This window comes from Juglans regia, chromosome 13 (genome assembly GCF_001411555.2).
Source record: "Juglans regia cultivar Chandler chromosome 13, Walnut 2.0, whole genome shotgun sequence".
Classification (NCBI taxonomy): domain Eukaryota; kingdom Viridiplantae; phylum Streptophyta; class Magnoliopsida; order Fagales; family Juglandaceae; genus Juglans; species Juglans regia.
In genome coordinates, this window is record NC_049913.1 from 10,204,981 (window position 1) to 10,345,251 (window position 140,271).

At 36.4% G+C, this 140,271-nt stretch overlaps 16 protein-coding genes and 1 non-coding gene across 32 annotated transcripts; 10 read left to right on the plus strand and 7 right to left on the minus strand.

Moving 5' to 3' along the window:
* The first annotated feature begins 3,428 nt into the window (after positions 1-3,428).
* On the plus strand, positions 3,429-6,113 carry LOC108981641 (receptor-like protein 7). Its single transcript, XM_018952866.1, has one exon. It carries the CDS (start codon positions 3,429-3,431, stop codon positions 6,111-6,113), a length of 2,685 nt encoding a protein of 894 aa, XP_018808411.1.
* Positions 6,114-36,908: 30,795 nt separating this feature from the next.
* On the plus strand, positions 36,909-42,531 carry LOC108989425 (chaperonin 60 subunit beta 4, chloroplastic-like). 2 transcript variants are annotated; one of them, XM_018963021.2, is made up of 14 exons: positions 36,913-37,157; positions 37,243-37,368; positions 37,526-37,663; positions 38,119-38,214; positions 38,320-38,562; positions 38,636-38,870; positions 40,155-40,324; positions 40,505-40,582; positions 40,686-40,757; positions 40,836-40,940; positions 41,171-41,263; positions 41,392-41,484; positions 41,763-41,913; positions 42,018-42,531. In XM_018963021.2, exons 1-14 carry the CDS (start codon positions 37,008-37,010, stop codon positions 42,038-42,040), a joined length of 1,773 nt encoding a protein of 590 aa, XP_018818566.1. In that variant the 5' UTR covers positions 36,913-37,007; the 3' UTR covers positions 42,041-42,531. The 2 variants fall into 2 exon arrangements, with proteins under 2 accessions (XP_035539858.1, XP_018818566.1); XM_035683965.1 differs by lacking the exons at positions 41,392-41,484; positions 41,763-41,913; positions 42,018-42,531 and having other exon boundaries at positions 36,909-37,157; positions 41,161-41,263.
* Positions 42,532-45,063: 2,532 nt separating this feature from the next.
* On the plus strand, positions 45,064-47,936 carry LOC108989417 (probable protein S-acyltransferase 16). Of its 2 annotated transcripts, none has more exons than XM_035684098.1 (2): positions 45,064-45,525; positions 46,496-47,936. In XM_035684098.1, exon 2 carries the CDS (start codon positions 46,586-46,588, stop codon positions 47,438-47,440), a length of 855 nt encoding a protein of 284 aa, XP_035539991.1. In that variant the 5' UTR covers positions 45,064-45,525; positions 46,496-46,585; the 3' UTR covers positions 47,441-47,936. The 2 variants fall into 2 exon arrangements, with proteins under 2 accessions (XP_035539991.1, XP_035539992.1); XM_035684099.1 differs by having other exon boundaries at positions 45,115-45,525; positions 46,555-47,936.
* LOC108989414 (6-phosphogluconate dehydrogenase, decarboxylating 1-like) lies at positions 45,064-54,097 on the plus strand. Of its 2 annotated transcripts, XM_018962997.2 has the most exons (3): positions 45,064-45,525; positions 50,281-50,485; positions 52,296-54,097. In XM_018962997.2, the coding sequence occupies exon 3, from the start codon at positions 52,337-52,339 to the stop codon at positions 53,792-53,794; it is 1,458 nt and encodes a 485-aa protein (XP_018818542.1). In that variant the 5' UTR covers positions 45,064-45,525; positions 50,281-50,485; positions 52,296-52,336; the 3' UTR covers positions 53,795-54,097. The 2 variants fall into 2 exon arrangements, with proteins under 2 accessions (XP_018818542.1, XP_018818543.1); XM_018962998.2 differs by lacking the exon at positions 45,064-45,525 and having other exon boundaries at positions 50,364-50,485; positions 52,315-54,080.
* Positions 45,335-50,357, plus strand: LOC118343651. Of its 3 annotated transcripts, none has more exons than XM_035684100.1 (2): positions 45,335-45,525; positions 50,281-50,357. In XM_035684100.1, exon 1 carries the CDS (start codon positions 45,359-45,361, stop codon positions 45,500-45,502), a length of 144 nt encoding a protein of 47 aa, XP_035539993.1. In that variant the 5' UTR covers positions 45,335-45,358; the 3' UTR covers positions 45,503-45,525; positions 50,281-50,357. The 3 variants fall into 3 exon arrangements, with proteins under 3 accessions (XP_035539993.1, XP_018818549.1, XP_018818548.1); XM_018963004.2 differs by lacking the exon at positions 50,281-50,357 and adding an exon at positions 46,555-46,635; XM_018963003.2 differs by lacking the exon at positions 50,281-50,357 and adding an exon at positions 45,628-46,484.
* On the minus strand, positions 48,529-49,350 carry LOC108989416 (serotonin N-acetyltransferase 2, chloroplastic). Its single transcript, XM_018963000.2, has one exon. It carries the CDS (start codon positions 49,201-49,203, stop codon positions 48,595-48,597), a length of 609 nt encoding a protein of 202 aa, XP_018818545.1. The 5' UTR covers positions 49,204-49,350; the 3' UTR covers positions 48,529-48,594.
* A 954-nt stretch (positions 54,098-55,051) lies between the features above and the next one.
* LOC108989410 (protein SOB FIVE-LIKE 3-like) lies at positions 55,052-56,097 on the minus strand. Its single transcript, XM_035684303.1, has 2 exons — positions 55,699-56,097; positions 55,052-55,114 (listed from the first exon to the last, which is right to left on the minus strand). Exons 1-2 carry the CDS (start codon positions 56,095-56,097, stop codon positions 55,052-55,054), a joined length of 462 nt encoding a protein of 153 aa, XP_035540196.1.
* Positions 56,098-60,907: 4,810 nt separating this feature from the next.
* On the plus strand, positions 60,908-64,882 carry LOC108989424 (LAG1 longevity assurance homolog 3-like). Its single transcript, XM_018963020.2, has 7 exons — positions 60,908-61,161; positions 62,517-62,746; positions 62,838-62,993; positions 63,244-63,429; positions 63,791-63,975; positions 64,218-64,294; positions 64,382-64,882. Exons 1-6 carry the CDS (start codon positions 61,024-61,026, stop codon positions 64,247-64,249), a joined length of 927 nt encoding a protein of 308 aa, XP_018818565.1. The 5' UTR covers positions 60,908-61,023; the 3' UTR covers positions 64,250-64,294; positions 64,382-64,882.
* A 1,128-nt stretch (positions 64,883-66,010) lies between these two features.
* On the plus strand, positions 66,011-67,745 carry LOC108989409 (peroxidase 11). Its single transcript, XM_018962988.2, has 4 exons — positions 66,011-66,267; positions 66,434-66,625; positions 66,734-66,899; positions 67,105-67,745. The coding sequence occupies exons 1-4, from the start codon at positions 66,031-66,033 to the stop codon at positions 67,527-67,529; spliced, it is 1,020 nt and encodes a 339-aa protein (XP_018818533.2). The 5' UTR covers positions 66,011-66,030; the 3' UTR covers positions 67,530-67,745.
* Positions 67,746-71,950: 4,205 nt separating this feature from the next.
* Positions 71,951-80,012, plus strand: LOC108989406 (transcription factor bHLH49). The gene is made up of 8 exons (XM_035684489.1): positions 71,951-73,954; positions 74,054-74,284; positions 74,367-74,432; positions 74,537-74,605; positions 78,302-78,373; positions 78,463-78,663; positions 79,119-79,206; positions 79,299-80,012. Exons 1-8 carry the CDS (start codon positions 73,046-73,048, stop codon positions 79,334-79,336), a joined length of 1,674 nt encoding a protein of 557 aa, XP_035540382.1. The 5' UTR covers positions 71,951-73,045; the 3' UTR covers positions 79,337-80,012.
* A 1,777-nt stretch (positions 80,013-81,789) lies between these two features.
* On the plus strand, positions 81,790-87,436 carry LOC108989419 (WPP domain-interacting tail-anchored protein 2). 9 transcript variants are annotated; one of them, XM_035684566.1, is made up of 6 exons: positions 81,792-82,118; positions 83,471-83,611; positions 83,891-84,036; positions 84,154-85,268; positions 85,607-85,789; positions 87,001-87,436. In XM_035684566.1, the coding sequence occupies exons 2-6, from the start codon at positions 83,505-83,507 to the stop codon at positions 87,241-87,243; spliced, it is 1,794 nt and encodes a 597-aa protein (XP_035540459.1). In that variant the 5' UTR covers positions 81,792-82,118; positions 83,471-83,504; the 3' UTR covers positions 87,244-87,436. The 9 variants fall into 9 exon arrangements, with proteins under 9 accessions (XP_018818557.1, XP_018818551.1, XP_018818552.1 ...); XM_018963012.2 differs by having other exon boundaries at positions 81,790-82,118; positions 83,471-84,036; positions 85,607-85,793; XM_018963006.2 differs by having other exon boundaries at positions 81,791-82,118; positions 83,471-84,036.
* Positions 87,437-88,517: 1,081 nt separating this feature from the next.
* LOC108989404 (putative U-box domain-containing protein 42) lies at positions 88,518-93,908 on the minus strand. 2 transcript variants are annotated; one of them, XM_018962980.2, is made up of 4 exons: positions 93,784-93,908; positions 91,529-92,695; positions 90,731-91,040; positions 88,518-90,435 (listed from the first exon to the last, which is right to left on the minus strand). In XM_018962980.2, exons 1-4 carry the CDS (start codon positions 93,787-93,789, stop codon positions 88,841-88,843), a joined length of 3,078 nt encoding a protein of 1,025 aa, XP_018818525.1. In that variant the 5' UTR covers positions 93,790-93,908; the 3' UTR covers positions 88,518-88,840. The 2 variants fall into 2 exon arrangements, with proteins under 2 accessions (XP_018818525.1, XP_018818526.1); XM_018962981.2 differs by lacking the exon at positions 93,784-93,908 and adding an exon at positions 93,675-93,732.
* A 2,446-nt stretch (positions 93,909-96,354) lies between these two features.
* On the minus strand, positions 96,355-107,865 carry LOC108989412 (DNA-directed RNA polymerase 1B, mitochondrial). Its single transcript, XM_018962993.2, has 19 exons — positions 106,798-107,865; positions 105,410-105,685; positions 105,198-105,331; positions 105,002-105,068; positions 104,776-104,834; positions 104,234-104,351; positions 103,923-104,036; positions 103,525-103,656; positions 103,021-103,437; positions 101,929-101,979; positions 101,430-101,500; positions 100,169-100,253; positions 99,611-99,763; positions 99,416-99,490; positions 97,714-97,803; positions 97,542-97,589; positions 96,945-97,059; positions 96,728-96,831; positions 96,355-96,560 (listed from the first exon to the last, which is right to left on the minus strand). Exons 1-19 carry the CDS (start codon positions 107,623-107,625, stop codon positions 96,450-96,452), a joined length of 3,048 nt encoding a protein of 1,015 aa, XP_018818538.2. The 5' UTR covers positions 107,626-107,865; the 3' UTR covers positions 96,355-96,449.
* Positions 107,866-109,012: 1,147 nt separating this feature from the next.
* Positions 109,013-115,362, minus strand: LOC108989413 (heat shock protein 90-5, chloroplastic). Its single transcript, XM_018962995.2, has 19 exons — positions 114,886-115,362; positions 114,386-114,459; positions 113,921-114,046; positions 113,747-113,840; positions 113,555-113,638; positions 113,286-113,429; positions 112,808-112,924; positions 112,394-112,441; positions 112,224-112,301; positions 111,970-112,074; positions 111,745-111,885; positions 111,544-111,636; positions 111,143-111,220; positions 110,806-111,060; positions 110,349-110,451; positions 110,065-110,239; positions 109,830-109,935; positions 109,651-109,740; positions 109,013-109,558 (listed from the first exon to the last, which is right to left on the minus strand). The coding sequence occupies exons 1-19, from the start codon at positions 115,153-115,155 to the stop codon at positions 109,352-109,354; spliced, it is 2,388 nt and encodes a 795-aa protein (XP_018818540.2). The 5' UTR covers positions 115,156-115,362; the 3' UTR covers positions 109,013-109,351.
* Positions 115,363-116,804: 1,442 nt separating this feature from the next.
* Positions 116,805-120,064, minus strand: LOC108989408 (alpha/beta hydrolase domain-containing protein 17B-like). The gene is made up of 6 exons (XM_018962985.2): positions 119,415-120,064; positions 119,256-119,292; positions 118,504-118,740; positions 118,360-118,407; positions 117,255-117,694; positions 116,805-117,127 (listed from the first exon to the last, which is right to left on the minus strand). Exons 1-6 carry the CDS (start codon positions 119,717-119,719, stop codon positions 117,055-117,057), a joined length of 1,140 nt encoding a protein of 379 aa, XP_018818530.1. The 5' UTR covers positions 119,720-120,064; the 3' UTR covers positions 116,805-117,054.
* Positions 120,065-126,123: 6,059 nt separating this feature from the next.
* LOC118344385 lies at positions 126,124-126,230 on the minus strand. The gene has a single exon (XR_004798158.1). It is a non-coding gene; the product is annotated as a small nucleolar RNA R71 (small nucleolar RNA).
* A 6,101-nt stretch (positions 126,231-132,331) lies between these two features.
* Positions 132,332-133,115, plus strand: LOC108989411. 2 transcript variants are annotated; one of them, XM_018962990.2, is made up of 3 exons: positions 132,332-132,473; positions 132,538-132,647; positions 132,750-133,115. In XM_018962990.2, the coding sequence occupies exons 1-3, from the start codon at positions 132,386-132,388 to the stop codon at positions 133,113-133,115; spliced, it is 564 nt and encodes a 187-aa protein (XP_018818535.2). In that variant the 5' UTR covers positions 132,332-132,385. The 2 variants fall into 2 exon arrangements, with proteins under 2 accessions (XP_018818535.2, XP_018818536.2); XM_018962991.2 differs by having other exon boundaries at positions 132,592-132,647.
* Positions 133,116-140,271: the final 7,156 nt, after the last annotated feature.

Genomic DNA, 140,271 nt, shown 5'->3' on the forward strand with positions numbered 1-140,271 from the left:
AATACATTAACTCAAAAACTAGATAAAAAAATTATTTTAACTCAAAACTTCTCCACCGTGCAGATTTTTCTTTTTTCTTTATTTAATATTTATAAATTATTTTTAGGCTTTACTTGAGTAGTTTTTTGAATTTTTAATTTTTAGTGAAACTGTTTTTTCAGAATTTTCTTATTTACACAGATTGTTTTGGTTAAATTAATTAAACTGATTTTTTTTTATAGGAATTAAACTTATTTTCTAAACTTTTTTTAAGCAACCTATTGGCTATTTTTATAAGCATTTTCAGTTAAAACGACTTTTCACATCTTTTTCAGACAACGATATTTTTATAAATCTTTTAGTTAAACCAGTTTTCTTTTTTAAAAAATCAGCTAAACATATTTGTTTTTTGAATTTTTTTAATTAAAGTGATTTTTTCGTTGTTGTTTCAAGTTGAACAGATTTTTTAAAAATTATTTTCATTTAAATCGATTATTTTAACTGATAAATATTTTTATAATATTTTTTCATTCAAATAAGTTTTTAATTAATTTCTTTATAATTTTTTGAGTTGATATGAAAAAAGTTAATAGGAACGGCTCATGTCAAGTTTTGATTTGCTGACACCGATCACTAGTAAAAGGCTTCGTTAACTAACAAACGATCTTTTTATGGAAGTTGCGAATTGCAGAATTTTACAGTCTTAGGTATAAATGTTGCAAGTTGAAAAAACCGAGGGAGTTTTTGCAAACCGGTGAAATTTGAAGTACTGAATTTGCCATTAACCCTAAAAATAAAGATTTAATTTATTTATTATCATTTTTCTCATCATCTCATAATGTGTTATTAAATAATAAATTTATAAGAAAAACATAATAAATAATTTCTAATCATCTAATATCACATTATAACATGATGAAAGGATAATAAAAAAACAAATGATTTGTATCATTACTAAAAAATAAACTAGGATATATATTATTATTCGTTAGAAGATGATAACATTAAGATATAGCATCCCTCCTAGTCAGCTATTTTTCAGGGTTTTAAGAAGTTGTTGCTAAATGTTTGGTACCAAAAATAGCTTATTTCTTATTTTGGGAGAAAATAAATTGGAATAATATCATACATTTACGAGAGTTTAGTGAACGAACAAATTTGCGTGACATTGTCTGAAACTCTATATACAAGGATAAATTTTTGAGTTTTATATTATTAAGTATGAATCCATACGTGATCTAGAGCTTCTTCACTTGATCATATTTTCTAGGAGAGAAATATTTAAAGTTGTTATTTAGAGACAAATGATGATTGGCCAAAACATTATGTAGTTCATGCTACGGAAACGACTTGACATTGGAAAGTGAGGATTTTTAGCTCCTTATCAACACATATTTGAGCAAAGTGTGATCACGATAGGATAAATGTTACATTCATATCATCCATTAATATATATTGTACGCTAGCTTAGCACGAGACGACGACTTGACTAATTTAAAGTTAAACATATATATGTTCCCCAACCAACTCATCCAAGACTAATGTTTTGGAGACGACTTGACATGGGAAAGTGATGTTTTTTTAACTCTTATCAACATATATCCAAGCAAAGTGTGACCACGATAGGATAAATGTTAGGTACATATCATCCATTAATATATATTGTACGCTAACTTAGCACGAGACGACGACTTGACTAATTTAAAGTTAAACATATATATGGTCTCCTGCCAACTCATCCAAGACTAATGTTGTTATTTAGAAACAAATGATGATTGGCCAAAACATTACGTGGTTCATGCGACACCGACCATTACTTTCACAAGCCTTCAATTCAACAGAGACGACTTGACATGGAAAAGTGATGTTTTTTAACTCTTTATCAACATATATCCAAGCGAAGTGTGATCACGATAGGATAAATGTTATGTACATATCATTCATTAATACATATTGTATGCTAGCTTAGCACGAGACGAAGACTTGACTAATTTAAAGTTAAACATATATATGGTCCCCTACCAGCTGCATCCAAGACTAATGTTGTTATTTAGAAACAAATGATGATTGGCCAAAACATTATGTGGTTCATGTGATGCCGATCATTACTTTTACAAGCCTTCAATGCAACGGAGACGACTTGACAAGGGAAACTGATGTTTTTTAACTCTTTATCAACATATATCCAAGCAAAGTGTGATCACGATAGGATAAATGTTTTTTTTTTTTTTTTTTAATTTCAAGTTTTCAAGTTTAGAAAAATATTGTGAAAATATGTTTAATTAAAAAATAAATTTAACTAAATATAATTTTAAAAATATATATGTTCAACTTAAAAAATTGAGAAAAAATCATTTTAACAAGAAAACTTTTTAAAAAAATTATCTTTAATTTTGTTTAAAAACCGGTTTAACTAAAATATTATAAAAACCTCTTTACCTAAACAAGGCTTAAAAATTTATTTTTACAAAAACTTATTTAAAAAATCTAGGTCGAACTTTAACAGAATTTAAATTAAGAATTGAAGAAAATATTTTTAATTCATTTAACTAAAAAAATGGTTTAAATAAGAAAATCCTATAAATCAATTTAAATAAAAATTAAAAAAGGCAAATTTTTTAAACTAAAGCCTAAGAAAACACTTCCAAAATATTAAATAAATTCTAAAGTTAAAAAAAATTCTCCCTCTCGCAGGTTTGTTTTATTCTAGTTTTAAAAATTTTGGATTTATTTTATATTTTTCAATATTTTAACTTAAAAAATAGAATTTTTTGAAAATACATTAACTAGAAAATGATATAAAATATCATTTTAACTGAAAACTTCTGCACCGTGCAGAGTTTTCTTTTTCTTTATTTTAGAATTTATTTAATATGTATAAATTATTTTTAGGCTTTACTTAAGTAGTTTTTGTATTTTAAATTTTTAGTGAAAATGTTTTTTCAGAATTTTCTTATTTACACAGATTTTTTTGGTTAAATTAATTAAACTGATTTTCTAAACGTTTTTTTAAACAACCTATTTTTATAAGAAATTTTAGTTAAAACGACTTTTCGAATCTTTTTTAGATAACGATATTTTTATAGACACTCTAATAATAATATTAAGTAGTACTTTTTCTTGTAAGTTGTATTATTACTTGGTTCATGCGAGGTCGACCATTACTTTCATAAGCCTTCAATTCGACGGAAACGACTTGACTTGAACAAGATAAGATAACTTATTCCAAGAGGTGTTACGTAATCATTCGTTAATATATATTGTAAGCTAGCTTAGCATGCACACGAGACGACTTGACTAATTTAAACATATGGTCCCCTGCCAACTCATCCAAGACTAATTTAAATACATCACGTACTCGTTGATGAGTGAATGAAATCATCTAAAATTCCTTTTCTCCATTTCTTTACTGATCTCTTGATCTCTCCCCAGCTCCAATATTTTAGACAATGGGTTTATCATTTCCTCTCATCATCTTGATCGTGCGCTTTCTTGTTTCATTGATGATGTTTTATCTTATACTTTTGGCCTCTTCTTCTGGTGTGCAGCCCCTGTGCCATGATGATGAGAGATTTGCCTTGTTGCAATTCAAGGAAAGCTTCATCATCAATCTGTCCGCATCCGAAGATTCTTTTGCTTATCCGAAGGTTTCATCGTGGAAGCCTGATCAAATCAGTGATTGTTGCAAGTGGGATGGTGTAGAGTGCAATAAGGACACTGGTCATGTCATCGGCCTTGATCTCAGTAGCAGTTGTCTTAAAGGTTTTCTCAACTCCAATAGCAGCCTCTTCCGCCTTGCTCACCTCCAAAACCTCAATCTGGATGACAATGACTTTAACTCTTCTCCACTCCCAACTAGTTTTAGGCTGCTTTCAAGGCTAACAAATCTCAGCCTCTCTGACTCTATATTTTCTGGCCAAATCCCTTCAGAAATTTTCGAGCTCTCCAAGTTAGTTTTCTTGGATCTCTCGTATAATCCGTTGTTAAAGCTCCAAAAATCTGGCCTAAGAGTTATAGCTCAAAACCTCACAAACTTGAAAGTACTATCTCTTGATCAAGTTGGCATATCATCCAACGTTCCCAATATCTTGGCAAACTTATCTTCTTTAACAAGTCTATCTCTAAGAAAGTGTGACCTGCATGGTGAGTTTCCAGTGGGAATTTTCCATCTACCTAATCTCCAGCTTCTTCATATACAGTTTAACGAATACCTCACCGGATATGTCCCAGAACTTAACAGAACTAGCCCCCTTGAATCATTGAGCCTTGCACACACGAACTTCTATGGTGAGCTACCAGATTCGATTGGTCACCTCAAGTCCTTGGTTGAATTGATTGCGGGTTTTTGCAATTTCTCAGGAGAAATACCGCCTCTAGGTAACCTTACCAATCTAATTGAATTGGAACTTCTTTTTAATAGTTTGCACGGTTCAATTCCACAGTCAATATCTAGGCTTGTGAATCTTGAAGCTCTGTCTCTCGATGACAACCATTTGAGTGGCATGGTGGAGTTTGAGTTGTTTCTGAGACTCAGAAAGCTAGAAGCATTGCAGTTATCTAGAAACAATATTTCATTGCTTACAAATCCGAGTACCAACTCAACTTTTCCAAAATTTAGGATATTATATCTAGCTGATTGTGACTTGCGTGAGTTCCCAGAGTTTCTGATGAACCAAGATCAGTTGGAGCTATTAGATCTTGGTGAAAACAAAATTCTCGGCCAAGTTCCAAAATGGATGGGGAACATAAGTACAGAAACTCTCTGGGATCTAGCTCTGGAACACAACTTTCTCACCGGTTTCGACCAACTTCCGGTTGTACTCCCCTACGTTAATCTAAACGTACTGAAGCTTGATTCTAACATGCTTCAAGGGTCACTGCCAATCCCACCACCTTCCATTACTTTCTATTCGGTCTCAAACAACAATCTGACCGGAGAAATTCCACATTGGATTTGCAATCGAAGTTTAATAACTGAGCTCAATTTGTCGAGCAACAATTTGAGTGGCCTTCTTCCTCAATGTTTAGGCAACTTGAGTCATTCTCTCTCATTGGACCTACACAGTAATAACTTTCATGGAACCATTCCTCAGATCTGCGGTGAAGCAAACAAATTGGCGATGATTGATTTCAGCCAAAATCATTTACTGGGGAGTGTACCGAGATCATTGGCCAATTGTACCAAGCTTAAAGCTGTTAATCTTGGTAACAATCAAATCCATGATATTTTTCCTTCCTGGTTGGGCATTCTTCCAGAGTTGAGGATTCTCATTTTGAGATTTAATCAACTCTATGGTACAATAGGAAGTTCTGATAGCAATTTTGATTTCCCGAAATTGCACATCATTGACCTCTCAAATAATGATCTTACTGGCAAGTTGCCCTCTGAACACTTCCAAAATTGGAAAGCCATGCAAATCGTCGATGCCGAGAGCTTAAAGTACGTGGAGGAAAACCAAACTCAAGTGACACTTGTAGGAAATCGCATGAGCCATACCTACTCTTTCTCAATGACAATGGTGAACAAAGGCAGGGAAACACAATATGAAAAGGTCAATGATTTCTTCATAGCTATTGATCTCTCGAACAATAGATTTGAAGGAGAAATCCCAGACGTGGTGGGGAATCTAAAAGGACTTCATTTGCTCAACCTTTCCTCAAACTTTCTTACAGGACCAATCCCATTTACATTGGCAAACTTGACAGGGCTAGAAGTATTGGATCTGTCTCAAAACAAGTTGTCTGGTGCGATCCCTCTGCAACTAACGAAACTCACTTCCCTTTCACACTTTAATGTCTCCCATAATCACTTGACAGGACCTATACCACATGGGAAACAATTCGACATATTCGACAACAGTTCGTTTAGTGAGAACCCTAAATTATGCGGAAGTCCTTTGTCAAAGAAATGTGGGAATCCAGAGGACTCACTGCCTCCATCTTCAAGCCACAAGTCAGAATTCTCATTTGATTTTGGTTGGAAAGTAGTCGCAATTGGATATGGATGTGGATTCGTGTTTGGAGTTGTGTCTGGGCAAATCGTAATCACAAAGAAGTATGGTTGGTTTATGAAGACGTTTGCAATTGGGCAGCCGAACCGAAGAAGGGTGAATTGGAGGGGCCGCAGAAATTAAATATAAGAATGTTTCCATGCACAATGTCTATAGTACGTACTATTATTGTGGCTTTACTTTACTTTTTTTTTTGTTTTTTCCCCTCTTTTAGATGTTATAGGAAAAGGCCATGGATATGATGTTTGTACTGAAAAGAATCTGTTGTATTTGCACCCATGCTCTCAATAAAATAAGTCTAGTTAAAGAAAATTAACCACAGAGATTCATGGCAGTGAAAGCAGAGATGCCCTGCTCTGGTGTATTTCCGTTCCAATTTTCACTTGAGTTTTGTATACAAGGAGAGAATTTCAAACACATATATCTAAGATAAGATAAAGAGTGGTAGTCTGGTAATTTGGAGAACTGAACTTCTCATTCATCTTCCTCTTGAGCAACTACAATTGGGTAGTCTGGTAATCTCGATTGAGCGAACATGGCTGCATTAATTTTATTCTGATAAGAGTTGTAATTCAGTTAGAGTTTTAATGAGTATTTCAGATATTTAGGACTTTTTTGTTTTGATTGGTAAACATTTTATTAATAAGAATATGTATAACTCAAGTACATAAGAGGTAACAACTAGTTAGGAGAAAGATAATTAGGACTTCTATGGACAAGATAATTTCCATTAAGATTTTGACATTATATAGATTAGCCTTAATCTAGGGTTTGACTAGGACTAATTTGAGAGTTCTATTTTATTTTGAAGTCTTCCATTGTGAGCCTATAAAAAGGTAAGCCTAGGGTCATTTCAAAGGTTGTTGATTATTATTGTTATTATTGTTGTTGTTGTTATTTGATATTTATGATTATTCTAGTTTTTCCCTATGCATCTTAGAATGAGAGCTTTAAGAAACATTTGTACTCCAATTATGCTCTTCTTTGACAAACTCATAAAGAAACACATCACTATTAAGTAAGGCATGAATATTTCCATCTTAATAGATTGCAAAAATAGAAACATTACGTCTACAAGATAAAGAAAATCATACAGAGTGCATATTGAAGAAAAAAAATTATTGCTCATATATGGTGAAATTATCCAAGTATCTCTGTAACACTAAGATTGGTATTGAAGGGAAACCTTTTAAAGAACTTTTTAAAGGTAAAATCCTACGGGGCAGCCAAACCCAGGAAAGTCAATCTTAGTATTTGAAAATCAATTACAAGTACTCATCAATTACAAAACCTTTGCAACTTGACTTTCTTACTTGTCTAGACAAACGACCCGTTTGTCTTCTACTGCAGTAGCAGCCAAAACTTCTGGTGATTTTCAAATATTGTCTTTCCTCCTAAAACTCTAGGGGTTGAAGTCTAATCACACGATCCTCCAAGCTCGAAGCACGATCACACTACAAAAGAGATCACAATTATGAAAATTCACTAAGGAATTTTCTCACCAAACAATGCACTAAAAAGTGCTCTAGAAAATATGTAGATCTGAATCACAACCATTCCTAACCAATAGGATCCCTTAAATAGAAAATTTGAAAATCAATTCTAATTGCAGTAGGATTCTGATAAAAAACAAATCTGATAGGAGTTTCAGATGCAGCAGGAATCTACTGATGAGAGAACTCTGATGACAGACTGCTAACAGACAGCGTTAAAACTTCATTAGATAACTGCTTTAGATAACTTCTTAATAGTTCGAAATTCTTTCTGCTTGATATTTTCTTTTTAAATCTTCTATCCAGATCATTTGATATCTCCTATTTTTTCGAACATTCAATCTTGATCAAAAGTCTTTTGAACTTTTATCTCTTTAACCACTTATCTTAGAATTCAAATATTCATATATAAATATAAAGACAAATCTTTATCTATTAATCTATTTATCTTTGAATTTAAATATTCATAGATAAAGATAAAGACAAATTACATTCATCCAATAATTCAAATAGGTCATAGTCATCTAATCCTAGCTTACAAACGTTTACATCAACAATCTCCTCCTTTGGCGGATTGGTGACAAAACTAACTTGATGAATGTAATATAAAACCTGTCAACAACACAAATAGTAGACCAAAAGATCGAGTAGAGATTTCAGGCAAAAAATAATTACATAGAACAATGACGAAAATTAAATTTCACAAGATTTAAAATCTAAGCATGTATTAGTCTTGGAGTTGAATTATATCTATATTTTAGTTCTCCCCGTCAATATTAAACTTTATTAATCAGAACAATACAAATTCATTCAACTTCCTATCAACAACACACTTACTCAAGCTCTCCCTAAAACTCACAATACTAATTTCAAAATACCTAAAGTAAATCAATCTTCCAATATATCTCCCCATTTTTGTCACTAATCTGACAAGACTCATAACTCTCATGTGTCTCAACTTTTCATAGATTAAATGCATATGATGTATGAGCATGAATGCAAGTAAAATCATGACAAAATGAATGAAGTAATTTAGTTGAGACATAAAAACAAACACTTGGTGGGCACTAGTTTAAAACCGAAGTGTATAAAGCATCAACCACCAAAAATCCTTCCTCAGTACATGAAAAAAAAACAGACCCACTTCACACAATCTACTTCTTCACATCCAAATATAAAAATAAAAATAAAAATAAAAAAATAAAACTTCAAGCTCCAAGTCGCAAATCAAAACAAATATCAACACTTTCAAAATGCATGTGCACCAACCCCTAAAATGAAAATGGGAAATGATATATATGTGAAATGCACTTACTGTGACTCGAAATCAAGGAGTTAAGAAGGTCAATGTGAATTCTAAACAACGAGGAAGTAGGACACGATAAGAGTGAGAAGTGGTGTTTGTCTAGGACACAAAGAGAGTGAGAAAGCCGTTGGTGAATGAAGACTAAAATATCGGGAGTGGGGGGAGGGGGGCACGACTTAGTTAACTCACATGGAAAGCACATGGCTAAGCCATCACAGCTCAAAGTCCCACTGGGACTTAAACTCTCAGACCAACAGAAACACACCTTCCAAACTTGTGCATCAAAATGCAAAATCATAAAAAAAAATAAAACATACCAAACAATCATAAAAATAATATATTTTATATTTTCAAAATTTTATTTATTTTATATAAACCAAACTAAATAAATAAATAATAAAATTTAACAAAATCTTTATTTTTATATATATAAATAATGGGGCAAGTAATATGCCTAGATGCATCTTAGTTCAAACATAGTGTCACTCACAAAAAAATATTCAATAGAGCACACCCTCTTATTTGCAACAATCACCATGGAAGTTCACACCTCATAAGATGATCAATGTCAAAGTTCATGTGAGTGTGTGAGTGAACAAACTTATATAGAAAATTAACTCTTTATTTCTTTTTATCTTCAATATATTTTTGATAAATTTATTTATAAATATTTTCTTCTTATAGATGCTCCCAAGAGATTGTCACTTACCTCAAAAGTCAAATTTTATGCTAGGGTCTAGATACATGAGTATCTCCTCCAAACACTAGTTTGCACAACCTCCTTCATATCCATTTTTGTTGCTCATATTTTTTCACAATAATTTGAGCCACGATTCTTTCTATAAGAACTTAAGGAATAGATCCGTGTATAGTATTTGTCTTTTTCCGCAATGATATAACACCGAATTTTTCTATATGGATCAACTATTTGTGTTTGGCAAGGGAAGATCTTTTTATTGTTGTATTAGGTTCAACTAGCATTGGTCAACTCAAGGCATGGACTCCATCTATGGTGAGCATCTCAATAATAAATATGGAACTTAATTATAAGGTGCATACACATAAGTTTCTCACAGTGCTTTGTAAATTAACTCTGTCAAGATCATTGCTCATATATGGTACAAAGTGCATATTGAAGAAAAAAAATTATTGCTCATATATGGTGAAATTACCCATGTACCCATGTAATAAAGTGGAAATATATACCAATTCACTCAACAAATTAGTTAGTATTCAAGTATGCAATTAATTTAATAATTAAACAATAACATAAAATAAATAAATTGCATAACACTAAGATTGGTATCGAAAGGAAACTCTTTAAAGAACTCTTTAAAGGTAAAACTCTACGGGGCAGCCAAACCTAGAAAAGTCAATTTTATTATTTGAAAAACAATTACAAGTATTCATCAATTACAAAACCTTTGTAACTTGACTTTCTTACTTGCCTAGACAAACGACCCGTTTGTCTTCTACCGCAGTAGCAGACAGAACCTCTGGCAATCTTCAAATATTATCTTTCCTCCTAAAATTCTAGGGGCTGAAGTTCAATTACACGATCCTCCACAGTCGAAGCACGATCACACTCAAAGAGACATTACAAATATGAAAATTCACTAAGAAATTTTCTCACCAAAAAGAAAGTGTTCTAGAAAATATGTAAATCTGAATCACAACCGATCCTAACCAATAGGATCCCCTAAATAAATAATTTGAAAATCAATTCTAATTGCAGTAGGATTCTGCTGACGGAACAAATCTAATAGGAGTTTCAGGTGCAGCAGGAATGTACTGACGAGAGAACTCTGCTGACAGACTGCTAACAGCCAGCGCTAAAACTTCATCAGATAACTGCTTTATTAGATAACTACTTTAGATAATTTCTTGATAGTTTGAAATTCTTTCTACTTGATATATTCTTTTTGAATCTTCTATCTAGATCATTTAATATCTCCTATCTTTTCAAACATTTAATCTTGATCAAAAGCTTTTTGAACCTTTATCTATTCAACCACTTATCTTAGAATTCAAATATTCGTAGATAAATATAAAGACAAATCTTTATTTATTAATCTATTTATCTTTGAATTTAAATATTCATAGATAAAGATAAAGACAAATTACATTCATCCAATAATTATTCAAATAGGTCCTAATCATCTAATTCTAGACAACAAACTTTTACATCAACATATGGAACTCTGTTGAATGGGAACTCACATCTGGAATATCACTTCTAGTCCTTCTACAGTGTTGTTGTCCAGCAGAAATGAATGCCTTGAGGCCAGCAAACCATATCTCTGCTTTAGCTTTGTCTTTGCAAATCTATAAATATGAAATGTCAAGGATCTGCATTAAAACTTTTCATCAAACTAAAATAATACACATCAAAATAAATAATTGGTTGTTACTAACCAGATCCAGTGATCGTTCATCGTTATTATATAGAAGCGAAAATGACAAGTAATCCTTCTCAGGGCACAAATATCGTCTAAAAACAGCTTGTAGAAAGTTGCACATAGAAGTTAGTTCATCCCAGCTTTGGGAAACAAAATTCTCCACGAATTATTTCTAAAGAAATGATTTGATGAATTTTTATTATTATTCTTATTTATGAAGGAGGATGGCACCTTCAAAACTTTATTGATAAAAGGAAACCTTATTTGTGGCGGAGGAAAATTGTGGGTTATAAAGTACTATATATTGCTTTTAATTACACTTCCATGAACAGAACAACCAAGCCAAAAGAAAAAACTGGGACTCAAACAAAACTCATCAACATTCCTATTTCTGGAGCCTAGATAGAAAAGCCATCACGTGTGAAAAAAAAGAAAAAACCAACTGAAAATCTAGGACTCGAAAACACCCAACCAAAAGAACTATACCTGTATAGCAAGTAAACCTGCTTTATCAATCCGCAAGAGGCCCCTAATCTGTGATGGAATAGCATATGAGTCCATCCACAAGCATGAAAAACCATCAGCCCCTAACTTTGCCAAACCATCCGCCACAGCATTGAAAACATGTTTTATCCTGTAAGAAAAACCGGCAAGCAACACAACAATCTCCTCTCAAAACTCTTGTAATTTCCAAATGCCATAGCTACCATTACATAGCCATTTAATCAGAGTAGCATAATCAAATTCAATTTCTACACACCTCAATCCCAACTGAGCATAATGTCATAATCCATATAACAGTGCCATTAATTCAGCATTGTTATTCGTACCAGGCTCTAGTTTTTCAACAAAAGCAAGAATGAGTTCCCCCTATCATTCCTTATAATACCTCATGCACCTTAAAGACCAGGATTACCTTTGCTACATCCATCTGAGTTAAGCTTACACCACCCAAGATTTGGTTTCTGCCAAACAACCAATCTCAGCTTCCTCTTAATATTATATTTTATGTCAAGCCTAAATCTTCCACAATATTTTCATCATTAGCATGCCATTCCTTCACAACTTTTATTTCAAGACCCACCCACGAAATCCAATAAAGGATTTTCCTCCAAACCGACTCTAGATTTTCAACCTTTCCCTCCATGCAAACTGTGCAGCGCCAAGCCATAATTGCCAAGTAATAGTGAAAGGAATTAAGCCAAACAACATACCTCTTATCTTCGATCTCCTGGACCTTCTAAACCAAAGCTCAATTTTTTGCCTCCAACTTCCGTTTCGATTAGACCGCATTCCCAACCGTCCAAAAATTATTTTCTAGATTGCAAAGGTCATTTCACCTTCTGCCAACACATGGTTCTGGTCTTCATATGCTCCTCTTGAACATCACACACATTTGGAAACAATAGGCACACCAATACTGCGAAGCTTGTCATTAACCGATAATCCCTTATAACTGATAATCCCTTATGCATGGCTTGCCATATAGTAGTAGAGATTTTCTTTGGAAGAGTTGGATGCCAAACCCAGTTCATCCAAGGTACCTCCGGGGCCTTTTCCTTGATACACTCCCAAGCGCTTCTCACTAAGAAGGAACCTTTTTTTGTCATTTCCCAGAAAATTTTGTCAAGACCCTGCTTACAGTTGTCAAGCTTGGCTAAGACTTCCAAATTTGCCTCACGGCCAATAAGAGAAATTAGCAACTCTTCATTCGAACCAGTTTCTGATATAACCTCCTGTAAGATTAAGTTTGGAGAGTCGATATTGTCTCTATTCAACTCCAATGGCTCCAATCCAGACCATTTGTCCCACCAAAAGGAAACCTTCCCATCTTTTACCTTCCATCTTGAGTGCTTTAAAACCATTGGCACACGGTTCATCACCATTCACCAAAACCTTATTCCTTTTCTCTGAACCACCAAGTATATATGAGAATTTTTAATATACTTAGCATGGTAGAAGGAAGCCCACAAGGAATTTTCTGCAATAATTTTCCATGAGAATTTCATATGCAAAGCTTTTTGGACTTCTTGAAGCTTTTGTAACCCAACTCCACCTTCCTTTGTCGGTCTACAAATTTTTTCCCAAACAATCTATGTTTTTTTTGTGGTCTTCCATTTTCTATACCCTAAAAGAAAGTGCTAAAACTTTTATTGACAACATCTATAAATGCTTGAGGAACGTGTATAATAGATAGTAAATGAACTAGAATACTTGAAAGAACATGCCTTAGTAATAATACTCTGGCTCCCTTAGACAACAACCGAGCTTTCCAGCCTTCAATTTTTCCTTTTATCTTCCTCAACAATTATTCCAAGTGTCTTGTTAACAATCTACCTGTAATGATAGGGGACCCTAAATACTTAAAGGGGAGGTTTCATTGAACAAAGCCTGTAATCCGTAGACATGACCTTCTTCTAACAGCCTAAATCTTATCAGAGAAATAAATAGCAGTTTTTGCTTTACTCACTACATGCCCTGTCCACGCTTCATACATCTTCAGACACTCCATAACAACCTTTTAAGGATTTTTTTTCACCATTAGCGAAAATCACCACATCATCAGCATATAAAAGATGAGAAATTAAAGGAGCTTCACCTTGGGTGGAAACAACTGGACGAGCTTTCATGAAATTTTTGAAATGCTCAACAGCTCCCTTATGCACTGCTTCTGGCGAAGAGAAATTTTGACCATCCCTCAACCGCATTGAACCCACAAAATTAGAATCTCGCCTAGCCAAAGCACGATAAAAACTCATATTCACCTCACCCTTCTCAGCCCAATTTTGTTTAGTAATTTGAGTCAGCCTCATTTCTTCTCTTCAAAGCCACACACCCAGTTCTATTTTTGTCGCAAGTAGAGCATCCGCATCCTCCTCTGAATTAGTACTTTGACAATTCTGATCAAGTGCTTCAATCTCCCGCTCTAACCTACTTATATGATTATGAGTCCATCCAAAAACCTGTTTGTTCCAAATCCTTAAGGCCACCCTCATTTTCTTAAGTTTCCCCACCAATTTCCATAGCCCACTTCCATCAACCTGCTCTTCCCAAACTTGCTTCACACACCTCTAAAAATCTTCATGTAAGGTCCACATTTGTTGAAACCAAAAATAAGATGGTCCATAACGTTTAAAAGGCTTTTCCATCCATACCACCATTGGTACATGATCCGAGGAGGTTCAAGATAAATATTTCATACAAGCTCTAGGGAAACAATCAAAGCACATAGTATTTACCAGAGTTCTATCCAAACGAGACCAGCTTCTAGTCCAATCTCCATGCCCATTACACCAAGACATAGGCCTCTTGTGAAAGACATCTCTTGTAAACAATTAACATCAACAAAAGAATTAAACTCCCCCATGGCCACCATCGATCTTGACCTTCCACCTCTACGCTCTGAATCCATTCTAATAACATTGAAACCCTAACAACAACCCATGCAACATTATTTGTAACCAAATCTGAAAGATCATGCCAAAGTTTCCTTCGATCATGTACCGTGCATTTGGCATATACGAAGGAGATCAAAACACAATTATCATTTTCCATCACGGAAATAGTTATGTGTTGCTCAGACTTTGCCACCATAAAGGGTTGAATTCCATTCTCCCATAATAGCCACAATTTCCCTCCCTCCACACTATTAGAAATACCATCCTCCAAATGTAAATCATGCACCAACTTTGTCAACCTATCATCTAAACTAAAAAGTTCCGCTAAGCATATTAACTTCGGCTTAAATGTTCGCATCAGCTTTTTAGGCCTCTGGTTCGAGGACCTTAGTCCTCGGATGTTCCAAAACATATGGTTGCACTACATAAATTAAGACGAGAGGGTTTGCTAGGAACCCGAGTAGAACTTCTAGATTTAAGAACTTTCTTTTGTTGGCCATTAGTCTCAAAATCCGAAGGCCAATCTTTCATTTTTCCCCTATTTTCTTCCGCACTTTGAGCTTCAGATTCCAAAACAGAACCAAAAGCCCCATCTCTGCCCTCATCTTCTCCAACATCATCATCCTCCTCACTACTATTATTTTCTCCTTCCTGGTGTGATTCAATCCCATCCCCAGATAAAAGCCCAACTAGTTTGTCAACGTTTCCAATAACATTCCCAGCACATTCCTCAACCCCTACCTCCTCTGCAATTTTTTCCCCAACACTAGTTAAAACTGTTGTTGTGTGCTCTACATAATTTTCCTCAACAACATTCCCAGCCACTAATTCTTTACCTCCCGACGAGACAGCTTCAATTCTCTCTAGGATATCTCCCAGAGATTGTGGAACATCTAGTTGCATCCCCTGGCCTCTTAACTGCTCTTGAGCTAGTCCACCTACTTTCTCCCCAGCCAGCATACCCTCTGTATTCCCTCTTTCTTGCCCTTGCTAATCCGAACTTCCAGGAGGAACCTCTTGATTTACGTTAGCCTCCTTTCGAGTCCAAATATGCCTTGACTTCCCTCCAAGCAAAGTATTTCGTTTTCTCCCCTTGCAGGTCAACCCATTGTGCCCTTGCATATGATATGCAAGTAAGGTTTCATAGACAACCTCTTGCAGCCAGCTTCAGCAGTGCCAATCCGGAACGACATTAATGGAGTTTTGTGATATCCATTTCAACACATACCATTCCAGCATCAGTTCTAGTGGCACACCGTGTTGTATTATCTCTACGAAGAAATTTTCCAATGGGAGCAATTATGTTCCTCAAGAAAGATTTGTGAAAAAAATTAGGTGGCAAACCCGACAACATCACCCACACTGGCACCATAGTAGGCTCATGATCTTCATTAAAATCTGGTTTCCAATGAAAACCCTATATGGCACGCCCTCCACATCACAGGATTCGCGAGCCAAGGATTTCAGAAAATCCTCCTCCTTTGCGAGACGCACAAAAACATTCCTAGGTTTTTTCATGGCTGAAACCACCGGCTGGCTAACAAGGCCCCATCGATTCCTGATGTACACACGTATGTAATCCAATGAAGGTCTTTGTCTCAAAAATTTCAAAACCAAAGCAAATTTGAAGGGCATTACAGAGGCCTCAATTTCTTCTTTTGAAAAAACAACAAAAGCCTCCCTAGCAACCATGTTTTGGAGCTCTAAAAGGGATTTAGCCTTCAGGGATAGGCTGTGGAGACTGAGTAACTAAATCTGCAAAGGAACACAAATGAGCAGCCAATGCCGAGGGGTCTGGAGGGCCCCCAGCGTCAGCCATTACGATCACAAGACGGTAACCCTAGCAGAGCCAAATGATTTGGTGAATTATGACTGTATATGATCACTTAATGTGAAATATAACTCTTTAACTCACAGGTCTCTGTCTAGAAATAATCTGTGAAACGGAAGATAATGTCAGACTCCTTTCTTCTCCATGTGAGTACTAGATAAGTGTTGCTTCATCCTGTTAATACAACTAAATTTAAAGTCATTCATACATAGTACATTGGAGAGATACATCATGACTATCCATGGTACTGGAGAAATGAAGCCGATGCATAGAGGACATATGCACATGTCTCAGTATAACTATCCAAGAAACCTATTGTTGTTCTGCATATATACAGCATCTGACAAACACAATACTTTAGATAGACTTGCAGTTAGCATAAATTATATTTAAGTCATCGTCAAGCAAGCATCTTGCTCCAATACATAATATACCCTCAACCCCCCCGTCTATTCGATAACAATCTTATCATTTTTACTTTTATTTTTCATCTGAAAGTAGCTTATACATGCATGGGATATCATGTCCAGAATGAAAAATTTTAAAAACATCCACAACCATTGAAAATACTCACCGTAGAAATTCAGAATGGACAGAACTTAGGCTTCCCTTTCCGACTATACTTTATTAACTGAGTGCCTTTTTTCAAAGCAATGAGCGCCTTCAAAAGCGGTGAAAAAAATTAAATACAAAAATAGTTAAAAGACTGAGACATTCAATGCTTTATTAAAAGTGTGACTTCTAGAAATCACTTGTTTTAACAACTCTAGATCAGTGAAACAATAAGTTGTAAGCCAAATTAGTAGTGGGACATCAAATGCACACAAAATATTCCTAAGGGATACAGTCATTGATCACATACATAGGCCTCTATTAATAATTTCTTTTGTCTTGGTAAGTAAAAGAAATAAAAAAATCAGTACAATAATTATTTCAGAAGTGTTTTTGTTGTTGACCTTTGCTAATCCATTACAGAAGTAGGAATTGTTGTCATTTCCAAAAATCCTTCCAGCCAAAGAACATAACCACACCAATGGACTTAACAACACTCAAACACGAGTACAATATGATGGATGCCTGTTTATCAAGAGAGAATAGATCTTCAAAGTGCAATGAATCTCCTTAAGATTTTCTCTTAAGAACACAATGATTACGGCATGTTGGGCCTCTCTCCACCACCTAGAAGTTCTGCATATTATTCTATATATAATTAGGACTTGAGTAGACTACTTAGAGAGTCCAAGCCCTAATTAAAAAGTGAATCTCGAAATGTTAGCTTGAGTGAAGTGTTCAGAGAGTGTTGAGCAAACTTTCTATCTAGTTGATATTGTCAAGCTCTTTTGACCCTGTAAACATTGAAATTTGAAGATACTTGTGAAACATGAATTTGTAGATAATTAAGTTAGATTTCCGAATACACGAAGACAACCTCAATCAATCTGAGAAGGGAATAAAAAGATATGATTGATTTACTCAGGATATGTCAATCTCATCAAATCTTGCGAATTTGCAATCGTTGCACTTTTTGTTCCAATTGCAATCTAAAATCTACTCAACATATTTATAACTCAATTGGGCTTGATTTTGTCATAAGAACATGCCAACATATTATTTTTACAAACAGATTAAAAAACCAACAATGCACTGCATCGATCTTTTGGCTAATAACAGTCTTGGAGTCGGGTTTTTATTTTTTGGCACCCAAAGAAGTAAAATCATTATGCAAGCATGTGGCAATTGCAAAAGAAGACCGCAGATTATTGCCATACAATTTTCTATGTTTGCTGCTGCTAGACAGAGACTGCTTATGTAACGCCCCGACCCCTAGAGTCTGGAGAGTTAACTCATATAACTTGATTATCAACTCTAACAATCCAAATATATTTCCAAATCCAAGAATAAAAAAAAAAAACTTCCAAAACTTCCAATTAAACGTAAATACTTCGAATTAATAAACCATACATACTCACATATCAAATCCTCAATCCAGCAACCCAATTTAAAAAAATATCAACCTTTCTTCAGGTCCCAAATAACAAACTAAAATAAAATAAAATTGACATAAGTCTCTATAAACTATCTAAATCCATAGAAATCAATTTAATAAATAACATCCAATAGCAGTACTAATACCACGAGATACCCAATATCTATTCCCATATAATATTGTTCACAACCCCTAATACTGATCCTCAGCTGAACCGTCAATGTCATCTGAAATTATTATGAAGATTAAGGGGTGAGTTATCAACAACTCAGCAAGCAGAGAGTATATACTAGCATTAAACATGAGCATTTATAACGTTCAATATGCAAATAAAATATTTACTTTCAGAATGTGGAAACAACAAATTTACTCTTGAAATGCATAAACAAACTTGGTACAAAAACACTAGAGCGAAATTTCAGAAAAACAAACTTGTTCCCAAAAAGAAAATCCATTGACATATCCAAACTGAAACATTATAATCATATCATCTCTTGGCATTACATTGGGACAAATACCATGTTTAACCCCCGTGGTAGGGTTATAAACCACCATTATACCCGTGGCTGGGCCGTATATCATGTTTCACCCCGTGGTAGGGTTATAAACCACCATTATACCTGTGGCTGGGCCTTAACAGAAAACAGAACAGATATTATCGGAATCAGATCACAATCATATACAGAATCAGAACTTTATGCTAAGGTTTTCAGATGACACATCATATCAAAACAAAACACTGAATAACTTTAGATCACTTCACATGTTCGAAATAAACAGAATCAAAATATTTTCATTTATTCATAACAACAACTTTTAGATTTTTATATTCGCTCTTTTGCATAGTTCAGAAACAAGATGTACAAAATTGGATCATGTCTACCCCAGTCATGACAGAAAAATACTTTCTCTTATATTGAATTTATGTATATGCAGAATAAACATTTGAGATTATTTTCAGATCATTTCTTTTCAAAAACAAACATGCTTATTTTCAAATTCAACCTCATTTCATTTCTTTTATGCAAAACTAGTATATAAACCCCGCTTACCTGACTTCCGTGTATTATTAGCACCTTGAGTCGGAACTCTAGTAGTGACACCACCTAAACAAAACATATACCCAACATTTAATAAACCAATCCAATAAGTTACTATTTATTGAGTAATAAACCAAAACAGCCCATTCTTAACTCAGTAACTAACATAAAATTAAACCCAAACCCTTCCTCAAACCCTTAGCATTTAACCCCAATACAGCCACTAACATCACCAACCAACAGCCAAACCCAAACCATACAGCCATCTTTACCAACACCAAACCAACCATAACACATCTCTCAAAAATACACTAAACAGTCCCAATTACAAGCCCAAAACAGTCTCACAAAACCGTCCAAAACCATCATACTCCTTAACTTCAAGACTTCCATCATAATCAACCACAATCCAACATGCCATAAGTTACTGCAGTAGTGCAAATTCTGATCCACGCCACAATCAAATTAGTAACACTACCACATTTCACAACCCAATCATAATATCCAAACACTACCAAAAGCTTTGGAAAGGCTTACCCCAAAAAATTCACAAAACTTTGAACCACTTCGAATGGGTGCAACAAACTGAAGTCTACGCCCAAAGTCCACAGAGATCTCTAGTAATAGAGAAAGTGTTTCTAAGCAAAGAGGAAAAAATTAAATGGTCTGAAAGTGTACACTACGAATTCAAACGGAGAGGAAATGCGTGCAAAAATTAAACAAAGGGTAAGATAAAAATGAGATTGAAATTGGATGGTGGGAGAAGAGATTTTACCAAGTCTAATGCTTTCGATGCGAGGCTCGGCAATAAAACCAGTAACTCGAGACCCACAAGCCAACTAAACGGAACAAACAACCTACTGACAGTCACGAAACGGTCGAAGCGACAAAGAGAAACAGGAGAAATGAGAGAGGGATGACTCACCTTCGTGTAACCCAATCAGCAGCAACGAGCTTCCACAAATACACGGAGAGAAAACACCGCTCCTGCAAGGAAGAACCAAAAAATGAGTAAGAGGGAGAGAATCAAAGTGAGGATGAACTGGTATATGGGCAAGAATTCAGAAGTGGCGAGTGAAATCCTCTCATGAGAAACCAAAAATAACTGCAGATCATGGGGAAGAAGTTGGAAGCATCAAAGAGAAGTCGGGAGTGAATAGAGAGGGAAAAACCGACTGAGATAGAAGAGAAAAGAAGAACACAAAGGGAAAAGAAACTCACCAAAATGGCGTCACCTCATCTAAGGGTCTTCCGAGCTGGATTTCAACGAAAGGTAGGCTTAAAGCCCGAATGTTACAGCTTATAGGCACAGTAAATGTCCTGTATAGAATACAAATGCAATATAGAGTTGAATTAGAACTTCAGTTAACAGACATGTTGGAGGGGGTGGGGTTCCCCAACAAACACTATATTACAAAAACAACAACGAACTATGATGACACCGCTGAAGGCGGTGGATGCTGAAGGTGCACTACAGTTTGTTGTCCTAAGATGTTTCCTGAAGAGACCTGTATTCCCTTCTTCAAGATCATTGGTTAGGGAAATCGGAAACTTAGTAAGGAGATCGGTATCGAATGGGCTAGATTGCGGTGAACCGAGTTTCTTCACGCTCGCTGGTAACGGCGCATGGGGACCACATGCCGGTGATTGTGAGGTGGGGTGGGTCAGATCTAGAAGATCTTGAGGTGGATAATCTACCGGTGTGATGCATGTAACCGCCGGATGCATTTTGTCACGACGACGTGTGGCGGCCAGGCACAAAAAGGTCGTGCGTGAGCCTCCCGCACAGGGGTTTTCGCCGCAGTTCCGCTTCATCCTAGTAGATCAGTCGATCACCGGAGTGTGGTAGATTTGACCAAAACCGAGTCGGTGGAAAGGAGTGAATAAAAACACTAGTTGAGAAACTTACACACAAACAGGAACTGAAAAAGGAACAGAGAGAACTCACCGGTGGAAACACTGATGATAGAGGATGAGAACTTTCTAGCTAGAGAAAATAGAGAGCTTCTCTTTCTAGAAGAGCCGAGCAATTGAAAAAAACATGTATTCAAGGTCTATAAATGAAGTTGCTGCTATCTAGAAATTAATTCCATTTCACCATCTTATCATTGGGGCAATGGACTCATCAGAAATCTCAATTGTTAGTTTCAAAATAAATGATTGAGATTTAAATGTTACAATATTTAACAAAGGTAAAATCCAAAACCAGTGATAAATGAGAAATGAAAGCTTACAATTTTAACACCCAGCTTCCTAAAATAACTCTTATAGATGGTTCAGAAAACATGGGATTCAAACTTTTATAAATAAGAAAACAAATGTTAATTAAAAGTTGCAAGAAATATATTTTCAGGAAAACGCAGACAGTGAAGGAAATGATTTTTAAATCAAAGCAAAATACCAGTGATTGAGAATGGTAGGCATGGGAAGTTGGTACTTGGTAGGTTGGAAAAGGAGAAAAAAACCTAAATTAAAAAAGAGTGAGAAGGGGTAGCTAAAGAGTGATGAAAGGAAAGAGAATGTTCCTACCAACCTAAAGATGGAAGAAAGGAGAGGTGGTTGGGCTTAAAAATTGAATGCAGGTTCCCTACAATGTTATGCTTAGATTGTCAGCCTTCCCCGAAATCGACTTGCTTAATCATCAGTCAAGATGAACATACAAAAATTCCGAAGATTTTGTTTTTTATTGATCATATTGGAAAAATATCCTTGTTATTACATTTTTTTTGGGATTATCATCATACATTTTAGGTAAATCAATTTAATTGGTTAATTTATAGATTAATTAGTATGTCTTCCTATAAAGAGAAAAGTAAAGCCATGAGTTTTGTATCGTTTGGTTACATATATGATATGAGTTAAGATGACATAAAAGTTAAATAAAATATTATTAGAATATAATTTTTTATAAAAATTATATGTGCAGTCACTTTTACATAGTCTTTGTACACTCTGGTAATGTAGTTGACTGTATTATTTTTATTATATATAAAAGAAATAATACAGTAAATCACATCACCAGAATACGCAATGAGTACGTAAAAGCGATTGTATGTAACGAGATTTATTTTTTTAATATTATTTTTATTTTAGAATTTGAAAAAGTTGAATTATAATTTTTATATTTTATTTGAGAGTTTGAAAAAATTATAATAATTAAATGTGTTTAGGTGTCAAGATCTATGGAGTTATTATCTAAACCTGAAAACTCAAGTTGAGAAAAATAGATGTATAAAATGGATCTTAAAATATTTATTGATCATATAATAACACTCACAGTTATATGTCAATAACAATAAATATTATAGGGTTCACTTCATATACCTCACCACTTAAAACTATAGTACATCTTGTAGAGGGCTTTAATATTTTTTTCTAATATTCTCATATATATATATATATATATGGATATATCTTTCTATTTGTGCGTTTCTTTTTTTTATGCATATAATAGTACATCTTTGAGGTAAAAGTCTTTCATATTAATTATTATAAAAAATTATTATAATTTGAACATATTTAAATATATAACAACTCACACGTAAAATAATATATTAATGCTTCATAATTAAAAAAAAGGATGTACGGTGACCTTAAAGTCTTACAGGCCAGCTTCCTACCAGCGGCATACTTGCATGAATCACGAAGTTGAATGGTCACTGACTCACTGGTATAGAATTATTCAAAAAAATAAGATAACTATAAATCAATTTATAATAAGTAGCATCTTTTAGAGAGTGTGACATTAGCATCTTAGTATATAAAATTTGATTTAAAGTTGGATTTTTTTAATCTTCTTATGTTTATATGCTAGTAATTAGAAAAATATTGTTGGATATAAGATAAACTAGGTGTTGAGCTTCTATGTGTGGAGCCTGGTTGTGGTTGTGATGGTCCGGTTTGATGACCCGACTCGACCCCACAAGGATTTGTTACGGTTTTTTTTTTTTTCAAACCATGTAAATCTTATATCGCGTGTGATTAATTCCATTTTTATTTTTTCTCTTATCATTACTAACAATTGGTATCAAAAGCCAAGTTTGGATTTGAGTGAGAACGATGACTAGAGAAAAATTGAATGTTTCTGGAATCGAGAAGTTTGACAACACATATTTTGGGTGTTGGAGAATGCAGATCAAAGATTATCTCTATGGAAAAAGTCTTCAACTTCCTCTGTTAGAGAAAAGCAGGACAACATGGACGATGTGGATTGAGGCCTATTAGATCGACAAGTTCTAGTTGTCATTCGATTGACTCTACCAAGGTCAATAGCATACAAGGTTATCAAGGAAAAGATCACTGCGAATCTTATGGCGACTTTATTTAGTATGTATGATAAATGGTCGGCTAAGAACAAGGTGCATCTAATGAAAAAGTTGTTCAACTTGAAAATGACAGAAGGTACGTCTGTTGCATAACATTTGAATAAGTTTAACACTATTACAAATCAATTGTCATCTGTTAAGATTGAGTTTGATGTGAAATTCGAGTATTGATTCCATTGGCCACATTGTCGAATAGTTAGGAGGCCACAAGAATGATTGCGAGTAATTCTGCCGAAAAAATAAAGCTAAAATGTGATGATATTTGAGAGTTTTGCTAAGAAGGTGTGCAGGAGAGATTTTGGTGAGACTTTAAGTTCGAGTTCTACCCTTAACACACTCAGGGCAGCAGACATAACAAGAACTCAAATAAAGGTAGGTCAAAATCAAGAAATAAGAGCAGGAGCAAGTTAAGGTCTAGGCAACAAAGTAGTTGCTAGAATTGTGGCAAGTCGAGTCACTTAAAAAGAAATTGCAAAAATAGAAGAAGATTGAGAATGATGCTGCAAATGAAATGACTGAGGAAGTACATGATGTTCTACTTCTTGCAATTCATAGTCCAATTGATGATTGGGTGTTAGACTCGAGAGCTTCATTTCACACCACTTCACACCTATAAATCATACAAAATTATATTGCTGGTGACTTTGATAAAGTGTATTTGGCTGATGAAGAAGCACTGATGTTGTGGGATGTCGTAGGATTGGGAGATGTGTGCATTATGCTCCCAAACTGAAATGTGTGAACTTTTCTGAAAGTCAGACATATTTCTGAGCTGAAAAAAAATATGATCTCTGTGGGACAACATGATGATGATGGTCATTTGATAGTTTCTTCAGGTGGTATATAGAAGGCTATAAAAGGATTGATGGTTTTGGCTCGTTTTCAAAAAGCTAGCACTCCATATATATGATATCGAGATCAAGTGATGTGATTTCTATCACTAAAGTTGAGAATAATGCAGACCTATGGCACCATAAACTTGGTCATATGAAGCAAAAAGGGATAAGGATAATTATGTCAAAGGGAATACAACCAGAACTAAAATCAGTTGATCTGGATATGTATGAGAGTTGCATTATGGGAAAACAGAAAAGGGTGAGTTTCTTGAAAGGTGGCAGAGTACTAAGGTCAAGACAACTAGAACTTGTACACACGAACTTGTGGGGGCATTCTATGATTTCATCTCTTGGTACTATGTCACATTTATTGATGACTAAAGCATAAAGGTATGAGTCTATTTTCTAAAGTTTATACATGATGTATTTGAGACATTCAATAAATGAAAGGTCATGGTTGAAACTGAAACATGTTTGAAACCAAAATGTTTGAGATCCAATAATTGTGGAGACTACATTGAGAAAGGTTTAAGAAGTACTACTCAGCGTATGGTATTAGAATGGAGAAGACTATTTATGAAACTCCACAACAGAATGGTGTCACTGAGCGCGTGACTACCAATGAGTGAGCTAGGAGCATGAGGTTGCATGCTAGGTTACCACTAACATTCTAAGCATATGTAGTTAACACTACAGTTTATCTATTAACCATGGGTCATATTACTTGAGGAGGCTTGGAGCGGAAAGGAGGTGAAACATTCTCACTTAAAAGGTTTTAGTTGTGCTTCTTATGTTCCTATTGATTCTAATGCTCACAACAAGCTTAATGCCAAATCGAGAAAGTGTTTCTTTATTAGCTATAGGGATGAGTTAATTGGAAATCTTTTTTGGGATGATCAGAATCGGAAAATCATTAGGAGTAGAAATATGATTTTTAATGAGAAAGTTGTGTACAAGGACAAATCTAGTACATCAGCAAATTTCAAAGATGCATCTCCTTACGAATCTGAGTTTATAAGCCTAGATGAACTTTTTGAGATCACAGTGCCAAGTAGAAGTATGAGTAGCAGGGAGAGTGAGCCTAGTGCACTCATTTTTATTGTTTAACAGTCAGATCCAGAGTTGTGTACCCTTACAACTATTGTTTGTAGATCTTCCAGAACTACTAGACCTCCACAACGATTTTCGCCCACCTTGAATTATATTCTTTTGACTGATAGTGATGAGCCACAGAGTTATGTTGAAACCTTACAGAATGAAAACTTGAGCAAGTGAGAGTCAACAATAAAAGATAAGATTGACTCTCTGTTAGGGAATCAAACATGGTAGTTAACTGAGCTTTTAGTAAGGAATAAGGTTTTGCAAAACAAGTGGGTATATCAGTTAAAGATTGAGCATGATGACAACAAGAGGTATAAAGCTAGACTCATCGTGAAAGGATTTCAACCAAAGGGACGCATTAATTACTCTGAAGCTTTTCTCTCCAGTTGTGAAAGTTATAACAATCAAGTTAATACTGAGAATGGTAGCTATAGAGAATTTACATATTGAGCAGTTAGATTTGGAAACAACATTTCTTCATGATTATTTAGAAGAAGACATATATTGCACCAGCTAGAGGGGTTCACGATACAAGAAAAGAAGAGTCTCATTTTCAAACTAAAGAAGAGCTTGTGGCCTAAAACAAGATCTAATGTCATGGTACAAAAAGTCTGACAACTTAATATGCAGTTATTGGTTACAACAGATGTCAGGCTGACCACTGTTGTTATCTTGGACATTGTAACAACTCTTATATTATTGTATTATTGTATGTGGATGATATACTTATTATAGGGTTCAGTATTAAGGAGATCAACAAGCTAAAGGAACAGTTGCCAAAACAGTTTGCAATGAAGGATTTGGGAGCTGCAAAGCAAATCCTTGGCATGAGAATTATCGGGAACAAGTTAAAGGCACATTGAGACTTTCACATGCAGGGTATGTTAAAAGAGTCATTAACAAGTTCAATATGGACAAAACCAAACCAGTAAGCATACCTTTGGGAAGTCATTTCAGACTTAGTAAGGATCAGTCACTAAATATAGAGGAGGAGCATGATTATATGTGTAATGTGGTACCCTATGCCTTAGCTCTCTTATGTATGTTATGATTTATACGAGATCAGACATTGCCCATGCAGTGAGAGTTGTAAGTATGTATATGAGCAATCTAGGAAAGTAGCATTGGGAGGTAGTAAAGTGGATTATAAGGTACTCAAGGGGTTCTTCAGATATGTGTATTTGCTTTACTGAAGCAAGTCTAAAATTGTAGTGTTATTTTGATGTTGATTTAACTAGTGATACTGATAGTCGAAAGAGTATTACAAGTTTTGTATATACTTAGGGTTCAGACTTGTAAAAGATTATTGCTTTGTCAACATAGAAGCCAAGTATGTTGTTGTATTTAAAGCATCAAATGAGATGATTTGGTTATTGAGTTCCTTGGAGAAGTTGGGTAAGAAGAATAAGAAATGTACTCTCTACAGTGACAGTTAGAGTGCCATATTTCTTGCCAAGAATCCATAATTTCATTCTAAGACCAAGCATATTCATGTTCAATATCATTTTATTCAATATCTTCTTAATGATGGCCAGTTGATACTTGAGAAGATTTATAGAAGCAAGAATCCTTTAGATATGTTAACTAAGGGTATTATGCTTGAGAAATTGAAGTTGTGCAACTTCAATTGGTCTTCTAACCTGAGGACATGAACTATGAGCTGCAAGATGAAGGTTTAGGCAGCGTTTAAATGTTGAGATGAGTTGAGTTTAGTTGTAAATAATAGTATTTTGTGGGTTCCATTGAAATGTGTTTTAACTTTTTTAGATTGAGATGAATTTAACTTTTTAGGTCGAAATATATGAAGTAGGTTGAGATGATTTTTAACTTTGTTATGGAAAGTTAAAAAATAGTGGGTCCCATCAATTATTGGTTTGATATGAGTTCGACAACCAAACACAGTCTTAAGTTTTGGAGGTAAGTGGTTGATACTTGTGGTTGTACCAGTATCCAAGTGGGAGATTTATTAGGCTTCTATGTGTGAAACTTGGTTGTGGTTGTGATGATCCGGTTTTTTGGTAGATCTTCAATGATAGGCCCAAAACCCATTACTAGGAATGGAAGAGATAAAGACAAGAAAAATTGACTGACGAAAGTGACTTAAGGCATGTAGGACTCATAACTAATTCAAAGTAGAAAATAGACCTCTATAAAAAGATAGAATCTCTACAAATTAAGGATGATGATTGGCTCCCCCTTTCTTAATTTCTACAGGGACAGCATCTTTTTCAGCCTCTATCTAATCTGATTTCTTCCATTGTATTAAGAGATGAAAAGTCATGAAACACTATAAAATTATCAAAAATAGTGGATTCGCCCCCAAATATTCCATGGACGCCAAATTATGTAAATATTTATGTTTCTCTCTTTATTTACCTTTTATGTGCTTTATTTATTGTTTATTTCATGGATCAGCATCCTAGTGTCGTATTAATGCCCAAGTCGTGGCGCCCCCGGCCCTCGCCTCGGCAAAGACTGCAACACTAGGACGTCGTTTGGGTTATACACCCCTCGCATGTTGTGATAACAAAGTGTGTGCTCACATGCTCAATAAAAAATGTACAATTAATTTGTAGCGAAAAATAACAGTTTGTCATTAAATCTAAATACAATATCAAATAAATTTAAAAACATCACAACTACATGATCCATAAGTCACAAGTCTCCGAATCATAAGTTCCATGAATTTTTACAGTCATCCGGTTGTTCAATAAATTTACAACATAACAAGTGGGAAAAAGCCTCGATCTTCAATTTTCTGACTACATCAGATCTTAATGTCTATAACTACCACTAAAGTCTCCATCTACACCAAAATTTATGATTCTGAGAACCGAGACCATAATGGGACTACCAAGATGAGATTTCAAAAAATCTTAGTAAGTGAAACTAAGGCCTATACTAAAAAATGCATGCTAGAGGAAATAAAAATATGCGAGTGATTGATGCAATAAAATATTATATTTGACATTATACATCTAACTAAATTAGGCATAACTAAACAACAGTCAACTTTAGTTTATCGCATGACAAAACACAAGCACTCAACACAGTTTCCATTCAAGTTGAAATATACCTAAAAATCCAGTTTTCAAAACATCCATTTTATTAATGTGTACATCACAGTCTCCTTTGAATGGGTCATTTACACACCCTGGCCCTCTTTGCTATACCACAGATAATAAAAGTGCATGTGACTTCGTTCTGAGCGATGTTTGGCTTTACACCTTGTCCTTGACCACGACGTCCTCTAGCCTCTACCATTAGAGAGGCCACGACTTGCCCAAGAGTGTTACCGTCTCACTTGAGTTTGTTATCTAACGACAATCCATAGGACACTACACAGTATTATGCACTCTTGAGTGACCAGAGGAGCTCTACCAAGATAATGTCTCATCTCGGCTTAGGCCCTGTGTCGTGATACTCACACACACCCACGTAAAACTCAGTTTAAGCCATAAATAAAGCAACATTTCATAATCAAGTTTACATATTAAATCATAGTTCGATGATAAGAAATTTAGCAAGCAATTATAAGTCATAAAGCATTATAATGATAAGATTTCAACAAATAATTTACATATTATATACCATCCAATGATAAGGAATTCAGCAACAATTACAAGATGAAAAATAATGTATGTGGGAAAATTTTCATCAAGCATTCCCAAGCTGTAAATTAGAACAAGGGCAAAAATTTCCATCAAACATTCACAAATTGTAAATTAATGCAAATGTGAGAAATTCTAGCAACCCTTTTACTACTGTAAAACACTGTGAATGATGGAAAAATCTCAGCAAGTATAACTCAACAACAACTAGAAATAAAACAGGAAATTTACAGCATCATTTATATACAACAACAACTAGACAACCAAGTCCCAATCAACACAAAACCAAATGGCCAAAACTCAACTTCTTACTTCTATAACATCATCCCTTGGACTACAACCAACCACTAACATTTCCTCAACCAGAAACAACTTTCATCTGACAACAAGCCCATGCCAAAACTACAAATTCACACTTCCATGGCTCAACCAAGAATCCAAACCAAATTTCATCCACAACAACTTCACAATTTACGCAACATGAGTAATCAAATGGACAGCAAACAAGAGTTCAACAAAACAACCGAGAACCAACCCATTGAAGAGACGAACCCCATGTATCATGCCTATGATTATACACTACAATCTGTATCCTATTATTCTCGCACTCTATATAACAAATATTTACATTAGTAGTAGCTGTACATTCCTTATTTATTTCCTACACAGCTCATAATAGTTGTACATGTAACTCCTCTTCCTCTGTAAATCTTTATATATGGCAATATACAAGCCATGCATCTTTGCGGGCATTTTCACATTTACATGGTATCAAGAGCCCCACGAGGTTTCTTTTATGAAAAATTTCTTCTTCTTCAACCTTTCAGATCCCTCTTGTGGATGAAACCTCGTCACTTGAGTTATTTTCAGCTAAAACTCATCTACTTGACATTTCTACCAAGCTTGCCTCCTCAAATTACCTCCTCTGGAAAGCACAAGTGCTCCCTATTCTTAGAGGTCATGGTTTGTTAGGATATCTCACAAACGAATTGCCCTGCCCAGCCACCACAATTCTTGATGACAATCGTCAACTGATCAGAAATCCGGTAGCAACAAAGTGGTTGCGCCTTGACCAGGTAGTGCTTGATTGGATAAATAGCTCTCTCAGATGCACATCTATCTCTAGTCATTAATTTTGAGACTTCGCATGATGCATGGGAAGTTCTTGAAACCTTGTATGGCTGACATACAAGAGATCATGTTCAATAGATGTGTGGAGAGCTTCAAGGTCTCACTAAAGGCTCTTCATCCATGGAAGAGTATTTGCACAAGGCCAAGTCGTTGGCTTTTCTCTCTACCATGCTGGAAAGCTTATGGATGATGATGAATTCACCATCTGCATTCTTCGTGGTCTGGGATCAGAATTTGATCACATCATGGCTGCTATTAATGCAGAGACAATTTTCTTTCACTAGAAAATGTGATTAGTAAGTGTAGATACTTTGAGCTACGTATTTGTTCTACTACTCACAACAATTCTTCTGTGGTTACTTTATATACTAACTGTAATGTTGGATCTAAACAAAATGGAAATACATCCAACCATGCCAGAGGCTCCAATTATCATGCAAGAGGTTATCGTGGAAGTCCATTGTCTCAGGACTGTACTTCTACTAGTCATGCTCAACAACCTTCTAACCATGGTAACAGTGACCGAAATCCAGTTTGTGGTGGTCACACCTCTCGCATTACATGCTTTCGGTGTGATGGTCCAAACCACGAAACTAATGCATGTTGTGCCTCAAATGAAGAGGCAGATCAATACCAAGCCTTCCTTGTTTTCCATGCTGGTGACACCGTAGATGAACCTTGGTTCCCAGACACCGGTGCAAATCATCACATCGCTCCAACAACTACTGAAGCCTAAGTTATTAAATTCTAAAAAGGCACTGATCTGGTAATGGTTGGCAATGGGTCTATCCTTTCCACTTCCGACATTGCAACCTTTACAATTTCTCATATATCTATGATGTTGATTTTTTTTTAATTGTGCCATCTCTTAAGAAGAAGCTTCTTTCGATTTCACAGCACACCACTGACCATAATTGTTATTTGATGTTTTTATCCTTGGGGCTTCTTAATTAAGGACCTAAGGACGAAACAAGTGTTGTTGAAGAGGCTCGTGCATGATGGCTTATACACTTTATCTACCCCACACTCTCCTGCATCTCCAATGGCTCTTGTGACTAATAAAGTGTCTAGCAACACATGGCATGATCAGCTCAGCCACCCCAATATTAGAACTCTTCATGCTTTGTTTCCCTGTCTCTCTATTTTAAATAAGTGAATTTTTGTGAAAGTTATGTTTTAGAAAAATCTTCAAAATTGCCCTTTTAAGCTCGTAGTACCCATGTTCCAAATTTTCTTCACACTAATGTGTGGGGACCTGCTCCTCTTAGCTCATATGATGGGTATCGATTTTCTCTTGTCATTATTGATGAGTTTTCATGGGACATTTGGTTTTTTCCTTTGGCTCGAAAATCTAATATTATTTCCATTTTTCTAGCATTTCTCAACTTGGTTGAAACTCAATTTAATATTCGTATCAAAGTCATTCAAAGTTATGGTGGTGGAGAATTTGTCAATCATAACTTAAAGAAATATTTTGCCTCTCATGGTATTGTCCATAAATTGTCTTGTCCTGGAACTCCCGAACAGAATGGTCCAACTAAACGGCACCATCACCATATAGTTGAGACTACTCTCGCTCTCATGACCCATTCTTCTCTTCCCATAAAATTTTGGACTACTACTTTTCAAATCGCGATTTTTCTCATCAACCGATTGTCCACTCTAATTCTTCATGGTAAAACTTCATATGAATTGGTAAAACTCCATTAGAGCCTGATGGCTTGTCTATAGATGCTCCTCCTATTGTATCCACTGCACCCATGTCTTCATGTGACCTTGGGCCCACAAGAACTCATCCCATGATCACCCGCATGCAAGATAGAACCAGACTGCCCAAAACCTTTTTCTCAACCCGCCATCCACTTCTGGTATGTTTTACTACTGATCTAGCTGCTACTCCTTCCGAGCCCAAGAGTTTTGAACAAGCCCAAAAAGATCCCAACTGGCAATGGACCATGCAGTCCAAAATTCATGCACTACATGCCAACCAAACTTTGACTCTTGTTCCTCCATCTGCCAACATGAATTTGGTCACCAGCAAATGGGTCTTCAAAGTTAAAACACGAGCTGATAATTCTGTTGAATGCTACAAAACTCATCTTGCACAACTTCAAGGTCTTGACTACATTGAAACCTTTAATCCTGTTGTTAAATCTGCAACCATTATGTTGGTTCTCACTTTGGCTCTTTCTCAAAGGTGGACTCTTAAACAACTTAACTCAACCACTAGGTTTTGAAGATCCTCACCATCCTGATTACGTTTGTAGACTTCACAAGGCTTTGTATGGCCTTAAACAAGTCCCCCAAATGATACTCAAATCCAATACTTATCTTTAGCAGTTAGGTTTTAAACGGTGTTCGTATGATGCTTCCTTGTTCTTTCGACATCGTGACTCTGAGGTACTCATGCTTCTTATTAATGTGGATGATATTATTGTCACTGAAAGTTCCACTTCCTCCATTGTTGCTTTCATTTCCCATTTGTCAATTGTCTTTCATATGAAAGATTTGGGAGATCTACATTACTTCCTTGAGGTTCAAGTTACTCATGAAAATGATACCCTAACTCTCAATCAATCACGGTATCTCATTTCTTTACTATAACGGTTTGGTTTTGATGGTGCAAAACCCGTCTCTACACCCATTGCATTTGAGATTCATCTTTCTGCCCATGAAAGAACTCCACTTGATGATCCCACAACTTACTGACAAATGGTGGGCACCTTTCAATACCTCACCTTAACCAGGGTCGATGTGGCCTTTGTTGTTAATTTCGTTAGCCAGTTCATGCAGGCTCCCCGTGCTCCCCATCTCCAAGTTGTTAAGCACATCTTCAGATTTCTCAAGGGCACAATCCATCTTGGCCTTTACTTCACCAAAGCATCTATATCTGCACTTCAAGGTTTTTGCGATGCCGACTAGTTTGGGTCACAGGACGACCGCTGCTCAACATTTGGCTTTGCCTTTTACATGAGACCAAACTAATTGTCTTAGGGAGCCAAGAAATATAACACTATTGCCCATTCTACCGCCAAAGCAGAGTACCGAGCTTTGGCTTCCACCATTGCCGAACTGCTTTGGTTTATGCATTTGCTTCAAACTCTGGGTTACAAGCTTCCACCCCTACACTGCACTCGGATAATATAAGTGCTTTGAGCATGGCATGGAACCTTGTCTTCCACCACCGCACCAAACACATAGAGATTGACATTCACTTCGTTCATAAGCAAGTAGCCCATGGTCTAATCCCTCTCGCCCACATCTTTGGTCAAGAACAAGTTGCGGATATCTTCACCAAGCCTCTCTGTAGTCTGAAATTTACACCCAACCGAAGCAAGCTCTGTTTCGGTCCCATACCGCCTTGAGCTTGAAGGGGAATGAAGAGACAAACCCTATATATCATGCCTATGATTTCACATTGCAATCTATATCCCATTATTGTCAGACTCTGTACAACTAATATTTACATTAGTAGTAGCTGTACATTCCTTATTTATTTCCTACACAGCTCACAATAGCTATACATGTAACTTCTCTTCCTCTGTAAATCTTTGTATATGGAAATATACAAGCCATGCATCTTTGCTGGCATTTCCACATTTACACCTAAAGTCCAACCACAATAACTTCACAATTTATGCAACAAGGATACTCAAATGGACAACAAGCAAGAGTTCAACAAAGCAACCGAGAACCAACCCAAAGGCCAACCATAACAACTTCACAATTTATGCAGCAGGGGTTATCAATTGGATAACAAGTAAGAGTACAACACATCAACTGATTCTCAACATCTTAGAGGTGTGTAACAAAATAATAAACAACACAAACTTTTCAATCCAACAACAATAGTTTTGGAAGTTAATACCAAGCATCACTTACCTCCGTGCGGTGGGGGAGAATTTCTAGATGATGTTAGTGCTCCAAAGTTTTTTATCCAAAGCTGGTGCATCGTGAGTGGCGGAGGAACTGGGCAGCGTAGAGAGGGGCGGCCTAAACACACACACACACTAAATATGAGAGAGTCTTATCTTTGTTAGGGAGCTATAGCAGGCAAGGACGACAGGTTGGAGTGGCGGTTGAGTACCGTTTGGTACTTCATTTAAAAAAAAAAAAACAAAAATCGGTTAGGCTGGGCTTTGGGCCTTAAAACATCCCTGGGCCTTGGTTATGACACAAACCTTCCAATTCAACCATAGGATTGACCACACCAGAAAAAATGCATCAACAAATATCACAAAGTTACTTCTTTTTTTTTTTTTTTTTGAAATCAAGATAACTATATTACCTTTAAGCTTCAGAGATTACATGACTACATCTTGGAATCAAATCCAGTACAATTAAACCCTCATTAAACTCAAGGGGATATTTTGCTAAACATTGAGCTATATCATTACCACTTCTCTTAATAAACAAAAACTTCCAACTAAAAAAAAGAAGTAATTTGTATACGAGTGTCAGATAACACCATCCCTACTCTATCCCATCTCTCTACCTGAAAATTAAGGCCCTTTACAATCTGGGAGGAATCTCCTTAAAAAAGGACATAGTCCATTCCTAGTTCAGCTACCATCATAACTACTTGAAAGGTCCCTAATGCTTCTGCCAAGAGGGGATCCTTAAGTCCAGCTTGAGTAATTTTCTTTGTAGCTACAATGTTACCTCCTTGGTCTCGAGCTACTAATCCTAGTTCAATCCTACCCTTCACCTCATAAATTGCAGCATCTCAATTGATCTTCAAGAAACCAACAGGTGGAGGATTCCATCTGGTATTCATCACTTGTGAACCTTTGTTATTAGTTCTAGGCCTGTCATGCACAACTTTGAACTCTTCCAAGAATTGTTTTGATTGGTTGGCTATCTGTGTTGAGTGTTGGAAGTAACTCTCAAAGATCAACTTGTTTCTTCTATGCCATATACTTCTTCTTGTTATTATGAGAAGCTCCATGACTTGCTGCTCACATTTTGCACTTAGGTTCTCGAATATGTCCTTGAATTTCTCTGCTTTGAGTGAACTTTTCTAAAGTACAATAGGTCCTTGGCTCCAAACATCCAAAGCAGATTTGCAGCTCCATAAAACATGTTTTATAAATTCTTCCTCATTAAGATAGATCGGGCACGTTAGGGAATCTATAATTTTCTTTTTATGCAAGTTCACTCTAGTAGGTAGCTAGTAAATCTAAACACGCTCTCCACATGAAAAGCTTAGCAGCCTGTGGAATTTTAAATTGCCAACATCATGTTCATCTTTCTTGTATTTGAACATTATTCGATGTCTGCCCCTGTAACCTATTTTGCATCTCTTTCAGAAAATGATAGCCGCTTCTTACAGTATAGATTCCATCCTTAATGCCCATCCATATCAACCTGTCCCTTGCCCCAGCCTGATTTAGGGGAATTTTCTAAATAAGAGTTGCAGTCTCAGGCCCCATAATGTCTTCTACCATCTCTTTCCTCCACTGCTTATTCTTAGGATTAATAAGCTCAACTACATTTGCATCATCTTGCAGTGTTTTAATAGGAGCCTGAACTCTATAAAATGATGGTTGTGGCACCCATATGTCATTCCATATTTTTGTGTTCATTTCATTCCCTATCCTCCACAAAGAACCTTTTTCAATTATAAACCTGGCTGCATAAATACTTCTCCATACAAAAGAAAGCCTACCTCCCAACTTTGCATCAAAGAATTGAGTAGAAGGGAAATATTTGCATTTAAGAACCTGAGAAGCCAAAGATCCAGGATGTTGATAGATTCTCCACCCTTGTTTAGCTAATAAAGCTATATTAAAAAATTATGGTTATCTGAAACCTAACCCTCTAACTTTCTTAGCTTTCCTCACTTAACTCCAAGAGACCCAATACACTATACTCTCCTCTTGCGGCTGTCCCCACCAAAACTAATTCATCACTCTATTAATCTCCCTTAATAGAGACTTAAGCAATTTAAAAACTCTCATACAATACTTGGGAAGTGTTTGTATGATAGCCTTCAAGAGTGTTTCCTTGTCTGCATGAGATAGTAGCTTTGTTTTTCATCCACTAATCTTGCTTCGAACTCTATCCAATATATTGTTGAAAGCATTAATGTGCCTAGATCTACCAATAAGTGCACGTAGTCCTATATATTTTTCATAGCACATTGTAGACCTGATTCCAGCAATAGCCAATATGTACTCACAAAGTTACCCAAAACGAATAGATGAACCAAGAATCCTTTATATTAACATGATAAGTCAAAGCAATCTCTCCCATCGAGACATATAATTTATACTCTTTAATTTTTTTTAATAAAATTCAATAACCTCATGAATCCAATAGTTTTTTGTTTTTAAGAGGCTATTGCCTCAAATATAATAAAATCTAAAGTCAGAAAGAATATAAATTTTGTACATAATTAGAAAAAACACGTCGCTAATCTTGGAATAGCGCCAAAACATGTTAGATTTTTCTCTTGGCCTTCAGAAACCTCCCGTCTTTTCTCTCTTGCTCTTATCCTTAGAAAACCATCTTTGAAGATAATTGTTACTCCAACTGGCAGACCAAACCGAACCAAGCCATGGCAAGTTCTCCAACCCCCATCTCTGCACTTAATTTCACTAACCCAATACTGCCCAGAAGGCCTTCTTCACCTTCCATGTTAATCCCGAGAGCCATGGCCAAAGAGCTTTACTTCAACCGCGACGGTTCAACCACAAGGAAGCTTCAGGTTACAGTTCAAGGCACTAGCTTCTGTAACACCCACAATTATGTTTTGCTTGACAAGATTTTGAATGGTCGGGCTGGTGGTGCAGGCAGGGGTGGACATGGTGGCTGAGCTGGTTGGGGTGACTTTGGGTCCCAAGGGAAGGAATGTAGTATTGCAGAACAAGTATGGACCCCCAAAAATTGTAAATGACGGTGAAACTGTTCTCAAAGAGGTATTTCCTAGTTATCTATTTCCCCATTACACTTTCGCGTTTGTTCTTTTTTTATCTTGTTCACATTGTACAATAACTTGGTCACTCATTTTAATTTGATAATTGTTCACATTGTACAAGATATTTCCTCTTAAATTGCTCCAAATTGTTATATTAGATTGAATTGGAGGACCCTTTGGAGAATGTTGGAGTTAAATTGGTGAGACAGGCTGGTGCCAAAACAAATGACCTTGCTGGCGACGGTTCCACTACTTCAGTCATTCTTGCCCAGGGTCTGATTGCTGAAGGCGTGAAGGTATGAAATGGATGTGTACGCGAGTAGCATGTCTATTACATTACAACAGAAGAAGTGTTTCTTGTGATGTATTATAACATTGTGCAATAATTCAGGCTTTCTAAAATACTAGGCAATAGTTAGAAGGCGGGATTTCTACTATTGAACTAGTGCCAATTTGAATGCTCTTTCTAAAAACTTGGAATTAGTTACATATTAGAGATTACTATGAAGCCAAGTTTTGAGTGCCAGTTTGTTGCCAATAAGGCCTTACCACCTAGGTGAGGCTGCATCTTTAAAAAATCATATAGGCAGGGCTTCTTAATTATTGGTGAATTGGCTTATGTGCAATTCTTATATCTTACAGCTACATTTTGTTTTCTTTATATTAAAGGCACTTCCGGTGTGAAATAGTGGATTAGTAATTTGAATCAAGTGCCGCCACTACAGTATTCTAAACATCATTCTTTTTCTAGATTATTGCTGCTGGTATGAATCCTGTTCAAGTTGCTCGTGGGATTGAGAAGACTGCAAATGCCCTTGTGTCTGAACTCAAACTGATTTCCAGAGAGGTAAACAAGTTTATCTTTCTTATTTGGCTTCATCAAGAAACACCGTAAGTATCATTTCATTTGATTTAATAAACTGCAATACATATCACATTTTCACATTTGCAGGTTGAAGATCATGAAATAGCACATGTTGCTGCAGTTAGTGCAGGCAATGATTATTCAGTGGGAAACATGATTGCTGATGCTCTTCGTCAAGTGGGAAGGAAGGGAGTAGTGACAATAGAAAAAGGGAAAGGCACCGAGAACAATCTACAAATTGTAGAAGGAATGCAATTTGATCGTGGATATCTGTCCCCATACTTTGTAACAGATCGACAGAAGATGACAGTGGAGTTCCATAATTGCAAGGTAGGAATTGCAAAATTAATAGTCTTGCATTCTTTCCCACGAAGTAATTACAGAGTGAATTCTTTGGTTGCAGTTACTTTTGGTCGACAGAAAAATCACAAACCCAAAGGAGATGTTTGGAATACTGGACAGTGCAGTTAAAGAGAAGTATCCCATTGTGATAGTTGCAGAGGGCATTGAGAAGGAAGCTCTAGCTCCAGTAATCAGAAACAAACTCAGGGGTGTGCTGAAGGCAGCTGCTATTAAGGCTCCGGCCTTTGGTGAGCGCAAGAGCCACTACTTAGATGATATTGCCATCTTAACTGGAGGTAGTAGATTAAGTACCAAATCTTAGATATCATAGCATCATTTTTCAAAGTAATTATATGTCAATTAAACTAGAAAATCCATTTCCTTCCATTGGATGCTAAAAAAGAAAGTCAACTTTAATTTTGTTATGCTCATACGTTTTGGGTTGATACATTGCTTCAATGTTATGTAGTTTGTATATATTTGGATCTTGTTTTGCATTTCCTCCACTTTTCTGTCTGATTAGCTTTTCTTAGATCAAAATGCCTGTTGATCACATTATCTCTGAATGGTGTTTTAGAATATTTATTTATTTATTATATCTTCTCTCCACATATCCTATGACGCACTTGAGGTTTATTTAAACGCTACAAATTAACATGCTGATTAGAGTAGCTTTTGAGTTAGACCATTTGTTAGGGTAGAAAATATAGTGATCAAAATAACAACAAACAATATCTACAACTACTAGCACTACAACAAATACTACTATTAATGGCAATAATTACAATGATAATACCAATAATAAAAATACTAATGAAAGCATAGGAATAAAATGGTTAGAAAACCAACAATTCACTGCATCGATCTTTTGGTTAGTAACAGTCTTGGAGTCAGGTTTTTATTCTTTGCTACCCAAAGAAGTAAAATCATTTTGGGGGCATGTGGCTATTGCGAAAGAAAACTGCAGATTATCGCCGTACAATTTTCTATGTTTGCTGCTGGTAGACAGAGACTGCTTATAGGCACAGTAAATGTCCAATATAGAATACAAAGGCAATCCAGAGTTGAATTAGAACTGCAGTTAAAAGACACGTTCTTGAAATGAATAATAGGCCAAATGATACTCGAGTTACATACATATGTAATTTTGATTAAATGGTCATAGTGGAATCAAGACTTTTTCCTACATCCCCAATCATCTGCTGTATTCAAGGTCTATAAATGAAGTTGCTGCTTGATATATTTTTAAGAATTATATGCAATTAAGCGTATAGAATGTTATTTACATTTCAATGAAATAAATTCTATTTTCTTATGTTGCTCTTTAACAAATTTACATGGTGGATCCTGAATCCGTAAAAATAAGGGGTTGTCGCAGGTTAGAGGCAGACTAAAGTCATATCTCAGAATGAAAATCCTTTATAAAAATGAATATGACCTTCGGTAGGATTGATTGATAGAAAGGGATTCATATATCAAAACTGAAGTTAGTCAAATTGAGCCACTGTCTGCCCCTTGAACATTTTTCTTCTGCAAAATTCCTCATGCTCTTACATGCCTGGATCTTGATAATTGTGCAGGCACTGTAATCAGAGATGAGATGGGGTTGAGCCTTGAAAAGTCTGGCAAGGAGGCATTGGGCTCAGCTTCTAAGGTTGTGATAACTAAGGATTCTACACTAATAGTTACAGATGGGAGCACCCGCGAATTTGTTGAAAATCGGGTTTCTCAACTCCAGGGGCTTGTTAAGGTTCAACTAATGTCTCTGGCTGTGCCTCTGTACTTTCTGCTTTAAAGCTCTATATCGCAGAGTGAATTGCAAGATTGAATGACCACACATGCACACTAGTACACTGCAGAAGTGTGGAAGGAGTTTATACATCGTTAGCATTCTCCGAGAATCCCAATGGAATGGTTTCTTGTTTTGCAGAACTCAGAAGAAAAATTTCAAAAGAAGTTATTGAGTGAGAGAATTGCTAGGTTGTCAGGGGGAATTGCTATTCTGCAGGTAATCTGAATTATATTGCAGCCAGCATCTTGATAATTGGGGAGTGTGGAGGCTGTGACTTGCTTTCCAGCTAATACATTGAGTTTGATAAACTGAATCCTAGGTAGGAGCACAAACACAAGTTGAGTTGAAGGATAAACAACTCAGGATTGAAGATGCTTTGAATGCAACCAAGGTAGCTAGTTTCTTTCTTGACACTGTAAAAATTAGTTTGCCAACCATTAAAGTAAGCTTCTAACTTGGCATATTACAGGCAGCAATTGAGGAAGGTGTGGTAGTTGGTGGGGGCTGTACCCTTTTGAGGCTATCTACAATGGTAGATGGTATCAAACAACACTTGGACAATGAAGAACAGAAGGTACCTCTTTTATTGAAATATGATAAATTTTTCTCCTGGCTGTTTTCTTTCTAGATTAGATATCTCAGTCGGTGGTCTTTAATATTTTAAGTCCACTTAAGTTCATGCAGGTATTCTCAGGAAATCAAATATCATTTTCTATCAATGTCTTTTCAATGTTGCAATCCTGCAATTATTTCCCACTGAATGCTCATAAAGACTGTAATGTTATATATGAAAGTGCATTGCAGATTGGGGCTGAGATCTTCAAAAGAGCTCTGAGTTACCCTGCTAGATTGATAGCCAAAAATGCAGGTGTAAATGGAAATCTGGTGATTGAAAAGGTCTCTGCATATTATTCATTGTTATTTCCTGTCATACATAAGTTGAGATTGGAAAAATAATCCTAGTTTATGAACCCATGATACTGATCTTGAATCCACTAAATTGCCCTGTTGAATAAACTTTGCAGGTTCTTTCTAATGATGATATTAGGTATGGATACAACGCTGCAAGAGATTGTTACGAGGATTTGGTGAAGGCTGGAATCATCGATCCATCAAAGGTACCATTACTTGAATGGCTTTGTCAGGAAGATTCGCATATCAGTAGCCCAACAACGTAAACATTTTAAGCGTGGGGATACCACATCCTAATATATTTTCACCGCTTGGGAAAGCTATGGGATCCGCTGGAAAGATGTCTAAATTTCCATATAGTTTGAACCATCAACACATATTGCTTAATGAAATTAGATTAAAAGCTTATTTGAGAACATACATAATTGGTGATTTCAGTTTAAGCCAGCTGATAAAGTTATCTTCCTACCAAATACTGGAGCAGGTAGTTAGATGTTGTTTGGAGCATGCTGCTTCCGTAGCCAAGACTTTCCTGACATCCGATGCTGTTGTAGTTGACATTAAAGAACTACAGCCCATCCCAAGGAGACCACCAATGCCAACCATCCCGAGGAGACCACCAATGCCAACCTCAGGTGACTTCTGCATTTTCAAAGAAATTCTCATATCTACATCTTGTATGCCACCTTTGACATATCATAGCCAGGTAAGAGACAATGAATCTCGATATTTTATCCAGGTATCAACCCAATCGGCTTTTAGTTTGGTCGGTGGCCTTACACACCAAGGCAGCTCTTACAGAAGTAATAAGAGTCATCATAAAAGTTCTAAAGTTTACCCATACAATGGTGCTGATGTTCGAGACCAGATTTGCCAGGGTAGCCAATTACAATTAAGTTCCTTCACAACGAGTGGGTATTTGACATAAGGAAACAAGAATATCCTCTGCGAATTTGTAGCAGTAGGACATGTTAATCTGAAGAGGAATCTGTAAGGTGGCTGCCTAGTTTAGCTCACTTCTGAAAGGGAAATGCTGCTGTACTAGTGATGTTGCTTTCCTAGCTAATGACGGAGGCTGGTTTTTGGTGTGGAATTGGAAACTGAGCCTCAAAGTCAAAGGATAATGAAGAAGTTATCTTCAAGTGCATTAGTCCCAAAATATGTTCACAAAAGCATATATTTGAAGTTTGCTCTGACCTGTTACGTCTTAATAAATACGAGGGGTCTCCCTGCCTTTCTCCATGAAATGTCAATTCGCATGATAACTATGAAAAAAGGTCCTACACTTGCCATTTGGTAGAAAGAGAACCTATAGAAAAATTTGGGCATGTTATCCACTTCTCCGGTTCTCTCCCGAAGAAATAGGACTTAAAATTGTTAAAAGATATAAAATAAATAATAAAAATTTGTATCTTTTCATCAACTTAATCTTTTAAAATAAGTAGTGATTTCACATAATATCAGAGTAAATATTTTGAATTCGAATCCTAACTCTACGCTTCACTCAATTAATTAAATATTTCAGGTATTGGGCCAGTGATAAGCCTCCTATTAAGGAAGAGTCTGGTCTATACGCGAGGAAGAATGTTGAGATATAACATAAATAATAAAAATATATCTCTTCCTATCAGTTTAAACATTTGAGACAAGTGGTGATTTTACACAAATACCCAATGGCAATTTTTTCGTTGGAGAGGGGGGAGCTTCAATTCCATCGTCCTCCTCTTTTCTTATATATCTATTCTATCCCTAGAGTTATTTCTAGTTTTTTAGTTGTTTTTGTTGTCATTTTTCCTCCAAGACCAAAAAAGACCTATATGCAACTTTTCGGCAACCTCTGAGACACGTGCCATACGAGAAGGCCACCAGGCCACTAATCCTTTGGATAGAAGCAATAGTGTATTGAAACGATTGGCATGTATCTCTCATGTGCCGCCGAAAGTGGCTCGTGGAGGCACACACATCTTCCTTTCCCAGAGCCTATTCTGCCACACACTCCAAACCAAAAAATTTCCTATTGTCAAATATTCCAAATCTAACTGTCGTGGCCACACTAAGGTAGATGCGTGAGTTCCACGCATTGCACAAATTTTGGTATCTCTCGGAGTTAGCTCAAACTGCAAGTCATTTATCTTCGCCTCTATCTTATTGTTTTTCCTCAATTTAGTTGTTAGGATACTTTTATATCCAAAAGGTAAAGTAAAAAACCCAAAGAGTTGGCGTTCGATGGTTACAACTCCTTCTCTAGTCTCTTGGTGGTCTCTTTCTGTCACAACTCACAAGCTCTAAATTTAGAGTTTCAATCTGAAATCCTGGATTATGTTAGGGTTTTCAATCTTGCCTAAATTAATTTGGGGTTTCGGATTGGAACCCTATACAAATTTAGGTTTTCAATCCAAAACCCTAAAGAATTTCAAATTCTCAATTTAAAAATTACAAACATCAAAACACATGCACAATTCAAACCTCTACAACACACAATTCACAATCACATCCTCCAACTCCTCAATTTAATCACATCCTCCATAATTCAACAAAAAAAAAAAAAAACATAATCGGCGTGTATGTGAATCGAGAACGGGGAACTTACCATTGGCAATAGACTAGGCGTGCAACGAATGAACAGCGACGGAGAATGGCCTGATAATGTATGATAGAGGGACTACAGAATGGGAGAAAGAGCAGTGACTGCGAGGGTTAGAGAGATGAGAGAGAGAGAGAGAGGAGAAGATTCTGAGACTGAAAGTAGGGGTCGTGGAAGGGGGTAGGGGCAGAGGTTATTGATAAAACGACGTCGTTTTGATGACTTTTTTTTTTTTTTTAATTACAAATTTATAATATACATATATTATATATATAAAGCGGGGTTGAGCCCATCACAATCCCCCCCTCCCCCCGAGGGCCGCTAAGGACACTAGATGTAGATGGAAACCCGCGCCTCGTATCTGGCGAACGAGAGTCCACCCCACCCATGCGGGGGGGTAGGGGGACGGTGGCGAGGTAGCGGGGTGTGAGGTGCGAACCCCACTGCCCACCCCTACCAGCTAGTGGAACCAACTTACAATCTCAACCGAATTGATCTCTCTCTCAAGGGAAGTCGGTCTCTTAGTTTACTCTTTTTATCTTTTTATTCCTTTAGTTCTAATTTTATCATTTCGATTTCCACCTTTTTCAATTAGGACTTTTCCATGTCTACGTCAATCCAAATTCCGTTATAATTTTTCACAAAAATTTAATGTGGCAAAACATGTGTGCACACGGCACATGCCACGTGTTAAAATAATAAAAATAGAATATTTTAAAAATCATTTTTAAAAAGAAAAGATAAGAAAAACTTAATAAGAATGAAAAATTTGAATCTTATTAACAAAATCTCACTTTTTTAAATGATATGAATAGACTTGAGAAACATCAAAACAACAAATCTTCTCTTACAAAACTAAAGATGCCATTACTTTTACAAACTCAATAAAAGTCCATTATAAAAATTTAATAAAAAGAAAAGTTCAAACATCTGTTTTAAGGACCCAATACATTTTAAAAATCGAAAAATAAAAAGCTTCTCAATAATTTCAAAAATTCTCAGAAAAGCTTCCTAAAGTGTTGATCCAAATTTTAAATGAGAGAAAAAGGCGCAAGCACACCACTTGACTTGATAATCGTTTTTACCTAATTGAATATAAACTATTTTTATTTTTTTTAATTTATATATATATTTAAAAAATAATGAAAAAAAATGTTTTTTTTTTTTAATATTAATTTGGTCAAAAGAGATTGTCAAGTGTAGAATGTTCCTTCAAATATAGCTGTATTTGCAAAATCTTGAAGGGTTGAATCATTCGAGATACATGGTGCGGGCTTCTTTCGTGCCAAAAACGAAAGCCTTTCAATTCCCAGAAAATGTTCTCTCGTTCCCTTTCGGCTCTCTAGCCTTATAAATTAGCAGTGACAGATCCTTGTCCTTTCCACGGAGTACTTTGGATTTTGGAACCCTTGCATCAAAATATCCTGTCCAAAGTCTTTCCAGATCTGAATCATACCCCTATAAACCAATAACAGAAAACGCAAAAATTAAGGAAGATGGTGGTGGGTTTTAGTTTGCAGCCTGTATTAGACTTGTTGGTTGCTGGGATTTCTTTGGTTATTGGGATGGGGATTTTCGCCTTCATTGCTTCCATTCTGTGCTCTGCTGCTTTCTTGCACAATGCCAGGCTCGCCCATTAATCCCACCCACCGTCGAACTCAAGGTACGTATCCTCCTTCGATTACCCAAATTCGGCTTCATCTCCACGAAATTGTTTTCAGCTATTATTTTCGCTGGTCATTATTTTATGTGCCATTATTATCAGGAAGGGGTGGTTCAGGGAAAAGAAAAGGCATATCTTGGTGGGTAAGGATCATCTCCGGCTGGGGTCCAACTGGATTGAAATTTAATAAGTGGAATCGTGGGTTGTTGTTGGCTAGAAGATTATTGAGAAGAGTTAAAAAAAAAAAAAAGATCCGTTTGGAGGATTATGAACACAATAAGAATGTTATTAGTTCTTGTTAACTGCTATACGGATAAAGAAAAAATAGTTCTTATTAAGTGATCAATTGGCAAATTGACTTCAAAAAGATGTTAGAAGTTCTTTAAACCTTTAAATTGGGTAGTAGATTTTCATTTGGTCTAAGAATGTTTTGTACTACTTAGATTACTTCTCTGTTTAGCTGTTTTTTTACAGGCCCTCTTGTATAAATTAGATTATCACTGTGATATGTTGAGTGCACTCTAATTCAAATTACGGTTGAGTGTCCATAAAACCTAAATATAAATATTCTTTCTGTTTTAAAAGCTATAAGATCGATGTTAGGAGAATCCAAATTTATGATTTTCAGTATGTTGGTTGTAAATAGGTTTACTTGAAATTGATTTGCACTGACTTCATGATCAGCAGAGCAGACTCTACATTTATTCAGTAGGCCTGCCTTTGAGGCTGCTCCGTTGATGTTTCTTTTCTATTTGTTCTTGCAATGTTGTAGCTATGTGCCATGCTGTAAATCATTGCGAAAAGCTGTGATCAGTCACTGGTATGCTTGATATATGATTTCTGACTGTTCTACTGGGAATATGTATTCCACCAAAGAGTTGAAGTCAAACTGGAATGTAATTTCTTCATTTGATGATTACTTCCTTCCGATTTTTACCTATTTTAACTGTCATGATATGTGCTTTCACAGAATAATTTGGTCATCTCATGCTGACGTTTTGACGCTGGTGCCTCCGAAAACTCTTACAGGGTTTTAGAGAGTTCCTTAAAATTTTAAGCAATGAAGCAGGGCTTCAGCTTCTCTCTGCCAGTAACCGTCGTTGCTTTGTCCATCTTCTACGTTTATTTTTCAACAGTCTTCATTTTCATCGAACGTTGGTTTGGCCTCATGTCCTCCCCTGGAATCTTCAACACGGTCATTTTCACGGCGATTGCTCTCACGTGCATCTTTACCTACGCTGCTTCTGTCTTCACGGATCCGGGTCGGGTCCCCTCCACCTATGCACCCGACATCGAAGATGCGGAGAACCCTATCCACGAGATCAAGCGCAAGGGTGGGGATTTGAGGTACTGCCAGAAGTGTTCTCACTATAAGCCTCCCCGTGCGCATCATTGTCGTGTTTGCAAAAGATGTGTTTTGCGAATGGATCACCATTGCATTTGGATTAGTAATTGCGTTGGGCATGCTAACTATAAGGCGTTCTTCATTTTCGTGATGTATGCTGTTATTGCATGCATCTATTCCCTTGTCTTGCTTGTTGGTAGTCTAACTATTGATTATCCAAAGGATGAGCAGCAAAGTGGAGACTCTTTCAGAACGGCATATGTCATTTCTGGGCTGTTGCTAGTCCCATTATGTGTGGCACTAAGCATCCTCTTAGGTTGGCATATCTACCTCATTTTGCATAACAAGACTACGATTGAGTACCATGAAGGAGTTAGAGCTATGTGGCTGGCCGAAAAAGGAGGGAGTGTCTATACACACCCATATGATCTTGGTGCCTATGAAAACCTGACAGAAGTTCTGGGTTCAAATGTCCTGAGCTGGGTATGCCCCACATCGAGACACATTGGTTCTGGTCTTCGCTTCCAGACTGCCTATGATAACTTAAGTGGTGCATCAACAACTATATGAACTTGAACCCAGGTTGGTTTTGGCATTTTCACTGGTACCTGTGAAGGGATGGATGAGTACTGATCTTGTGATGATGACTAGAGTGGGTTTGCTTGTGAGTGTATGTAGATTATTTGCTGGGGTAGTTTAGGAATGAGAGAAGGACAGATCAATTTCTCACCCACAATTACCAGTCTTGGAGTTGAGAAAGCTCTTTGCTAAGTGTTTTGCAACAAGGATTTGAATATGATATCCCTTGTTGATAGAAAAGGCTGGATAGGTCTTTGAATGATCAGGCCTAGGAATTTTTTATATTATTTTTTTTCCTTCCCTCCACACAACCATCCCTCCCCTCCCTCTTGCCCTTTCATATCCTTTTATTTGTAACCTTTTGGATGGTGTAGAGTTTAAGAAACAGGGTTTTCAGATGGTAAAAATGTTTGTATAAAGAGTGGGAATCCGAATCCCGGGTTACTGATTTAAGTCTCATCTAGAGCTGGGAAATGATTTAGTTCAATCATTGTAACTTCAAAAGTGAGCAAAGTTGTGTTGCACTTCATATCAATGCATTTTTTCCCCAGAAAAACAGAAGAAAAAAAGAACCCTTTGTATTGGATCAATTGATTTATACATGTTCCTTCAGGTACCGAAGCAAGTTCGAAGATCTTTTTTTCTTAAACTGTTATTGGGAAGTGGCACTTATGTTCCCACTGGCCTGTATCCACCCAAAGAAATTAGAATGTACCTTGTACCCCTGAACTAAGGAATAAAATCCATTGGCAATTTTGACTTCCACCAGATTTTTGGCTGCCTTTTGGGTTTTCCGGTTCAGTATCCTTGTGAATCTTTGAATGCTTTAGGTCAAAGAATGTAGAATAACACAACCAAACCAAGCTGAGGATGTTGAGGAAGAGCTAATTTTAGTTGATTTTTTTTTTTTTTTTTGGGTAAATGCTGTCTACGTTTTGGTAACGGGAAAGCTTAGTGACCATGATGGAAAATGAGACATTCCTATTATTACTACTGCTATGTTTTTAATGAAATTATAGTTTGGTATGTCTTTTGTCGTACGTTCATTTTAACTTAGCTTAAAAAAAGAGAGAATAATGTGACGAAAATCATACTCCATTGACACTAACAAAATGAAACCAAGCATTGTCGAGAAAATAAACTCTCTATTTCTTCTTCTTTTTGTGCTTTGTAGAGTACACCATTCCCCGGATCCCATCAGGATCCGACACAAACCCCAAGGGCCTATAGAACCCGAGAACTCGAGGCTCCGAATACAATGCTATGTTACAGATCCCTCTCGATAGCAGGTCTTCCAACAACCTCTCCATGACGGCCTTCCCCAACCCAATCCCTTGGAACGAAGGGTCCACCACCACGTCCCATATTATGGCGTTGAACACGCCGTCGCCCGTCGCCCGTGCGAACGCCACCGGCCTCTGCGTCTTCTTGTACTCGACCCACAGCAGGGAGTCCGTGTTCTCCAGTGCCAGCCTTATCTTCTGCGGATCCCGCTTCGGGAAACCGACGGCCACGAACACGGTGTTGAGGTCGTCGAGGTTGAGGTCGTCGATGGTGCGGCGGAGTACGAAGCCCCGGGATTCGAGGGCTTGGTCGGAGATGGAGTGATTGGTTGGGATAGGAGTCGTACTGGTCGGGGTTTGAGCTGAGACGACGACGTTTTTGGGGCGGGGAGTAGGGGTTGTGAGGCGGAGAGAGGAGGGAAGAGGAGTGGAGATGATGCCACGGATAAGCATCGGAGTGTTTTGAAGCATCGGAGAGTGGGAGGACCATTTTGTTTACTGTGCGATAGATAACGTGTCCGATGACTGCGAGTTCGGTTGAAATTTGTGGTGGTTATGGAACGTTGGAAGATACGCATTGGTTGGAAGTTCGATGTTGGTAGATTGGGCCTGTTTACTATGTTATGCTATTTATTTTAGAAAAACATTTATTTATAGAAGATAACACATCTAACAAAGTATTTATACGGTATGATTTTATTTAAAAAATAAAATTTAAAATTTAAATATTACAAATTAAACATTTTTCATATAAGTTATATAGATAGTAATATAGTATCTATATAAGTAATATAGATAGTATGTTGTACGCAATGAGAAGAATTCTTTATTTTATTTTATATACCATTATTCACACTAAATTATTCTTTAACATTAGACTTTATATTAGTTACAGTAGACATCTCTATTTTATAAATAATAATGCTAGATAAAATAAAAGTTTTATTTTAAAAGTTTTATAAATAATAACGATTGAGTACCTCGAATGTTTTTAAAAAAAATAGTTAGAGAAATCATTTGTTGTTCAAGTCAATACATATTTTAGGAAAAAAATAAAATAAAAGAAAAAGTAATGCATTAGGCAAAAAGAGTGGTCATTTGGCACGCCAACTATTATTTCCCTCATTTAATTTCCCATATATAAATATAATACGAAGTACTTTGGCTTTTCACCTCGTAAGAGCATTGGCCTAGCAATGTTCGGTCAAAATTTGATTAGAAGATTTATTTTTATAAATCTATTATTATTTTATTAAAATATTAACTTTAAATTTTTTATTTATTTTAATTTTAATTATAATTTAAATATTTATTCGTTATTAAAAAATATAAATTAATTTGATATAAATTTACTAATAGTGAATTTCTTAATCATTAAAAAAAAAATAAGCGGTCAAAGCCATTAGACAAAACTACGGGAACCTACCATTTACACTTGTTAGTCAGTAGCATTTTCCCATCCAGAAATATGAGAATGCCCAACTTGATGGGTGATTCCATTTCTAATTTTCTATACTAATTTGTCACTGGATTGGTCCGTAATCACAGGCAATATCTCAAAACTGGATCGGCCAACGTTTGAACCCCGTGCAAGAGCAGGACGCGGTCAAAGTAATTAGTGATTTGTATAGGAAAGAAAGAGAGCTCGATCAAAATCTTGGTTCTCTGCACAACCCAAATCCTTTATCTTTCTGGGTTCAGCTTATTTTCAAGCAATCCATCTGCTTGCACTTTTCCAGTACAGCATTTTTAGGTATGTTGTCTGCTTTTATTTTTCGTGTATCGTATTACTCTTGTAACCTTGTTTGTTCGAACTGAATTCCCATGTCATTTGATGGATTTTGTTGGGATATATGTTCTTTTACTGCTTTAGCACGATCACAAAGATATACTCCAAAAACAAAACAACAAAAAAAGGAGAAAAGCTAGACTAGTTATTTTTTTCATTTTGCTTGGTTGCCCTGTTTTCTTTTGCAGTTTGTTTTGTTAGAGTCATAATTCCTGTCTAGGATATGAAAAGCTGGAAGTTCTCCAATTTATAATGATTGTAATGAGGTAAACAATTTGATGGTATTTTTAATCTGCTAATAATCAGCTATGTTATGTAACCTACATTCAAGCTTTACCAGCCTTAATCATATCATCTTATGCAATGTTATAGGAATAAGGCCTTATGGCTCTATAAGCGGTCTCTTTACAGCTGTGGTTGCCTTTTTTTTGGTTTCATTTCGTTTTTGCACCGGATGCGACTTTTCATTGCATAATTCTCGAGATTGGCCACTTCGTTTGCAAATATGAGGATTAGACTCATATCTAGATTCCCCCCCACCCAGGACCCTGCTTTTTTCCAGCCAAATGACAAAAAAAAAAAAAAAAATTGAAGGTTGGTATGTTTAAGGGTCAAATCCTGCTTGGAAAAGAGAAGAAGAGAAAGTATAATTTATAACAATGATCAAAATAAGTTATTGTTCTCCATGATCTTTCATGTTCTTACGCAAGATTTACCTCGTTTGGTTACACAGATGAGGTGAAAAATCTGTGAATAGTAGTGAGATAGTTTGTAAATGTAGTGAAATAGTTTGAATTAAGATGTTTTATGGGGTTTTGGAAAAGGAGAAAGAAAAAGTTAAATAAAAATATTATAAAGTTAAAATATTGTTAGAATATTATTTTTTAATATTATTTTTGTTTTGGTATTTGAAAAAGTTGAATTGTTTTTTGTGTTTTGTTTAGAAGTTTGGAAAAATTATAATGATTAGGTAATGATTAGATGAAAATATTGAAAATTTAAAAATTTGAAATTGAAAAGTGTTTGTGTTTGAATGGTGTTTAGATGTTGAGATGAGATGAGATGGGTTGAGACCATCAATGAAACCAAACAGGGTCTGCTCAGTTTGGATACCAAAACCATCTCATCTCATCTCATCATTACAATTTTTACAAATTCCCACATAAAATTCAAAAAATAATTCAACTTTTTCAAATCCCAAAACAATAATAATATTTAAAAAAAATTATAACAATATTTTATTCAATTTTCAACTTTCATCTAAAACCATCAACTATTATCTCACTATCCAAACCCCCCACCTTAGTTATTTCTTATCTGCCTTCCAACTGTAGCAGTGAAAATTTAGCTTTCATATCACAATTATTTATAGGGTGTTTGGCCTTATACCAAAGGCTCTCTTTGAGGTATGTCTTTAGCTCAAAATCTTGTCAGGCCAAAAGAAGAAAAGAAGGATTGAGGTTGTTTTGTTCCAATTGCTGAAGGATCTCACCTCTTTGCCCATAATCTCAGCGATAACATATCTTCTTATCTTATGCAAGGCTTTGCTGTTTGCAGGACATATTCACTATTTACAAGCTTCAATAATGGAATGAGATTTTTCCTTTAAACATAGAGATTTGAGAACATATGGTTGAATTTTTCTGGTGACTTGTATTTACGATTGTTCAGACATTATATCTTGTTGGTTCTTGGATCTTTGTTTTTCATTTGAACTTATAAAAAAAAAAAAATCATTTGATGCCATCTTCAATGCTGTGTTATGCAACTACAGTTTGTTCCTCTGGTCCTAGATACCTCGTGCAGAATTTAAGAATGGCTGCCTTAACCAGAATTGGTCTTGCTGGCCTTGCTGTCATGGGGCAAAATCTAGCCCTCAACATTGCTGAGAATGGATTCCCAATTTCTGTGTATAATCGGACCACCTCTAAAGTTGATGAAACAGTAGAACGAGCCATACGAGAAGGAAACCTTCCCTTATATGGTTTCCATGACCCTGAATCCTTTGTTCGTTCAATCCAAAAACCTCGTGTCATAATCATGCTTGTAAAGGCCGGGGCTCCAGTTGATCAAACCATCAAAACCCTCTCGGTTTACATGGAGAAAGGAGACTGTATCATTGATGGTGGTAATGAGTGGTATGAGAACACTGAGAGGAGGGAGAAAGCCATGGCTGAACGGGGTTTACTTTATCTTGGAATGGGAGTTTCGGGTGGAGAAGAGGGTGCTCGCCATGGGCCGTCTTTGATGCCTGGAGGTTCCTTTGAGGCCTACAGGCACATTGAAGATATCCTTCTTAAGGTGGCTGCCCAGGTTCCTGATAGTGGACCGTGTGTTGCTTACATTGGTAAAGGAGGATCAGGGAACTTTGTCAAGATGGTTCACAATGGGATTGAATATGGTGATATGCAGCTAATTGCAGAGGCCTATGATGTTCTTAAATCAGTTGGAAAGCTTTCGAATGAGGAATTAAGCCATGTTTTCTCAGAATGGAACAAGGGAGAGCTTTTGAGCTTCTTGATTGAGATTACTGCAGATATATTTAAAATCAAGGATGACAAGGGAGAAGGTTATCTAGTGGACAAGGTTTTGGATAAAACTGGCATGAAGGGTACTGGTAAATGGACAGTTCAGCAAGCTGCCGAGTTGTCAATTGCAACCCCTACCATAGCATCTTCTTTGGATGCCAGGTTCCTTAGTGGTCTGAAGGAGGAAAGGGTTGAAGCAAGCAAAGTTTTCAAGTCAAGTGGCATTGGCAAAGGTCTTACAGATCAAGCAGTGGATAAGGCAAAATTGATTGATGAGGTGAGGCAAGCACTTTATTCATCCAAAATATGTAGCTATGCCCAGGGAATGAACTTGATACGTGCAAAAAGCATTGAAAAAGGTTGGGACTTGAAACTGGGGGAGCTTGCTAGGATTTGGAAGGGCGGTTGCATCATCCGCGCCATGTTTTTGGACCGCATCAAGAAAGCCTATGACAGAAACCCAGATCTTGCCAACCTGCTTGTGGATCCAGAGTTTGCAAAGGAGATCATCGAGCGACAGTCTGCTTGGCGAAGAGTTGTCTGCCTTGCTATCAATGCAGGTATTAGTACTCCGGGTATGTCCTCTAGTCTTGCTTATTTTGACACATTCAGGAGGGAGAGGCTGCCTGCTAATTTGGTCCAAGCTCAAAGAGATTACTTTGGAGCTCATACATATGAGAGGATTGACATACGAGGATCCTTCCATACTGAATGGTTCAGGATTTCTAGACGGTCAAAGATCTGACTGCAAGTGGTGGTCTACTGATGGAATCATTGGAATGTCGTCAGTAATGTAACTACATTTATTGAGAGACTGGTAAATTGGGATATCATCCTACCATCTGTTCAAGAAAGGTTTTATCAAATCCTTTCAACATTCTGGAGATAGTTCTTGTTGATCTGTTTGTTGTGATGATCGTTCTTGAGCAATTAAATTTTGTAATATTAATTATGCAATCCTACGTTAAAGGATTATTTTAACATTGTTCCATGTTTTGTATGTTAAAAGGATTATTTACCAGAAGAACTGTCTCGATGCTTTTTTCTCCCTTAGTTGTCTTGTCTTTTCATTTCATTACGTTCCAGTGGTCATTGCATGCGGCAACACTGTTCGTTCCCCTTTACTTCAAAAGCAATGGTGAATTTAGTGTACTTGGGGGGGTCCGCTAAAGTCTTATATGTCATGAAAAATAAAATGCTTGATGGCTTTCGCTGGCGTCATAGATGTAATGATGTGCTGGGTAGTGGAGTAAATAAACTCAACGTCCTATTCTGTTGATATTGAAACTGCAAGCAGCGGACTAAGATTTAAGAAAAAATCTTCTCATCAACTAATATTTATCACCTCATACCATACACTCTATGAAAAATATCCTCACACCCTATAAAAAACATTTTCACATCCTATGAAAAAACTATAGGTGTGGAGCGTGGGAATGAATAGTGACTGATGCATAGCATTTCTCAAAATTCAAAACCTCATTGATTGAAATAATTTCTGGTGCACCGAGTAATTTTGTATCAAATGCAATAACAATCCTTAAAGTGACGCTAGTTTCTTTAACTTGTAACAGATCATAGAAAATTATTTTGTTCTTTCGACTTTCAACTTTCTTTAGTCAATTATAGTCCGGATAGGAAGCTTTTGTACAAACCAAAAAAGAAATAAATTTTAGATGCAGGATCTAATTCACCTTTAAGTAATGGCTTCAAAGGAACCAGGTGGTTGGTGTTAATTATGCAGGAACCAAGTGCTTTCATGCTCTGTGATCACCGTATTTAAAACCTTATGAGTGAGTGTCTTGTCTCCCCCGTATATAGCACCCCGCGTTGAGTGTCTTGCCTATCATATAGCAATAATATGAATGCTTAAAATTATCTGGCTACTCATGCTCCGTTTTCAAAAGAGCATGGAACTGTTTTTATGGAAGTTTGCCTCAATGACAGAACTCAATGGGATTAGACTTGTGATGGAGGGAAAATACTCTTGAATCTGTAGCTGTTACTGGGAATCAATGCTTATCCGTCCTGACCACGTTTCAAATGAATCAGCTTTTGATGAATCCTGTTAAAGGCCAAGTGTAATATACAATGGTAGGCCAATAACACAATGTTGAACCCACATTTCGTCACCATGCTTGCAGGAGATTAAGCAGCAGTACTACTGCTTGAGCTACTTGCTTGGGCTTCAAATAAGATCCAGAAATAGTTTGATATCATAATAGAAAAAGAGAAATAGAGTCATCTACCAATGTTTCAGATTGTAGTTTTTTGAAACTAAAGCATCACATTGCAGGGTTTTGTAACTACCAGGAATCTTTACCTGTTTTTGCTTTTTATTCGTTCTACAAAGACGAGAGAGACAAATAGAAAAGAAACCATCTCCATGCATACATGTCACATGTGACACATGCAGACACTATCATACATGTGCATCAGTGAGGAATAAATGCATTGGGCAGCTAACCTACCTGTTATCTTGATTCCCCCATAAACTCTTAAGAAGATGCAACCGGGAGCAAGAGGCATGAACTGTTGTCTGCCTTCAGTTAACCATGAAACTCTGATAAAAACAAAATGATGCAATCATTGTAGGTGGAGATCTGCAATACGCTATCCTTCTTTGACCATTGTCTTGGTTTTTCTTACCTTGGCTCCACTTGAAACTTGACTGCCAGCGCTCTCTGCCCTGTATGCTGAATGTTCATTTTGTTCTTTTACTCTCCTTTCATCTTTTTTCTTGACCTGTTTGCACGCTTTCTTTTCTGAGAATAACTTGCTATTGGCTTCATCTTTTGCATGCCTGATATGAGTATGACCCATGCTGCCACTTCCCTCACCCTCTCCATTTGGAAGTTCATGGTGACTCGGACCCGAGGAGGCGTCTGAAGCCATAGAATCCTCACTCTCATCATCATCATCATCAACACGAGGATCTTTGCTGTTGTCATTCTCGTTTTGTGTGGTGGAGCCAATATAATTTGTCCACCCAGACTCGCTGCCGCCACTGTGTTCTTCTGAACCTCCAATAGCCCAGGGAGACTCCATTACTGTAGCTTTTAGGAATAGGATATCTATATATATATATATACATACAAGGGAAAAAAAGAAAATACTTGAAAGAAAGAGAACGAAGTGTGAAGTAAGATAGATGTTTCTAACTATCCTGCAGATATGCAATTCCTCATCACCTAGGAATACATTTATATATTTGTCTATCTGGCTCTTCAACCAAACGCTGCTTTCTACATATAAGGACAAAGAGACCTATCTCAACAGTACACGCTAAACTCTCATTATTAGATTGCCAGTGAATATGTCCCCCTGGCAATCCTATCTCCCTAAATTATATGGCTTTGATCACTACAAAACAAGCATTCTTTGATAAGAAGAGGAGGCCCATCTCAAATTATAGGAATAAAATTTACATAGAATCGGGTTGATCACTTGGTCGTTTGACCTCACCTGAAAAACGCAGCGTCTTTATATATCTCTATCTATATTGCAAGAGCAGCTTTTTAGGTGAAAAACTGAAAACGAATGAGCCCCACTCAAATGGGAGAGAATTGGAGTCATTTTCTTAAATAGGTTGCTATCGAATGTGCCTCCTCCCCCCCTCTATTATTTTCTGGTATTAACTCTTCATATCTTTAAAACTCTGACTTGTCATCAACAGATATCAGCCTTTTTACTGTCAAAAATGCAGGAAACAGCTGGGCTTTGGCCTTTTGTGCATCAGATAAATGGGATACCTCAGCCAAACGTCATTTTGCTTCTATTCTAATTCCCTCATAACTATCGTCTTTCTTCACAGAACGCAGATTAATGTCTTTTGTGTTATAACAGATTGATCATGAAAACTCAATCCAACCTTCCTCAGCAACTTGATTCTCCATTTCTACTTCCACAGAATTAAGCAATACAATCATATATGGTTGGTTGTCTATCCTGTGACTTTTGTGTAACTTTCCGCAAACTCACCTTCCTAGATTTGCCGTGATTTGTCCACCTCCATCTGGGAATCTAGTTAAGTGGTTGAGCATGCTCTCATAATTGAATAGCATTTTCACAGAGCCCCCACCTTACATAAGGGGAGGCCCCTCCTCAGATTCTTGCTTTCAGGGTGGTTGTCCTTTTGGAGTTTGCATTGACTTGCTCTTGGGTTCTGAGCAGCATGTGAATTGAACTCATTGTCAGTTCTCTTTTAATAATTATACATTATGACATGTAATGGGTAATATTTGCATCATCATTTTGCATTTACTGTTTGCTTTTAACATGTATCAACCACAATCTAAATGGTAAGAGTAAACACGTTGATGTGTGTGATTTACTTGTACATGGACAAGCATATTTTCTTTTCTTTGATCCAGTAGTGCCTGTACTCTGTAGGAACTTTCAGACTCGGTACAGGTATACTCGAGGTTCTGCCTTGGCTAGCTTGACCACGTTGCTTCTGGCGCTTTGCCCGTCCTGAACTTTGTGTTGCAGTGAATCACATGTGTAGGGCAAGTAGAAAAGAGAACACCGAGGAAAAAGACCAAAACAATTAAAGATTTGTTTCGTCCTGGACTGCTCACTGTTATTTCAATGATGACCATTTGTTTTATTAGTGTCTCTGTAATTCATCGATGTTCCCTAGCTTGTACACAGTACAACTCCGCTTCCCGGCCATGAGAGAGACTCATCTACATATATTCAAATATTTTCATGGTTAGCTTTAGATTTGCTTCAGCTTTGGTGTTGGCTGTTTAAAGTGAAGACATCTAAGCGTTCAATGAAGTTAAAATGAGTCTCAGATGAATATATCTTGTTCATACTTGTTCTCGTAATATTTTTCTTTCATAAGTGATAGCTATCAATAAAATTACCGGACAAATATATCTATATAGACACGCGTATGATGTTCAACAATGCAACATAATTTGTGGAGAAAGTAGAATGTGGAATCATGTTCCCATATCTTTTTTTAGGTAAGCTTATTAATTTGCAAGAAATAATAGTACTTTTGTAGCATAAGATGCAAGATTCTTTGGTTGAGAGAGACGTTGATGGATCCTCAACCATCTCACCTCACATATCTTATCCACCATATATGTAGCAAAGAACTACAAGAGTGAGATACACCACTGCACACAAGAATCATGACATGCTCATCGACCGATGGAACAATTTAAAAGGAAAAAAAAAAAAAATTTAAAAATTGGAAAGGAATTGCAACAGTGATTGGTCTCCAATACTGAATAATTAGAGACGAGTGTGGCCTAACATAGAGGCAAAAATTAACTTTTTGCGACCAACTATGAAGCATGTCATGAGTAGTGTTACATATATGTACGTACAATATTATACATATTGAGTATCCATCTCATTTTATCAGTTTTATTCTTTTTAAATTCGAATTTTGAATTGTCAAATTTTTCACTATTTCAATAGCTACATATCAGCAAGTATAGTTATATGAATAAATTGTAAATATAACAGTATTTTTCAAATGACATTGCCATTGATGAAATTTCACTATCATTACTACTTATGCCTCGTTTGGATAGTGAGAAGAGATAAGATGGTTTTAGATAAAAGTTAAATAAAATATTGTTAGAATATTATTTTTTAATATTATTATTATTTTGAGATTTGAAAAGGTCGAGTTGTTTATTATATTTTATGTAAAAATTTGATAAAGTTATAATGATAAGATGAGATGAGATTAAACTGTTTATGCATTCAAACGGAATCTTAGGATTCTTTATACGATAGACCCTATACGTTGTTGGAAAAAATTAACCTACAAACTCGTTTATTAACATACCAAATATACTGTTATTAACAATGAAACTTTCTACATCAACTAGCATAAATATATATATAAAAAAAAAATTTTTGATATTTTAATTTGTTTTAAAATTGTAATACTTTTTTTTTATAATTCATGTAATTATAGTTTCCATAGCAAGTAGTGTATTTACACTGACTTGTAAATAATGGAACTAATAATATGTTACAGTGTTGATACATAAATAAGCAAATTAACAAAGATAAAAGAAATAACAAAATAAAAAATAAAAATCCACTACCATCATCTAAATTGTAATAAATTTAAAATTAGGTGGCAATATTTTCTTATTTATTTTGATAAAAAAGATAGAGACATTTATATTTGGTAAGAGGCTTTGCATTGCAAGCTTTTTTTTTTTTTTTTTTAAAAAGGATGGTATCTCAAATTTTATTAATTATCCTCACTTGTGGCGGAAGAAAATCATAATTATAAACACGACACCTGTGAGATACATGTAATCTATGAAATTCAAAACTCAGACATCAAAACCATTATATTCATATGGTCTAAATATACGGCCAAAACATGCAAGCTGATGACCAATTTGTGTCCTTCAAGACATGGTGTACGTGTTTCTTTAATAAGAGGGAAAATATTCTAATCCAAACTCCGAAAGTATGTACTTTGTGTTGGGGTCCTAAAGCAACAACCTGGGAATCGCCTTAAAAAGGATGTTTATAACCATGAACAACCTTGTATGGCTGCTAATAAAGTTGCGATGCCTTTTCGTTTCAACAATTAATATTGCTCCTAATGTTTCTGTAAACCGCCGCAAAAAGGGGTAGAAGTTATTGTAACATGCATGACTTCCCCCACATTAAATGCTCGTTATTGTAAATGGAGATAACTAGTTTGCCCACCAAATGTCAATGCTCAACTTGACCGCTCGGAAATAATTAAATAAGTGATTTTAAATATATTAGTATATTTTTTTATTTTTTAAAAATATTTAAATATATTAAAAAAATATGAATAGAAAAATGAAGAAAAAAAAAGTTACAAAATACAACTATCGGTTAAGTAGAACGGACTATTCTGAATGGCAGAGTAGCCCGACTCATTATAAATATTTCCCAACTCGGGACTAACGCACTTTTTCTTTTTTCTTTTTTTGTCTAATCCAATCTAAAAGAAAATCATAAAGTGGAAGCCTAAAATCCAGTTTTTGTATTTTGAATTCGAGTTTGCATTGGAATTATTATATTTAATACATGATCCAAACAAAATATTTGAATTTTAAGGACCCAAATTCAAATCTAAATCCTTCCCTCCTCATCCAACCATTTAAATGCAATACAAGAAACAACTTCAAGTTTATATAAAAGAGAAATATTATAAGAAAACTTTACACCACACACTTTCATCTAACCAATATGTGATTTGTCATTTTTATTATTTTATTTAAACACACACATATTTAAATATTAAGATAGAATGATAAAAATAACAAATTATATGTTGATTAGATGGATGTGAGTAGTGTAAGGCTTCTACGTAACATTTTTTTTTTATATAAAAATAAAATTTTGCTATACATCAGCTACTATTCATCCTCACACTCTACATCTGATAGCTTTTTTTTTAATAAGATGTCGGGTGTGTGAGATATAAAATAGTAAATAAAAAGAATTATTCATAAAAATAAATGAAGATGGCCTAGTCTAATTGTCTGGACCAATAAACTAGTACAAGCCAAACCCACCTTAAAAATGATTGAGCAAAGAACATCAAGGTAGATGAGGTGAAGGCAATCATATTCTATTATTATTATTATTTAAGAAGAGCCCCCCTAGTGGGTTGTAACTTGTACACGTAACCGTCAATTCCAAAGCCCCAGCAGTGGCACCCATGCAGCCGGCCCAACACAGCCCACTATCACGTGGAAACCCTTGCAACTTGCAACTGTTTAAAAATTTTTAAAAATTCCGTCAACCCAAAAGGCAATGGCAATTCCGAAATTCCAACAAATATTAAGAGCATTATTAGGGAATCAAAATCTCCCCAACCAATCAAAAAAGTTTAACTGGGCGACTTCTTTGCTACAGGGACGCATGTCTCTGCTTGCATATGTGATCCACAGGTAGTCACTCGTTTGTTTCCCAAGAAAGTTTGGATCCTCGGAAGGAAAATCCGATATGGGTTTGATCGAAATCGTCAGGCCCAGCGACTGGGATCTGGAATCGTACCCAGCATATGAGGATTTCACAGTCCTTCCCTTCTTTGCTCTGTTTTTCCCCTCTGTTCGTTTTTTCCTCGATAGATTCATCTTCGAGGTACTCTCTCTTATACATATGTGCTCATAAAAGCTCCAGTGGAGTTCACCTATCTTTGGTTTATTTCCTTGGGATTTTTCGGGTTGTTAGCTCTGTTTTCAATCTATTTGCTTCTTGCTTAGAGTTATTCTATTTAGAGCATCATGTCGCGTAAGATTTGATTTGTAAAATTTAAGTTTTAAAATTTATCTTCTAAATCAAAATATAACATGTAAGCACTTTAGTGGCTTTATAATAGAATTTTTGCAATTATATTATTTATAAAGTATTTTTCATTGATCCATATAGCTTTTCTTTTCATTCGATTGGGTTGTGGTTAGATTTGTGTTTTTATATATGCATGCTTGGTAATTGAATACTAGCTGAATAATGTGATATTTTAGTATTATTTGTTAAGTTTTTGTTATAGCTGTAAACTCTAGTTGTATGCTTTTTTGTTATTCCATATTTTTTAGCAATTGATTATGATGGGCATGGTCACCCTTCTTTCGTTCTTTTGGCCATCAGTTCTAACTATTTCTTTAGTCCTAGATGTTCTTGTTTTAAAATATAAATTTAGTATGACTTGGTTTAGTTTTGCCTTGTCATTAGGCCTCCTGATTCTACTATTACTAGGGTTATCAACTAGTAAATGCTGTCCCCTTTTGTCAATAATAAAGTTTTAACTTATCAAATGAATTAGTAAATGCAGGATTTGGTAGGGAGCTACATGCTCCACAAATACCTCTTCATATTGATCAATGTGCCTAGTAACTTTGTGTAGTTCATTCTTCTTCTTCTTCTTCTTCTTGATTATGCGAAAGGCAGCTCCATATGCTTGTTTACCTATGCTGTATGCTGGAAAGTTCTGAATTTTGATGGTATACATTTTATATGCATGGGATTAATTTTCTTTTATCTTTCCAAGGGAATGACATAGGTCATACTTATACTATGATGGCCAATACACCGAATTGAGCATTGAGCCATTAATGTAACTTGAGATACATTAAATTTAACCTTCAGTTAACCTTGGTCATTCTTCTTTTAGTTCACCTCACTAAGTTTATGCCACAAAATCTTAGAAGCTGGAACATGGCTCAATTGTATTTGTACGGGTTAGAACTTGGAGCTAATGCTTAGAAAACAACAAAAGTGGGTGTACAGCCCGACTTTCCATTGCTTCCTCAGTTTAACCTTGTTTTTATGTTTTCTCCAAAACCTATGGACATATTCATGTAAAGGACTTGTGCATGGGACTGCTTTTGTTCTGTTGGTATCTTTGCTTGTTTCTTTTTCCTCTCTCTGTTCTTTTCTTTCCCCTTACATTGTCCAAGATTTCCTTTTGGTGTCTGAAATGAATGTGCATGTTGCAGAAAATGGCAAATCAATTGATTTTTGGAAAGGGACATGAGATGCTGGATGTTGAGGCAAGCGAGAAAAAGAAGAAGATAAGAAAATTTAAGGAGTCAGCATGGAAATGCATTTATTATCTCTCAGCGGAGCTTCTCGCTTTATATGTAATTTATAATGAGCCTTGGTTTACAAACACAAGATGCTTTTGGGTAGGGCCGGGAGATCAGGTTTGGCCTGACCAAAAAATTAAGTAAGGCTTCTGTAATCAGTGCAGCGTTCACATTGGCTTCGATCTATTCATGTAATTATTTAGTCAACGGTGACTAATTAGTGGTTTTCAGGTTGAAATTGAAGGGATTGTACATGTTTACTGCTGGCTTTTATGCATACTCCATATTTGCTTTGATTTTCTGGGAAACAAGGCGTTCCGACTTTGGGGTGTCCATGGGCCATCATGTTGCAACCCTCATTCTCATCGTGCTATCTTACATTTTTAGGTATGTTTTGATGGTGTTCTGTTTGCAGCTTGGTCATGGTCTGTTAATCACAATTCCTAGGATTCAACATCACTGCCAAAATATTTCCAGAAATCATAAAGGATGCAATTACTTGAAGTCGTGAAGTCATAAGTCTGTTACTTCTGATACCGATGTAGAATAAAATGTGGCTCCAAGTGCTTGCAGTGGTGCAGATATGTTGGATATTTAGATTGTATACAATAACCTGTTTCTCCCCTATTTCTTGTAGGTTTGCCCGTGTTGGTGCAGTTGTTTTGGCTCTTCATGATGCCAGTGATGTATTTCTGGAGGTAGGGAAGATGTCCAAATACAGTGGTGCTGAAAGGATAGCTAGCTTTGCGTTTATTCTATTTGTTTTGTCCTGGATCTTACTTCGCCTCTTGTACTATCCATTCTGGGTCCTTTGGAGTACTAGGTTCGTCTAATTTATCCCCTACATATTAGCATTAAATTTGTTTACATTTCCTTTGCTTTCTACAGATTTATCTTTTGCCAGGTTCTCAAGATCAAGTGGTCATTGTAAACTCCATTATTTAAATACTTTTTAGTTACAAACATTGATAGCATCATAGAGAATGAGTGGCTGCCAAAAAGTGGACTCATGCATACGTGCTCTTAAGGCATGGGAGGCTGAGGATTTTACTATTACACTAGACAGTCACCCTTCAGAAAGAGGGAGGAAAAAAAATCTTAATTTCTCAAAAAAGGGAAAAAGCTGTTTCTAAAGAATTATGCTTAAAAAAAATGATAACTTTGGCTTTTACGCTTTACTACAGCTACGAAGTTATCCTGACCTTGGACCAGGAAAAACATCAAGTGGATGGACCAATTTATTACTACGTGTTCAATACTCTTCTATTCTGCTTGCTTGTTCTTCATATTTATTGGTGGGTGTTGATGTACCGGATGCTTGTTAATCAAATCCAAGCAAGAGGTCAGCTTGGTGACGATGTTCGATCTGGTGAGTGAAATCTATGTTGCTGAAGTGGTTTTGTAAAGTGAATGTATGTGCATTAACTATTGTTGCTTAAGTGGTTTTGTGAAGTGAATGTATGTGCATTAACTTTTGTTATCAATAATCTGACAAAATTTTAGATGAACTTGACCATTTGAACTAAACTTAAGTTTTACTCTTATGTTTTAATTTTTTGGATACCATAAGGTCCCAATTCTAGAATTTATTTAAATATTGTGGTTATGCAGATTCTGAAGGTGAAGACGAGCATGAAGACTGACCTAGGAACAAAATCTATGACCACTATGTAATGATCATGGGATAGGTATGTTTTATATGCGTGCTGTCTATAGATTACTTTTAGTTCCCATCTTACTTTTATTGAGGGACTTCTTTACAATTTCTCCTGCAGAAGAGAACAGCTAGCTTTACCTCTATCCATATGATCATTTTGCTAAATTGAGATACTTTTTGGTCAGAGAACTTCCCTTTCAATTAAAAGGGTTGTTTGTTGATATGAAGATTGGATATGGAGGCAGGTTATAGGGTGGAAATTGGTGAAAGTTTTATTCTTTATCCGAGATTGTACCTATGCAACTTGCTGCCATAAGTTCAAGTGCACTGGCTGAGAAGTGATTTATTGTACGAAAGTTGACAGTAGCTTGAAAGTCTAATACTTAGTATTGAAAGACTTGATTCTGCTGGCAGTTGTGAAATTTTATAAATGCCTTCAATTATTGCTGGGGAACGTTGCTGTAACTGTAGTTCTCTACCCTCTTTTGGTCTGATGTGTCCATGGATGGGTTAATTTGACTGATTTGCTTGGTTGGTGATGTAAGTTGACTTCCAATTCTTTCTTATTGTTTTTTCCTCATATTAATGCAGAAAACACTCTTTTCGAGTTGTAGTTTTCTATTGGACCTTCGAATTTATTTCCAGACGTACAGTTTCTGGCCAGGGGAATTTTGCATTAAATGCATATGTTTTGTATCAAATGGCTTCCTTCCCACCAGCATAAATGCCTGTTTCAAAATTAATGGCAAAAAGGGGTGCAATTAACCAATCAAAACTCAAGACCACGCACTTTTTGTTGTTTTATGTTGATTTGACAATAAATTCCGTTGCTTTTGAATGGTGTTTTGAGTCTTGACCCCCATTTCTTAAGCTGAACTTTGATCCTCACAATCAATAGCTTTTCTCCACTGCATTCTGGGCCGCATGAGTCTGGGCTCTCTTGCAGTTGGATTTGGAGCCTAAAAAGTACCCAACTTCTAAAAAAAATATATTGTATTCTTAATCGCGTTCTTCTAGACTTTCTACTGTAGAGAGAAGGCAAGAATTTGGGAAAAAGCATATTCATTCTTGTTTCGGAAGATAAAAGTTAACAAAATGATCAACCTGTATTTCACATTCATGACATGGAATTTTAAGGGGCTAGCTTTTCGTGACAAACAATAGGAATGGAAGTTTCCCATGGATAGCATCAGATGGTGACATCCTGTACCAGAAATTGCACTTCTGAATTCCATTTATCAGCCAAAACTAGTACCCAAAAGAAGTAGACATTAACAGAGGACCACGTTTCTGTATATAAAAAGCATTATGGTTGAACCTAATCTGTGAAAAGTGGGCCATCCAACCAGCCTTCTCACTTAAAGATGGTTTTCCCCATAAAGGGCTCATTTACTGTTTAATTTAAGAGCCTAGGACAAGACAAGTATCTTTTGAAGAGTTGAAGCAGTAATGAGTAAACATTAGCTGTTATCAGTTTGGTGACTTGCCCCCAAATGTTTATAAGTTATTTGTGAGTTGGCGAGCACAAGTCATTCAACTTTACCTCAACTTTTGGTTTATGGAGTACCCACCAACCAGCCAATGTTAGTTGCATCCTCTCTTGACTTACAGGCTTCTCCATACAAAATACTCAAAGTGGCCATGCAAAAACAGGTTTTCTTCGTTTTCCTTCTTTCCTTTTTCCTTCTTTCCTTGGCACTTATATATATATATATCTCATCAGTCTCACCCATCTCCAATCATCTAAGAAAATTAAAACAGCAAAAAATGGCACTAATTTCCCTTCATTCAAAGCCCCTTCTTCTGCAATTCATGCTTCTGATTTTCTTCGTTCTTGGAAACAGACTGCATGCAAGTGATCCTCCTCTAACTCTGGATTATTATGCATCCACTTGTCCAACTGTGCTTGAAAATGTCAAGAAAGAGATGGAATGTGCAGTGCTAGCCGACCCACGTAACGCAGCCTTGATAGTCCGATTACATTTCCATGACTGTTTCGTTCAGGTCAACATCTTTATCCCATTATATTCATTGGCATTGTTTTACACCATGTGACATATTTCAATATTCTATTATCTTAAATTGTTCATGCTTCTTTTCCCCTGAAAACTGCTCAAATTTGCCAAACTTGCATGCATGCATGGCTAACATTTGAGTGCAATTGCCACAGGGATGCGATGGATCGATTTTGCTCGATGACACAATTACATTACAAGGGGAGAAGAAAGCTTCCCCCAACAGAAACTCTTTAAAAGGTTTCGGAATCATTGATAGGATCAAGAACAAGCTTGAGTCAGAGTGCCCTGGGATTGTTTCTTGTGCAGATATTCTCACCATTGCTGCAAGAGATGCTGTGATCCTGGTACGAAGAATACTATAGATTGCTTCTAGCATGCATGTCAAAACGTTAAAACATTGACACCTCTGTTTTTTTTTTTCCCCATTTTTGTAATCCTTTGATTGTTTGCAGGTTGGTGGACCTTACTGGGATGTTCCTCTAGGAAGAAAGGATTCTGTAACCGCAGGTTATGCTTTGTCAAACACGAATATTCCTACAGCAGATGAGGGGCTTCTCTCTATAATTTCCAAGTTTCTTTATCAAGGCCTCTCGGTCACAGACATGGTAGCTCTTGCAGGTTCGTCCCCTCTGAATGGGAAAGAGCTCTTTAATATAGAAATCTCGAGAACTGGTTTCTAAATCCTGAGACCAGTCATGTTTGCTAACTAATATATTTTGAGTGGCTGACACAGATGATAAAATTTTAAAGATCAGCGCATTGCTCATGGCATCATACTGATCTCTTATGGACTAAGGTTGTTTCTGGTGCTTGTAATCTACAGGAGCACACACTATAGGCGTGGCACGATGTGCCAGTTTCAGAGCAAGGATTTATGGAGACTTGAAAGCAACTTCAGGGCATGATCCAATCTCTGATTCAACCCTCAGCAAATTGAAATCCATCTGCCCACCCATTGGAGGATCCGACAATAACATATCAGCCATGGACTATGTTACTCCTAACCTTTTCGACAATTCGTTCTACCATATTCTGTTGAAAGGGGAGGGGCTTCTAAACTCAGACCAAGATATGTACTCAAGTGTGTTTGCAATGGGAACAAAGGAGCTCGTGAAAAAGTATGCAGAAGATGCAATTGCTTTCTTCCAGCAGTTCTCGGATTCAATGACAAAAATGGGAAATATTACAAATTCTGATAGCTTTATCACTGGAGAAGTTAGGAGAAATTGCAGATTTGTGAACACATGAACAAGATAACTCCAGACTAGTAATATAAACTTATATATATAATATATGTTTGTTACAACCAAAAAGCAAACACAGAATATATGTATTACAATTCTGAAAAGGAAACATTGATGAAAAAGTGTCGGAGATATATAGTTGGAAAGTGATGTCTTTGTTTATTCAGTTCGTTAAAATGTTACTGTCATGGAGTGGAGTGGAGTGCCCTTCCTATATCGGGCGTGCTATCTGCTGCTACTCCCGTTTTCATATTATTTTTGTGTTTTTGTAGACTCAACTGGCAATCTTCTTCTCTAACCTTCAAGATCTTGGCATCAAGTTAATAACTTAAGCTTTACCAATTAAGAACAGTTTAAGCAAGCATTACCAAGTCAAACCTATGAGCTAGCTGTGAAGTTTAAGCTACGATAAGGTACCATGCATACGTCTCTTTCATACCCTTGATATTAATACAATTGATTTAGCATCTTGAAGTTCATGTTTCACATTCAATTGCTTTTCTTTTTCTATTCGCAACTTAACAAGCTCATAGTTTAAATATTTCTTTTTCTTAAAAAATAATACTACTTTTATCTTAAATCTTCTCATCCTCAATCACACTTATTAATGCAACAACAGCTATAGAAAGATCACACAAAAGTAAACTCATAAACTGACATGTTTACAGTAAAAATAACTTTACAATCTAACATACAACATCTAATCACGTCATTTTGTGAATTTATTTTTATAAAACTTTTTTTTGTGGTTAAAATATTTCTCTATTTTAAGTACTTTTATAGATCAGTTCTTAAACTACAACATCTTAAAATGTCACAAACCTAAGTTTTTGTTTTCAAACAACTTTGTAAGTACAGATAGTGTTTGATAAAATATAAAGTCTCCAAAGTGCATCCTTTTAATTGATGCGAGCTCATGACTAAAGCCTGGTTGATTAAAATAACATGTTGATGGCAAGAGAGAGAGAGAGAGAGAGGGGGGGAGAGATCAGAGAGTAATCATCAATGGTACAGACTTTGATTTAGGTTAAAAGAATTCATAAGCTGTGGTTAAAAAGATCTCGAATTCCCCAAACTCTCCTATATATCCCAAGTTGCAATGGATAGGATTTGGTTTGCTTGGATTTAGCTTTCCCAAAAGAAGAGCCAAGCCATGCCATTACCCATTGCCAACCATCAACCAACTCTCACCATTGATCCCATATTCCCAAGCTTCTTTAATTAATCTTTTTTTTTTTTTTTTTTTGTCGTTTACATACATAACACCACTCAATAACTCTCCTAGAAGGACACAACATTACACGTGTCAATACCCCATTTGCCAGGTTCTTGGGGCCTTAGAATTATTTACCAAGGAATCTAATTTCAATGCCCCCATTTATTTAACCCTTAACAGAGTGGCAGGTTTTGTTCTCCTTTCCTTTTCCTTTGGACTGTTACACAAACGTACGGGAATATAGGGTTTTTTTTTTAATATTTAATTATATAAAAAAGGAGACCTATAGCCATAGACATGAATAAATTTGTGTATATTTTATTTATTTATTTATTTTTATTTTACATAACTAGTAAAATCTGTCCGATCAACACAAATAATTTTTTTATTTTTATTTTATTTTCTATTGCATGACCAATTTTCTAAGGCTCAAATATAATTTGAGAGTTTTAAAAGACGAGTGTGGAAGAGATTTCATTATTATAAACGCTTGGGTCTTTGGAATTGCAAGTCCCAATGCCAACTAATAATGACATGAGAGAAAGAGAAAAAGGGACGGTCCATCGTAAAGATAGTAAACAAAAATAATTAAAATAAGTTCACAGTACTACCTCTTATTTTTTTATTTTATTTTTAAATAATATCTATTGTTTTATTTTTTATTTTATTTTCTTGGCTGATTTTCTTTTAAATAACTGTTCTTGAATCAATTAGGGCTGTACAAAAAATCGATAAACCGATCTAGACCGACTCAGACCGGCCGCCGGAGCTCGGAACCGGCCGAAACCGGTGAAGAACCGGTCGGCGTGCGGCAGAAAATAGTATAAACCGATATTGGCCGGTTTGGCGTCGGTTCGAACCTGGTTCAAACCGCTGAACCGGCCGATTAAAGAAATTTTATTTTTTTTATATATTCTGTATTCAAAACGACGCCGTTCCACTTAAGTTTAAGTAGAACGGCGTCGTTTTAAGTCTGCAGTTGTGTTTTAACATAACTGAAACGACGCCGTTTGGTATTAAACTAAACGGCGTCGTTTTATTCTTAACGTATTAAAAAAAAATTAAGTAGAACGACGCCGTTTGGTCTAAACCAAACGGCGTCGTTTTGAAATTAGGTCGTCTTCTTCCTCGGGCGTCTTCTTCCCAGTGACGCATCGCCGTTTTCATCCCCGCTCTCTCTCCTCTGCGACACTCTCTCTCTCTCAGACGAAACTCGCCGATGAACCGACCGTGAACCGCCAGAGAATTGCCGGTGTCGAGATGGCCGGTGTTTTTCTCCCCATCGATCGGTTTCGGCCGGTTTCCTCCCCCAAAAATAAACTATCGGTCGGCGTCGGTTTTACCCCAAAACCGCGCCAATACAGTCGGTTTTCACCCCTAGAATCAATGATCTGAGGTTTAATAGGTGCATAAATAAAGAAAAGAAGTGCTTAAAACTGGTGGGTCAAACTTAATCCTCGTTTATTTTTTAAAAAATATTTTATCTCATTTTATTATTATAATTTTTTTAAATTTTTACACAAAATATAATAAATAATTTAAAATTTTTAAATCTCAATTTAATTTTTTTAAATTTTAAAATAATATTATTATTTAAAAATAATATTCTAACAATATTTATTTCAACTTTTATTTTTTATCTAAAATCATTTCTTATCTCTAAATCCAAACCTGTTCTTAGAATTCAGTGGACGATAAAAACCCTTCAATTTAATTACTTCTTGGTACTTTTCGAATTGGATAAATATTTTGGCAAAAGTGTAATATATTATATTGTAAAATTATTTTTATTATAAAATAATATAATATAAAGTCAATTTGTAAGTTAAATTTTTTGAATTTTCCTTAGTTGAAGCATTTCTCTTCGAATTATCAAATCGCATTATGATTTTGTACTACATATGAAAATAATACAAAACAAAAAAAGCAAGAACAAGAAACATACAAGAACATTAACATATAGAAGACATGGCCAACAATAAAGACAAGGTTTCAAACAAACTACTACGGTCCCATATATAAAGTGTATATCAATTATCAAAACGATTGGGACTTGGGAGAAACCAAGTACAAAGATTTTAATTCTAGGACACAAGCTTGGCATATCCTCTTGAATGACCATAGAATACCATAGGAACTAGAAAGATTATAATACCATGAGCAAGGACGTATCGTTGAGATTGTAAGGAGAGAAATTGTCTTGTTATAAATTTTTTTTTTTAAAAATAAATTTATAAATTGACGTGATCATGTATAATATATTAAATTATAAAGTTATTTTTATTATAAAATATATAATATATTACGTAAAATCACATCAATTTATAATTTTATTTTTATAAAATCTTAATGTACTTATAATACTATTATTGTAAGAAAAAATTAAAAGATATCAATAATAAAATATACTTATCGTAATCAATTTAAATTTTTAAAATAAGTACTATTATGACTTTATATTTTATTTATTAATTTTAAAAAATTATAATAATTAAATTTTATTTTATTTTAAAAAAATATTTGAGATGTTTGATAGGTTGTTATTAGATTGGCTTGACTAAGTTGCTTTCTCTGATATCGATAATGCAGCAACTGTTACCCGAGAATCAATATCAGCAACATGTGTGATAGATAAGACGGTCAAGATACCATAATCAAATACGTTAGATCTCCCCCACAAAATAAAAAGAACTGTTCTGCACTGCTCGACTCATTAGGCTAAGTTTCTTAATTAGTTGCAGAGATTACCCATTTTCTTCTCTCTTGCTCGCTTCAAGTATTTCTTTTTATATATACATATATATGTTTGTCTCACTCATTTTAAATCTTAGATCTGATGCTCTTGCTCTCAGCAAGGTGGGGGCTAAAGAATAATGAAGTAGTGCCATCTTTCTGATTTTTGGGCTAAGGGAAGGACAACAATGCAGTAAGATAATAAAAAAGAGAAGAACCCTAAAATGAATTGGAAGTTGGCAATGCTTGTTAGAAAAGCAAATAAAGTTTAACAAATAAACTACTGAGAAGAGCAGATAAATACCATACGAGTTGTGAAAGAAAAGTAGTTTGTTTTAAAAAAAAGAAAAGAAAAAAAGTTAAGGGTAAGCAGTGACGGTGGTTAATCATAGATAGCTCTGTTTTTTATGCAAGCGTGGGTATAAATGCAGGACCTTTACCATTACTCTTTCTTCTCTCTCTTTCTTTCGAAAAAACCCATCTCCTTAAATTTCTTTCACCTTTTTTATTTTTTGAGAAGTTTCTCCTTATTTATTATTTTCTCTGAATGAGAAGTTTCTGCTTAAATTTCTCCTTGTACTGCCTCTTTCAGGCTTTCTCTGTCCAAGACTTTGCTTTTATTATGCCTCTCTCTCCCCCCTCTCTCTCTCTCTAGGCTGTGACACTGTCCAGCAGGATTTCTGAGCTAAAAAGACAGGAAGGGTTGAACAAACAAAAGCCCAAATTCAATAAAAGTTGGGTCTGTAAAGCTTGAATGGAGGGCAAAGTACCAAAAGTAGCTCAGAATCTGAATTGGGTATCTTACGCTTGTCACTTTTAGCTGGCCTCTCCTGCTCAAAGCTGGGTTTCTGCTCTGACTAGGGTTTGAATGGGTATTTATTATGCTGAAATCGATGTTTTATTTTTGTACAATTGACTGCTTCCACACACCTTTTCTCAGCTCTCCTTTGAACTATCTTTTTTAGTTTCTATTTCCTGGTTGGGCATCCTTCGTGTAATTTGGTACTTCCAAGTTCCGTGGTAGCTTTGGAAACGGTAGCTTTTAAAGTTATGCGATCTTTACTGCTTTTTCAGTGCTTTTGCGTTTTTGAGCTCACATTCTTGAGTCTTTCTTGTTCTTTTCTTTCTGGGTCTTCTTCTAAGCTGTTTCCTTCTTGTTAGTTTCACTTGCTTGATATTCTCTCTTCTGGATGGATTGAGCTTTTGGGGAATATCTGAAGATCAATGTGAAGATTTTTTTATTGTAGGTTTCGAATTACATGATTTTAATTGAAGCCAGTTTGTATGGTTGTTAGTGAATATTAATTCGAGATTGATTAGTTCTCCATCAGATTTGATTTTTTTCCCCTTCTGCTCCCCCTACCTTCTTGGCTTTGGTCTTTGGTTCGTCTAGGATTGGGCAACTAGCCTCTTACTCAGGTGGTCAAGTGCCGAAATTTTTGTTAGATTTTCCAATTTCTGGCTGTTTGAAATTCATTGGAAGAAAAAGGCATTTGCCACTGGGGATTTGAGTTAGAAAATAGGAGACATTTTCTAAACAAGAAAAAGGCAGTCCTGTAAGGGAAGTAGATATGGGTGACAAAGATAAATTTGAGTTAGAAAATAGGAACGAGGATCCAATGAACTATGCACCTAGTGTGTCAGACTGGGGATTTGGCGGTGCCAATCTCACGAATACATCTATCGGTTTGGTTCCCAAGGTAAATCCGATGGCTGTTAGCAAAGGAGACCTTATTGGATCTTCTTCTTGTTCATCTACTTCAATGGTGGATGCATTTGGCCCAACCATTTGGGACCACCACACCAATTCAGAAAACCTGGGATTTTGTGACAATGGTGTCCAGAAAAATACGTCAGACACGTTTGGGATTAGAAAAGGCGATCCTGTCGCCCTAAGAAGTATTGATAAAACATTTGATATGGGTTGGAATCCTACGAGTTCAATGTTGAAAGGAGACATTTTCTTGCCAAATGCACCTGCAATGCTTCCGCAGAGGTTACCTCAGTTCCCTGCGGATTCTGCGTTCATTGAGCGTGCTGCTAGGTTCTCATGCTTCAATGGTGGGAATTTTAGTGATATGTTTAATCCTTTTGCGGTTCCTGAATCTATGGGCCTTTATTCTGGGGCCGGAGGGGTGATGCAAGGGACGCAGGAGGCTTTTGCTGGGAGTGGGTTGAAATCAGTGTCTGGCGGGCAGTCTAAAAAGAATGAACCGAGTGTTGGTGAAGTTTCCAAGGATGTTTCTTTGTCTGTTGAGCATGGGGCTGCTGGAGGGAGCCCACCAAAGGATGAGAGAAGTCAGAGCCATGTGAGATCTCATGACGAATCTAAACAACGCAGTGGTGGGTCTGGTAATGATTCTGATGAAGCCGAGCTTAGCGGTGCTGGTGATCAAGATGAGCCATCTGTGTTGGAGGGTGCAGGTCGGGAACCTTTTGCTAAGGGACTTGACTCGAGGAAAAGGAAAAGGAATGGCCAGGTAGACCACGCTTCTGAAGTTTTTTCTATAAAATGTAATGGGTGCGTTCTTTTTTTTTTATTTCTTATCATCTCTCACGAATGTTAAAATTTGTGGTAGGATGCTAAACTTGATCCAGCCAAAGGAGCTGCACAGCAGTCTGGTGAATGTGCGAAGGATAAGACTGAAATTCAACAGACGGGAGACCAAAACCCAACCTCAACTACTAACAGGAGCTCTGGGAAACATGGTAAACAGGGTTCTCAAGCTTCAGATCCACCAAAAGAAGAGTACATTCATGTCAGAGCTCGAAGGGGCCAGGCAACTAATAGTCATAGTCTCGCAGAAAGAGTAAGATAAGATGGAAATTATTTCAAATAATTCTTTTTTAAGATACAACATTTGGGTAGGAACTAAATGATTCTGAGTATAGGTAAGAAGAGAAAAAATCAGTGAACGGATGAAGTTTCTTCAAGACCTTGTACCTGGTTGCAGCAAGGTTGGTTTGATGAAGTCAATAGCTTAAAGAACATAATTATGCCAAAATTCCCACCACAATTGAGTATTACTGTTCAAATTACGAAATTTGATTTGGTTTTGCAGGTCACTGGTAAAGCGGTGATGCTGGACGAAATCATTAACTATGTACAGTCACTGCAACGACAGGTTGAGGTATGGGAGAAACAATGTGTTTCTTTTCAGTCTTCCAAGTCAGTGGTTCTTAATTTATCCACCATTACGTTTCCTGTGTCTTATGTTCTTGTCAGCACTCATAAAATGTCAGCTGCATAATATTGTGTATAGCTTGTGCACCTTGACACAGATAATTTGAATGGTGTCTTATGTTCTTGTCAGCATGGACTCATAATAAGTCAGCTGCATAATATTGTGTATAGCTTGTGCACCTTGACACAGATAATTTGAATGGTTCAGCATTGCAACAGCTTATACAATCATTGCCATATGTTAGCATATAATTTAAATAATTAAATTTACATATTTCCATCCTTTTAAATTTTTGGGATAATTGGTGATTTAATGTGGTATTAAAGTAGATGTCCTAAATTCGGAATTCCAACCCCGCACTGTAACGCTCCGGTCCCGCACGGGTCAGAGAGTTACTTCCTATCACTTAAACTAACATTTCAACAATATAATAATAGACTCCAGATTCCCAATATCATATAGAAATTTCGATTCAATTTAATTTCCTCAATATAACCAATTTTATAAAATGTCAAGTCATCATAACAATAAAATTTCTTAATAAAAATCGACAATACTCATAAAAATTTTCTATGCTTAATCCACTATACTTAAATCATCTCTCCCAATACCTCATAATCTTGATCCTCAACTGAACCATCAAAATATCTAAAAAATATTGTGAAGATAAGGGGTGAATTATCAGCAACTCAGCAAGCAAAAAACTTATATTAGCATGTAAACATGAGCATTTATAAAGTTCAGTATGTAGAACAAAACATTTACTTTCAGAATGCAAAAATAACATATTTACTTTCAGAATGCATAAACAAAACTTGTTACAAAACATCAGAGTGAGACTTTTAGAAAACTTTCTTATTCAAAAATCTTTCAGCATATCATAAACTGAGACATCATCTTCATATCATATCGGAGCATTTCATCGGGATGAATACTATGTTTTAACCCCCGTGGTAAGGTTATAAATTACAATTATACCTGTGACTGGGCCATATACCATGTTTTACCCCCATGGTAGAGTTATAAACCACCATTATACACATAGTTGGATCGTATACCATGTTTCACCTCCGTGGTAGAGTTATAAACCACTATTATACACGTGACTGGACTGTATACCATGTTTCACCCATATGATAGGGTTATAAACCACCATTATACCCCTGGCAGGGTCTTAACAGAAACAAACAAAACATCGGAACCAGATCATATTTAGATACAGAATCAGAAATTCATGCCAAGGTTTTCAGATGCCACATCATATCAAAACTGGATACGGAAACAGTTTCAGATCATTTCACATGTTCGAAATAAACAGAATCAAAACATCTTCATTTATTCACAGCCAAAACTTTTAGATTTTCAAATTCGTTCTTTTTGCATAGTTCAGAAGCATAATGCACAAAATGAGCTCATGTCTACACCAGTCATGACAGAAAATACTCTTATGTAGAATTTATGCATATGCAGAACAAACATCTGAGGTCGTTTTCAGATTTCTTTTCAAAGACAAACATGCATATTTTCAAAGTAATCTCATTTCATTTCTTTTGTGCAAAACTAGTATATGAACCCCGCTTATATGGGTTTCTTAGTTTTTCAGAAATTCTCCACAACATTACTGAACATTTGTCAATCATCACTTATAAAAATTCATATAACTTAAATAAATCTCCAATGAACAGATAATCTTATATTACACTTGAAGTACCTATTTTAATTCTGCAAAAACCTAAAATTTCTCTTAACTCTAAAATACCATCACTTCCTAAATTCCTCAATATCCACATAACTATTAAACTCAGAATATTTTTAAAATTGCATAATAATATTAATAATAAATACAATTATGCCATAAAATACATTTCTGGTTTAAAGATTTATTAAAACAAAATTGATTAAAGTAGGAGAGCAAATATTTCATTTAATAAAAATAGACTAATTAGTTTCTCTTTAAAGAGTTCAAAATAAAAATCTTGCACTACTATGTACTTCTAAAAAATATATTAATACTAATAATAGATTTCAAATATTTATTTAATCTGTATTTAAAACAAAACTCATACAAAGTGAGTTTAATATATAAAAACTAAAAATGATCAACTTATAATTACTCTGTTAAAAGCATCAGTATACTGACTTAGTATTATAAGTCCAAACATCTACGTCCAAATAAAATACAACTTGCTTGTAATATAAAACTCATGATTTCAAACCCAATATACATAATCAACTCGTTAAAATATAAATCCATTAACCTAAACATCCGAAATAATATATCTGGAAACATCATACTAAGGGGCAAAATGGTAATAGTGCATCTCATCTATTAGGTTAACTAAGACACAAAAATATTTCCTTCTCAAGTAAACTACCACAAAAAATAGAGGACCAAGACGTGAGTGCGGTAGCAGCACTTACCCAAGGAAAACTAAGAGGCAACGACACCGTGGGGGAAAGAGGTCGCGGCGGAGTTGGGTTGTGGTGGAAGGTGGCTGTCCCGACAGCGGCGCATTGAGAGAGAGAGAGGCAAAGCTCGACAGTGGGGGAATTCGGTGTGGGCTTACCTAGGGGTGGTCACGGTGGACTTGGGCGTGCTACCGGCGTCTTCTGGTTGTTCTCGCTTGAGATTGAGCAACTGGGTGGCGGCGCTGGGGTTCACCATGGAGGAAGGCTGGTGCTCTGCATTTCGGTCTTGCAAAACAGAGGACGAGGGCTTGTGGGGTTTCACACAGTGGCTAACGGGGTGTTGCCATGCATGGGTTGAGGCTGTGGGTTGAGGGGAGCTCGTGAGGTTGCAGTTTACAGTGGAGGGAGCCTACGGTGAACGGTGGCTGTGTTTGAATGGTTTGGTTTACGGTGCTTTCTGGATGGGAAGGGCTTCGTTACACGGTTTGCATGGGACGAAAAACACTTCTGTGTTTCATGGCAGTGAGACCAACTGAGAAGGGCTTGAGCAGTGACTGGATCGTGGGGTGGTGAGAGCTTACGGAGAAAAAGAGGAGTGAGAGAGAAAGTTTGGAGGATGACTTGATCATTTAGTAGTGAATCAAACGAGTGGCGCCGTGGGTGTGTGAGAGTCTGAGTATGTGATGGAAAAGAAAAGGAAAAGAAAAGCAAACCGCAAAGACGTGGGGAAAAAATGGATTTGAGGTGGAGGGATTTTCGGAAGTGAAGAAACTAGGGGGAAGGCAAAGAAGAAAAAAAAAGAGACGGTCTAGCAAGAAAATTGCAGTCAGGGAAGTACCAAAATGACATCGTCGTGGGCTTGACCTCCCTTCTGGTTTGGGCTTAGGCTCTGGGTATTACATGCACTCTTCATCCTCAATTAATAGTCCACTTATCAAGGGGGAGTCTAACTCACACACGGGATGAGTGTTGGAATATAATTTAAATAAGTACATTTACCTCTTTTCATCAGTTTAAGTTTTTAGTACAAGTTGTAATTTAACACCATAGTGTCTTGTTTTTCAATGAATATTAGGGACTTGTGTTTTAATGAGTAGGTGGTCCTTATATTATAATGCTATCTAAAGCTTCTGAATCAGCCCGTTTAATTAGATTATTTATTCACTTGAATATTAGGGACTTTTGTGTTTTAACGAGTAGATGGTTCTTATATTCTTACACTCCTTTTTGCAGTTTTTGTCGATGAAACTTGCTACTGTCAATCCACGGCTAGATTTTAATGTCGAAGGGCTCCTGGCAAAAGATGTAATAGTATTGACGATATTTCAATAAGAAACGGAATCCTTGTATGTACCATTTCTAGTTTACTGTAACAAAATCTCCAATTTATGCAGATCCTTCCGTCACGAGTGGCCACTTCATCTACTCTGGGATTTTCACCTGATATTCCAATGGCTTATCCTCCGTTGCACCCATCTCAACGAGGACTTATTCAAGCTGGTCTTCCTGGCATGGGAAGCTCATCTGATTTACTTCAAAGAACCATTCATTCTCAATTGACATCCATGGCTGGAGGATTCAAGGAGCCCACACAGGTAACTTAATATCTATAGCTAGAATTGTTTTTTCTCATCACCTGCTTTGATTATAAAATAGCTCACTCAGACTTTATTTTATTTTATTTTATTTTTTTCTGTGTAATATTGCACAATGAGAATGGCGGAACTCTAAGTTAGGCATATTCTGCGTAATGAAGAAGTTTGACTGGGTAGGATGAACATTATTTTATATGGGCATTCATTTGCAAAGTCGTTTTCCGCCCCTGGTTCTTGTTATTTTTTTCACGAGTTTTCTTTCAAAAAAATATCTTCCAGCTTCAATGAAATTTTTTTTGCCCCCATCAATAATTTTCCTAGTTTCATCCCGGTTTGCAATCTTGCCAACTTCTGTCCATTTAAGAATGTGTGAACATTATTCTTTGTACTTGGGCTTCATGAGCCTCCATGCATCACGATTGACCTTTTTTCTTTACATATGTATCACCATACAGCTACCTAATGTCTGGGATGATGAGCTCCACAATGTTATCCAGATGAGCTATGGAACCAGTGCTCCTTCCAATACCCAAGATGAAGATGGTATAATTTTACCTTTTTCTAGACAAATAAATCCCTACTATAATATGCCCCCTACTGTACTCAAGCTTATCAAGTTCCCTTCTGATTTGCAGGGTCCTTGCCATCTGGCCAGATGAAAGTTGAACTTTGATTAGCTTTTGGATTTCATTATAGTATTATGGCCTGGTGTATGCCCGTGCAGCTTCTTACATCTCAAGCCTCAAGGAAATAACAAAGCTCAAGAGGTTTCCTCTTCCATGGAAAAAGATTTAACACCATCCATATTCGGCTCAAGTTGTGTAGTAAAATGAGATGCTAGCCTGGGTAGAAGCTTGAAGGAACTGTCACATGATCCAAAGAGAGATTTTTCTATAGCTTTGCAGATTCTCGGAGATATTATGCAGCAGCAGAAGCCACTGTTGTTTCTTTTGTAGTGGCTTTAAACACTAAACATCCAGACGAGAATCCAATCTTCACAAGAATGAATTGGTTTGTGAATCAAGGGTGTACAGTAGTAAAGTTAAAAAACCTCAGTCGACAGGCCAAGGGGGAGGGAGACACTCTTATGTGGGGGCAATTTTTTCTAGTCTTCTTATGAAATTTGAAGGGTGCATTTTACCAGAAGATTGCAGGGGAAATCCTGGTAATGTTTTCTCCAGTTTAGGTTTGTTTTAATCCATATACTAACAAATGTAATGTTGTTCCTTTTTTTTCTTCCTCCCCTTGATCTCCATTCTTTCTACTCCGTGGTAATATTGGAGTAAAAACATACAATTTCTGTGACTATTTCTAGACTAAATCTGAAGCCTTTCTCTAAATTCATCATACACTCTGGTATATGGTGTCATCTGATGGAAAGTGAACACAAATCAGGATTTTTTCCAAATCATAAGTGCTCTAAAGGAAGTTTGGATGAGAGTTTTAAGAGATTTTGCATTACCTCCGGCATTTGGGAATGACCAAAATGATACAATTAATCAATTCACTCCATTAATTCCAAAAAGATTTTAGCTGTTGTTTTTGGATATGGAGGATCCTATATGAATATCCCTTGAGTGCATGCCAATTGAGCATGTGCATGGCTGTGGGTGCCAAAGGCTCGAGTCTTGACACTTCTGTGCGATCTGTTTCAATTCTTTTCATCATCTTTGTGGTTGTATGATCTGTGGTCTTCATATCATTAATCCCTTCAAAATATTTTCGAAAAGGAAAATTGTCTATGCCCCCAGATTCTAAAAATTAATCTAGTCACCGTTCTATAATATTAAAAAAAGTGTTATTTATCATATATTTTGTATCATCCTCCCATTATCCTGGATTGAAAACTATTTATCATTTATTACTTAGCATGTAATCATTTGATATGGATGGTGATGATTAAGAGGATACTAAATTGAGTTTATTTAATATTAATTATAAATAACACTCATTATGCACGTTAAAAAAAGAATTTTTATAAGCACAAAGGAATTTTATAAAAGTGAATTCTTAAATTGACGTGATTTCATATGATTTATTTGATATATTGCATAATAAAAATAATTTTTAATTTTATAATCTGACGTATCACATCAAACTACGTCAATTGGTGATTTCTCTTTCATCAACAACCATCAGTGATACATACATAGACAGAAAAATAAAATTAGGGTGATTTCATTTTAAAAGAAACACACAGACAGAAAGAGAGATCTTTTACAACCAATAATGTGAGTTTCCTGCATTTTTCTTTATGTCTCTTCAATCTTTTTCTTATTTTCTTAACCATTAGGTAAACAGAAAGTTATAATCGGAAGAATTCATGGTCGGGTTTAGCTTTTTCCTTCAGAATTTATAATCGATGAATGTATTGATAATATTTTTATAATTCAATTACTTTTTATACTATTATGAAAACAAAATAAAAAACCCATTATGTAAATGGAATAAGAGAATATTTGTTTATTAAATTATTAATGAATGCACTTTAGAAAATATAAATAAAGAAAAATAAAGAGAATATTTCTTATGCGGCACCAAATCCTTGGTATGATGGTGAAACATAACAAATAGTTTTCTAATCATATAATGTCGTATCATGGAATGATGGTAAATAAAAAGATTAAATTTTAATAATAAGTTCAACTATAAAAAAATTAATTTTTTTTTACATAAATTTCATATTTATGTATTTTTTTATAAACGGAATGTACGAAACTTAAATACTTTAAGAATGTATGTAATATTGCTTTATTAAATATAAAAAAAAATGTATATGATTTTTCATTTGTCTGTGTTTGAGAGAGAGAGAGAGAGAGAGGGGGGAGATGAAAGGGAAAAAAAAAAGATTACAAAATTTACCACAATTGATGAAAATAATGTCTCATATGATGTCTAATCTGTTGTTGTTTTGTGTTGTGTTTGTATTTGTATTTGAGAGTCCCAATGATTTTAAATCATTATTTAGAAAGCATAGTTATATGTAAATGGAAACAAAAATTAAAAGATTCTCAATAAATAAATAAATATCGTTATTTATTGCAACAAATTCTGTTCCTTAACTAATAACTATTACCCTCGTACGAACAGACCAATAATTCAACGTACAACCTGACCGTTTCGTTTACTTTTATGGCGCTCCTCTCTCTCTTTCTCTCTCTCTATCTCTCTCTCGGAAAGGTTGTGTTAGCTCAATAATTCTGTTCCACAGACTGTAGGATTGGCAGACGTACGCTCTTAACTAAGGATGTAGCCAATTCAACAGACGTTGACCAATCTGTACCCACCGCCTCACCTTACACTCTTCCTACTCACGGATCATACTGCGTCTCGACTCTCTCAGATTCTCCGTTCTGATTAACGGTGGTTGTTGATAATCTAATTCTTTTCAATTCTCTCTCGAATCGTTTTCTGCGGAGCGGAGCGGATAAGACCCAGTAGAGATTTGCCCGCAGGTAGTTTCTTGTGAATCCGTCGGAGATTTTTTCTGGGAAAGTTTTTGCATTAGCGGAATTTCGTTCTCTGTGTGTTTCTTCAAGGCGTTTAAATGGGTTGCAATTTCTCGTTTTCCGTAGGGACATCTTAGTGCCGAAACCTCGATGTAATTTGCGAAAGTACATGAATTAGTGTCCTTTTTTTATCGAGTGCTGTGCTACTACTCTGTTTTTAATCTTTTAGTGAAAGACGTAGAACTCAATGTGTTAAGCAGTAGTGTTTTGTGAATTAGGTATTAGTTTCTGGGTATTGCTTTTAATGTTCTAGAAATGTATGATTTTGGGAATTAGAATTTTAATATAGAACTCGGTGTTTGATGTTATGGTCTGGGAGGTGTATGATTAACGATCAGCTTTTCAAAATTAGTTGACAGACAAGGAGATATTTTTACAATCCCCAGTCCTTTGCTGGAAGTCATGTGGAAGAGAGAAATTAGGCTGTTGCCTGTTGCACCTAAGGGTTTCTGCATAGAATGCGATTTATTGGAAACAATCGATGATATAAGAGTTTCTGATTGAAATTAAATTGTAGTGCAAAAACATAGTTAAATACAATCAAAGCTTTAGAAATTCTAGTTCTCATTCTGTTATTTATGGAACTTCAGTTATTAGCCTAGTGGTATATTTTAAACCAGGTCACTTTCTAGGAATATTCAAGTGTTGCGTAATACTGGTCTTCGTTGTTAACTAGTCAGTAACCCCCATGCCATTGGTGACTAACGGTGATTCCACTTTGTTTTGGTCTGCATTGCTCCTTGACGGTAAATTACTTGCTACTTGTTTTCTATTAGTTGACTACCATATGCTATTTTGTTTGTAGTATCGATAGGATGCTGTATGTATAACACATTCTGCATCGTTTTCGAGGATGTGGCACGGATAGGATGTAGTTTTTATATAACACTGCATCTGTTTGGACTATGTAGTATATATTGCTTGTAGTACAAACAGGATGGAGCATATGTAACATTTAGTAGCCACGGTGCCATGGATGATTAAGTATTCCTGTTTATGCTTGCTCTGACTTGAATTACCCCCCCTCTTATTCTGTCGGTAAACTTAACCGAGGAAATGATTTAGTAACCACCTCCTTTACATTATAAATGAACATATCGTATAGGTTCTCTCTTTCTGTATAGTCCATAGCATGTGTTGAGTTTTTTGTAACCACAGTAGTTCTCCACTTAAGTGAGGTGACTGATATAATTTCCTTTAAAAAAAATCACCCCCTTCTTTCACAAGCAGAGTTACTTTGGATTCATTTTGGTCTGCCTTTCCTTTTGTTTCATCTTTCTTTGTGTTTTGGCCTTTAGTCAGGTTGGTTGAACCAAAGACTAAGCGGTGGAAATGGGCGATGAAGCTGTTCGTGACATGTGTACTGGGACTCGAGAGTCTGGCAAACTTTATTTACATGGAGTTTCACCCACTGAAAATAGTAGACAGGAGATAGAGAGGTCCATGAAAATTATAGTAAAATTAGACTTGGACTTGGAATATTCTTCTGAGAAGTTGGTAAATTTGCATATCCTATTGATGTACCTTCTGGCTCAGGAAAATGATCTTCATACGATGGCTTTGGATAATAACTATATTTCAACAGACTCTATTGAGAAGTTATTGACATTTGATCTCTTATCTGGCATTTTAGATGCTGAGCTAAGAGAGCTGGACAGTTTTAAGGATAATCTCCAAGCAGAAATTGTTGATGCCCGTCTTAAAATATCTTCATGCAGACACCTGAGAGAACTATCTACTAAGATGGAAGAGAACTTGCAAGATTCTGAACAATCATTAAAGCAGTCTCAAGTGCAGATTTTGGAGCTGAAGAAGCAGTTAGCCAAGTTTCAGAGGACCATCTTAGGTTTCAAGTTCGAGAATGGTGAGTTATTAACCTTTGTCTAACTAGATGGTTTGCTTCAGATAATAAAGGTGCATATTATTATTATTATTATTATTATTATTATTTGTTACATCTCTAAAACATGCATTTTAACAGAGCAAATTGACGTGGGCTTGGAATTATCAGAAGATGGTCAACTATCAAACATAAATGCAAAATCAAATATGAAGATAACCGGAGAGCAAAGACATTTGCTACGGATTCTGGAAAAATCACTTGCAAGGGAGCTAGATCTTAAGAAGAAGTTGGCAGAATCGAGACAAAGGGAAAAAGAACTGGAAGTAAAGCTACACTTTACAGAACAAGTAGCATTTCACATGGAAGAAGCGGCTGAAGTTGTTTGGGGAAGGTTTTTGGAGGCAGAAAATGCTGCTGAGGTGCTTATGGATATTTCAAAGGACATGGTTGGCCAAGTCCAGCTTGTTCAATTTAATCGGAATGGTTCAATTCAACGAGAAATTGAAATGAAGACTAAGCTTCAAGATTGCATTGAACAGCTTAAAGAAAAAGATGTCACTTTAGAGAAGCTTGAAAGGAGCAATGCAGAACATATTGCCCAAAGCGCTGAAGTGTTTTCTTTGAGAGAAAGAGTGAACCTTCTTGAGGAAATTCTGAAAGAATCTCAGGTCCAACTTGTTAATGCAAATGCCTGCAATGAAGCAAGTCAAGAGCAACTCAGTGAAATGGAAAATGTAATTGATTCATTGAAAGAAAACATAGATATTGCAGAAAGTAGGGCTGAAAGTGCAGAAGCCAAGGCTGCTCAGTTAACAGAGACAAATTTGGAGCTCACTGAAGAGCTGAATTTTCATAAAGGAAGTGCTAGTAACACTGATCAAAAGGTGGGTTTACTTGAGATCCAATTGCAGCATGCGAAGGCATCTTCTGAGGCAAGCCAAGAGCAGCAGAACATGTTATATTCTGCGATTTGGGATATGGAAACTCTGATTGAGGATCTAAAATCCAAGGTTGCAAAAGCCGAAAGTAAGACCGAGACTGTAGAGGAGCAATGCATTTTGCTATCTGAAACTAACTTAGAACTTAATAATGAAATAAGTTTCCTAAGGGCTAGAACAGAATTCTTGGAGATGTCTCTGGATCAAGCTAACAATGCAAAATTAGAAAGTGCAAAAGAAATTAACACGGGGACCAAGTTTATTATGGATATGGCAATGCAACTAGCCACTGAAAGGGAGCGCATCCAAAAGCAGGTATGAACTTTCATAGATAATAACCATTCCACAATTCATCTTTCTACCTTAACAAGTTTAAGTGATTACATTTGGTGAGGGTGCCGTTGCATTCCCATGGATATCAAATTGTTCTGTTGTGTTTTGTCTATAACTAAATAGGGCTGCTAAAGAAAACACAGTTTTAATCACAAATGATGCCAAAAATTCCTAATGGACACATGTCAAAGGATAATGAATCTTGTCTATATGATGGGTTATGTTTGCTTCTCTAGTTCTATTTTTAATGATGCAACTGTAGCTTGAGGTGATGTATACAATAGGACATTCAGTCTCCAATTTTGATATTTTCTATGCAGCTAAATAAATTAACAAAGGAGAACAATATTCTCGTGGAGAAGTTATGGCATACTAAGATTATGTACAGCCATGTAGATGGTGACAACAAAGAGTTACTGTTTTCCAAGAATGATCAAATCAATGCTACCTGTACAAAAACATCTGCGGAGGCAGTCACAGGATCATTGGATAAACGTCTCCAGGCAGGTATTCTTTGGGTCTTTTTTAGTTTGTATGATATTTCACCTTGCATATCTTTAGATTGAAGAGAAGTGGTAGGGTAGCAATGGTCATCATGGATTATAACAGCCACGGGTCAGCTTAAAGTTCGGTTAGTTTAGACCAGGCTCATACAAATATGCCTTGAATTTAGCTGCACATGAGACCAAATAGCATGTGTATCACATACTATGCTAAGCTTATAAGTTATTATGATTTATTGATTTATAAAACTTAATTAAAGCTTAGTTTGCTAGGTCTTACAAAGTGTGTTCTGCTTGGCTTTTTTGTTGTATACATTTCTCCGTATGTATCGTACGAAGGTTTTCAAAATAAGAAATGTATGGTCTACAGATAAATCTTACACAAAAAAGTCTGCACACTAACGGGGTTTAGGGCTGATTTGGATAGTGAGATGAGATGAGATGAGATGATTTTATATGAGTTGAATAAAATGTTGTTAGAATATTATTTTTTAATATTATTATTATTTTGAGATTTGAAAAAGTTGAATTGTTTATTATATTTTGTATGAGAATTTGAGAAAGTTGTAATGATAAGATGAGATGAGATGGGCTGAGAGTGTTTCTGTATCCAAACGGGGCCTTAATGTGATCCATCAGATTGTAAAACTCTTTTTTATTGTAATGTAGATATGACATATTACATTAAGCCACGTCAGTGTGTAAACTTCCTTGTGTAAAATTTGTGTGTAGATCTAACATTGCTCTTTCAAAATTGTTTTAACCCATTGATCCTTGAGGGTTCTCACACCATTGACATTGAGTTCTGATGTTCGTTCATTGGAAGCGTATAGATTTACTGACAACCAGTTCATGGTTGCAGAGTGATGCACCAAACGCATAGTTGAATGGTTGACTATTGAGTTTTTATTTTGTCAAGTAGTTGTCTGCATTTATGTGCTTAACCTTGATGTTAACTTATATAAATTCTTAACATACATACAGAAACCAAACATTCATAACCTGAAATTCTTAATTTCTTCTTCTGGAACCCAAATTGATTTCCCCATTGCATTCTTCCCAAGGGATTCTATTTGAGAAATGACACTTAGTTCCTTTTAAAATCACAGGACTTGTTATGGATTAGATTGGAAAGTTTTGAGGTTTGACAATTTATTTGGTAAGTGGGAGTTGCTGTTCTAAAAAAATCTATCCTTCTTTTTCCAAATCAGGTGGATAAATCATCAGGAGAGGAACCTATCTCTTGTAGTGAAGTGAAATCTTCTGTTTCCGAAAATAATGTTGATGTCATGGTTTCGGAGAATGAGGCTGTGAAAGCGGTGGAGACCAGGCACTCTCACCAAATTTGTGTGTTTGTGGCGATATTTATCTTACTAATTTCAGCATCGGCAACATATTTGTTTAGTCAGGATTCATTCTTTAATTTTGAGGGTAAATGTTTCCAATGGCCTTAACACCAGAAGATTTGCATTTGTAGTGCACATGTTGTATCCAGTAAAATATTTCTTGTACCACTCTCGATTGTTTCTTGAGTGTTTTTTTTTTTTGAGTAGTTTGAATGAGTTTCTGTGTCTGATCTGTACAACATATCATTGTACTCTTTCCCTGGTTTTGTATGTAATGAAATGTGAATATTAGTGAAGAGCATCAAGTTTTTAATTGTCATAAGAAGGGCAACTACATAGCCATGAGTAAATGAATGTGTAAGAAAGTTGGAGATAGCATTGGGTAGGGGATTCGTGTTCAAAGAAGACCACCGGCCTATTCAGATAAAGTAGTCCGTCCACCTTTCCAAAGTTTTTTTTTTTAATAGGAAATAAACATCATTTCATTCCACGAAGGAAGTTACATCTGTGACTCAAGTTACAAGCCAACCTAACATCTGTTGTAAGCTTCTCTGTATACAAATATCTTTGCGACGGACATTGTCTAAACTTCAAAAACTCTCAAAAGAGAGTATCAATCTCTGTATAAAACAGAAGTAAAACAGCCCGCATCCAAACTCTATTCACCAAAGTAGGAGAAGTGAACACCACATCCATCCTCCTAACCGGTAGAGGGAGGAACCAACACTGTTATGGACATAAAGTTCAATAGCCTATTTCACTTATTTTTTCCGACAAACAAAACTAACAAACGAACACCAACAAACAACCCGACAGAAATCGAAAATACAGAAATCAGAAACACCAAAAACAGAAATCGGAAAAACAGAAAAAAGAAAACGGTGGTGGCGCATGAATGACACGTTTCCTAAGTTTTTAATAGATGTTACACGTTGCAATTAACATCACTCTCAGCACATTTCCCGCTTGTGTTTCCAAAGCCTGTAACGTTAAATACTTTGAAATTGAAATCTTTTAACGTATAAAGTTTTGTTCTTACCATGTAAAAGTACCATGTTATTAAGTTAAACTTATTAAATGAATAATTTTGAAAATAAATTAATAAATGAAAATATATTTGATCAAATTACTATATTTATTTTAAAATTAGTAGTCTTTTTAATTTCCCAACGCGTGTCTTGGCTTGGACATAACTCAACCTAGTTGTAAATCTACATAATATACAAGAATAACTAAATTTAATAAATAAAAAACTCTGTAACTAAGCTACCACACAGAGACATCATACGAATAAATAGAGCCTTAATTCTATATATACACAGATATAATTTATAAATACTTAAATCACTTAATGAGTAATGGGTAAACATAACTGGAATTCTTATAATTTCTAACCGAAACACATTCTACAATTAGAAGAGAAATAGATACGGCGTGTGATGTGTTTATCTTTTTGTGAATTGTAGAATGTGTGTGAATAAAAAGAAAATTGTAGGGGATTTCAGTTCTTAAAAAACACGTCGATGAATAACTAGAAACATTCAAAGTCGTCAGATAGCATGTTAAGAAGTGTACGATTTACACGTTACTCCTTTCAAATCACAACTTCAACTATGCAAAGCAACACCACTCTTGGGCAACTTGGAACCATAAGACGTCGTCAACTGCAGCGTTTCAATAAGACCAGAGAGAGAGAGAGAGGATTTTACATGACAGGGTTGTAAGTAGAGAGATTTGGCATCTTGTTCAAATGCCGCAAAATCTTCTCAGCTAGCTGCCTTGTACTACCCTCTCCATGATGGAAAGCACTCACCAATGTGGCAGGAAACAACCTGTCCTGCGATATATCTGAAGCAGACTTGTCACCGCCTTTCATTAAAAATTTCTCAATAACCCAAAGTGACTTTTGCCACAGACCCTCTTGCTGGTGCTCTTTCACCACGTTCAGAACGTGCTTTATGGCATTTACTTCACTCAACATGCTTACACTGTTGTCTACGTCAACTTTGTCATCCAACAATGTACATATAGCTGACAATGCAGCATCAACCACCTCTACATTGTCATGGTCCAAACATCCCAACAGCCTCTCAACTGCCTTGGCATCAACTAAACAGAATGTGTTTTGCGAAGAACATGCCCCTCGATGAACTGGGCACACTGGTATTTTCCTCCGCTTTGATGAACCAAAAGATAGGAACTTTGGTAAGTAGAATAGCTTCATAATCTTGGTTCTCTTGATCTGTGGTGGTTTTGATAGATTTATTGACTCTGTCGAGAGATTCTCCAATCCTATTGCTGATAACCTTTGAACTTCATCACTTGATGTTTTCATCAGCAATTCTGAGAACACTAACGTGAAATTGTAGTTTCTTGCAAGAAACAGCATTTGAGGTTCATACAGTGTTGCTGTGAATCTGACTAGAATGCCCACTAGTCCTTCCAAGTAAGCATTTGCATACCTGCTTGACCTTGTTCCACTTCTTTGGATTTGATTGATTGTTTGTAGGATAGTAGGGACTGCATTCTTGCTTAGAAGAGCTAGGTTGAGTGTGAGGTTTTGGTGAGGGAGTTGTGCTAAATATTTTGCTGAAACTGCATGTCTCTCTGTGATTTGAGTTACTTCAGTTGGGCTCTGGATTAGGTTCTCAGGATGGCCTCTTGTTTTGCAAAGTCTTTCTATTAGTGTATGGCCCATGTAGGGTGAAAGTGCACCAAGTAGCTTGATTGATGCTATCCCAAGTTCATCATCTGGATTATTGGTGAATTCAGTCAGGGTGTAGCTTGCATCAGTCGTTTTGACAGCTGAGACAATGGAGGCTGTTGATTTTGGTGTCTTTGTCAGGCATAAGAGAATTCTGATAAGGTTGATGTTGAGATCATCAGGGGTTGAGTTCTTTACCATGTTAATGATGTTGTATACAACGTAGTTGGAAGACACGGTGTGTCCACGAGTATTCACTTGGAGGTTCTCAAGCTCAAGCACAGATTCAAATACATTTGCTAGTATTGCAGCTGCTTCTATAGTTGAGTTCATAGGCTCGTCACAGATTCTCCTGGTAAACATCTCTTCAAACATAATTTGTACTAGTCCAGCTTCTACAAGTATTTTTCCATTTGGTTGATAGGATGAGATTTGAGATAGAGCTTTAAATGCTTCCCTTCTGCACAAAGTGTTCCCACTACGAACCATTTTGATGAGAGGGGGAGAAGCCCTCTCAGCCACGTAGGTTTTGCTGTCATGTCCGAGAACAATTTCCCCAAGATAGCTCGCCATTTCCATTTTCATATCTTCACAACCTGTTAGTCAATTACGTTAGCTAACATTACATCAGTTATTGCTGAAGAGCAAGGATTTTCTAGAAGCTGTGCTGTTAATACGATCTGCTCTGATGGTCGACAATATGGTTATTCCAAGTAGTCTGAAACAGTTCTTTACTTTCCATATAATTTTCTGTATGGCTGTTATTAATTTTAAGTATGCTTCTCATAATATAACTTTTTGAAAGACTTTTGCAGTTCCATTTCAATATATATCCTTTTATTCAACTGTTTGAAGTGGCGTAGAAAGCTGGGAACACGTTCTGAAAATTACCTTCAACAAGGTGTTTTAGAAGGGGCTCCAAAAGTCCACATTCTGCCATGCGCTTAATGTTATTTGGTGAACTCTCTAAGTTCCTGAGGGTTTCATCTGCTTTTTCTGAAGCAAAGACGTCGATGGAAGGTTTGTATTTAAGAGATATCAGCATTAGAATTCCTCCAGGAACCGACCCAATTTTCTCACACATAAATTTGGATCTTGAAAGCTCAAGCAAGAACAGCAATGATGCATGCCTTACACGCTGATGACTTCTCGACAGCATTTTGATTGCTGTGGAAATATCCATTTTTTTGGAAATGATTTCCTGCACAAGAAGCCACCAATGTATATTGTTTTGGAAGTTCTTTGGTAAGTTGTTTGAATAAGCATATACATTTATACGCGCACACACATAATATACGATAGAAATAGCAGAAAGTTGGAACTAGAAGAGTACTCAAGAGCTTATTTGGGAGGTTTATATCGTGTAAAGTGGAAGTTATAGTTAAGGATTCATCAATGTGATCTATCTCATGGCAAAGGAAAGTGGAAAATATACATATACTTCCAAGAAGACATTGGATGTCTGCACCTGATGAAAATGATGGGCTTCTTTTTTTGTCCATAGAACTGAGTGAGACTCTTCTTTCACCTCTCAAAATTATCATTTTTTTGTTTTGATTATATTGAAAAACAGAGGCACGAGGGTGCTTTTAGCTCTAGGTTAAGCTCCATAGCATCTCGTATTGATTTTTTTATTGTTTGATTGTATTTCTAAATGAAAATCAGAAAAAACAGGTAAAGAGCTATAACCTTGATGCCATCATCTTCCTCTGCACATAGTAGTCGTAGTAGTTCCAGTGCTGCACAGACAACATCTATGTTTTTGTACTGTAGAAACTTAACGAGTGATGCCAATACTCCATCACTGCAGACTTGTTTCCTGCTGTATTGTCTACCTTGGCTGATACTTTGCAAATCTTCTATTGCTTCCAGTACCATACCGTCTGAACTGGCTAAAGACAAAGCTGCCTGGGAAACCTTGATCCTGGCTACTTCATTCCTTTCTCTCCACTCATCTATTGTAGACTTCAGAGCTATATTAGTGACGAGATCTCTAGTTACCAGCTTATGCCCTGTGATTGGGCAGAAAATCTCCTCTGAGTTTTTGAACTTCTCAAACCACTCACTTATTGCCTTCCTTTCATAAGTCACTCCAGTTTCTATGGTGACAGGGTCATCTATGATCTTCTTCATAAGAGGACAAAAGAAAGTTCCATAAAGAGGCTCTATCTCCTGAGCCACCAGTGGCAATGTGGATAAGGATCTGCTCATGTTCCAAAGTTTTCTATTGGTTTTGTAACTAGTGCTTTTACGCGCTTCAATGACATGAGGCATATCGAAGAACTGACTATCTGTAGAATCCTCAATATTTATGGGGTAGAGGTCTGTCTCTATTGATACTTGTTCTTCCTTCAGTTGCTTCTCCAAAGACAATGCATGTGAATCGAGCTCACAGGTCTTGGATGACAGAGTTTGCCTGATTGTAAATTGAGCATTCTGCATCTCATTTGATAGAGACCGGATAGCGACTTCTACATATACTTGGTCTTCAAATGATGATGCAGGTATCAGGCCCAGGCATTCTCCCACATGTTTTATCACCCCCTCAAGCTGTGCTATGATGCTTCCCTGTTCACTGTCCAAAATTGGACGTGTTCCTTCTTGGCACCTCTTCACAAGATCCTTGGCCAAATCAACATTTTTGGATAGAGTTTGTAGAATCTCCATTACATTTGCCGGGAAACTCTCAGCTGACAGTAACTCCATTATGGTGAAAGAAGCCCGGTAAAAGTAGCATCCAAATTCAAGAAAATTTTCTTTTTCTAATTCTATGCATACTACTGCTTCTGTGATTTCTGAAATGGATGCCAACAGGGACTGTGCAAGACATATAACTGGACTTGCTTCTTCCTTGGGCTGTATGTAAGAATGACAGAAAAATTGTTAAGCATTCACCATACTCACAAGTCTTCAAGTTAAGGAATTTATGTTTTCAGTGGCAGTGACAAGGTTCCTTTTCTCTGAACACACAAATGAAGACAAGATCAGGTTGTAGTTCCTCATGAGTGGTACATTTAGCTTATATCATCTTTGTAACTGGGATATGTTCAGGAATCAGAATGAATTTTATCTCAAAGAGAATCAAGATTAAGGAAAAAGAAAAAAAAAAAAAGGAAACTTGCACAGTTATGACAGCATGATGCTAACTTATTAAAACGAATCTGAAGGAAGAGCCATCAAGTTATTTAGTGATTCATCTGGTTGGATGCATTTCTAATAAAATGCCCTTGATATAGTTTCTCAAATTCAGAGCTTAAGGTAAAAGAAAAGGGAAACTGTAATTCACTCAAAATATTGAATGCGTTTATTCTTCTCATTATTATTAGTGACTGGGAACAGAACTTGCTTGCAGACTCTGGATTCTTTTGCTCATTAAGTTTATTAATTCCCAAAATTCTACAATTGTTTTTTCTGGGTAGTAGAAAATTCACTCTTCATAGTTATATTTTCAATGCATTTGTCAAATATGAGAATTTGACAATTCTCCATAGGCGGAGGCACCTATGAGATCCTTTACCACCAGAAATATGAATGAGCTTTCAAGTCAATCAAGCAGCTAAAGCCAGGTAATCCTCCGTCATAAGTGAGGCTATATTAATAAAATTGGAGTATGATCCCCTTAAAAAAAAAAAAAAATCAGCTAAAGCACAGCTGTCATCTCTCTCTAAGGGTAGGAGATCAGTAGAATGTGATCATAATGCAAATTTTACTTTCTCGTTCTTGTGCAACTTATGAAAAAGGAGTTGAAAAAATTTCTAGCCAATCTTAGAGAACCTCGAGAAGCTTTTAAGATCTTTAGCCATATAAACTAAAGAGAACATCCTATAAATCTTACATCTGTGCAAAAAGGCTCATTGAAGGCATTGTATATCGAGCGAGATTCAGTTCTGAGGCTCAAAAAGACATGACAAGGAGAAGAAAAAGAACAAAGGAGAAGCTCCTACCAACATTCAAATGGAGCTGCTGCTTGCAATGACCTTCAGGTGTGTATGAGCACGGAAATCTTCCAAACCTTGACTGAAACCTACTCTCAAAGGAGAGGATATTAAAAAGATGGGGGGCAGTTTCCCTTATGACAGTGACCAGTAAGTTGTTCTTATCTTCGTATAACCTTATCGCTGAAGCTGATATTTTTCTGCAGGCTTTAATATGCTGCTGAATAGGTCTTCTTTCCATCTCTCTGTCGTGTTTGTAGACATCAATACATGGACGTTTCATCCATATACATATATATGATTTGACTAAAGAAGCAACTACACAGACTTTGAAAAGTTCAGCTAAAATTTACATTTGTTTTTCTTTAGGGTTACTTTCATGAAGTTCACTCTCACGCCAAGATCGCTTATTGGTGCATTTTGATCTGTATTTTTCAACATCACCTGCATGCGTTGCTTTTACAGTGAACTGCATTAAATATAATCTGCTTCTTTGCTATACTTTAATTACTTCTATTTAAGTTGACTAATCAATGGCGTTTGGGAGATGGCCTTCAAGATGACTCGGTAAGAGGGATTAGACTTTTCTTTTTGACAGTGCCTTCTTCGTTAATTTGAAATTATTCAGTAGTTTATATTTTCTGATTGTTGCTTTGAAAATTTCGTACATAATTTAAGATTGTGGTTCTATCATGTTTTACGTCAAGCACGTTAGTTGATGCATGCAGGTAAGAAACGTTCGTCGATTCATTTTTTCTATGCTATCAGCATCATCTGTTCATCCTCCAATCTTTCTTGCTCTCCGGTCATCATGAAAACCATCTCGCCCCACTCTGTCCAACTCCACGGCTGCTGCATGCTGACCCATTTGCCTTCACATCAAGAATGAACCATTCACGTGATGCCCAGAACCCAAAAGGGCATGGTTTCCACCAAAATTGGGACTTTCCTCCTCCTGTTTATCAATTCTCAAATAATACCCAAAATATTTGAAAAACTCGTCGAATTTGGAAATTCCAACACTTCAGTAAAAAATAAAAAAAAAATCCATCATTTATAATAACTAACCAAATAGTTCAAACACAATTAATCCAAAAAAAAAAAAACAAGACATGTGCTTGCAATTCTTCTAATTGTCTGTCAGACAATCTTAGACATGGCAGTGATCAGTTGATGACACTCTAAATAGCATCAAATCCGCAATCTCAAGAGTGAGATTTGGGGTTCGAATCCCTCTCATCCATGTTGCTTAAGAAAATAACAAATCATTATTCATTACGAAAAGTTAATATACCTTGAAGCATTATACAATGTATAAAACCTTTGAGGGAATACCAATAATGGCACCTTGATTTCCAATTTTCTCTCCCATCATTCTCCTAATTTGTTTGATGACAAACTAACCCCATCATCATCATCAAGAGTAATAACTTCAAAGGATTATTAACTTCTAAAACTCAATAAACTACATAAATTTATGGTTAGCTAGAAACTATAAAGACACAAATTGGTAAATCCAAAGACCTAGATTATTTGCAACCGTGAATTGTGTTACTGTCGCGTAATCATTTTGAAAAAAATGAATAAAACATGAGATCTACATAAAAAAATTAATTTTTTTATAGTGAACCCCACTCTTTTTCAAAATGATTACGCGGCGTTTATGTACTTTACGGTTGTATGTAGAATTGCTCAAATCCAAAATGATTGGTGTTAATAAAATCAAAGGAGTGCACTGATTTTAAAGAGACCTTGAAGCTTCCAAAAATTTGCGTGTTGAGTGAGAGAGGACCCACGTAGAGATCATTGGCAAGAAGTTACAAATATGTGATTCCAAAATTACAAATAACACTAGATTATAAAGATTATTTTACTGGAAGCTTATCCACTTGGGAGGGGATGAACTTTAGACGTAGATGTCTTGCAAGAACCATTGACAACTCCAAATTGCATTATTTTTCTTTCTTCAATACGAATTGGAAAATTTTGCTTTGAATTACAGCAAGAATAAAAGGGCCGAACAGGAATTAGTACGACAACAGATTGTACACGAGAGATGGCAAATATACCTATTAAATAAACACACCCAACAATCCAATTGGCTAACTGAGCCTAAAATGACCATGAGCCAACTGATTTCTGCTCAGTGTTTCTGAAGATAAAGAACCTTCTTGTGGTATCTATCCAGAGCTTTCACCCTTCACGAACCAGTTTTAATCATCACCAATCAAGGGTTACCGTTGAAGCTTTGATGTCCTCCATTGTAAACCTAGACCTAGTTGATATAACTGTTGGAGGTGGGTGTTGTTTCTAATATATGCTGCATGCATCTTATTTCCTCAAAGCAATTTTTAAGTAGCTGATGCAGAAGATAGAGAGCAGAACTCGTAGTTTGGGTTATCTTCTCTTCTGCCAATGGCTTGATGCATTCTGTTTTGACTTATATACAGGAATTCCACAGCAAACTGATTGTTGGTAGTTGCACAGGAAACCGAATGGGGGTAGCCAAACCTTGAGTTTCATAAATTTTTCTCTACACTTGGATGTGTTAATCTGCCTTCACAATCGCATGCCAGTGAATGAAAAAGTTAAGCTGTCATCACCTTCCACTGAATGAGAGAGATAGAGAGTCCAAGTTAATAAGGGAAACTGCCAAAGTAGGCATCTGCCTCAAACTAGTTGAAGAAATAGGGAGATTCCAGCACATCTCTGAGATCAAAGTCTCCCCGCTCTGGTAAGGGAGGAAATTCCAATTTTGGGAAAGACTTCTGGAAGCTCTCCAACAACTACAAAAAGGTTTAAAAAAAAAAAAAAAGGATCAGTGTGATGTCAACAGAGAATACATAACTCATTGACAGCAAAATAAGAAATCACAAATTACAAGTACATAATAGGAGGGATATTTCCTCATAATTCGAGGACTTCTAAGTTCTAAAAGTAATGATAACTTTACATTCTCAAGTATTGGTGCCTTGTAGAGTTCAACAAACTTTCCTCTCAGTATTCTGTTCATCTCATCAACATCACATGCATGTGTCCAATATGAATCGTGGACTCCTGTAAGCAAGCATAGGTATCATACAGTAAAATTTCAAACATGAGCACAAACACAAGTATGGGCGTGTTTGCGACATATATAATGGCAAAAAAAAAGGAAATCCAGTTCAAACCTGCAAAGTTAAGGCCTGCCTTTTTGCAGGCAACGGCAGTCATCATCATGTGTGAACCATCAAGCGAGTGCACAAAATTTGGGGGAAAAGCTGTCCTCTGCCGCTTAACCATCACCTATAAAAGTTGCCCAAACAATAACAATCAAGGGATTGGATCTCAGATAGCTTAAAACTCACAAATGAGATGTGGGATACTTCAAAATCACAGAGTAAGGATTAGAATGACTGCACAATGCCTCAGCTAAGGAATCTCAAATACATAGACGAGGAAATATATAAAATATATGGCTGAAGATAGCTCCAGTTAAGGAATATGGGATATATGGATGAAGAAAGCTTCATACAGTACTTGTTGTATGGCTGTGAACAGTTTGGATTCAATGTGGAACCAGCTGGATTTGGTTTCAAATATTATTCAATTCAGAACCAAGTCAGATCTCTCTCTCTCTCTCTCTGAAGAATTGACAACTTCCATCAGATTCAAACCCATCAACATCCCTTTTTATAACACATAGACTTGGGCATGTATTCAACACTTCCCTTTTAAGTCGCCAGGATTAGGAAAGCAGACACATGAAAAATGCTAAACAAGGTTACCTTGTCAGTTTCTCGTTGTAATGTCAACACCTGAAGAGAAGTCTTAATCTGCATTGAAAATCCAGCAGTTTTAATGACACCCCAAAAACTGAAGTTGGATTTGTTTGTAATTCTAATAACAATAAAAGTACATAAGACATTTTAATGTTCGAAAATTTTGTTAGAGCATTACAAGGTGCCTTCCCAATTGACGGTAGGGTTGGACAACAGGAAGCCCAAGAGGCGTGGTCCATCTCACAGGCTGATTCTCCGAAGCTATAACCTGTTTAGTGCTCAAAGTTAGGTGTCAGCAGTATGTGATGAAAAGACATTAGAGGTAATATTAAGTATATAGCTTAAAACCAGCAACATTGTTTCAAGAGAGCTGCTATGGAAAAAGTGGTTTGCACAACAATGAGAATATATGGCTGGCCACAGATACAAAGACTTTTGATAACCAAAATTCCAAACCGCATATCGATGTTAACCAAGGGGCCAAGAAAAACAATTTTGTCAATTTTATTTAACCAAATAGAAAATCCAGAACTTCACCTGACATCACTTGTTACTTTGATTAGAACAATATAGTTCAGTATTACTGTGATGATGCATGAACGGTCAACCCAAAAGATAGCAGGCCATAAAGTAGGAGTCCAATAGGTCCATTTCTATAGCAAATAAATAGGACAAACATGACACAGGCAACTATTCTGAGCAATGCTAGACAAAGAATCTCAGAACAGTAACCTTTCTGATATGAAAAACTCAACTTTTTTAATCCAGAAAAATCAAAAGAGAGAGGTGAAACAAAACAAATCAAACAAGACGGACTTTTGCAAGAAAGATCTTCCTTTGCAAGAAACAGTAACCTTATCGTAGATGAGGGAGGGAGGGGGAGAGAGAGAGAGAGAGAGAGAGAGAGAGAGCTAAAAACTGCAGATAGATTTACAAATTACTTGGCATCTAAGGTTTTAAATCACAAAAGCAAATTATCAGTGACCAATCAACCATATCGATTTTTCATCAATGTTTCTGCTTCTGCTACACTCTTGCAAACTTGGCACATGGTAGCAGGTCTAGGATCTAAGCAACCTCAACATTTTTTTTCTTCAATACAAAATTTTATAAGAGTGGGGAGTGATTCTTTTTTTTTTTTTTTTTATGACAAGAAACCCCGAGACCTTGCAAATGCAACACGTCATTTTACCCGATAAAACCCTAGACCTGTGCAACACGCCCACATTACACGAACCAAGTAAATTGTCGGCTTCTCACCGATGGGACGTGACCCTTAAAAATTGTTTGCCCCAAGGATTCGAGCTTTAGACCTGGGAGGACCCTCATATCAAGGCCCTTACCACTTGAGCTAACCCCTAGGGGTTTAAGAATGCGGAGTGATCATATCCACAAAAGAAATGTAAACATCGCTAAAAACAATGTATCATTCATACAAGGTCCAATGAATGAAACTTAAACTTAACACCATTATGTGTGATTTTTCCTTCCGTTTCAAATCATCCATATGTGGCAAATGAGAGCTGCATTCCAAACAAAACTGTTCTGACCCTGTCTTACTAAACCTTCCCCACAAAAATAAATGAGTCATGCCAACCAATTAAGGGGAAGAGTGTGGATAACCATATTTACCCAGAACACAATAAAGACAAGACCATAACTATTTATCAATGGAGCAATAAAGTAGTCACTCCAACCAATTCAGTGGAAGAGTGTTCAATTAACCCTCCACTAATATACAAATGCAACACTAACTTATTGGAATCATATTCTGACTCCATTGACCGAGGAATTCAAAGATATCTAAATTTACCCCAACCCCAACCCCAAACTCAGGCATGAAAATATCATCTGATCTGGATTCACATCCGTAGACACACCTTTGCACAATCGCCAAGCCAGCTCATTATACTTCTTGCAGCTTCAAACATCTCTCCTAATGCTGTCAATGTGGTCTGTTCAGGCAGTGAAATAATCAATAAAAGCCAAATATAGGCCAAGCGATAGGCGCAATGCTCATGTCAGCATGTAGGCACACAGTCGCACAAACTCACAGGATAGTTGTATTCTTTTACCTTTGCAGCATAGCAAGATGCAGCAAACATTTCTTCATCATCTGCAATGGCACAACGCTCCTTTAATCTCCTCTTGATCTGGTCACGGGCACCAATGTAAGTGACACCATATACAGATGTCATCACTGTTTGCTTAACCAATTTCCGGTCCACCTAAAGTTAGCCAGTAACAAAGGCAAACAATTAGAAAAATGATAAAAGGAATTGCTAACAACTGGTGTTATATGAAATTCCTTTAGTAATTGATTTTAATGATATGACCATTCATGAATTTCTTATATCACTAGAACATCACTCCTAGGCATTGCTCCTGTATATCTTGGGCTTTTGCCTATTCTTATGATCAATACAATTTTATTTACCGATAAAAAAAAATGAAATTCCTTTAAATGGTAACTACTAACTCCAAGCCATCTAATTCATATACAACATAATAGTGTCAACTGTGTCATTAAAACTATTATGCACAATTTTAAGGTTTACTACAACACAATTAAAGAACATAATCTTGACCAAGATTTTACACCAAAATGTTTTGACAAGTAACTATAGAAAAACCTGATTGATTAAAAGCCTTGCGTGCAATGCATTTGGATTAGTTGCTGGATCTTTCTCCGCATCTCTCCTCATGATGTCAAGGACTCTGCAAGCACAACAATGAGCTTCAACAAGTTTTTTATGAAAAGGCAATAGAAGCTAAATCCTGATCTGGGTACTGGCCCTACTGGGTACAGTAACCTTCTGAATCCCTATCTGTTCCTGACTTGAACCCTAAGACCTCCTTTAGGAAAGAGCATTATGCAGCTATAAGCACCAGCTGAAACAATTGAATAGGTGAAAAATAGAACAAAGATTTCCTCCTAACTAGTTTGGAGGGAATTCCTCAAAATCAGTTTATTAATTGTCATGAGAGACACATGTCATTTAATAGGATTAACCGTGTTAGACTAACAGGGAGAAGGGTTTTCAGATGTTAAAGGACAATAAGTTAATGGTTTCTCACACGTTCTTTATAAAAAATGATAATCTCACATGTTCAAAGAACACTTGGTAATTTAATAGATTGGTTTGAAGGAATTTCTTCCAACTTAGTTTAGAGGAAAGCTTTGTCCTTAAAAATATTGCTTTTGGAGAACTTAAGCAATTCGACATCTGTGTTACTGGCACCATCTAGTTTATTTGTTCTTGTCTTTGAATTAATAATATAACAAGGGACCTGACCTGAATAAGTCAACAAGGACCTTGTCTTAATTCAGTACAAAGTAAATTTCAACAAAATTGATCTTTTTTTTTTTTTGATTGGCACTGGGTGTTCAAGAACAGCGTCCCGACTAATCCCGGGGGTGCACAGGCCCTCGGCAAGGAGTTTCCCGCAAGTGCACCTCAGATAATTAAAGGGAAAAATCCCCCATGGCCCCTAAAGATTCTATACTGATTGAAGAAAAAAATGAAGAATCTCTTGTTTTACCCTATTAGGAAATATGTTATTTTTTAAACTAAGTTGCAACTTGTGAACAACACAGATTCTTTCCTCATTTCGTTAAGGTTTCACTATATTTTTTCACAATTCATTGGAAAACATTTGCTGCATAATCTATTTTTATTTCCTTCCAACATGTTCTCCTCTCTTAAAAAAAATTACTCTTTTTCTCCCATCAAAACATAGCATTCCTGTAGTTCAAGAAATATGCAACAGCCACCGTTTAGAAACACTTGCAGCAGCCACTGTTTATGGGTGCCTCATTGAGCACAACTCTTCACACGCTGCAACTTTTTTTTTGGGGGGGGGGGGGAGAGAGAGAGAGAGAGAGATGCTTACCTGGCAGCAATTCCAGAGTAAACATCTGCAGGTTTGTCTCCCGCAACAAGATTTACTGCAGCTGCTCCCAACTATGAGATCAAAGCAATTTAATAAAAATTAAAAATAAATCATAGGCACGTGGGAAGGACAATATGCCAATGTCAGACAAAAATTTCAGAAATTAGATTGCTAAGATTTTAAGAAGCCTAAGAAATATTGTAATCCCCTGGAGGTATTTGGATCAGCCAAGGGTCAATATAAGCAAATTTTGGAACCACAACCAACTCATTTCAATGTTTTTTCAATCATCATATAGTTTATATCAAATAATGGAAGTTTCAAACCTTCAAATTTAAAGCCAAAAAGATCATTAATTTCATATACAAGATTGTACATATAAAATCAACCGTTCTAATCAGTTTAAACCATACTTTCATATCCCACAGAGACAGCTGCATTGTGCAACTTATATGTACTGCACCTTTCTTAGATCCCAACAATTAGAGAAGCTTTTTACCTTGTCCCTCCCAAGGGCAGCATAGTGTTGTAAGCCATTACATGAACCATCCTTGCAAGAGAGAGAGAGAGAGAGAAGAAAAAGATAAATATATAGCATGGGACAAGAAAACTTAACTATGGGTTTGTAAAATATAACTGCAAGTGTAAGGCTAGGTACTGTCAATGTAACACTTCATGAACTATCTATCTGTTAGTACGAAGTTCTCTAAGAAACTCGTTAAAAGAAAAGGCAACAAAATATCACTGCAAATTTTTTTAGAGTTTTCTATTTCTAATTGAGTGTACTTGGGCTACACCTTTTACTTCTTTTTTTCCATAAAATTTCAAAATTCAAGAGTATACAGATAAACTCTTTTGGCAAGTGTAAATTGCATTAGAATCATGTGTGCCTTCAGTAATTTTTTAGCATGCCAGTTAGAGGTGATACCCTCTACCCTCCATAGAACTTAGACCTGCTAAAGACTTTGAAGAATTTTAGGAATGTTTGCCGTCAATCAGACACTGCCAGATTGGTAAAGTCTATAAAAAGAAAACCCACCATTTGAGAAACTGTAACCTCATCTCTGCCAAATGAAACACACGCAGAACCAAGCCACACAGACATGCAGAAGCGTGCATAGAGAAATGTATAAATTTATGCATAAAAGCATCCCAAATTTAGTTCTAAGTTATACAATGACAACTCTTTCTGCTAACTTTTCTCTTTTAACCCATGAAATATATTTTATCATGTCCAATAAAAAATTTAAAAGTTTCAAGCAAGGAAGTGCAGTCTTAATTTTTGATAGGTAACAAAAGAAGGATGTACAATCTTAAGTACTTTCTTTTTTCTTTTCTTTTTATGAGTAATATAAAATTTTATTGAAACTTTAACTTGTTTCTTTACTGATAAAAAAAAAAAAAGAAACTAGTAAATAGGCACAGCCCAAATACACAGGAAGTATACTCAATCTTAAGTACTTTCTTAAAATGAAATCAAAGCATCATGTATATATTTAGAAGATTGATAATCCGCATTTTTTTTTATAAGATTGATAATCCACATAAACATTAAAATATTAAAATTGGGGACCAGAGTGAGAAAAGTTACTTGGTGGACAGGCATGTGTGAAACAGTAGTTTCTGGAGAGGAGCTTCTCAACGCTTCTGAGAGATTAATACAAGCTGCCAAGCATTGGAAAGGATCCTCAGCACTCAACCACCACCTCTTTCCTTCAAGAGGCCTGTCCACAGAATCGAAGATATCATCTAGATGGCTCTCAGTAAACTCTGCCCGACCCTCATAGGACAACTTGTCTACACCTCCAGCATACAGATTTGCCAAATGTATCTTCAACCACCTTAAGCCTGACTTTCCAAGAGGGCGCCCCTCTGCAAACTCTAGGATGCCTCGGCATATATCAGAACCAAGATGGTTTAAATATGGGTGCATGGGGTACGCACGACCTCGGAAATCAAGGTTATGTGGGTAGTAGAAGCCTTCCTCATCCTTCATCTTCCGAGCAACCTGCTTCCAAATCAAAACAATTAATACACAATCTCTTGTAACATTCAACAACACAAAGCAAATTCAACTAATCAAGGAAGCTCTTACAGCAAGTTTAAGTTCTATATCGCACCGCTGTGAATGCCTCTCGCTATTCTCCTTTTTTGTGGCTTTGACTTTCCACTTCCACTTCCGAATTTCTGCTTCATCTTCTGTGTCTGGTTCCTCTGGCAAAGGAACCTATTTTGGGAAAGTGAAGAAGGATGGTTAATATAAACAAAAAAGCATAGTTGCTTTAACAGACAGTTTTAAGTGACAAGGAAGCAATAGAGTTGTTGTTGACTAAGAGAAGTTTCATGTATGCTTCATGTGTACTCAGGCTACACCTTTTGTGTTTTTTTATTATAATCTTCAATTACTTGAATTAAAAAAAAAAAAGGCTTCTTTCATTCAAAAGGGTGGAAAAAAGTATGCACAGATGAAAAGGAAAACAAGCTGTTACCCACATCTTCACGGTCAACCAAATCAGCAAGACCGCCTCCACTAGCCCATATTCTGTCCACCACACTAAGTATTCTTTTGTTTACCCTCCATTTCGTATTTCCAAGGGTATCCAGAGCCTACTTCATAAAACAATTACAGCATTAGTGTAAACAACCAACAGCCAAGCTGTAAGATCCTCACAAGTAGCTAACATATGAGCAAAGAATGAAGCTTTCAAGGCCTTCCACACGTGGCAAGTTGATAATGAACTAAGCATCACGCCAAAGCATAAATACAGATAAGGAACAGAAAGAACAAAACACAGGGCTCTCACCTCAAAAGCAGGTTCTAATTGATTCATTGGAGCCCTCTTAAGTGCTTGACGTTGTTGTTTTGCTCCATGTGTTCGCATTACATAGGATGGTAAAAACAAGTATGCCCCTCTGTCATACCTGCAAAAACATTGCAAAATTACTAAAAACCAAAAAATAGACTCAGCTTACAACCCTCAAAGTAAATCTAGCTAGCTTTCAAATGAACATTAATTTTTTATTTTTTATTATTAGCACCGGGTGTCCAAGAACAATGTCCCGACTAATCCCAAGGATGCTCAGGCTCTCGGCAAGGAGTTTCCCGCAAGTGCACCTTGGGTAATTCAAGAGAAAAATCCCTAAGTCCAATAGCCCCTAGAGATTGTTTGCACTCAAGAGGATTCGAACCTTAGACCTTGGAAGGAGCATACCACCAAGACCAAGGCCTTTACCACTTGAGCCAACCCCTAGGAGTTGCTTTCAAATGAACATTAATTGGAATAATAACCTGTTAAAATAACCAAATAGCTATAAAATGTTACTAAAGAAAGGTTGGATATCATACCCTCTCCACTTTAGAGGAGGCACTAACATAGGCATATACGGAATAACCATGTGTCTAGCCTGTTTTGACATGAGAAAGTAGAACTATTGTTACACTTCACGGATAGAACAATTTACAATGAAATTCTTCATTGCATTTTCAATCTATCACAATAAAGAAATTTACAAGTAAAAATGATAACGAAAATAATATACAAACAGTTCAAGGAAGCTTGTTGTCTACTTACAGTTTTCTCAAGTCCTTTGCAAACTAGCGGGTCACATTCAATAACACCATATCTCCTGCTGCACTTACTGTTGATAAAATGGTAAAAAAAGGGGGTTATATATATATATATATATATATATATATATAATAGATTGGAGTGGGGGGGCAGAGAAATATAGAGGGATTAAATTAAATAGGGATGCAATCTTTCTCACTGTGTTTCATTCATCAAAGTTTTACGGGAGTGTACAAATGCTGGCCGAATTTCTGGTGGACCATCTCCTAATTGTTCGATTGGAGGTTGTATGTAGGCCGTTTCAGTCAACAATTGAATTAAGCGGCAGCCAACCTGGAAAATACAACAACCAGGTATAATGACAATGCTAACAATATGATTGCCACATTTACAACTACAGACATCACAAACCTTAACTTGAGCTTCCTGACCCCAAGGTTCCATGTCATCTTGTTCTTTCAGTATTCCCCTTACTTGACGCACCTTTTGCTTTTTCATCAGTTTAGTTACTTTGTTCCTTAATTTCTCTTGTTCTTTGGTTGGCTTTTCTTGTCCATCAATAATGGGATCAAATTCACCTTCTGGTTTCTTATCTGTTTCATCATTAGATTTGCCTTCTGCTTTATTTACTGTTGTGCTCTTCTTCTTCTTCTTCTTTGTCTTCTCCAAAAACCTGTGTATCCTGGCCTGGTACATGAGAAATGATCAAATATAAGCCTCCAATGAGAGATAATGGCAATAAATTGGACAGCCTGCTCAGGGAAATCATAAATTCATGATTTTCCATAAAAGCCACAAAACTTCCCTAACTAGGGCAGCTTTTACAGATTTTGATGGGTTGATTTCATGATCTTGTATCTTTTTCTATCCCTAATTAGGTGTGGCTCTTGTCTACTTCATGTTTACTCGGGCTACGCCAATTTCGTGATAAAATCTTGGATTACTTATTAAAAAAAAAAAAGCACAATATTTCCAATTCCTGATGATGAGGAAGTGTAGGGCAAACAACCCATAAACCTGTTTTGAGAAAATACAAGCTGTCCCACTGATTGGAAAATTCCGATAAGAATGACCAAGTTGAACTACATTAATGATCTTCTAGTACAATAACAGATTCAACTTGCTTGGCATTGGCAATCCGCAGATCGCTGCAGTGTGAAAGATGGTTTTTATAGACTTTGGGAAATCTCAAACTGTATTTTATCCATACCCTTCTCATGTGGGCAAATTGGCATGATTTTCTCGTATCTTTTTCTTCTCTGGATAGGTGTCTCTCTATATACTCCTTGTGTACTACATTGCGCCTTTCCCACTTTTTAAAAAGTATTATTATTAAATATAAGAAAAGGTTCGCTTGGCACAAAAATTGGAGTTCTACCCACAAGTTTTAGTATGAAAACTCCTAGGGGTTGGCTCGGGTGGTAAAAGCCTTGGTCTTGGTAGAATGCTCCCTCCAAGTCTAAGGTTCAAATCATCTTAAGTACAAACAATTTCTATGGGCCATTGGATTGGGGAACTTGCCCTTGAATTACTCAAAGTGCACTTGAGAAAAACTCATTGCCGAGCGCCTGTGCAACTCCAGGATTAGTTGGAACTTTGTTCTCAGACACCCAGGGCCAATAAAAAAAGTTTTAGTATGGAAATTGACAAATATATATATATATATATATTTATATATATATATAAGGCAACGGCTTTGTTTCCACTTGTTTAACACTGACTATTTGCTTTAAGAAAAATATTTTCCACCAAATTAAAGCAAAGTAATAATGGCAAATAAAAAACCTAAATATACACACCTCATGTTCGATTGCTTCGCCTATCTGGATAGCGGCATGCACGACCCTGCTACTGCCTATTCCTCCGGTATTAGTCATCAACAATCCCATCAGCTTATGCATTGTAATGACCGCCATCATATCCGCCGGTAATTGACCAAAATGAGGATAATGAGAAGGTTTGTGCTTCTTTTGCTTGCTAGATTCTTGATCCTCAGCAATGGCATCCCGCAAGGGCTCAAACCAACCCAGAAACAAAGACTTCATGTATGGAAGATTAGGTGCGAGCTTCTGTTCGCACATATCCGTCAGGAGCTCCTGGTACTCCTTGGCCGCCTCTTCCCATGCCTCAGTCTCCATCTTTATCTGTCGCCTTCGAAGCATATTATACTTCGTTACCCCCATACCCGCCACCATTTTCTTCGGCTGCCTTGAAAGGGACTCCAACACCTTGTCTTCTCTAATCATTTCCTCCAACAGTTCTTGCACTTCATCTGACCCCGACAAGTCTTCCTCGGAAGCAATAGCCTCCGCAGCACTTGCATAACTTATCACACAGCTATAATTCCCAGAAAAACCAAACGGGTAATTTGAATTCGCGAGGCTGGATCGTCTCAATCCATTAGTCTGAGAAGATAATACGCCATATTGACCGAAAGCCAAAGCCGGAAACCAATAATTTACACCTTTAGGCGACTCGGAAGGTCTGATTTTCTCGAGAAAATTCGAGTCTCGAAAACACCTTCCAGAACTGGATGACGAAGAAGAAGAAGGTAAACAAGAGCAAGAGGATTCGGAGTAAAAAATTATCTTTCTTGGAGAAACTTGTTTAGATAAATTCCTCCACATGTTTCAGTGGATACTTAGCTTAATTGCCCAAAAATAACAGAGGAATCAAGCTCGTTGGTGAAAGAAGCAGATTAAAAAAAATATGAAAAGGGGCATTAAAAAGCCAAGTTTCTCTTCGATTTGAATCAATGGGAGAGAGTGGGTGAGACAAAAAACTTGGAACAAGAAAGATTTATTAAGGAAAACTGTGAGATCTCGAGCAATGGAAGGAGAACAACGGAGATCACTTTATAGCCGCCTTTAAACCCTCCTAAAAACCTATACGTCGCACTTCGTTCTCGAGGTTTTAAAAGTCGACCCGTTTTCTGACCCGTTTTAGTTTTCTGGGCCAAAACCCGAACTTGTTGAAATGTAATGTTATTACATACGAGAAGTGATAAAGCAAGTCAGCTAACGATACACCTATAATTATTTTATAATTTATTTTAAATTAATTAATGTAATTATGACACTCTAATAATTTTAATTTTACTTAATTATTTTAAAATCTAACATCAAATTACGTCAATTTATAGATTTATTTTTATAAAATCTTTTTCTGACTAAAACATTTTATAGCGAAATAAAGTAATAATTCAGTATTCATCATTACATATCTAATAATATCAAATTATATCAATTGATTCATTTTATATTTCATCTAAGGTACAAACATGTCATGTAGATTATAATTTACTAAATTCATTTTGAAGGGTTACAGACAACTTCCCAACCCATCTTTACCTATTCATTTTGATTCAACTCAAACTAATTTTGAGTATCATGTTAGCTCCATCAATTCACATGTTATTTTTTATGTTGAAGATGTATATGTCAAATTACAGTGCATACTCGTCTCTCTCCCCATAGCAACTGCTCTCTCTTACTCGCTTCAGATGATTGCTTTTTCACATGCTATGATGACCATTCTCTGGGAGAAAAACAGGAAGAAAAAAAAAAAAAATCCCAAACACCCTTTCCCTTTCCTTCTGTAGTGTAGGTTTTTTTCAAGATATTTTACTCACTTTATCCCTAGATAACATGAATCAAAGGAAACAAAACTCCCTAAATGCTGCTGCTTCTAACATTATATACTGCAATCAAAGGCAGACGTTGAAAACGCAACAAGGCAACCCTATTGCAAGCGTTTCCTGATTTTAGTTGCATTAGGGTGACGTTGGATACAATCATCAGGATACACTTTGTTTTTATTGCCTTCTCAGCATCATCAACGTCAAGATGAATGGTTCTACCATAAGAAAACAGCCTATCACTTCCCTATCTTACCTTTCATCTTCTTTTCTTTGTTGTAAATGTGCTATTGGAGGAAACTAGAACAATCGTTACTTCAGGAGGGTTTAAAAGTTTATTCATTTCGTGCAACCGAGTCTAAATTTTTCCGTTTGAGTGGTTCTAAGTGGTATCTTTAGGCAACAGATACAAAAATTGAAGTCATTTTTCATCTTACATACCAGATTCTATGTCAATGAAATGCAAATGAAAGGAGGGGCACCAAAAGAAATGATGTCGTGCTAGCCTGTCCCAAACAGTGGACCTTCAACTCCCTATCAAAATCAACTGTCAGGAACCCATTTGTAAAACTTACACGAACCGCAACCAGCAAAACTCTCTTTTCCCACTAGGTAATCAGTCTACTCTCTTACATCCCCCCAAAATAAGTTCTTTGCAATTCTCTTCCCATGCATTATTTCCTAAACAATAATGAAATACTTCCAAAATATGACGTTTAATTACTCCAAGGATCATTCTCTGTCCTCACTTCAGATGGTTCAACCACTTGTGTTTCAAAAGTTTCGCCATCTGTCACACTGGATTCTGCAGCATCATCTTGGGGTGCATCTGCCACTCCCTCTTCTAATCTGCCCCATCTTCCTCCAAGGGCCATTGCCATCATCTCATAGATCTTATTTCCCAAGTCGGCTGGGCTGTCAGGCTGCATCATTGAAGGAAGAAATTCAAATAATATCAAGCCACGTGAAGTGATGCAAGCCATATTATATGAGAAAAATCTTTGGATGGGCTTACCGAGAATCCACTAGAGATCAATGCTGTATCATACAAGAGGTCAACAGCTCTCTTGGCATCAGTGCTGTCAGGATCATTCTTGCATGCAGCCTGCAAGTAGAATACCAACACCAGAGTACTGTTGGTCAGTATCAAGAGTAGTTCAGAATTGTGTAATTAGCAGAGTCAAATTGTCTCACATTGAGATCTTTGATGATGGGATGATCTGGATTAATCTCCAATATTCTCCTTCCCCTCATGAACTCCAAACTTGAAGTGTCTCCAAGAGCCTGAGCCTTCATCAATCTACAAAACAGTGGAAAAGCAAATCATTTAAACCTTCATTGAATAACGCACAATCACCAACATTTATCACGAGGATCAACAACATAGCTCTTGATTACGTAGTCTGAACGTTAAAAGCCCACAACTGACCTTTCCATATTAGCAGACCATCCAAACTTTCCAGAAACAAGCACACAGGGAGAGGAGCTTAGTCGCTTTGAGACTTGGACTTTTGCTACCTTATCACCAAGTTGTTGCTTTATCCAATCGCAGACAAGATTATATTCTTGTTTTGTTTCCCTTTCTTTCACCTCATCCTCATCACCTAAAGCACAGTCATGAAAGATGGACAACAAAATCACAAGAGATACCATAATGAACCTCTTAAAATAAGTGCTGTCAACAGTGACACATGGGAAAACGAAAGTACTAACCAAGCTCTAAGTCTTCTTTGCTAATGTCAACAAATTTCTTTTCTTTGTATGTCTGCAGGTTCTGGATGGCAACTTCATCTATAGGTTCAATCAAGTACAGAACCTAAAATATATAACCCACATCAGTTCATGGTAAAACTTTATATGGGTTCAATGTACTCTTATCTTCAACAAATGGCCCAGCGTATAATGCGGGTTGAAGCATATGGTTGCCTGGTTGGTTAAATGCAATTAATGAGAATAGTAATTTCAGAAAGGGTAAAATAACAAATAAGTTTTTTTTTTTTTTTTTTTTTAATAAGTACCAAATAAGTTTTCCTATACAAATGTGATAAGTGTTTTGACATGCAAAAATTCCCCAGCACATCCACAAACTTATCTACAACATTTCTAACCCAGAATTTCTTCTGTAAGTATTGAGCTTATAGTCCCACCAAAATCCCGATAGAATACTTACCTCGATGTCTTTTTGAATCAGCTTCTCCAAGAAAGGAGCACTCTTGGCACTTTTCAAGCTGTCTGTTGCCAAGTAATAGATAGCATTTTGCTTTTCACCCATGTTTTCAACATAATCATCCAAGCTTTTCAGCTCCTCCTCACTTTTGGAAGTGTAAAACCGCAACAACGGTGTTATGCGCTTGTGATTTCCAGAATCCTCAACGCATCCTAACTTTAGGAATCTGCCAAAATTCTCCCACAATTTCTTGTAGTCCTGGAATTAAATTTGTCAGTCCATAAATGAGCAGCCTCAATTCAGACCTAGAAAGGAAACAAAAAGGTTAATAGATATGGACCTCTTTATTTTCACTTTCTGAGACCTCTTGAATCATGTCAAATGTTTTCCGGACAAGTCTCTTTCTCATTATTCGCACCTAAAAGTATCAAGCACATGGAGATAAGAAACATGCAATAATATCTTGATTCCAAAAAATTTTGCCTATTCTTTTGAGAGAGTTCGAGCCTCTCTCACCCCAAACATTTCCCGTATACTTGGGCTTTTGCCTATTCTTTTGATCAATAAAATCTTATTTACCGATCAAAAAAAATATCTTGATTCCAAAAAATTTTAAATCCTGTACAGTGGGCACAGGGATCCTCACAAATTGAAAATTAGTTTACCATAATGTGCACATGTGCACATCTATGAATTTTTTTTGGGAGCATGCTACATAAGTGTTGACAGATTCGATCTTACAATTCTGCTTTCTTGAAGTATCTCTCGAGAAACATTGAGAGGAAGGTCATCTGAATCCACAACACCCTTCACAAAGCTCAAGTAGCGTGGGAACTGCAAAACAAACACCAAAATTTAGTTCAGTTGTACGACCAAAAAATTAAAGCAAGCAAGGATCAGTATGCAACGTCATAGAGTCTAATTTAATATGGTAAAACTTACCAGCTCGCCATCAAAATCGTCCGAGATAAATACCCGCTTCACATACAAGCGTATATTCTTTGTTTTTGGATTAATTACATCTTCATTGTTAAGAGGACCCATACCAGGAATATACAGGACACTTCTAAACTCAACCTCACCCTGCACAGTTTTGAGAGTAAATTTAGAATTTATATTCATAATTGCAGGTACTCCATATGTAGATAAATGAAAACATCTACACACCTCAGTGGTGAAGTGAGTGTATGCAACTGGGTCCAAGAATTCATTAAAAGTCTTTTTATAGAATTCTTGGTACTCATCCTTCTGGATTTCCTTTGGATTCCGCATCTACAGCAGACCAGAATATGTAAGCTAGAGGATATGAAACTAAATGTACAAGAGATTGCGCAAAATTCAAGCCATTAAGCCACATCACTATAAAAGATACTCAATACCATATACCATAAACTTGGAAAGCAGACACGGGTTAAACTCACCCAAATTGGCTTTGTCTCATTGGCCAATTCCCAGTCCCAGTATTTCTCCGTTTTAGTAGTCTTCTTTTTCCTCTCACCCTGGTCAAAAGTACAGTAATACACTCATTCGTGCTGAGAGAGAGAAGTGAAATGACCAAATAAGCCCAAATCAGGAATGTCATGTTAATTACCTCTGGCTTTGGTTCTTCTCCTTCTTTTGGTTCTTCCTCCTCTTCCACCTGTGCAATTTCAATTCAGTAAAGACCGGATAACAAAATTTTTCCTTATTCCATCAGAGACTAGGTTCTTAACCATGAATGGTGAAGAAGATAAGTCAAAACATATCAGGAAATAAAGATAATGAGACAAAATAAGATTGTTCAGCACAATGACCAAGAAGGAAATGTTTTAAGGGTAACAACTATTTTTGGGAACCAATAATCCTATAACAATGGGTAACATCATTAACACATAGTAAAAGATGCAAGAAAAAAGGTAGCTAATTGTTTTACTAAATAGATAAATATGTCATGCACACACACAAAAAAAGAATCAATTTCTCCAACAAACTCCCTCGTAAGAGGGGAGAGTTTAAGGCATCTCACCTCAACAGTCCTCGATTTCTCTTGCCATGTATAGATGGGGAAGGAAACAAACTGAGAGTAATTCTTCACCAAACCCTGAATCCTAGCTGGGTCTGAGAACTCATACTTGTCATCCGGCTGCAAATGAAACAACAGAATGAGGATTTTTTGAATTTTTCGAAGCATATACTCAATAGAATATTCCAATAATATTTTCAATTTCTAATTTGTGCTGCATGGCACAGGATGGCAGAATATGTTTTTTTTTCCCCCTAATAAGCTTCCAACAACCAGATATACACCCTCCTATTCCATGTCATTCCACATAAGTATGAATGATAGAGGATTTAACAAGGAAATCATCAAAATAAATGACAAGATCCAACATCTCAAGTAGATCCATTTACCAGTTTTCTTCTCTATTCAAACAAGAGTAGGACACACACATGCAGAATTTTCCATAACTAATCTCATTAGAAAATAAAGCATAGCTGCATACCCTTAAATAGAGAGTGATTTGGGTTCCACGACGTAGAATATTTTCAGCATCAGTTTCTTCCCTGATCTCATATGAGCTACTATCAGCTGCAGCTTCCCAAACATATTGCTTATCTGATTTTGGGCTCTTCGTAGACACAACAACCTAATTGTATATAATGCATACAAATTAAGCCCAATTACTGGCCACCCAGGATAAAAATTCACATCCTAAGCTTCAAGCAACAGGAAAAGGAAATTGCAAGAAGCTAAAAAAATTATGATAATCACCTTCTCAGCAACAAGAAAGGCAGAATAGAACCCCACACCAAATTGACCAATCAGACTATTGTCTGCCCCAAGATCATTATTTTCCTAACAACAAATAAGGCTGAGACATTAAGCTTCAAGAGCATAAAACGCAATCACACAGAAAAAAGCTGTGCAAATAATGCAATTCACATGCAAATGCGTATGAATTACCTTGAGAGCCTTTAAGAACTTTGAAGTGCCACTCTGTGCAATAGTTCCAAGACAGTCAATGAGCTCTTCTTTGGTCATTCCAATACCAGTGTCTCTGCAAATTCAGGGAATCACATCTCAAACAACTCAGAAGTTGTCCAGGAAAATATTGGACTACAATTTAGCTTCACATACGTTATGGTGATTGTTCCATTGTCTGGATCCGGTCTGATACGTATCTCTAGTTCACCAGAGTCCCCAAGCAGTGAGGGTTCAGTCACACTTAAGAATCTCAGCTTGTCTAAAGCATCACTTGCATTACTGGAACATAAGAATAGAACTGAGGTGAACATACAGGAGAAAACAAAACACGACCACTCACTGAAGACCCAAGCATGCACACTGATAAGTGCAAATCTAAAATTACATATAGGAAACATATGGTTTCGGCAGATGAGAAACACAAAAGGGAGCCTTTCCAAATAAGCTATACGTTCCTCAACTAAAGCCCACAGATTAAGTTCGACTCTACAAACTAGTGAGTAAGTGACTCTACACACTAGTGTGCAAGTCGTACAAGCAGAAACCAAAGCAGTATTTCAGTACAGAATGTATGACCGGAAGTAAGTCTGACTTAGAAAGAGCATGTGCTTAGCTCACCTCACAAGCTCTCGAAGGAACACCTCCTTGTGGCTGTACAAACTATGAACTATCAAATCCAACAGGCGACTAACCTGCAATTTGCTTTGATATATCAACTTTCAATTCAAAACTCATTAAAAATTTAAGCCTCAAAAGCACACAAAAAAGGCAAACATGAATAGACGAAAGGTCCAATAATTTCTCAAGTTGAAGACTACTACAAAACCCACAAATTCTCCAACAACTTTTATTTTTTTATTTCTGTTAAAAATGAACTTTCGCAAAAGATACCGAGGAAAAACAGATATTACGGTCAGTACGCCGCCTCAGTTTTTCGCACAGAATAATTGAGCTGCCAAGCAGCAGTAAGAAGATTGGTTTAAGTTGCAGTGGCCAAAATCCCAACTTTAACTTTCATCTCCCATATTTTCTCAGAATCAAAACAAGAGTATAAGCGAGATAACACTTCAGCCAAAGCCCAAAAGGCCTGCAATTCATTGCAGTCTAAAGAGACCCACCTCCGCTTGGTACTCAAACTTTTCACCAGAAGACTCGGAAGCCTCTTTCTCGGCCACCGCAGCCTCGCACCGCACCGCGACTCGATTATCCCTTCTCTCAATCTTCCACTTCAACCCAGCAGAATAAAAGCCTTTTTTGGGACCATTTTGTGGCAAAAAAGAGCTTCTGAGATTTAAAACCCCGTTCCTGTTTCTCACTAAAAAGGGAGATGAAGAGGGAAGGGAAGCAAGAGAAGCAGTGGCCAAGCTTCTATTAAGCACCGGAGCCATTTACCCCTAAAGAAAGTTCGTTGGAGGAGGAAGACCAATTTTGGGGCTCCTTCTTATCTTTGTGATGGGAAAGAGTGAGAATGGAGCAAAACCCTAGAGAGGGGTTTAAGATGGGGACGGTAGAGGGTTCTAGAAACGGCGGAAGGGTTGAGGCCTGTGTTTTGGAGCCATTTGCGTGGAATTGTAAGGTCTGGATGTTGCCATTTCAGCATAACACAATATCAGCTTCATTTCTTCTTTTCTTTACAATGCGAAAAACAAATTCATTTTTTCAGTCATTATGATTATATCCTCATTATTTTCAGTCAAATATGCTAATACGAAATATTAGAAACTCTTTTCAATATTAATTTTTGCACATCGATAAAAATATAAAAATAATATTTAAAATTATAAAATGTGTAAATATCGTTTTTTTTTTTTAAAAAAAATAAATATAAAATTTATATAAAAAATTTATTTTTTTAATAATAAACTTCAATTTATTTTAAATAAATACATGTACTCTATCACTTTATGATGTATTTAGTATTACTCTAAAAATATATTATTTGACAAATATTATTATAATTATATTCTTCTATTTTTTCCTTATAAAGAAAGATGAAGGTATTTTAAATTTTATAAATAAAATCTTTAATATTATTTTCAAACTCTCAATCGATAATATAATTTACCTATAAATTAGCATTTTAAATGACTATATTTAAGTAATTAATGTATAATTAAAGATGACCAGACAATGGAGAGTGAAAAACATTGTTCACAGGCATACTTCGTTTGATGTGATGGTTTGCCGTATTTTTATTTTTAAGAAAAATAATTTATATAAATTTCACGTAAACAAATCACGATTCTCTTGTAAAAAAATAAATTTCACCTTATAAAATTTAAAAAAATCTATTATTTTTAGGAAAAATGTTATTTTGCCCACCAATTCTTACGGTTTTACTCGACTGCTCGGAAAAATATATATATTATTTAATGATTAAAGAAATAATTTTAAGTATATTGATATATTTTTTTATTTTTTAGAAATATTTAAATATATTAGAAAAATATGAATAAAAAAATAAAAAAAAAGTTACAAAAACAGCTAACAATTAAAGTGAACGGGCTACTCTTGAATCTTCTTTCAGTGAGACTCATTTTTTATAAAGAATTTAAGTAAAATTTACCTACTTAAAATTTGTATCTCTTATTTATTTATTTTTTATGCCATGCATGGTGAAAAAAGAGGTGAATTTGTTTTTTCTACTCACAAGCTCTCCAGTTTCCAATTGGCTCCCTAAACTAACTTTTTAGCCAAATCTTGAAGAAATTCCCAAAAAAGAAATCCCATTTCTTGAATTGATTCTTAACGTGCAGCCTCGTAGAATCAAGTTGCGCGCAATTTAAGGATGGGATCAGAACCAAACCTAAGTGGACATTGACTTGCTGTTGGCACTGCTTGGTTAGCTGCAACCCGGAGTTCTCAGTAAGATAATGCAGCAGTTCTTAACAGTACTTGGCATCTTACTAACCTTTACAGACTATTTGCACTCAATTTCAGGAACAGTCTACAAACTGTTGGCAATGCTGGGTTAAGCTGCAAATTTGAGTTCTTCTATAATATGATATAGCAGTTCTTAAAATACTTTGGTCTTTGGTAGCACCTGAAAAGGCCTTATTTATTGTTTGTAATAGAAATCATTCTGCCAACATGGACTTTATTCTGAAACAGGTTCAAATTGCTTGTGCCAGAACAACTACTACTTTCCCTTTAAGCAACATCAACACTTGGAAAGTCTCTCGCCTTTACATATGATAATCAGTTGAACTTCTGAACCAGTCAACCAAACATTTTAACTGTAACAGAATTTACAAAGCAACAATCACTAGAACTGAATCCTTAAAACCTCAGGCCTCCAAAGCTGTCTGCTTCAAACAATCAACATTGCATAATCCAACTGATCTCACCATGTCTCCCAAGCTGTCATATGATTTATTGGTTTCAAAAGTCAGTCACATTTATAGCAAAACCAATCAGCAACAAGAAGGTAGTGAAAACAAAAAAGTTTGGAAGATGGATTGAAATTTCTTATGTTAGTTCAACTGACCGGTCGAAGCTATTCCTTGCTCTCTCCGATTGATCCGTGCTGTTCCTCGCCTTTCCAGACCGATCCATGCTTCTTCTTGACTTCTCCCTCTTGTCTGTGCTGGTTCTTGATTTTTCCCTATTGTCTGTGCTCGGCCTTGATTTTTCTCTCTGCCCAATACTTAGCCTAGACTTCTCTCTATAGTCTGTGCTTGCTCTGGACTTCTGTTCCGTGGCACTCGATGAGTTCTCTGATTGTTCTGAAATTTCTCCAGACTCGAATTGGAGACGAGGTAATTTCTCCACCGCTGTTATGAACTTCCTGAGATGCTTTAAGTACTCTGGATAGAGTTCCAAGTTGCAGTGGTTTCCTCCTTTAAGCCACAAAGGTTCATACTTCTCTTTGCAAAGCTCCCAGAGCTGCTTACCATGAGAGAAATCCACAACTTCATCTTCAGTTCCCTTCAATTACCAATAACAGTGTCAAATCGAACACTTGCTGGAACCCTATAACTATATTAGTTTTTTTTATGTCAAAAGTTTCGGGCAAGATAATAGAATTCTGGAACTTAACGGGTGTACAGAGTCCTACAACAAGTAGTTTCATGTTGCTAAAGCCGTAAACTGGGTGTCACGTTTACCAATAACTTAATAACCAGCATGAAGTGGTTGATTTTCTAGCCATTCACACGATGTCAAGTCACTTCATAGATGATAAACATCTAAAATTATCATCGCATGCCAATGCAGAGTCACATCCTAAAAAATTTAATCTGGAAACACAGACTGATGGGCTTTAAAAAGCCTCTATATATACCACTGTAGCATGGACCAGGCAGGATGGTCCATAGCCATTCCTGTGATCAAGGGAGACTGCTTTCAGGAAAAACACTGAAGTCTGAAATCTATGTAGGTAGATTCCATTTCAGGATATATATTATACCACAGGAACTTACCTAATTTTCGTCTATGAAAAGGCAAGAACTGTTAAATACGTTTACTTGTCCAGAGTGATGTAGCCTTTGCGCAATATAGGGACAAAGGATAAGTAATCAGGCCATGGAAGAAATGAGCATGCTCAATGTGTGATAACTGGAATGGAAGGATCAAACAAAAGGTACACTCACATGAATTACCAGAACGGGGCAATTGACTAGTGGAATCTTATCAATGTTCTGCAACAGAAATAAAGGGAAACCTTTTAATAAAAGACAATATCTCATGTAAAAAGAGCAAAGCAACAGTTTGAAAGCGAGAAGTGGGGGCAAAACCTTGTATATGTCAAACCAGAATGTTCGCTTAACTGGGTACATGACACGCAGGCCAGACAGGATGGGACTGTGAAGAATCACAGCTCTCAATCGAGGCAAACGGATAGCTAGTTCCAGAGTTGGTCCACTTCCAACCGATTGGCCATACAATATTATGTCTTCCTCCTTCACTCCATAGGTCTCTTCAAGGCATTTATAAGCAGCCTCTACGTCCGCATATGTGTCCTGCTCACTTGCCTAGTTTTGTACAGATGCACCAGATATTTCAGTACTCTGCCTAAACTCCTAATCTAAATTGGTTAAGAAACCGAGTAAAAATGGCTAGAAAGCAAAAGCTACAACATAAAACATAATTACCATTTCACTACTTCGATCTAAAGCTCTATATAAGGATCGGCATCCCATTAATTTAGAAACATAACTCCCCCACATTATGCAGTTGCGGCGAATCAATGATTGAAGGCTTGTGCTTATGGAATGAAAATTAGCACTCAGCATTAAGTTTCTTTTAATTTCTTATCAAATCGAGGGTAAAGATGAGATTTTTTTTCACATCTATGGAGGATTTTTTGTGCATTAATTGAATGTGGTATGCCCATATAGGCTACGCTCCAAGATGTTAAAAAGTGAAACTTTGTATTATCTTTCCTCTGACCAAAGGCATGCTGAGCTAATCAAACGTTCTCAACCTCCCTGGTTTTAACTCAGAATATCCAGAGATCGTCTTAGAGGTGAGAATAGGGAGAATTTACCTTTCCAGACGACTGTCCATATCCAGAATAGTCGTACCTGCAACGAGCAAAAAATCATACTGATTCTGACTGAATGGAAAACCAAGAAAAATAAATGCCAAACTATATCAAAACATTGATTTCTTTTTTGGTTCAAAAATAAAAATAAGTAAAACCGACCCCATCAGATTAACGCCAAGGTGAAGGCTAAGCTCAGTGAAAATGTGATACATCTGGCCAAGATCAGCAGCATTGCCATGAGAGTAAAGTACAGTCATAGATGCAGACGGGTTCTTTACGTACATAGCAACGATCTCATTCCCTCTCTTGGTGCTCAACTTCAACACATCCACGTCCTCCCTCTGATGAACAACATCGGACATCCTCATTTTCCCAGTGGACACATCGACATAAATGCTATAAGATGGCGGGTCCGGTGGAAAGAATGCGAATTTTGCAGCCATCGAAGATGTTGCAGATCCCATTTTGATCCAAAAATGGTTTGGTTATCTGATATATATTTATTTAACTGGTTTGGATGAGAACAGTTGGCGAGAACTGCATGGTAAAGTTTGGACTCTGCCGGACCTTGAAGTTGGTTTGCTTGAAAAAGAGATTATGATCTGTGAGATCAGGAATCTGTATCTAGTGGTCTGTGTTTGGCTCTTGGGAAAATCTTTTGAACTTTAGTTTATAGATGTGGGTGTGCACTGTGGAGGGGAGAGAGACAGAGAGGCAAACATAGAAAGGACAGAATCATGGGAAGGAATTTTTGTCGAAATTCTCCGCTAAAGAGATGGTGATTTCCGGGCATCTAATTAATGGTTATAAGTTAGCATCGAGTACAGGGCTGTATAGGAGTCCATACATGATGACCTTTATCAAAATTTTCTCTGTTCTGTGTCCAGTGTCTCTTTAATTTAGACATACCAGCCGGTTAGTCACCCTTTACCTTTACTAAATCTTCGACCGTACTGCACTGTATGTTTCTTCATTGATAGGTAGAACTTCCGATTTGTGATCTGTAAATAATTCAACTTTGATGGCAGCGACTCAAAGTATTCAAATCTTTCAAAGTTGATGGGTAGAGTTGAACCCCTAGGAGTTGGTTCAAGTGGTAATTAAGGCCTTGGTCTTGGTGGTATGTTTCTTCCAAGGTTTGAGATGGAGTATTTTAATTATTTCGCATTATGTTGATAAATGAATGATCAAAATAATTCATATTTTACAATAGGATTCTATCATGTATTTTATTTGAAATGGAGAAAATCCTTATCCAATATGGTCAACCCAGTGACCCGCATCTAGTAGATAGGAATATCATGATGGTTTATACTCTAAATTTCGAATTGCACAAGGTAGAGCATGATTAATATATGCTACTCTGATCTCTTTCTCTCGAGTTTTTAAAGTATAGCTAGAATATTGCAGCATGCATGCTTAAAGTCGTTTTAATGACTCTTGATCTTTTACTCAATCTATTAATTGGACTAAACAATTGAGAGAGAGTAAGGATGGTGCCAACAAAAGCAAAACAAATGATGAACGGTGGGGGCTGAGGAATATTGAAAAAGATGAAGGAAAAGGAATTGGTGGGTCTGAGTTAAAGGAGGAAGAGGAAACACCCCATTATTGCAGATAAATGGTACATCTAATTAATCCTTGAATGACTTGTTGTCTTTCATTTTCACTATGGTTATAAGCTCCTAATTCACTTCATGAGCATTTTATGCTAAAAGGAAAGCAGCAATCATTGTAAGTTTTTGGGTCATCATGTGTTCTACATCAACATGCATGCCCACAACTTCCCTAGCTACCTTCTTTCAGAATTTTGGCAAAAGGGATCGATGCAAGTGCCAGTAATATTATATCTCTAGATGTTGCGTCCATAGCAATTTAAACAAGCTAGTGATGATCAGGCATCTATATATATATATATATATATATATATATATATATATATATGCCTCTGCATGCCGAAGTTACAAATTAATTAAGAAACGCTCATGATCAAATAAACCAACTCGTACAGTACTGAAGAGACTAAGGCGATGTTTGGCAACACAAATTACAGCTTCTTGAACGTCTCAGATCCTCATGGGGTTTGCATATATATAGTACTGCATGTACCATTTCATATCAGAGTTCTGCAATTTTTACGATTTAATTTGATTTATTAGCATCTGATCTGATCTTTTTCTGCAAATGATTAAAGAGTCTTCGATCTGTCTAATTAAGAAGTTTGCCTACCTAGCTGTATACAGGCGCTGCTCAAATTTCAACCCCCCCACATCGAGGATAATTGGATGGATGCAATTGTAAACTGTAAATAACATAGGCCCCATTTTCCCACTAGCTAATTTATTTGGTACAAGCGAGAGCGTCCGCGCGCGCATTTTAATCCCATTCAATCATGGCACTCAACTTTCGATCGAGCAGCTAGCTAGCGTACTCAGGCCCCCTCAAGAGCGTGCAATTTTGTTCGGTACAGGCATGCTGCTGAGCGCGCAGCTAGCATGCAATAAAATCAAGCAGTTTACAAAGACTAATGGATTTCCTCTATCTCAACCCAAAAATAGAGTTCATATTTTTTTTCATTTGCTTAATTAATTTAGGCATGCATGCAGCTTGTTATTAGGTACTAGTACGTACTACTGCATATCCATGCATCAGAAGTAGTAGTGATCATAGCTCAAAACTACTGTCCTTAATTACACTTTTTGTTTAGTTATATATAGTAAGAATTAAGCTGAAAGATATTAATATATATCTACTGATTCTCCTGTGCATGCAATTAATAAGAATGGGAATTAAACATGACCTAATCTCACAAAAAAACTTTAATTCTCAGTTAATAATTCCCTAGCTAGACCATCATGATGATCACCTATATATATATATATATATATATACACCTATGATCATCATTTTATAATAATGGTGATAGAGTGGTACTTTTATAATAATCTTAATCAATTTAGAACGTCCTAGTTAGGTGTAAATCTGGGTCCAAATTCCTCCTATATATATATATATATATAGGACTATATATAGGATTTAACTTTTAAATTGATAGTCCCAAAAACCAAAAAGGGGATCAACAGGTCTGCATCCAATCCAGATGATCATACCACGAATAATCTAACTTCATATATGTGCATATATATATATATATATATATATATATATATATATATATAGCAAATATCATGATCTACAGCTTCCCTTGCTAAAATAAAAATAAAAATAAAAATAAAAATAAGCCAAGTAACTGGTTCTCATGATCTGCTGGTCATTCTTCTTTTAATTTAACAATGCCCTTAAAAATGCAATGGATCTATCCTTTGATCATAATATATAGAAGATGGTTCGAGTACTACTCGATTATAAAAGATTGGTTGTCACTTATAGATAGAGGAGTACATTTCCTTCTGTTCTAGTCGATCAACTTCCTCCTTAAAATATCAAAATCCTAGAAACTAGCTAGCTAGGCTGGTAAAAATCTTAAACTTATATATGGCAGTACTACATAGACAATCAAAGATCCTATATATATATGTCAAGGATCCTTCATTTCTTTTCAATGTTCTCAATCCATATATCGTACCTAAAGTTATTCCGATCCTCAACAGAATGATCATCAAAAGAATAAAATATATCATCCAATCAGCATATAATGATCACGAATTTAGTACTACATATATAACAAAGATAAAAATTTATCATGTCAAGAGTGCAAAAAAATGATATTTAAAGCTAAAGAAAAACCAAATATCCACGGAAATATAATTATGTAATTACTTCTATATATATGATTAATGATAAAAACTGTTGATTTGTGTATAATTAAATGCCTTTGTTGAACAGATTATACATGTTAGACTGGGATTTATGTTACAAATTAGCAGTTGTTATATGAGTGGGCAAATAGGGACATTTTGGATTTAAAGTGATTGAATTGGGCTAGGTCTTATGAGTTTGATAAATATGTACTGGTTTTAGGCTCAAACTCACATGCAAGCAGGTTACACACTAAAAAATTTGACACAACCCAACATAGTACACTTTTTTTATAGAAGAGCCAAAAGCCACATGTCCAATAGTGACCCCGTCTCAATTTTATTAATAGCCCTAACTTATGGCAGAGGAAAACTATGGTAACAAAACTGACACTACGGATTTACAAAATTAACACAGTACACATCTGCTGATCTAAAGCAAAATGGATGATGAAGGGAGAATGAGTAGAAGGTTCTGGACATCAGTAAGGAAGGGAAAAAATATGTTACACTAGTTGGACAAGAGGATGTGCGTGAGAAGAGGGAGAAAGGAGGAAAAAGGGGGGGTGATATATCATATGGCAAGGCCATTCTGGTGGGGATTCTCTAGTTTTTTTTTTTTTTTTTTTCAGTTTTCATCTTTTCTTCAATTTCACTTTTGGCTATGGTTGTTCTGGACTTTGATTCGAATTCTATAAAGACCATGGAAAGCTAAGCTTTGAGATTGAGTTATGGGTTATGGATTCTTTTGTTTCAAACTACTGATTAAAATAATTTCGGTAGAGAAAAGCTATGGAGTAGTCCGGCTGCTCCCCCTCGTTAAGTAGCCCTTCAATGGTTGTCCACCATGTAAATACTTTATAGTATTTAATTTGCACTTGCATAACACCTGATTAGAGACCCATTCAGCCCCCTCCCTCACTCCTTCGTCTTCCAAGAGATCCCAACCCAAATGAAATCCCATCTCTCTCTCTCTCTCTCTCTCTCTCTCTCTCTCTCTCTCATCTTTTTCTACCCCCTCCCAAATGCCTCCTGTGTGCCCCTCTCTCTTGCGAATAATCCTCTCTCATTTTCTTAATTATCCTTTATATACTCCATGGCTCAAGACTCATTTCTCCTCCATTAAAATCCTCCACCTAGAATTGTTGTGATGCATATGAACAGCCAAGAAAGTAAAAAGAAAAGTAAAAGATTAAAGGCAATAGTGAAGGAAGAAAGTAAAGAAAGAGTGAATTTATATACATTTACTGGAGTATTTAGTGTAAAGAAAGGTGAAAGAAAATGGAATCGCTTGCACACATGCATGTATAGTTGCAGTGAAGAGGCAGCCATTCTCTTACAACTGCAGTGATGCCTTCTAGTGGAGACTACCGTGATAAATCTTCAACTGATTTGGTTCAAGCGAAAAGCAAAGTAAGAAGATCAAGATGCGGAAAGCGGAAGAGATAAAAGGGCGTTAGACGGAGTGGCTCACTGGAGATGAAGGAGAGATAGACAGAGTGGGTGGAGACGAAGTGCGAAGGCAGTCGTGCGAGAGGGGGGTTCCCTGCCGAGAATGGGTCGTGCGAGTCTTGGAGAGGGGGGCTAGAGAGACGAAATGAGGAAGAACTTGGTTTTGCGTGTGGTGATTCTGTGTGGTGAGGTCTAATTAATCTATTGTATTTTTTCCTACGTGTCACCGTCTCAATGGAGGGCTGTTCTTCTACCTTTAATAGCCTGACCGTCCCGCAGCATTTCTCATTTCGGTATGGTAAATTCCATTCTATTATTTTGCAAGTTGATTTTTTAGAAAAGTAAAGCCAGAGACTCTTGTTCTTATTCTGTTGTTGACGCAAGGCACATTAGAATCTTGGTAATCTTTTCAAGGTTTCTCATAGTTGGTGCTTCATGGTAAATTCATTTGCATTCTGAAGATACTTAGGATTGGTGAAATCTGGGTTTAATTCCTACATTTTCCAATTGTTAATTCTTGGAATGGATTGACAATTGAGTAATAGAGTTTGAAGAATCAATCAGAGTGGAATAGTAGGAGCATACCTGTAGTCCAGGTGTTTGATACATTGCTTTATAGGTGTTGATTTTCTGCAACTTCTAATTTCTTACATCTATTTTACTGATATTCATTTTTCTCACTTCTTTTTATTCGACCAGCAACCAAAGAACCACTTCAACTTAATTTTCAAACTCTTTCACCCCAAAAGCAAAACCATCCTCTTCATTAGTATATACCACATCAGTACATAAACATTTTCTTTATTGTTTCTCTCCTTAGCTGTATAAACAACTCTTTTACAATCAAAATTTCCACAAAACACAACTCATTACATTTTTGTTCTGCATGAATATCATTATCCCTGCGCAAATGACCTTGGATTTATCCTTGTATACAACATGACTGCTTCTATGCTTGGAGGTAATATTTGCAGCTCATCAAGTTTTTGGCGCTGTTGCCAGGGACAACTAGTGTTTATCAAAGCATCTCTTTACTGCTGAGAAGACGTTTATGGTGCTATGAACCTCTTTACAACTTGGGTGACATCTAATATTTTTCATTTTATTTGTTTACTTTTCATTTTCTTTTATTTTTTGCTCTTGTTTGTATGTCTAGTTGGACTAGAGACCACACATCTCAGTTGGTTAGGGCAAAATCACTAACATCTTCCAATTTTGCATCCATTTCACTTGAATCATCATCTGACACTCATAACATCATGACTGAAAATGAGCATCATGATAGGAAAATGGTAAATCAAAACAACACACTTAGAGATTATTTACATCCTGTTAGAACTAACACACCCTCAGGGATAATCCAATATTTGAATGTAAACAACTTTAATTTCATACGTGGAATGATTCCTTTAATTCCACATTTTCATGGCCTGGAATCTGAGAACCCTTATATGCATATTAAAGAGTTTGAAGAGGTTTGTTCTACATTCATGGACCAAACCTGCGTTGAAGAGGTTATTAGACTAAAGTTGTTTCCATTTTCCTTGAAAGGCAAAGCTAAAACATGGTTGAATTCATTAAGACCTAGATCTATAGGCACATGGCAGGAAATGCAAACTGAATATTTGAAGAAACTCTTTCCAATACACAGGACAAATGCACTTAAAAGACAGATTATGAACTTTACCCAAAAAGATTCTGAAACTTTTTATCAAAGTTGGGAAAGGTTCAAAGATCTTTTAAATGCTTGTTCTCACCATGGTTATGAAGATTGGCGTGTGATCAATTTTTTTCATGAAATTTTGACACCTAAAATGTGCCAATTTGTAGAAACTATGTGTAATGGAGAGTTTTTCAACAAAGAACTTGAAAAAGCAGTTGATTATTTTGATTATTTAGCTGAAAATGCTCAATCTTGGGATATTGTTGATGTGTATGATAGGATTAGGCATGTTGAGTTTGGTCATGGCAAATACACTTTAAAGGAGGATGATAATTTGCTTGTTAAGTTAACTTTGTTATCTAGAAAAATGGAAGCTATGGAGTTGAAAAAAGTGAATGAAGTGCATGATGTCCCTAAAATCTCTTAGAAGTGTAGCAAATGTGAGGATCGTGGGCATTCAACTAACGAATGTCCCACGATCTCTGCTTTCAAAGAAGTGTTATTGTACCAATCTAATGTTGTAAACATGGTATCTAAACCATATTCTAGTCCCTACTCTAACACTCACAATCCAAGATGGAGAAGCCACCCAAATTTCAATTGGAGAAGTGACCAGAATGCAGCTCTAGGAACCTTAGCTCCAGAACCCTCTCAACTTACAAATCAGGCACCTCCAATGCAGAAAAGAGGACTTGAGGTTACGATTCAACAAATGACAAACAATTTGCAGCAGTTCATGCAAGGACAAGCAACAATCAACAACTAGAATTCTCAAGCAATAAATAACATCCAGAGCACACTTACAAAGATGACCATTGTCCTGAGCTCTCAAGATAAAGGAAAATTTCCTGCACAACCACAATCAAATCCACAAGGTCAGCCAGCTCAAGCAGCAACTAAGAGTTCAAACATAGACAAGTGAAGGCAATTACTACTTTAAGAAGTGGTAGAGTGGTAAACATTCCAGCTCAAGGTTCAGACAATGCTAGTAAAGTCTCTAAACTTGCTCAAAATGAGGTTGAATAGAGTGAAACCGAAGCTAAAAAAATTTCATGCCTAGTACCTGCACCTTTCCCTCAAAGGTTGGCCCCTTAGCACAAAGACAAACATTAATCTGAAATTTTAGAAATATTCAAGTAAGTTAGGATTAACATCCCTTTGTTGTATGTTATTCAACAAATTCCTACCTATGGTAAGTTTCTAAAAAATTTGTATACTATTAAAAGAAAATTAAATGTGCAGAAGAAAACCTTCTTTACTGAGCAGGTCAGCACCTTAATCCAGAGCAACACTCCACCAAAATATAAAGATCCAAGTTCACCTGCAATTGCTTGTGTTATAGGAAGTTCAAAAATTGGTCAAGCATTGTTGGATCTTGGTTCAAATGTGAATTTACTGCCTTATAATGTATATGAACAGCTTGGTTTGAGGGAATTGAAACCAACTCCAATCATTTTACAACTAGTTGACAAATCAATTAAGATACCAAGGGGGGTTGTTGAAGATGTTTTAGTTCAAGTAAATAAATTTTTTTACCCCGTAGATTTTATAGTGTTAGATATTCACTTGACACTAAAATCCTCTTTTTTAATGCATTTGTGATTCTTGAGGGACTTTTTCTTACTACTTAAAATGCTTTGATCAATTGCATGAGTGGTGTTTTAAAGCTGAGTTTTGAGAACTTGACCCTAGAACTAAACATTTTTTATATTTGTAGGCAACCTCAAGATTTGGAAGATTTACAAGAAGTCAATTTGCTAGAAATTTGCTTGAAGAATAGGCCTATTTGGCATATCAGCCCACCAACCTGTAGTCTGAATTGGAATCTATTTGTGACCTCATTGACACATCCACTTATGATCCTTTTATTTTTACTTCAGAAACTAAATTTGAAGCTAAATGGAGGCCCAAAGTTGAGCAGCTCCCACTATTGACAGAAAGTCTGAAGCCTTTAACATATGAAACTCCAACATTAGACTTGAAACCATTACCTTCAGATCTGAAGTATGCATTTTTGGGGCTTGACAGCACATTTCCAGTGGTGATTCCAGCCCAACTCACTCATGACCAAGAAGGTAAACTAGTGGAAGTCTTGAGACAGCACAAGGATGCTATTGGATGGACAATTGCGGATATCAAAGATATAAATTCTCTTATGTGCACTCATAGGATCTATTTAGAAGAAAATGCTAAAACTTCAAGGGAGATGCAAAAGAGACTCAATCCTACTATGAAAGATGTAGTAAAAAAAGAAATTTCAAAATAATCTAGTCTTAATATCGTGAAAAATGAGCAAAATGAACTCATTTCTACTAAAATTCCTATTGGTTGGCACATGTGCATAGATTATAGGAAGTATCATTTTCCTTTACCTCTCCTTGATCAGGTTTTGGAAAAAGTTGCTGACAATGCTTTATATTGTTTTCTTGATGGATTTTCTGGTTACTACCAAGTTGTGCAAACCTACTGAGGAGGGTGGTCTGGGGTTGAGGAACTTTGAGGAGATACAGCATTCCCTTCACATGAAGATGGCCTGGAAAATGTTCATTGAGGACTTGATGTGGTCACAGTTTTTTCGTGCAAAATATTTCAAGAGTGAGCATCTCAGGTAGGCACAGAGTCAAGGATCACAATTCTGGAGAGCTTTGGTGGAAGTTGTTTCGAAGGTTCTGGAAAATAGTTTGGTGAGGGTGAAACAAGGTGATGTGTCATTTTGGTTTGATAGTACTTGGCTGTCGTCTGGTCCTTTATGCAATCAAATTATGTCTGTTGAAGAACCTACACTACTTCATTGAGTATTGGAGTGCAGAAGGTTGGAATGAGGAATTGTTAGTTTTCCTTGTTGGAACGTTATTGGCGGAGGAGATGATGCGCATGGTTATATCAAATATCATGGGGCCTAATCGGTATATATGGAAACCATCAAGTTCTGGTACATTCACAACGATAAGTGCTTGAGAGTGTACATGTGATAAGGGGGAGATAGTGCCATAGGCAAACTAGATGTGGCACAAAATTCTACCAAAAAAGATAGCAGTTTGCATGTGGAAGGCAATGATGAATTGTTTACCGGTTGATGACAGAGTTCGAAGGATCATGCTCTAAATACTTACATATGGCAGTACTACATAGACAATCAAAGATCCTATATATGTCATGGATCCTTGATTTCTTTTCAATGTTCTCAATCCATATATGTATTGTACCTGAAGTTATTCCTCAACAGAATGATCATCAAAAGAGTAAAGCATATTATCCAATCAGCATATAATGATCACGAATTAATCTAGTACTACATATATAACAAAGATAAAAACTTATCGTGTGGAGAGTGCAAAAAAAAATGACATTTAAAGCAAAAGAAAAACCAAATATCCACCGCAATATAATTATATAACTACTTGTATGCATATCTACAAATATATAAAGTTTGAAATTCATCGATCTCGTACGATCAGCTTGATCATGACTTCGTTCTGATCACATGACATCAATATATATATATATATATATAATTAACTAATATTTTTGAAGAATTAACGACATGACTCGACACCTCGGTAGTTTAAAAGCACTGTGAATTACTTTAAGATCAACTCGATCTATTCAAATAAGCAACAACGAGTCAATTATATTAATTAGCGCTAAACTTGGAATAACGTACGATCTGTATATATTCATTCATCCAATGTAGGTATTTTTGTTCCATATTCAAATTCAAGTCTTATTTAATCCTACTGCAACTAATTATAAATGAGAAATACTTTAATTACAAACAAATTTTTCAAAAAACAAACTGATATAAGTATTTGATGTGGATATATTTTTATTATAAAATAAATTTAACGTATCATATAGAATCAATTTAATTTATAAATATATTTTTACGAACCTCTTTACTACAGTAAAACTTCTCATTATAAATAACTTTTAACTTTATGAAAATTAAAACCCATTATAAATATAATTCATGATCAAGCCCAGTACTTAATTTTAAAATGTTTTATACAGAACATGCTCTTGTGGCATTTTATAGGGTGATTATTATATATATAATTGATCAATATATCGCTCAATTTCCAACATTGAAATATATATATATATATATATATATATATATATATATATATATATATGCAGCTGCTGGTTTTGCATGCCCAAGTGAATTTACTAAGCTACACATGCAGTCCTCTAGGGGACACCCACTGATCAAATGAAGTACTTGGAAATAACGCCCTAATTCGATCTTCTAATTCCTTTGTTCTAAACCATGCACGACTTTTTACGCAGCTTTAAACTATTGTACGTATGTGGAAGATAATGCATGGTTTAGTGATTCCAGGCACTTGTCACTTACTTGCACATGCAGTATTTTATTTTACAAGTTTTGATGATTTCTGTATTCACAGTTTCAACAACTAATACTAATTTTAAGGAATAATTATAGAGTTATTACTTATTACTATCTATCTATTATTCTTTTTATATTTATTTTTTAATTTTTTGTTTTACTTAATAATTAAAAAAGTGAGTATTAATAAAATTATATATATATTTTTAATTTTTTCTTAATGATCAAGGATGTTAAAAAAATGATAAAAAAAAAAAAAATATGAAATGCACTTGGGTAGTAGATGGGTAGTGTAGGGTTACACCCAATTTTAAGTCCTTCGTGTAATTCCATCTTCCAGACTTGATCTCAATTTTTTGAGAAAATAAATATTATAAATACAAAGAGATTGCATAAAAGTAAATCTATAAAGTGAGGTGGCTAGCTTCATGTCATCTAATAGATCTATTTTATAATTAAAATAACGTCTTTACGATTTGATAATGTATCGCATCAATTCCACTTGCAATTGTTGATTTTATGATATTGATAATGTCCTTATAGTAACTACGATTTTCCTCCATCATACTTGAGGATTTCAATAAATACTAAAAGTTCCGTCCACCTTACAAAAAAAAAAAAATGTATCGCATCAAGTTCCATCACTTTATAGATTTATTTTTATATAATTTGTTTGACTAATATATTTTTACTCTGAGAATATGATTAAAAGGCTACTGATTATAGCAAACTCATGATACGATCATCTGATCGAACTCCTAATTTGGGCTAATTTATTAATTAGTTTAAAGAGCAGAAAGGTAGAGAATCTGTGTGATACCAAATATTTCAGAGGAACTAAAATTACAAGGACGAGCTAGTTCCTCTATCTGCTGCATGCAGGTTTTAGGGATGCAAGCTGTCTGCAACCAAGCATGCACATCAAGTGAATTTTTCATCTCCCCGGAAATAAGTTATAACAAAGAAAAAATAGGCATAATATAACTGCGCGCACTAACTTCATCTTCCTGTATGCAGCATATCGGGAAAAGAAGTAAATCATGAATAAAGAAAAATGTTATTTATACTTGAGAAAAATTTATAAAAAAATTATTTTTATATGTGTAAGTTATTGATATGTTAAAAATTATAAAATTTAAAATTTAAAATTTAAAATTTGAATTTTAAAATAAAACTAATAAAATAAATTTTGTAAGTAAAAATATAATTAAGTAAAAATTATAAATAACATTATTCATAAATAAAATAGACATAGAAAACCAACAAGCTATGTTGCCAACTTCCTAGCTAGCTAGGTACGTAAAAAACAACAAAAACCTCTTCTCGTTGATTGCATGGCGGCAGACAGGCGCAAAACACACGCATCTTCGATTCCACGTTATCGGAATTAATGCACCACCCGGACACTTTTAACAAGCTGCTTTATAATATATACAACTCTCTCAATAACCGTTTATCATGCATTAAAAAAAAAAAACTTTATTTTATAATCATGTAATTAATTGGTTTAAATAATTAATTACATCGAGATTCTGATATATACTGGTATTAATCCGGCCAACTGATATGATGATATATGGGAGTAGTACTACACGAGCTGGCAGCTGCTTCATGCATTTTATTCATAATTCATATTATATTATATTATGGTGATCGATCAGTTCCTATAATATTTAATAACCAATCATTTTACAAATTGAAAGTGGGAAATTAGGAGGATGTTGGAATAGTAGTTCATTGCTTTGACTTTCGTGCACTACTGTTTGACTTGGGTCTGAACTAGATCGTCTCTATAAAGCTCAAGATCTGCTTTCATATTTATTTTCTCTTCCGCCTTTTGAAGCTGATCAGCAACGTCAGACATACATGCCCTCTGAAGAAGATTAAGAAAGGCGAGATATATATAATGGAGCCTATGAAGTTTGTATGCCTCTTGCTAGTACTTATTAGCAGTACTACTACTGCACGGCTCTCCTTGGCACATCCATCCCAAGGTACGTATTAATTACCTTCTTTGTAATTGTCCATATTGGTTTTAATCCATTGATGTAATTGCAGTGAAAAGTTTGGTTAACTGTAACATCGATGATCTTCTGTTTTCGTTTTCAAAAGATACAAAACTAGCCGCGGGTAAAGAAGCTGCCAATGCTATTGTTTCAAGTGCAAAGGTAATAATTAGATATTTCTCAGTTTAATTTTTTTCAGAGCATCAGACTTAATAAATATTGGGTTGGATTTGAATATTTTTCATGTTATTTTATGATGATCAGGGTCTTCTGGAAGATGAAAGCTGGGCTGTAACAGCTTGTACAAACAAGAAGATAAAGGGAAGGAAAATGCAGACGATGGGGCGCAATAATATCGGGACGCAAGATCATCAGAAGAAAGAGCATGCAGGTGCAGTTGCAGGGAGGACGACGTCAAATATCCCAAGCTCAAACCAAGTTGCTGGAAAGTACAAAGGTCATGAAGAAGGTAAGAATGGCGGCTCAAATAGTAGTAGTAGTAGTAGTGTAGAACATGATGAGCAAAACGTTTATCGTTCTTCTGAACAGATTGATGATGAGGCAGCTGGTTTTGTAGCTTTCAATGCTGACTACCATGAACCAAGACACCACCCACCTAAGAATAACTGATCGATCATGAAATCAATTATATATAAGGTTTCTTTTAATATAATGATCATCAGCTTTCTACCAATTAATTACTTTTCTACTTAATTAATACCAACATCCAGTATAGTACTCTTCTACTTTCTTTTTTCCCTTTGAGAAAGCTAGTTTCATAACATCAACAACATCAACATTATTATTAATGATACACCATTAATATTATTTAGCCTTTCGGGAAACGTCGTTTGATCAGTTAATGATACGAGATTAACTGAATATATATCGTCCAATGCGATATATGTCTAGCTCGTAAACTAAGGAGATGTTTGGATTCGAAGATGACTTGAGATGAGCTGAGATGAGTTGAGATAGATTATGAATAGTAATGAGATGAGTTGTGAATAGTAGTGAGATTTGTGAGTTAAAGTTGCTGAATAGTAATGAATAGTAGTGAGATGAGTTGAGATGAGTTGAGATGAACTGAGATGACTTGCGAATCCAAACAAGCCCTAATTGTTAACATATATATTTTCATTGGATGTTATTCATGATATTCCAATCTCTCCCAATTTTTTACCATTCTATGATTTTTGTTGGAATGCATCCGTTGATCGTGCATCCCAACAAATGTGACGAAAATAGATTTATTTTAACAAGAAATAATCATTTTATTAAAAATAACTGATCATAAATAAATAATTTTCTTATAATACGCGCGCGCGATGTCGAACGTCATAAAAAATTTAACACTAATTGATTTAGTTGGATTGGCAGCTCACGTTTTGACAAGTGATATCAGTCATCAGAGCTAGAGGTCGTGGATTTGAGTTGTGGGAGCGTCCCCGTGAGTGATGGATTGTGATGCAGGACATGGAGGACCAACGTGACAGCTGCTTCCTATGATGTTGGAACATTTGAGTGATTGGTGGGAATAAGGAATTTCAACCATGCATGCACCACGTAATTGAGGGATACGCGGCACCAACTTACCTTTGAAATTGTTTCCATTTTCACGTTGATTTTACTTTGGTTTACTTCCTTTACAGAGTATTTCCTTTTTGGTTTATTTCCTTTACAGAGTATTTCCTTTCTCAATTAGCTACTTTCCTTTTATGATTTCCATATATATTCGACTATCGTTGTAATGGGCGGTATGAAAAGTTTGAATAAGAAAGCTGCATTTGAATTATTCTGCAACTACCGGAAGACACAGTTCTTCCGTTGCATTCTTTGCCGTTAATTATTTTATTTCGTTAAATTTATTTCCCCTGTTTCCATCGTGAACGACTTCCGCTTCGCCAATTTGGCATCAGAGCAAGGCTTTACCTGGCTTGATGGCAAGAGAGAATTCACAAGAAGAAGATCGTGGCATGCAGGCCATTTGGGCTGCCGTTAACTCTCAAGATCAAAGGAACCAGCAGCGTTTTGAAGGGATCGAACGCATGTTACAGGAGATACAAACAGCCATCACAGGCATTCATGTTGGTGGTGATAGGAACCAAGATAATGAGGATGCAAACCGTCCACGGGGTGGTCGTGGTTTTATGCATCGACAGCGGGACCAAGCACACGACGATTCTTCTAGTGATGAAGAATTGGAAGGCTTCGTCCGTGGGAACCAAGATGGCAGGAGAGCTCCAGACAACAACCACAATTTTAGAATTAAGATTGATTTACCTTGTTTCAATGGTCATCTTCATGTTGAGAGTTTTCTCGACTGGATGCTTGAGGTGGAGAACTTCTTTGACTACATGCAAATTCCTGAGACACAACAAGTGAAACTGGTTGCGTATAAATTACGTGGTGGCGCCTCGGCTTGGTGGGAGCAAATGCAGAACAACAGAAGGAGACAAGGCAAACAGCCAGTGCGTGTATGGCCTAAAATGAAGCGCCTAATGAGAGCTAGATTTCTTCCTCCGGACTACGAGCAAGTTCTCTACCAACAATACCAAAACTGCAAGCAAGGGGCGAGGACTGTAAATGACTACACAGAAGAGTTTTATCGGTTGAATGCTCGTAATAATCTCTCGGAGACGGAGGGACAACAGATTGCAACATATATGGGGGGCTTACGTGTGGCCATCCAAGACAAGGTTTCTTTGCACACTGTGTGGTCTCTTTCAGAAGCAGTTAATTTAGCCATGAAGATTGAAATGCAACTGGCCAGGCCACCACCAAGGATACTGAACCAAGTACCACAAGTAAAGCCTACCACCCAACAACAATCTAGTGACTCACGGCCTCCACCATACAGCAGGTTGCAAAGAGGAGAAAGCAGTACCCAAAACACAAAAACTCCAGTGCATAAAGGAGGGGGAAGCTATAACCCTTACACTCGACCTATGACAGGAAAATGCTTTCGGTGCAATCAACCGGGGCATCGATCCAATGAGTGCCCCACACGCCGTTCGGTCCATGTAATAGAAGAGGGTGAAGAAGACCCGAAAGAGGGGGAAAGCAGTGAAGAAGATGAAGCAGAGGAATTTGTTGAAGGGGATGAAGGAGAACCAATCAGTTGTGTCGTCCAGCGAGTCCTACTGACCCCGAAAACAGAAGAAAAAAATCAACGACATTCGATTTTTAAGACACGATGCACTGTTAGAAACAAGGTATGCAATGTAATTATTGACAGCGGAAGTTGTGAAAATATAGTATCAAGAGCCCTTGTTAATGCACTGGAACTAAAAGTGGACAAACATCCACGTCCTTATAAGATCAGCTGGATCCGAAAAGGAGCTGAGACCAGAATCAACAGTGTTTGCCGTGTGCCTTTCTCCATCGGGAAATACTACCAAGATGAGGCCATGTGTGATGTAGTTGATATGGATGCCTGTCATGTTCTACTCGGGAGGCCTTGGCAGTTCGACGTGGATGCCATCTACAAGGGACGCGACAACGTTTACTCCTTTTGGTGGCGTGATCGGAAGATAGTATTGATGCCCATGGGGGACAAAGGTCCCAACTCATTGCAGGTTGAAGAAAAAAACACTCTGTTTACCGTAAGCGAGAACCACTTCCTCGAAGAGGCCAAAGAGTTGGGAGAAATATGGACATTAGTAGTAAAAGGAGAAGAGGTTGTTGAGTCCCCTGACATACCCCCACAGATACAGTATCTATTGACAGAGTTTGAGGGCCTCGCACCACCTGAACTACCCGAGGGATTGCCTCCAATGCGGGATGTCCAACATCATGTTGACTTAGTTCCTGGGGCAAGTTTGCCAAATCTACCGCACTACAGAATGAGCCCCAATGAACACAATATACTACAAGGGCAGGTGGAAGACCTCCTCCGTAAAGGGCTGATACGAGAGAGTATGAGCCCGTGTGCAGTGCCCGCACTGATCACGCCAAAGAAGGATGGGAGCTGGCGGATGTGTGTAGACAGCCGCGCCATCAACAAAATTACGGTAAAATACCGGTTCCCCATTCCCCGACTAACTGACTTGTTGGACATGCTTGCAGGGTCTAATATTTTCTCAAAAATTGATTTACGAAGTGGGTATCATCAAATACGCATTCGGCCGGGCGATGAGTGGAAAACGGCTTTCAAAACCAAAGAAGGCTTGTATGAGTGGCTGGTAATGCCGTTTGGCCTCTCTAACGCACCGAGCACCTTCATGCGCGTCATGCACCAAGTCCTCAAGCCCTTCATTGGAAAATTTGTGGTGGTCTATTTTGATGACATTCTCATTTACAGCCGTAATGAGGATGATCATTTGAGTCATCTCAGAGAAGTATTATCTGCACTTTTCCATCACAAGTTGTTTATTAACTTAAAAAAGTGCACCTTTTTGAGTAGTAAGTTGCTGTTTCTGGGCTTTGTGGTGAGTGCCGAAGGAATACATGTTGATGAAGAGAAAGTGCGTGCGATACGTGACTGGCCGACCCCCACCACTGTCACCCAGGTTCGCAGCTTCCATGGCTTAGCAACCTTCTATCGCAGGTTTATACGGAATTTCAGTTCCTTGGCAGCCCCCATCACTGAGTGTATGAAAAAGGGGCGTTTCTTGTGGGGAAAAGAGCAGGATGACAGCTTCAGCATTATCAAAGAAAAGCTATCAACAGCACCAGTACTCGCCCTCCCAAGTTTTGACAAAATTTTTGAAGTAGAGTGCGATGCCTCCATAGTAGGGATAGGCGCCGTTTTGTTCCAAGAGGGACGTCCTGTGGAGTTCTTCAGTGAAAAATTAAATGAGGCCAGGCGCAAGTGGACTACCTATGAACTAGAATTCTACGCAGTTATCAGGTCTTTGAAACACTGGGAACACTACCTGATTCAACGTGAATTCGTTCTCTACAGCGACCACCACGCACTGAAGTTCATCAATACCCAGAACAGCTTGAACCGTATGCATGCTAGATGGATTAGTTTTATGCAAAAATTCACCATGGTGCTCAAACATAAATCTGGACAACAAAACAAAGTTGCCGACGCTCTCAGTCGACGTGCATCCGCACTCGTAACCATGAAGACCGAGATCACTGGTTTTGAGCAACTTAAAGACATATATTCTGAAGATGAAGACTTTGCTGAAATTTGGAAGCAGTGTGCGTCGAGGCACCCACAAGCAGATTTTCACATACATGAGGGATACCTCTTTCGTGGGAATCAACTCTGCCTCCCTCGGACGTCGTTGCGTGAATATGTTCTGCGTGAATTGCATGGTGGAGGACTAGGAGGCCATGTGGGTCGCGATAAGACGATTTCCCTAGTGACCGAGCGGTATTATTGGCCTCAATTGAGAAGGGATGTTGGAAGGTTTGTGCAAAGGTGTCCTGTTTGTCAAGTGAAGAAAGGTCAAGCGCAAAACACGGGACTTTACACACCATTGCCTATTCCTCAGAACATTTGGGAGGACTTGAGTATGGACTTCGTGCTCGGGTTACCACGGACTCAACGTGGTGTTGATTCCATTTTTGTAATCGTTGACAGGTTTTCAAAAATGGCGCACTTCATTCCTTGCCGAAAGACGTCGGATGCATCAAGTGTCGCTCATTTGTTCTTCAAGGAAGTTGTCCGCTTACACGGCGTCCCAAAGACAATTACCTCTGACCGGGACACCAAATTTCTTAGCCATTTCTGGATCACGTTGTGGCGAAAGTTTGGGACCTCTCTCAAGTATAGCAGTACCTGTCACCCTCAAACCGATGGCCAGACTGAAGTAACCAACCGAACACTGGGCAACATGTTGCATTGTATCTCTGGTGACAAGCCGAAGCAATGGGATGTGAGTCTCCCACAAGTTGAGTTCGCTTTCAATAGCATGAACAATCGATCAACTGGAAAGAGCCCTTTCGAAATCGTCTACACTAGACCTCCAAGACTTGCCCTTGACTTGGTCACTCTTCCAAAGACCCCTGGGATGAGCACGGCAGCTGAAAATTTGGCAGAAAAAATTCGAGGAGTGCAAGCCGAGGTACGTGACAACCTGGAGAAGGCCAACATGAAGTACAAGCGTGCTGCAGATAAGCATAGGCGAGCCAAGATATTCAAAGAAGGGGACCTAGTGATGGTTCATTTACGGAAGAATCGTTTTCCTGCAGGCACCTACGGTAAATTGCAAAACAGGAAGTTCGGCCCTTGTCGCATACTGAAAAAAATTAGTGATAATGCCTACGTGGTGGAGCTTCCAAAAGACATGTCCATCTCTCCCACTTTTAATGTAGCTGACTTGTTTGAGTATCATCCTCCTGACGAGCAACTTAGCGCAGACACAAACTCTGAGACGAGTTTACTTCTAAGTGGCGGGGAATTGATGCAGGACATGGAGGACCAACGTGACAGCTGCTTCCTATGATGTTGGAACATTTGAGTGATTGGTGGGAATAAGGAATTTCAACCATGCATGCACCACGTAATTGAGGGATACGCGGCACCAACTTACCTTTGAAATTGTTTCCATTTTCACGTTGATTTTACTTTGGTTTACTTCCTTTACAGAGTATTTCCTTTTTGGTTTATTTCCTTTACAGAGTATTTCCTTTCTCAATTAGCTACTTTCCTTTTATGATTTCCATATATATTCGACTATCGTTGTAATGGGCGGTATGAAAAGTTTGAATAAGAAAGCTGCATTTGAATTATTCTGCAACTACCGGAAGACACAGTTCTTCCGTTGCATTCTTTGCCGTTAATTATTTTATTTCGTTAAATTTATTTCCCCTGTTTCCATCGTGAACGACTTCCGCTTCGCCAGATTGTTGGAATGTGTCCACAAGACGGCTCCCTACGACCTAAAAAAAAAAGGAGAAATATTTGCATCAGCTTACTATTCATCACACACTTAACACACTTAGTGTATTGAGGTTTAAAAAAAAAAAAAAAAATTGAATGCATGGTGTGTGAAGTGTGTAGGTTGATGCATAGAATTACCCAAAAAAAAATTTGCGTTGGGCCGGGGTGTTGTCTGCAGTACCACTCCCTGCGACCGCTCTATATAAATTAAGTCAGCGTCAGAACGTATTTACAACTCTACTGCTTACAATCGCTCTAAAAACAAATAACCTGGAGGGTGCAATGTCGAATGGCAGGCCAGCATAATAGACTCGAGTGTAGTACTTTTTCCCTAACACAAATTAATTTAAGGTAAGCTGTGGATCGGAGGTATCTCAATGGTCCAGCAAGAATTTTAAAGGCACAATTTCCATGAATTTCATAACAAATCATATATGTTACATATAATATAATACGTCGAAAGCTATAAACTCTACGTATACCCAAGTTTTGATCTATATATTCTTGAAGCTCAAATATTAATTAGTCAACAGATAGCCAATAAAAAAAGAACAGCTCAAAATAGATTGAAAAGGTCAATTAGATAAGGAAATTAAGAGCAGTACCGGGAGAGTAGTGAAATGAGCATACGTACAGTACTCATGATCATCTAGCTAAATCTTGCACGAAAAATTAATATCTGATCATCAGTTACCTGATTAATTAATAAATTGAAAGAAATTCTAAGTTAATTTGCTATAACAAGGGGGCAAAGTTGATCATGAGGTGTCAAATTAAACTTGGATGGATTCAAGTTCCATTTGTCTTGTTTGTTTTTGCAGATGAGATAAGGTGGGTTGAGATTAAAGTAATTAAGAGTTAAATAAAATATTGTTATAATCTTTTTTTTAATATTAATTTTGTTTTGAGATTTGAAAAAAATAAATAGTTTATTTTATTTTGTGT

Excerpts from the sequence above, each read along its gene's own strand:
- LOC108981641 (XM_018952866.1), top strand. The coding sequence starts at position 3,429 with ATGGGTTTATCATTTCCTCTCATCATCTTGATCGTGCGCTTTCTTGTT.
- LOC108989425 (XM_018963021.2), top strand. The coding sequence starts at position 37,008 with ATGGCAAGTTCTCCAACCCCCATCTCTGCACTTAATTTCACTAACCCA. Across the intron at positions 37,369-37,525 it reads GTGAAACTGTTCTCAAAGAG|ATTGAATTGGAGGACCCTTT; the intron begins GTATTTCCTAGT and ends TTGTTATATTAG. Across the intron at positions 41,485-41,762 it reads GAATCATCGATCCATCAAAG|GTAGTTAGATGTTGTTTGGA; the intron begins GTACCATTACTT and ends ATACTGGAGCAG.
- LOC118343651 (XM_035684100.1), top strand. The coding sequence starts at position 45,359 with ATGGTGGTGGGTTTTAGTTTGCAGCCTGTATTAGACTTGTTGGTTGCT.
- LOC108989417 (XM_035684098.1), top strand. The coding sequence starts at position 46,586 with ATGAAGCAGGGCTTCAGCTTCTCTCTGCCAGTAACCGTCGTTGCTTTG.
- LOC108989416 (XM_018963000.2), bottom strand. The coding sequence starts at position 49,203 with ATGCTTCAAAACACTCCGATGCTTATCCGTGGCATCATCTCCACTCCT.
- LOC108989414 (XM_018962997.2), top strand. The coding sequence starts at position 52,337 with ATGGCTGCCTTAACCAGAATTGGTCTTGCTGGCCTTGCTGTCATGGGG.
- LOC108989410 (XM_035684303.1), bottom strand. The coding sequence starts at position 56,097 with ATGGAGTCTCCCTGGGCTATTGGAGGTTCAGAAGAACACAGTGGCGGC. Across the intron at positions 55,115-55,698 it reads AAGTTTCAAGTGGAGCCAAG|GATTCATCAAAAGCTGATTC; the intron begins GTAAGAAAAACC and ends GGCCTTTAACAG.
- LOC108989424 (XM_018963020.2), top strand. The coding sequence starts at position 61,024 with ATGGGTTTGATCGAAATCGTCAGGCCCAGCGACTGGGATCTGGAATCG. Across the intron at positions 62,994-63,243 it reads GTGCTATCTTACATTTTTAG|GTTTGCCCGTGTTGGTGCAG; the intron begins GTATGTTTTGAT and ends TATTTCTTGTAG. Across the intron at positions 63,430-63,790 it reads TGGGTCCTTTGGAGTACTAG|CTACGAAGTTATCCTGACCT; the intron begins GTTCGTCTAATT and ends GCTTTACTACAG.
- LOC108989409 (XM_018962988.2), top strand. The coding sequence starts at position 66,031 with ATGGCACTAATTTCCCTTCATTCAAAGCCCCTTCTTCTGCAATTCATG. Across the intron at positions 66,268-66,433 it reads TCCATGACTGTTTCGTTCAG|GGATGCGATGGATCGATTTT; the intron begins GTCAACATCTTT and ends CAATTGCCACAG. Across the intron at positions 66,626-66,733 it reads CAAGAGATGCTGTGATCCTG|GTTGGTGGACCTTACTGGGA; the intron begins GTACGAAGAATA and ends GATTGTTTGCAG.
- LOC108989406 (XM_035684489.1), top strand. The coding sequence starts at position 73,046 with ATGGGTGACAAAGATAAATTTGAGTTAGAAAATAGGAACGAGGATCCA. Across the intron at positions 74,285-74,366 it reads GTCATAGTCTCGCAGAAAGA|GTAAGAAGAGAAAAAATCAG; the intron begins GTAAGATAAGAT and ends TTCTGAGTATAG. Across the intron at positions 74,433-74,536 it reads TTGTACCTGGTTGCAGCAAG|GTCACTGGTAAAGCGGTGAT; the intron begins GTTGGTTTGATG and ends TTGGTTTTGCAG.
- LOC108989419 (XM_018963006.2), top strand. The coding sequence starts at position 83,505 with ATGGGCGATGAAGCTGTTCGTGACATGTGTACTGGGACTCGAGAGTCT. Across the intron at positions 84,037-84,153 it reads AGGTTTCAAGTTCGAGAATG|AGCAAATTGACGTGGGCTTG; the intron begins GTGAGTTATTAA and ends GCATTTTAACAG. Across the intron at positions 85,790-87,000 it reads CATTGGATAAACGTCTCCAG|GTGGATAAATCATCAGGAGA; the intron begins GCAGGTATTCTT and ends TTTCCAAATCAG.
- LOC108989404 (XM_018962980.2), bottom strand. Across the intron at positions 91,041-91,528 it reads AGGAAGATGATGGCATCAAG|GAAATCATTTCCAAAAAAAT; the intron begins GTTATAGCTCTT and ends CTTCTTGTGCAG. Across the intron at positions 90,436-90,730 it reads TCTAAAACACCTTGTTGAAG|GTTGTGAAGATATGAAAATG; the intron begins GTAATTTTCAGA and ends ATTGACTAACAG.
- LOC108989412 (XM_018962993.2), bottom strand. The coding sequence starts at position 107,625 with ATGTGGAGGAATTTATCTAAACAAGTTTCTCCAAGAAAGATAATTTTT. Across the intron at positions 103,438-103,524 it reads ATATAGAACTTAAACTTGCT|GTTGCTCGGAAGATGAAGGA; the intron begins GTAAGAGCTTCC and ends ATTTGGAAGCAG. Across the intron at positions 101,980-103,020 it reads CACACATGCCTGTCCACCAA|GATGGTTCATGTAATGGCTT; the intron begins GTAACTTTTCTC and ends CTCTCTTGCAAG.
- LOC108989413 (XM_018962995.2), bottom strand. The coding sequence starts at position 115,155 with ATGGCTCCGGTGCTTAATAGAAGCTTGGCCACTGCTTCTCTTGCTTCC. Across the intron at positions 114,460-114,885 it reads AGTTTGAGTACCAAGCGGAG|GTTAGTCGCCTGTTGGATTT; the intron begins GTGGGTCTCTTT and ends AGCAAATTGCAG. Across the intron at positions 112,442-112,807 it reads AGAAATCGAGGACTGTTGAG|GTGGAAGAGGAGGAAGAACC; the intron begins GTGAGATGCCTT and ends GAAATTGCACAG.
- LOC108989408 (XM_018962985.2), bottom strand. The coding sequence starts at position 119,719 with ATGGGATCTGCAACATCTTCGATGGCTGCAAAATTCGCATTCTTTCCA. Across the intron at positions 118,741-119,255 it reads ATGGACAGTCGTCTGGAAAG|GCAAGTGAGCAGGACACATA; the intron begins GTAAATTCTCCC and ends GTACAAAACTAG. Across the intron at positions 117,695-118,359 it reads GCCCCGTTCTGGTAATTCAT|GGAACTGAAGATGAAGTTGT; the intron begins GTGAGTGTACCT and ends TGGTAATTGAAG.
- LOC108989411 (XM_018962990.2), top strand. The coding sequence starts at position 132,386 with ATGGAGCCTATGAAGTTTGTATGCCTCTTGCTAGTACTTATTAGCAGT. Across the intron at positions 132,474-132,537 it reads CTTGGCACATCCATCCCAAG|TGAAAAGTTTGGTTAACTGT; the intron begins GTACGTATTAAT and ends ATGTAATTGCAG. Across the intron at positions 132,648-132,749 it reads CTATTGTTTCAAGTGCAAAG|GGTCTTCTGGAAGATGAAAG; the intron begins GTAATAATTAGA and ends TATGATGATCAG.